General features: G+C 37.1%; 1 protein-coding gene across 2 annotated transcripts; it reads right to left on the bottom strand.

The window, feature by feature from the left end:
• Window positions 1–2,954: 2,954 nt before the first annotated feature.
• Window positions 2,955–94,711, bottom strand: Armc3 (armadillo repeat containing 3). Of its 2 annotated transcripts, none has more exons than XM_076831657.1 (18): window positions 94,664–94,711; window positions 86,734–86,851; window positions 78,930–79,055; window positions 76,261–76,329; window positions 75,823–75,998; window positions 72,739–72,933; window positions 66,564–66,747; window positions 54,767–54,919; window positions 54,560–54,665; window positions 38,486–38,735; window positions 34,458–34,594; window positions 33,181–33,349; window positions 31,294–31,394; window positions 30,401–30,502; window positions 29,855–29,950; window positions 9,200–9,397; window positions 6,797–6,959; window positions 2,955–3,164 (listed from the first exon to the last, which is right to left on the bottom strand). In XM_076831657.1, exons 1-18 carry the CDS (start codon window positions 94,709–94,711, stop codon window positions 2,955–2,957), a joined length of 2,601 nt encoding a protein of 866 aa, XP_076687772.1. The 2 variants fall into 2 exon arrangements, with proteins under 2 accessions (XP_076687772.1, XP_076687771.1); XM_076831656.1 differs by having other exon boundaries at window positions 29,855–29,962.
• Window positions 94,712–144,179: the final 49,468 nt, after the last annotated feature.

Below are 144,179 nucleotides of genomic sequence, written 5' to 3' on the forward strand. Positions count from 1 at the left end.
AAGCGTTTGCCCTGGTCTTGGTTCTTCCTAGAAACTGCTCTGGACTTTTGTCTCATGGACCCTGGGGTAAATCATCCACCGGATAGCGTTTCCCTATGTGTTGGCTGCTAGAGAGTTTAAGGTCGAATTTTTATCATCCTCATTTTCATGATGATGAATGCATTTTGAATTCTAAACTTATTCCTAGCCTTGAACTTTCTTATATGTAATGGCTGTTTTTCGTTTCTTTCCATCTTGTTACACCTTACATATCTTTGTAATCCACTTTAAATGTTTTCTTGACCAAAACAGACTTGAAAATGCTGAGATTGGCTTGTGTCCTATAATCCATGCTCTAATTTCATGAAATTATAAGATAAATAGAATGACCACACCATTTGAAATAAAGACATTTATTCTGAAATAGAGAATCATGTTCTTTGAAATTACAGATTGGTTTATTAAAAAAAAAATCTTAACCCTAATTTCTTAAGTCAAATTCACTTTAAAATACCTTTTAAGAAAATGATTATAGGGCTGGGGTTAGAGCTCAGTGGTAGAGCACTTGCCTAGCATGTGTAAGGCCCTGGGTTCAATCCTCAGCACCACTTAAAAAAAAAATAAGATAAAGGTATTGTTTCCATCTACAACTAAAACAAAAATTTAAAAAAGAAAGAAAATGATTATATAGCCAGGCATGGTGGTTCACTGCTGTAATCCCAGCAACTGGGGAGGCTGAAGCAGGAAGTGTAAGTCCAAGGCCAGCCTCACAACTTAGAGAGATGCTGTCTCAAGACTAAAAATAAAAAGGGCTGGGGATGTATCTCATTGGTCTCTGAGATAAATCCCCAGTACCAAAAACAAACAAACAAACAAACAAAAAAACAACGAAAGAGAGACCCTGTGCCTACTAGAAGAAAAAGTAGGGCCAACTCTCTATTAGGTTGGCTTAGGAACTGATTTCCTTAGCAAGACTCCTAAAGTGCAAGAAGTAAAATTAAGAATGAATAAATGAGATGGTATCAAGCTAAAAAGCTTCTTCATAGCAAAGGAAACAATCAGCAATGTGAAGAGAGAGTCTACAGAATGGGAGAAAATCTTTGCCATCTGCACCACTGATAGAGCATTAATCTCCAGGATATATGAAGAACTCAAGAAACTTAACACCAATCCCCGCCCCCAAATAATCCAATTAATAAATGGGCAAAGGAACTGAACAGGCACTTCACAGAAGAATAATTATGAATGGTCAACCAATATATGAAAAAATGTTCAACATCTCTAGCAATTAGAGAAATGCTAATTAAACTACACTGAGATTCCATCTCATTCCAGTCAGAATGGCAATTATCAAAAATACAAGGAACAATAAATGTTGGTGAGGATGTGGGGAGAAGGGTACACTCATACATTGCTAGTGGGACTGCAAATTGTTGCAACCATTCTGAAAAGCAGTATGGAGATTCCTCCAAACACTAGGGAAAGAACCGCCCTTTCATCTGTTATATCATCCTTGGTACATATCCAAAAGAGTTACAATCAGTGTGTTACAATCTTGTGGCCACATCTGTGTTTATAGCAGCCTAACTCACAATAGCTAAACTATGAAAACAACTTAGGTGTGCTACAATAAATGATGGATAAAGAAAATGTGGTATACACATACTATTATTCAGCCATAAAAGATACTTACTTTATGACTTTTGCCAGTAAATGGATGGATCTGGACGCTACCGTGCTATGTGAAATAAACCAATCCCCAAACAACAACAACAACAACAACAAAACCGAAAAGAAAAACAAGAAAGAAAATGATTACATGGGTAAACTTTATACTTGAAGGTTGGCTAGGAAATTCACACATCATGAGAGTCATCATACTGCTAGTTTTTGTTTTCTTGATTGAAATATGCTTACTCATTTCTTGTGCTCAATTCTGAAAAAAACAATTTCTCAGCAAGGATTTTGTTGTTGTTGTTGTTGTATTAATTTAAAGCTTTGTTTTGATGACTCAGCCTAATAATGTATAAGAATAAATCAGGATTGTTTTTAACTGAAAGTCTACAGTTTTCTTTCCTTTTAATCAGCACATGTTAATTGTACAAAATAATGGGTTTCATTGTGACAATTTCACACACACACACACACACACACGTGTGTGTGTGTGTGTGTGTGTCTTAGTTTGGTCCTATCCATCCTCCTTGTTAAGCTACAGCCCTTTCCTCTAGTTATCCTCCTATTTTCATATCATCCTTTCCCCCACACCTCCATTGAAGGTCTATTTCCAAGTTTATATACACAAGACAAAGACATTTTTAGGAAATACTTTTGTAAAACTTTTGGTTGGTTGGTTTGATGTGCTGGGGATTGAACCCAGGACCTCACATCTGTTGGGTGAGTGCTTTACCACTGAGCTACATCCCCAGTCCCTAAAAACTAATTTCAATTCAGTGAAGTAGATCTAAATAGTATGGTTAATGGTAAGTTTTTAAAACCATGAACAAAAGGAGTTGGAAAAGGAATTTGTAATACTGAGGTCTACCTATAAGCCGATCAATACTCAAACTGTCCAAATCTCAATGAAAGTGAGAAAGGGCCATTGAAGACATTAAAAATCCTCAGAGGTAGCGTCAGCACGTGCTCCCGAAGCACTCTGGGCCTGAAGGACGGTCGGGGGCCACAGGGACCTCCTGGGAGCAGCAGCTGAGATTCCTCTGGGACGGAGAGGCACAGGGGTCCGGGTTGGTGGGGACCACAGAGACCCTTTATGTGAGAGACTGATCCTGAGCAGGAGAGGACCCACAACTCTGGCCACAAGCCCGAATCCAGCAGCACCATACAGTTCAAGAGAGTTCCGCATTCCTACACAGAACATTGCTAATAATTTTATTGAAATAAGATCAGTCGATGAACTTCTCAGAAAGAGTGTGTGGTGACTTTCTCAGCTGACCCCCTCTGGCATTTCCCTCCGAGGCTCAGAGGAATCGGTAGAGGTCGGCCTCCCTGCTCTGCAGCTTCAGCAGCGCCCCCGGGTGGAACATGAGGTCCACGATGTAGAGTTCGGGCAGCGGCAGGCCCCCGGTCAAGCCCTTCCGAGACTCGTTGACCAGCTTCACTTCGTTCCACGCGCGGCCGTACTCCCCTCGCACCAGACTGCAGCCGAGGCCGATTTTATCAGCCAGAGCCTGGGGGCGGGGGGGGGGGCGAGAGAGAGAGGAAAAGCCCTTAGTTGTAAAACCCACCGAGGTGGAAGGTCAGATCGACCCTGCAAAGGAAGGCTGAGTTTCAAGGCTGAAAAATGTGGACGATCTGTGATAGCAGCCGATCGAATGTAAGAAGTTCCCTGGTCCCTCGCCATGCTGTGACCTCAGAGGGTCCTGGGGAAAATGACATTTTTCAGGCAGTTGCTGTATTGAATCGGGCTAAGATGGATAAGGTGTTGGGGAAAAGCTATTGCGTGGCTCTTGGCCCCGGCCCATCTATCAATCTTTCCACACCTCCAGGCTGCTCTTTGGCTGTGCTGTGCAGTGCAATCGAATGGGGGCATCAAGTTCGTGGGGACCTATTTCTACCCAATTTATTCTGTGTGAGGTAGACAGGGACTGGCCTAGAAGGGGAAGCAGAATTGTGAGTGGTGGGCCCTTCTGGGGCCACTTGATGTCACCTCAATAGAGGATACTTATGTTCCTTAGACATTACCTCCTCAAATTGCCCCGATTTTCCTGATTTTGAGGTTATTTTTTTTTTTAAAGTGTCTTTAAAATAATCTGGAAACTTCTCAGCCTGTTCACAGTGAATAAAAGAGCTGGGAATAACTACCTAATTTCCCCTCAGCCCTGGGGTTTACTAGCCACTAACCACAAGCCAACGACCCAGTGTATCCAGGCTTCCATTTCTTCATCTGTGAAGGGAGAACAACAGTTGCTTCCTCATTTGGTTATAAAGATGAAGTGAATTAATATGCGTCGAGGATTAAAAGTCAAGCATTCCATAAATGCTACATAGATTCATAAGGCAAGAATTGAGTTGTCTTAACAATCTTTATATTCGTATATTAATTTAACTAATTGGTTACTTACTATGCAATGACTGTGCCAAGTAGTTTTGGGCAAGCCAAAATGATTAAGATATGGTTGTCATTTTCAGGACTTTATATTCCACCTAGCCTGACACAGCCTAGTAAACAGTCCATTGAAACACAAATAGTATCTAAATGTATGGTCCTCATGGTCAAGTGGGGTGTAGAGACCACACACACACACACACACACACACACACACACACACACACGTATATATAATTATAGGATGTTTTCCAAAATAGTATTTACTGATCTTTTAACACCATGTCAAAGCACTTTAAATCCTCAAAAAAAAAAAAAAAATCCTATGGAATAGATGCTATTCCCCATTTTGTGGAGAACAAATTGGAAATCAGAAAGCATCTGATTACTGTATCAAGGTTATATCGTAATGGGGTAGAGAGAGAAGATGGGAGGGGAGGGGAGGGGGGATAGTAGAGGATAGGAAAGGCAGCAGAATACAACAGTCACTAGTATGGCAATATGTAAAAACGTGGATGTGTAATCGATGTGATTCTGCAATCTGTATATGGGGTAAAAATGGGAGTTCATAACCCACTTGAATCAAATGTATGAAATATGATATGTCAAGAGCTTTGTAATGTTTTGAACAACCAATAAAAATAAATAAATAAATAAAACTCATGGCCTAAATAAATAAATAAATAAATAAATAGAAAAGGTTATATTGTATAAAGTATCAAGGTTACTGTAAATGGTGGCCCAAAGTGAAAGCCAGGGCATCAGTCTCCAGAGTCTGCCTTTGTGACCTTGGGGAAAAAACTGAGTGAGCCAGCCAACAAGCAAATGAGCTTACATCTTCTTTGTGAAGTGGGACACAATTGTAAACCTTAGGGATTTAGGTACTATTTCAGGTGTATGAAGAAAGACTTTACCCTTTGAAATTCATTAATAGAGAACAGAAGAAAGCCTGGGTCAGAACGTAGAGAAACCCCAGTATTTAAGAGAGGGGTGGAGAAAAGGGTCTCCAAAGCAGACTAAATGAAATGACATGAGAGGACAAAAGCAACCAAAGAGAGCAGTGTCAGAGAATAAAACGAACAGTGACAAATTCTTTGGCATATTAAGTAAGACAGACATTGTGGAGGTCACCACGGTCCTTATTGACAGTGGGTTGGCAACAAGTAAAAGGTGAGCCAAGGAGTGACAAGGAGTTGATATGACTCAGGATTTTGACCAGGAATGAGAATTCCCTCTGGGTGGAAGCAAAGTGGTAGGTTTTTTTGTTTGCTTGGTTTTTGGGGGTGTCTCTTTATTTTTATTCAGATAAGCATGTGGTTCAAATTCTAGTTCTACCTCTGACTGAACCTGGGTAAATTATTTTTCCAACTCTCAGTTTTCTTGTCTTTAAAGCAGGGTAGTAATTGTAATCTTTGGCATTTTTTGAGGCTCTTCACAATGGGATTTATCAAGTGTCTGGGATGCAGTTCAACATGGTGACTGTCATGATACTAGGCACTGTAATAGTAGTTGTAGGTTTTATAAAAAGAGATTCACATTTTCTCTTTATGTATTATAGACTTAAGTGTGTTTGTATTTTAAGTGGGAAAGAGTTAATAGAAAGAGATTTAAGACAGGAGAAGGAACAATTAGTAGAGTAAGAAATCCAAAGAAGTACGAAAGGCATTTGGATTGTGAACAGGATTAGCCTGGAACTGGGGGGAAGATACTGGATGTGATGAGGTTGATAGGTCTTTGGAAGAGGGTAGGAATTTTACATATTCAGTCTGTAATTTGGGAAACTTTTTTCTCAACTCCTGTTATATGCCATACACTGGGTACAACAGAGCAAAAGATGGCTCCCGCTCTTAAAGTGGCCTCTTAAACCAGGCCATCCTCCCTGGTTTCCGTGCCAGGAGCCAGGAAACCATTCTGTTCCTCACATGCCATCTCTCATGTTGTACTCTAGCAGCCATCAGTTCCTTTTGGTTGCTCCTCCTGACTCTCTCTCTCTTGATCCATCACCTCTTTGGTACAGGTCATCTGTATTTCTTGCTCTAGCCCCTTCTAATTGGTCATCCTGTCCCTGGTCTTGCTCCTACTCTAATTCATTCCTCATTCCATTACCTGAATGGTCTTCCAAAGTTATGTTCCTCCCTTCCTCCTGGGCAGATTTTTTACTGAAGCACAGACCTACATGCTGCATTAGGATCAGGCCTTTAGCTTTATTTAACTTTCTCTCTCTCTCTCTCTCTCTCTCTCTCTCATCCAGATAACCTACTCTGCATTCCTCAAATGGACTCTCATACTTGTGCTATTTTTCTAAGGGTGTTGGCTCTGGGTAGAACATTCTAGTTTTTCTTCTTTACCTGATGAAATCTTATGCAGCCTCTAATGCTTGCACTGTTGACCACTTATTTCTTTGAAACCTTCAACATCACCTCAGAAGATGCCTGGTACCTTTCAATTCAGGGACACCTGCTTTGGTATCTCCGTACTCCCAGACACTAGCAGAGGCCCTGGCCTGTGGTAGTTTTATGATAAATGTTGAGTGAATATGCTTCTGATAGTCTAGATATATATGCAGTCATGTGTGTATGTATATATATACACACATATATTTTTGTACACATACATTACAAATATGTCAAATATAAGCAAATCTAAATTATAGGGTCAATATTATCCAGTTAAATGTTAGCAACTGTCCCACTGTGATATGGTAAAGACAAAACATATTAACATAATGGCCAATAGACAAAATATCTGAAATACCTTGAAAAGCAAAGCTCGGTGGTAGAAGATTCCTTTTTTGATATATCCAATTGGTATAACGTTGGATTTAAGTTGAACTTTTAGTTCACTTATATGAAGTTCCCAGCTGAAATCAGGCAGTTTGTCTTTTGCAATCTTACCACCCATTTTTTCTGCCACATACCTGTGTCAATTACATTGAAATAAAATCAATCAAGTTTAATATCTCACTTTGGATACTTTGATTACTATTATGTGTATTATTATCCATATAAAAACTGTATTGCCTCTAGCTGGACACAGTGGCCCCATGCTGGTAATACCAGTGGCTTGGGAGGCTGGGGCAGGAGGATTTTGAGTTCAAAGCCAGCCTCAGCAACAGTGAGGCTCTAAGCAACTTAGTGAGACCCTGTCTCTGAATAAAATACAAAATAGGGCTGGGGATGTGGCCCAGTGGTTGAGTGTCCCTGAGTTCAATCTCCGATGACAAAACAAAACAAAACAAAGCCCAAAACTGTATTCTCTCTGATTTTTTTTGCTGTTTGATTTACTTTTAAAAATGTAAAAATTTACTCACAATGAGGTTAACATTATGCTTACTGTATGTATATAAGTATTTACATATACATACAAACTCTAGCAATTTAATGTATTGTGAAGAAGAAATTCAATGTCAATTTCCCAATATTTATAACAAGATACAAATCAACATTACACCAAATATAAATGCAGTCTTAAAATTTATCTCATTCTGAAAAAAAGTATTCTGAATTATAATGTTTTAATCTCAAGTCCAAGGTGTTGCACTAACATAAGAGTTTTCTTTGAAGAGAAATTAGAGACAAGACAAACAGAAAAATTTCCCACTAGATTCATTGACATTTTCTCTATATTAGAGAAAGGCATGACATCACATAGCATTGAAGTTAGACAAAGAAGAGGAGGAATTAGAAAAAGAGCAGTGAGCAATGATGGGAGTGGATACTTTGTTTATGGTTTTCTCCTAGAGCTAGGTGCTCACTGAAGAACTTAGCAATCACATCTGCCAAGATCCTCTGACAATTAAAGCCACCACTCTGTAGAATTGCAAGTTTAAAAGAATTTCCTTTTGCTGTACTATGAAGAACAATAGTTAAAGAAAGAAAGAAAGAAAAGTCAGGCTCAGTGGCTCACATCTGTAATCCCAACTACTCTGGAGGCTGAGGCAGGAGGATAGCCAGTTTGAGGCCAGCATGAGAAACGTTATGAAACCCTGTCTCAAAATAATTTTTTTAATAAAAGGACTGGGGGTATAGCTCAGTGGTAGAGGGCTTGCCTAGCATGTATGAGGCCCTGAGTTTTGTCCTTAGCACCACAAACAAAACAAAAAACAAACAAACAAAACCCAAAAGGAAAGTGTTGAGAAAGCTCCAGGAGTGCTTTAATGACTGCCAAGGGACCAAAGGTCTGGGGACAGATCTCTGCATCTCTCTTCAACTTGTTGTGGACTCAGGTTTAAAAAGACAATGATTTGGGAGTGATGGAAAGAACCTCAGAGAGAAACAAAGCACGGAGAAATATGACAAATGTTTATAGGAGCTGAATCAAAGGTTTTGCTTAAGTCATCACTTCTCAAGGACGTCAGGAAAAACTTCTGTTGCCAAAAATGCTGTCTTTCAGTCCTGGCTGACAAGAAGTTAGTGATCTGGCAGCTGCAATCCTTGCAGTTGTCACATCCAGGCTTGATGACTGCGGCTCACTTCTACTTGGAGTAGACACAGGCTCCCGTGGAGACTGCAGCTGTTGCAGGAACCAGCAGCTCACCTCCTGGGGCGGTGTCAATCATGAAGCCTACCCTCCACTTCTAGTGATTCCTGATCCCTTACAGCCACCAAGTCACATTCTCAGCCTTTCCTTAGTGGCATCTGATTCAACACTCTCATGAGGACCAGTATTCCACAGGCTCTAACAACGCTCACACCTGACTTTAGAGCAACGTGAAACACAAATAGAAAAACAGAGGATGATTATTTGTATGAAAAAATCATTTTTAAATTACAAATAATTCACAGTGGGGCTTATTTAAATTATGAGGACTTTGTACACCTAAGGAATGATTTATTTCTCAAACTTTTGATTCATTCATAACATCTCGAAGACCACACTGAAAGATGCTTTTAATGGTTTAGATGGAGAAAATAACAGACATGTTTCTCTAAGCAATTTCTAGCTCTTAGCTCTGATTCTTCAAGGAAGAGTGACCTAAAAGAGAAATTGAAAATTTTTGAAGTTCACCATGCTTCTGCTTCAGAGTCAGAGAAAGGATACTAAGAAGTTTAATTTTATTGTAATGGATTTGTCAAAAATGGCTTAAAAAAAAAGCAAACCACTAAAATGAAAAACATTCAGAAATTAAAAATGTATATGTATACCTAGAGAACTTACTTGGCCAGAACCTCAATCTGCTCCTTAACATTGGTTATGGGCAGTATTGATTTGGTTGCTTCATACACATAAATACAGAACTCAGGATCAGGAGGAGGGAACCACTCTTTATCAGAACTTTCTCCAGTCAGTTTTGGTGCTGCCAGAACTTCTTCCTCCTCTTTCAGTTTTTCCTCTTCTTTTTTCCCTCTGCCTTTCCTTTGAGAGTAAACAGCAATCAAAATCACATCTTTTGCTAAACAAATGAACAAAACTAACTATGCTGAGTTAATTTGAAGAGCATTATAGGAATAAAGTATTTTATTCCTCAACAACCATACCATATGTAGTTTAGAAGTTTTCATTTGTAGTCTATATTATGTTGGAAAAACTATTTTTGAAGAGAACCTATGTGATTGGTATATATTATAAAAAATCATGGATTGGGCTTTTGCACAATTGCCTAGCAAGGTTTTTGGCACAGTGTAGGCATAAAATAAATATTTATTGAATTGGAAAAAAATTGGTTTACCTAAGCTGAACTTATATATTGCTTCAGTTAAGGCTTTTGAAAGAATTTGGATAGATAAATTTAAGAATAATTATCCAAAACATGGAACTAAAGCATAAAAGAAAATAAGAATGGCATATAATTTCCAAGTCATATGGGAGCAAAGACTCATTCAAGATTTATTGAGAGAACATACTTAGTAAAAACAGAATTGCTTAGCATCAAATAAACTATTTACTATTTATTAAAAGTTCCAGACTTGAAGAATTACTACTTAATGTGTAGCTTTTGTTTAGTAAAGATTAATATAATTTCTGTGCAATGGAAAAGGTACTCCCCAAAATTAGTTTATTGCATTGTAGGATGTTAACCAGTTTTGCACAGAGCTCAGTAATCTTTTTGTAATGTTTCTTAATCAAATTGGATATAAATACCTCATATCTCAGGTATCTTTTGAACCAGTATTAACATCTTACTGGTTCCCTCATCAATTAATGAGTTGAACAACAAACAATGATATGTGGTCTTATTTCAGGTAACATGGAGTAAGCACATTCCACTCTGTCTTTCCCAGTGAACATAGTCATACAATCTGGACAGTATGCATGTAACAGCTATTTGAGGACCCCAAAAGTAAATATCAACAGGAAGGTCAAAAAGACCAAAATGAATCACTACTAAATTGACAATGAGTTTATCCTTTTATTTTCTTCACAATTCCCCACGCTGAACTAAACCTACCCTAAAAACAGAAGTGAGCATTAGCACAGACAGGAAGAAATCAAGGAGAAATGCTCTTGAGAAACAGGTTAGATAGTAGAGCAAAGTCTCTGTCTGTTTTCTTCTTTTTCTCCAGTTTTGTGCACCCCAGCCCCAAAGGAATGCCATGACAGGGGAGGCACCAGGGTCTCATAAGAGGTCATACTGTTTCATATGCACTCATTTCTCTGTTTGATTGTGAACATCTAGGCAGTCATGTAAGAGAGCATCAGGAATGAGTAAATGAAGTTTTATGGCTGGAGGACCCAAAAGGAAGTTCAAAGAGACCCAGAAAGAGAGAGGAAAGAGAGAGGGGATGGGATGGAGGGAGAGAGAGATAGAGATATCATGAAAAGGAAGAAGTTGAAGAAAGTGACCTTGTACAATTGTTTATGAACTCCTAGGCTTATTCTGAGCTGTGCATGCACAGCTAGTGCTAAACAGTACCTAGATTGACTTTGAGAACTGAAATACAGTATACACCCATCACCCAAGCTTCTAACTGGACACTGGTTGGTATGCAACCAACAGTGATCCAAATAGCACTGCAAGGACTTTGAAAACTGGACTGACACTGGAATGACAAGCCACAGAAGTGGTTGGAATTGAAAGCTTGAAATCAAACGGGTCACTTAACTACTAAAATACATACACGTGTGCAAGCATGCACACATACATAGGATATTCTTAGAATGTATATAAGACTCATGGGACTTACAATATTGTAAATAAAATTACTATCCATGAAGAACTAGAGAATCTCCACTCATGGCAAATGAGGATTGATAGACACCAATGCCTAGATGAAACAGATGTTTACCCCACAAAGACTTTAAAAGTTCTCCAAGTGGAAAGGTCAAACAATCTTGCATAGTGAGTTAGAAAGTTGTAGAAATAGAAGATCTAAAAATAGAATTTTGGATTTGAAAACTATGTAACCAAAAAACAAATAGCAACAGCAACAACACCACTACAAACAAAATGCACAACTCCCTGAATGGGTTTAATAGCAGAATGGAGACATATAAATTTGAAGCTACAACAATAAAAATTATCCAATCTGAATAACACAGAAAGAAAAGATTGAAAAATCGAGAGACTCTCAGGGACCTGTGGTATTAAAGAAAAAAAACAGATTAAAGACTGATGTCAACCAAGTCCCAGGAGAAGAAAAAAAAGGGTGCAGAAAGGAAAAAAAAAATTGAAGAGGGGCTGAAATTGTTTCTTTAATTTAGTTAAAGACATCAATCTACATAGTCAAGAATTTCAGTGAATACCTCATTAGAATGAGGTAACCCAAAGAAATCCACTCCTTAACACATCAAAATCAAACTTATAAATTAAGGACAAAGTACATGACATGACCATGTAGGAAATCCCAAGAAATGTAAGAAAAAACTTCTAGAACAAACAGTTAAGTTCATCAAGATCTCAGTATGGAAGATTAACACATAGAAATCAATTGTTGCTAGATAGAAACAACAATGGAAATCAAAGTTTGAATTCCTGCCTGATCTGTGTGCTCAATAATAAAAAATGCCAATGAAAGCAATCAAAGAAGACATGAATGCATGGCATTCTGTGTTTGTGGATTTGAAGATACATCATGTTAATAATGTCAGTTCTCCATACACAAACAAAAAATGATCTCTAGTTGTTTTCCTTTTCTCTTGGCAGTACTGGGGACTGAATCTAGGGCCCCACACTCGGTAGGCAGGTGCTCTACTACTGATGTACATCCCCAGCTATTTTTATTTTGAAACAGAATCTGAGTTGCTGGGATCCTCCTGTCTCAGCCTCCTGAAAAGCCTGGAATTATAGGTTTGCACCACCACCTCCAGCTGATATCTAGTTTTAATGAAAAACCTGTCAAAATCCCAGCAAAGGGATTTTCTAGATAGAAAATCTTATTCTAAAACTTATATGGAAAATCACAGACTGTAGAGTAGCTAAATCAACCTTGATGAAGAAATATAAAACAAGAAGACCCACTATGATACGGCTTACTATATAGTCACAGTGATTCAGACAGAGTGATACTAGTGGGGGTACAGACATGTAGATTGGTGGAACAGAGAATCTTGAAATGGAGTCACACAAAACGTGCTCAACTGATTTCTGACAAAAGTGCAAAAGCAATTCAATGGGAGCTTTTTAAAAAGTGGTGCTGGAGCAATTAGACAAGAGGGATCCATGTGGTGATAAACCTGTTCATTATTTTAACTGTGGTGGTAGATGTATAAACCTACATATGTGATAAAATTGTATAAAATGGAATACAACCATTGGATGGTATCACTGTCAATATCCTAGTTATCTATTGTGGTGAAGTTTCAAAATTTTATAATTGAGGTACATGAGATCTCTTCATATTTTTTTGTACGGCAACATGAAAATTTATAATTATTTCATTAGAATTTCAATTAAAAATATCCTTTTGGTATGTTTGTATCTTTCTGGACTTTATTCTGTTAATTCATTTCTCTGTTCTTTCACCTACACAACACTATCTTGGTAGTTTTTTTTTTTTTTGAGGGGGGGGGAGGGTAGGTACTGGGGATTGAACTCAGGGGCACTTGGCCACTGAGCCACATCCCCAACCCTATTTTGTATTTTATTTAGAAACAGGGTCTCACTGAGTTGCTTAATGCCTCCCTTTTGCTGAGGCTCATGATCCTCTTGCCTCAGCCACCCAAGCTGCTGGGATTACAGGTGTGTGCCACCATGCCAGGTGGTTACTATAGTTTTACAAAAAGTCTTAATATTAGGTGGAGTGATTCAACTTTATTCTTCTTTTTAAAAAACCTTTTGGCTATTATAGTTATTTAATTTACCATAAAACTTTTAAAATCATCTTGTCTACATCTATGAAACATCCTACTGGGATTTTGATGAAATTGTATGGAATATGTAGATCAATTAGAAGGTCATTTTTAATATGCTGCATTTTCTAATATTTGAAAGCATGTCTTTTCACTTAATTTAAAAATTTTTTATAAACATTTTATAGTTTTCAATGTGCAAATGCTTTAGGAGTTTTGCTTCATTTTTTATTTCACTTTTCATTTCTTAGGGCTTTTGAAAATGATATTTTAAAGGTTTTAGTTTTTATTTGTTCATTACTAGTATATAGAAATATGATTAATTTTTGTCTTTGGTCTTACAGCCTAATACACTGTTAAACTCACCTACTACTTTTAGGAGTTTTAAAAAAACTTTTAAAAAAATAGGCTAAGGATTTTCTACTTAGTCAAATTATGTTATTTTGTCTGCAAATAAGAATTGTTTCCTTCCCCACACTTTCTAATGTTTAACTTTTAAAAAATGCCTATCACAGTATCTAGGACTTCCGATATAATGTTGAAAAGCAAGGACAGATGATATCCTGTCTTGAACTGTGTATTCTTTGATATAATAGGAAGTTTCCTCCTATTCCTTTCTTTCAACTTAAAGAAAATCACAAATAGATGCATCAATTGATATGCATCAAGTGGCTTTTCTTCTTTATACAGCTAATATGGAAGATTACAGATTGATATTTCAAATATGAACCAGCCTTGCATTTCAAGGATAAAGCTCTCTTGTTCACATAAATTATTCTTTTGATATATTGCTGGATTTGATTTTCTAATGTTTCATAAAGGATTTTTGCATCTATAATCATAATGGATTTTGATTTGTAATTTTCATGTAATGCCCTTGGTCCTATATTGACACTGATTAATGTTGGTCTCATAATATGAGTGGATAAACATTCTATTTTTTTCTTAACATGATTGTATAAAATTGGTGCTAATTCTTTAAATGTTTGGTAAACATTTGGTGAAACTTGTGAGTTAAATTTGTTTTGTGGAAATTTCTAATGAATTCAACTTACTAGTTAGAGGACTATGCAGGTCATTTATTTCATCTTTCCTGAGTTTTGTTAGTTAGTAGTTTTTGAGGAACTGGTCCATTATATCTAAGTTTCTAAACTAATGTGCATTATTTTATTACCCTTTAATGAGTAGCAACAATTCCTTCTTTCCTTCCTGATTTTGAGATTTATGTCTTTTTTCTTTTCTTGTCAGCCTTGCTGGATGTTTATTGATATTTTCTGATTGTTTCAAAGAATCAGCTTTTTATTTCATTCATTTTCTTTGTTATTTTTTCTGTTTTCAATTTCATTGATTTTTGATCTTTACTGTATCTTTCCTTCTGCTTTGTGTTGCATTTATTCTTTTTCCAGTTTCTTGAGATAATAGATTTTTGACTTGAAAATTCTTTTTGTTTCTGATGTAAGTATTTAGTTTAATAGATTTCTGCTATAGTTAGGATCTTGAATGACCATATGTTAAAATCTTGGTTACCAGTTTGTGGCACTACTGGGAGGTGGTAGAAGAGGTGAGGCTGAGTGGGAGGAAGCTAGAAGAGGTGAGGCTGAGCGGGAGGAAGCTAGGTCATGGGAGGTGTGCCCTTGAACGGGATGTGAAGGCTCCAACTCCTTCCTTTCTCTCTCTGCTTCCAGCCACCATGAGGTGAACAGGCCTCCTCTATCACACACTCTCACCATTATATACTGTGCTGCCACAGACCCAAAGCAAAAGAGTAAGTGAATGTGGATGAAATGCTTTAAACCGGTGAGTTAAATAAACCTTTCCTTCTTTTTTTTAAGTACTTTTTTTTTTAGTTGTAGTTGGACACAATACCTTTATTTTTATTTGTTTATTTTTATGTGGTGCTGAGGATCAAACCCAGCACCTCCCACATGCTAGGCGAGTGCTCTACTGCTGAGCCACAACTTCAGCCCCTCTTTCCTTCTTTTGATCATCTCAGTTATTTTGTCACAGCAATGGAAAACTGACCAACAAATTTCTCTCTCAGTTCTGCTTTAGATGTGCCCCACAAATTTATTGTGTTTTTCACTATTAAAATTCACTTCTGTATCCCTTTTAATTTCCTTTGAGATGTCCTCTTTGTTCCATGAATTATTTGGAAGCATGTCATTTGGTTTCCACATGTTTAGAGTTTTGTTGTCGTTGCATTTCTGTTTTAATTCCTAATTTAGTTCTATTATAGTCAGAGAACATATTCTGTATAATTTGAATTATTTAAAATGTATTGAAATTGTAATGCAAAAATAAATATGTAAATAAGTAAATATTTTTTTAAAAAGGAAATAAAATAAAAATAAATAAAACGTATTGAAGTTTGTCATGTGGCCCAGCATATTTGCGAACGTTCTACAAGTACTTGCCATGGCACTGGACTTGCTTGGTATTAACAGAGAGACTACTGGATATTTTCTGTTGCTAGGTTGGGAGTCTTCTCTTGGCTTGGGGGCAGGCATGAATGAGATACTTTGCTGCTGTGCTGCTCCCCAAGGCCTCAGGTCCAAAGCCAGTTTGCTTTCTTACCACCTTTGGAGTTCTCCTTTGGTTGCATCATTTCTTGCATTATTTCAGGGGTCAATAGTTGTATTTAGCAGGGAAGAGCAGAGAAAAACTAATATGTGCCATCTTCACCAGTGTCAATTACAATGCCCCTAAACACGATCCCAAATGCCGCAATCCCTTATGTTGAAATCCTGAAAGCCAAAAAGCCTGAAAACCACAATTCTCGAGGAGCAAAAAACAACAACAACAAAACAAAGACATAAAATTGGTTAAAAAGCTGAATTCTGAGGAGACAGGATTGCCCATACAATACAGAAACAACAATTTCAGTTTAAAAATGCACAATTTTTCTGCTTTAGCCTTCTTTCCAGCTGATAAAATTATAGGAGTATTAAATGAATTGAAGCTGCATCTGCTTGAAGATGTCAACAAAGTTACTGAGCGGTTTGAAAATAATTTTGTGCACCAGGGGATAAAAAGACACACAACAGTCTGCTGTTCTCTCACCAGTGTTGTTTCTGACAAGCCTGTGATCTTATTTGAGTGCACAGGGAAGGGACTTCTATGTACCCACAACAGCGTAAAAGCACAGGAGACAGGAACTGAGTGGCAAATGCTCATGAAGGTGTGTATCCAATTGTGGTAGAATTTCAAAAGGAGCAGTGCCATGTAGAAAATTATCATGAATGTATTCTTTTAGGAGAGCCATCCCCTACAAGAAACAAGCAGCTACCTATTGATATGTAAGACTTTAAAATATAGTCAATGATACTGAAAGCCAACCAGTCAACTCTTATGGACAACCTCCACACAACTGCCCATAATCTGTCCTTGTAAGACACTTTTTCATATGTCATGTTTCCTGTTTAAATTTTAATCTTTGTTTCAAATTGTTGACATGCCTTTTCTTTTTAAACAATTTGCTGCGGTATGTATTTCATTTTTGTGCCATTTCCAGTAGCAGGGGCATAGATTTTTAAGAAAGTTCAGTTTATTTTATGCAGTTTTATTTTTGCAAATTTGACTCCTTAAAATGCATTATCACAACATTGAATTTATGCGTAAAAATTGTGTGCATATGTAAAAATGCTGAAACTTCCTCAGTTAATAAAGAGATGTACTATTTGTACATATGCCCTTTGAAAGATAAAATCCTTTGAGATCTTGGCTCTTTGGTTTATTCCATATATGGTGGTGAATCACTGTGATATTTGACTGATTTGATCAAGACTTAGGCAGTCCATCCTGGGTTTTTAGAAGATGGTAGTTATAAAGCTGGGTACGCATAATTACCAACCACAGTGGTGTGTTTATACATTCTGGTTTTTGCCTTATTTCTTTATGAATGCCATTTGCCTGCTCTTTTAAAGATCTCTTTTAAAGATGCTAAAGTTACTTTTTTCTAGAATTATGTTTGGAATTTTGATCTTTCAGGATTTTAGACATTAAGGATTTTGATCTTTTGGGATTTCAACTTTTAAGTTTGTAGCTCTGAGGATTACCTTTGGGGATCATGGCCCAGACCCTATCTTGACCTGTAGAAATTCACTAAGTAATTTTTGATAAAGACGCAAAGAAAATTCAAGGGGGAAAAAAAGGTTGGTTTTCAGCAAGTATTCCTGGAATAATTGGACTGCCAGTGTGGAGTATTTCCATATGGAAATTGAACTTCAACTTAAACCTCACATCCTCTGCAAAAATTAACTCAAAGTTGATGATAAATCTAAATATAAATATAAAAACATCCAATTTTTAGAAGAAAATGAAGGGGGACTCTTGATTTGGGATTAGGCCAAGTTTTAGACAGAACCCCTAAAACAAAATTCATAAGGGAAATATTTGATAAACTGGACTTCATAAAAATTGAAAACTTTTGCTCTAAGAAAGATACAACTTAAAGAATGAAAAGACAAGGTAAAGACCGAGAGAAAATATTTACAAAATGCATAGTCAACAAAGGACTCCAACCAAAATATATAGAGTTCTTAAAAGTGAACAGTAAGGAAACAAACAGCCCAATTTAGAAAGTGAGCAAAAGACTTGAACAGACCCATATTTGAACAGAGGATATTAGGATGGAAAGTAAGGATATGAAAAAATGTTCAACATCATTAGCTATTATGGAGATGCAAACTGAAATCATGAGGAGATTTCAATATTTGCATATTAAATGACTACAAAACATACTGACAATACCAAGTGTTGGCAAGGATATCGAGCACCTGTAACTCTTAGTGATGCCGAGAATGCAAAATGCTATCACTACCCTGGAAAATTTTGGCAGTCTTATATAGTTAAACATATATATCTTATATGATTCATAAATCCCACACCCAGGTATTTGTCCTACAGAAATTAAAAATTTACATTCATAAAAAAACTACATGTTTGCAGTACCTGTATTCTTAATTATCAAAAACTACAAATAATTCACATGTCCATCCATAATAGGTCAATGGATATACTATGGTGTAGCCATACAATGAAATGCTACCCAGGAATAAAAAGGAATAAGCTATTGATATGTAAAACAACTTGGAAGAATCTCTAAGGCATTATGCTGGGTGCAGTTCCACGGTGAATCACCCCATTCGATGGCATTCTCACTATAGCATCATGGAACAGATCAGAGAATACCAGGGATTAGGGTTTGGAGTGGTGGAACTGCTTTGTATCCTGACTGAGCCGATGGCTACATACATCTCCTTTCCTCTTAAGATTCATAGAACTGTAAAGAAAAGTTTGATATTTTGCTCTATCAATTTAAAAATATAAAATTTTCTGGGTATTAATTTTACATTTGCACAAAAGTTATGATTTCACTCTTACACAAATTATATTTTGACACAGAGATGGAAAAGCTTGCTCTTTCCTGTGGCTAACCCCAGGCACCTTGCTGACGTGATGTGATGTGCTTTGATGAGCTGCAGCCCATTTCCTGCTGTGCACCCCTCCTCCGACTGGTTGACCACTTTCTCTGTGCAATCATCATTTAGTTAAAATACCTCTGGGCTAATGCATAATGTCTTATCTGTCGTTTGTACCTCTCCACAAGGTTCACCTTATCAAACTTTTCCTGAGGGATCCCCACTGGTTGAGAGCCAGCGTTGGGAGAACAGAAGGTGATGCCAGATGACCCTCAGGGAGGATTTCCTCAGCTCTGTGCTAGAGCCACTTTGCAAAGAATTTACAGAAACTCAGAAAGGGAAGATACCAGTTAGGAGAGTCACAGCCTTCTCACTTCTAGGCTGGGCAAGGACTTGAAACTGTCACTTTTCACGTTTTTTTAGCTTGAGCTTTTTTTCCCCCTTAATCATTACCAAGGTGTTAATGAATGATGTGCTTAAAGATGCTTTCCCCTTTTTGAAGTACTGTTGCTGCACCCACAGTCACGAAGAAGCAGATCAAGAAGCCGTCTTGTATGGCCCCAGCAACCTTGGGTATGGGGTGTAAGAATGAATGAAAGGAGAGTAAGTTCCCAGGCAGTTTTGGACTCTAGTGTGGATTGGGAGGCAGTCCTGTGACCCTGGGCACAACCAACACCTGCTCCCCTGCCCAGGGCCTAGCTCCCCAGCTCTCCAGAATAGGCTGGTGTGGGACTTGGGGTAGAGTTTGCAGAGGGACAGCTCTGCTTCTGATCCTGACTCACAGGCAATACTTCAGCCTGTTCTCAGTTCTACATTTTAATTTTTTTCCAGCAGAATTTCATCCTTTAGTAACTAGCAATAGATAAAGAAACATTTCTATGATTAAAAGGAATTGTTGCTTTACCTAAATATTTCCATACTTTTCCTTACAAATGATGTTCTTTATGAAATTTGTCTCCTTTTTTGAGGGAAAATCTTCTTAATACATTTTGTTTATAATAATAGGTCTGGCAATATTAAGATTACATGGTAGCTTTTCTGTAAGCTTTTATTTTGTTGCCTTATTGAGAACAAGGAACTCAAATTTGTCCCAGGATCAAGAAGGTTGAGAATATGGAGCTAAACAGGAAAGACAGGAGAATTACCTAAGGTATCTATCTATCTCTCTCTATATATATATATTCATTCACTTATGTTTTCTGTTCCATTAGCAGTAAAAGGGGAGTGGAAATTTATTTATATTTATTCTTGAATATTACTTAAAGCATAAAGTGGGAGGGATCAACTGAAGTCCATGTGAATTTTCTTATTAATTTCTTTCAAGAAAAATTTGGAGGGGCTGGGGCTGTAGCTCAGTGGTGCCTCGCATGTGTGAGGCACTGGGGTCGATTCTCAGCACCACATAAAAATAAATAAAGATATGTGTCCATCTGCAACTAAAAAAATATCCTTAAAAAATGTAGAAAGATAATCCTGTTGATTGCTATTTGACAATTATAAAACTACTAATTATAGATACTATTTGACAATTATAAACTACTAATTACAAATACTAAAAGTTTCATATTTTCTAATTAAATATTGTATTTGCTGTAGCTGAGTAGAAAGTAAAATCACATGTCATTAAATGCATCCATTGTATATTATGATGAAATCTCTAAACAAAAATTATTATTTCTCAGATATATTAACACTTTTTCTTTTTTGTAAAATAAATCAGATATCTTCCCATAAAGAGTTAAGATTTTAAGTAAATTAGAAACCAACATGAGGAAAGTGAGAATTACAGAAAACCTAGTTTTACCTATATCCTAAAATTTCAAGGGAGCTTTTTCTTTATTTTATAATAATAATAATTATTAGCAGTAGTACTGGGGATCTAACTCAGGGTCTTGTGCATGTTTTTCTTTGTTTTTCCTTATTTTGAGACAGGGCCTTGCTAAGTTGCCTAGGCTATCGTTGAACTTGTGATCCTCCTGCCTCTGCCTTCTGAGTAGCTGTGATTACAGTAGGCTACACCACAGTGGCTTGCAACGGGCTTTCTAAGAGTGGATAGCTCAGTTGCTATCATTACTCAGAGCCACCCATGAGGCGGAAGCAGGAGTATTTCCTACTGAACTTGCTGCAGGAAGTAAGAAGCAAGAGCCATCTGGCTCGCTGGTGATGGCATCTGGTATACCTTCGGGGGACCATCTTATTGAGTAATGCAAGAGATAATTTTCTGGAACTCCAGAACTGTAGTTTCCTGCTATAAATAGAAGTACTTTTTTATTTAATTTGAAGGCACTAAGTTGTAATAATAGGGTCTTTACTACTTAAATAAATTTTATTTCTAAATTAATGTGGAAAGAAACACTTGGAAATTGCAAAGTTAGCTCTTGTACAAATTAATCTCCAGGAAGAACATTAGTTTATGATAAAAGAAAGTGGCACTTCTAGCTTTTTGCACAAGCTTTAGAAAACGTACCCCAGAAAACACGGATTTACTGTGAGATCAAAAAAACTAAGGATATTTCTACACTCATAGGAGGATGAATAGGAGGGAAGGTAAACAGAATAGTTAGCTGGTTCCAAAACATGTAAGCAGCTGCTTTGTAAGAAAGACCAATAAATCAATCAACACCAATCAGTGCAGGTTATAAATAAGAGACATGATTCATAAAGGAGTTTCAGTTATGCAAGATGAGTGTGTTCTGGAGAGGGGACAGATGGTATAGTAACATTATAATAATACTGTACTGTATTCTTGAAATTTTCTACAAAGGTAGGTTTTAAGAGTTCTCACCACACACACATACACACACACACACACACACACACACACACACACACATACCAAAGGTAATCCTGTGGTGGTGGATATGTTAATTAGCTTAATTGTATATTTGAACATCATGCTGTACGCTGTAAATACATATCATTTTTATTTGGCAATGATACCTCAATAAAGCTAGAAAAAAATGAATAAAGATTTAAAAACCTCAATTCACAAAGGAGTGGGTACAAAGTATTTGTTTAACCTGGGGTGGTCAAAAAGAAACCTTCACAAACACAAAAATATAAAGAAAATAAAGAACAGGAATTTGCTTGCACTCAAGGCCGGGAGGGTTAGTCCAGGTATGGGGCAGGGTGCTGGCCTCCACCTGGGAGATGACAGGGGTCATTGTTTCAGGAAGAAGCAGGGTTAAAAACAGAATAACCAGGCTGGGATTGTGGCTCAGTGGTAGAGTGCTCACCTCCCACACGCAAGGCCCTGGGTTCGATCCTCAGCACCACATGAAAATAAATAAGTGAAATAAAGGTATTGTGTCCAACTAAAATTAAAAAAAAAAAAAACACAACAGAATAATCTCTCTAGACTTAACCCATTTCACTTGCCCTTAGTTACTTGCTTTAAGTTGACCTTAAAAATCAACAACTTTGGTGATAACACCTCTGCCCCAACCATGAAGTTTGATTTCCCCAGCCTCCACCCAGAAATATCCGCAACCCTATCCTCGGAGAATTGGATTCAAGATGAGATTTGCTTTCTAGTGTCCATGCTTGATCACTTTATGGGGGGGAAAAAAAAGTCTGTTTTGAAAAACTTCTTTCAGTGATTAGCTTACTGTGTGGTGGGCAAAAAGGCCCAATTGGGTAACAATATGATCAAACTTTCAAAATAGTTACTCTTCTGGGAGCAGGAAGGATAGGTTTACACAGAGGCTGGCAAAAGCCAGGAGGGTCTTATCATAGGGAAGTGACAAGTTTGAGATCCAATATCGAGGCCTGAACTGGGGAAGTAACAGTGCAAACAGAGGAGAGGAATCCATTTAAGAGACAGTATTTAAGAATGGAATGGCCAGGATCCAGAGATTCATTAGGTATCAGTGGTAAAAGAAAAGAACTTTAAGATGATGGCAGGGTTGGCAGTTGTGTGGGAATAGGAGTAACATTAACCAGCAGAGGGGAGAGACGAGGAGGCCACGGCTTGGCAGTCAGGGGAAACAATGAATTCAATTTGGAATATATTGAATGTGAGGTGCTGGCAGGGTGGCAGTGCAGAGAACTCTAACAGGCCACAGGGTATACAGGTCGGGACTGAGGAGAGGTTAGCTGGCATACAAATTTGAATGGTAGCTAAAACTCGGGAGAGAAGAAAACAAGAAGATGAAGAAGGCTGGCGAGTCTCAACTTTGGAGGTCTCACAAAGAATGGGGAGGTGACAAGGGACCAATAAAAGAAGGCATTTATGATGGACCAAAGTGACCCGGAGCAAATAAGATTAAGAGCCAAGTGCTTCAAAATCTTACAGAAATGGAGATCTGCCTAACTGACCTGCATGGGAGCTCGGGCCCAGGGTAGGCCTCAGTCCATCCCATCACTGGCTGACCACCAGAGCTCAGGCTTGGCCTAGGACCAACTCTGCCCACTGACAGACACCCACAGTAGTCAGGCTTGGCCCAGACCCGCCTCGCTTGACCTGTGTGGGAGCTCGGGTCCAGGGTAGGCCCCAGTCCATCCTGCCAATGGCAGACACACACTGGAGCTCAGGCCTGACCCAGACCCGCCTCGCTGACCTGCACGGGAGCCAGGGCCCAGAGTAAATTTGGGTCTGCACCACCACCACCACCACCTGGAAGCCCAAGTCTAACCCACTTCCATTTTGAGACACTGCAGCCATCCCCATAGCCTTTCCCAAGCCTCTACCTTGGGACAACAGACAGAGCCTAGAAGCAGCTGCATCTGGGAGCAATATCCCAAAGCCACTATAAGGCCCATTCTTTTAACCCCATCTCTGAAAGACACTGCATCCATCTTGGGGCACCTCTCCTGCTGTCTCGAGTTATCTCCTGCTATTGCTGCCACCACCTATACTTGCAGTAGCATCCATCCTGGGACACTGGCAGGGTCTGGAAATCCAATACCAAGGTGAGGTAGAAGTAATCTGCACAGATACTACAAGATTATAGGGTAGAAACTGTAATACCTCAGACCTACTCTGTAAGAAAGGAAATCACATAGACAACATGGGAGGAAAAACAAGGAAAGAAAAAGGGAGGAAAATTCTCCAAAGTAAGATACTCCAATAACAGAACCTATGGACAGCACAGTTGATGAAATGTCAGAGAAGGAGTTCAGAATGTTCATAATTAAAATGGTCTGAGAATTAAAGAATGACCTAAATGATCAAATACAGGCATCCATTGATCACACCAACAAAGAGATAAGGGAGCAAATACAGGTAGCAAAAGATTACTCCAAGAAAGATATAGAGATTCTGAATAAAAAAAAATCAGAAATCCTGAAATGAAGGAAACAATAAACCAATAAAAAACTCAATAGAAAGCATCACCAACAGACTAGATCATTTGGAAGACAAAATTTCCGAAAATGTAGACAAAATATGTAATCTGGGAAATAAAGTTGAACCACAGTGAAGATGGTAGGAACCATGAACAGAACATCCAAGAATTATGAGACAGCATCAAAAGACCAAATCTGAGTTTTGGGATGCAGGAAGGCATAGAGTTTCAAACCAAAGGAATGCACAACCTCTTCAATGAGATAATATAAAAAAAATTCCCAAACATTAAGAATGAATTGAAAAATCAAACAGAAGAGGCTTAAGGACACCAAATGAACAAAATCACAACAGTTCTACACCAAGGCACATTATCATGGAAATGCCTAGCCTACAGAATGAGGATAGAATCTTAAAGACCACACAAGATCAGATCCCATATAGGGAGAGACCAATTCGTATCTCAGCAGATTTTTAAACCCAGACCCTCAAAGCCAGGAGATCCTGGAACAACATATACAAAGCTCTGAAAGAAAATGGATTCCCACCAAGAATCTTATATCCAGCAACATTAAGCTTTAGATTTGATGGTGAAATAAAAACCTTCCATGATAAACAAAAATTAAAAGAATTTACAACTAGAAACCTGCACTACAGAACATCATTGGCAAAATATTCCAAGAAGAGGAATTGAAAAACAACAATGAATCAGCAGAGGGAGTTATTACACAAAAGGAAAAACCAATCAAAGGAGAATCCAAGTCAAGTTAAATACCAAAAATAAACAAAAATTGCTGGGAATACAAACCATGTCTCAAAAATAACCCTGAATTTTAATGGCCTAAACTCACCAATCAAAAGACATAAACTGGGAGATTGGATTAAAAAAAAAAAAAAGCCCCAACAATATGCTGCCTCCAAGAGACTCATCTCATAGGAAAAAACATCCACAGACTGAAGGTAAAAGGTTGGGAAAAATCATACCACTCACATGAACTGTGGAAGCAAGCAGGGGTTTCTATCCTCATATCAGATAAAGTAGACTTCAAGCCAAAGTTAATCAAAAGGGATAAAGAAAGATATTTCATACTGCTTAAGGGAACCATTCATCAACAAGACATAACAATAATAAATTTATATGCCCCAAACAGTTGAGCGTCTGTGTTCATCAAACAAACTCTTCTCAAGTTCAACAGTCAAATAGACCACAACCCAATAATTCCGGGTGACTTTAACACACCTCTTTCACCACTGGATAGATCCTTCAAACAAAAACTGAAAAAAGAAACTATAGGACTCAATAATACAATTAATAACTTATACTTAACTGACATATAGAATATTTTAATCTTTCAATGAAGGGATACACTTTATTCTCAGCAGCACATGGATCCTTCTCTAAAATGCACCATATATTATGCCACACAACAATTCTCAGAGAACATAAAAAACTAGAGATACTACCTGCATTGTATCAGATCATAATGGAATAAAATCAGAAATCAATGATAAAATAAAAAATAAAAGCTACTCCAACACCTGGAGACTAAATAATATGCTACTGAATGAATAATGGATTGCAAAAGACATCAAGGAGGAGATTAAAAAAATTCTTAGAGGTGAATGAGAACATAAATACAACATATCAAAATCTTTGGGACACTATGAAGGCAGTATAAGAGGAAAGTTCCTTGCATGGAGTTCATTCCTTAAAAGAAGAAAAAGTCAACAAATAAATGACTTACCATTACATCTCAAGCCCTAGGAAATGAAGAATAAATCAACACCAAAACAGTAGAAGACCAGAAATTATTAAAATGAGAGCTGAAGTCAATGAAATTGAAACAAAAGTAACAACTAAAAAAACTGACGAAACAAGAAGTTGGTTCTTTGAAATTGACAGATCCTTAGGCATGCTAACAAAGAGAAGGAGAAAGAAAACTCAAATTACTAACATATGTGATGAAAAAGGAAATATCACAACAGACACTACAGAAATGTAAAAGATAATTAGAAATTATTTTGAAAACTTGTACTCCAATAAAATACAAAATATTGAATGCATCGACAAATTTCTTAAGTCATATGATTTGCCCAGATTTAATCAGGATGATATACACAATTTAAACAGATCTATTTCAAGTGATGAAATTGAAGAAGCCATCTGAAGACAACCAACCAAGAAAAGTCCAGGACTGGATGGATACACAGCCAAGTTCTACAAGACCTTTAAAGAATAACTAATACCAATACTCTTCAATTTATTTTCAGGAAATAGAAAACGAGGCAGCACTTCCAAACTCTTTCTATGAGGCCAATATTACCCTGATTTCAAAACCAGGCAGACACATCAAAGAAAGAAAACTTCAGACCAATATCTCTAATGAACATGGATGCAAAAATTCTCAATAAATTTCTGGCAAATCGAATACAAAAATATATCAAAAAGATAGTGCACTACAATCAAGTGGTGTTCACCCCACGGATGCAAGGTCGGTTTAACATATAGAAATCAATAGTGTAATTCATTACATCAATAGGCTCAAAGATAAGAACCATATGATCATCTCCCTAGATGCAGAAAAAGCATTTGACAAAATACAGCACCATTTTATGTTCAAAACAGTAAAAAAACTAAGGATAACAGAAACATATCTCAACATCGTAAAAGCTCTCTGTGCTAAGCCACAGGCCAATATCATTCTAAATGGAGAAAAATTGAAAGCATTCCTTCTAAAAACTGGAACAAGACAGGGATGCCCTCTTTCATCACTCAATTTAACATAGTTTTTGAAACACTGGCCAGAGCAATTAGACAAATGAAAGAAATTAAAGGAATATGGATAGGTAAAGAAGAATTCAAATTAGCATTATTTGCTGACAATATGATTCTATACCTAGAAGACCCAAAAAATTCTACCAGAAAACTTCTGCAACTAGTAAATGTATTCAGCAAAGTAGCAGAATACAAAATCAACACCCATAAATCAAAGGCATTTCTGTATATCAGTGACAAATTATCTGAAAGGAAAACTACCCCATTTACAATAGCCTCGAAAGAAAGAAAGAAAGAAAGAAAGAAAGAAAGAAAGAAAGAAAGAAAGAAAGAGAGAGAGAGAGAAAGAAAGAAAGGAAGGAAGGAAGGAAGGAAGAAAAAACAATAACAACAAAACTTGGGAATCAATGAAAGAAGTGAATGACCTCTACAATGCAAACACAGAACACTAAAGAAAGAAATTAAAGAAGACATTAGAAGATGGAAAGATCTCCCATGTTCTTGGATAGGCAGAATTAATATTGTAAAAAGGACCATTCTACCAAAAGCACTATGCAGAATTAATGCAATTCCAATCAAAATCCCAATGACATTCCTCATCAAAATAGAAAAGGCAGTCATGAAATTCATCTGGAATACCTAAAGCAATCCTTAGCAGGAAGAGTGAAGCTGGTGGCATCACTATACCAGATCTTAAGCTATACTGCAGAGCAATAGTATTAAAAAACAGCATAGTATTGGCACCAAAACAGACTGGCAGACCAATGATACAGAATAAAGGACACAGAGGCTAACCCACAAAATTACAATTATCTTTTATTAGACAAAGGTGCCAAGAACATGCACTGGAGAAAAGATAACCTCTTCAACAAATGGTGCTGGGAAAACTGGAAATCCATATGCAACAAAATGAAATTAAACCCCTATCTCCCACCATGCACAAAACTTAACTCAAAATGGATCAAGGACCTAGGAATTAAACCAGATACACTGCACCTATTATAAGAAAAATTAGGCCCAAATCTCCATCATGTTGGATTAGGCCCCAACTTCCTTAATAAGACTCCTATAACACAAGAATTAATATCAAGAATAAATTAAACTAGATGGATTGAAACTAAAAAGCTTCTTCTCAGCAAAAGAAACAATCAGTGAGGTGAATAGAGAGCCTACAATTTAGGAACAAATTTTTACCGCACACATGTCAGCTAGAGCACTAATCTCTAGGATATATAAAGCATTCAAAAACCTTAACATCAAAAAGCAAGCAAGCAAGCAAGTAAATAACCCAATCGATAAATGGGCCAAGAAACTGGACACTATCAGAAGAAGATATACAATCAATCAATAAATATATGAAAAATGTTCATCATTGCTAGCAATTAGAGAAATGCAAATCAAAACTACTCTAAGATTTCATCTCACTCCAGTCAGAATGGCGGCTATTAAGAATTCAAACAACAATAAGTGTTGGCGAAGATGTGGGGGAAAAAGGTACACTCATACATTGCTGGTGGGACTACAGTTTGGTGCAGCCAATATGGAAAGCAGTATGGAGAATCCTTGGAAAACTGGGAATGGAACCACCATTTGACCCAGCTATCCCACTCCTTGGTCTCTACCAAAAGGACTTAAAAACAGCATACTACAGGGACACAGCCACATCAATGTTTATAGCAGCACAATTCACAATAGCTAAACTCTGGAACCAACCTGGATGCCCTTTGGTAGATGAATGGATAAAGAAATTGTGGTATGTATACACAATGGAATACTATTCAACATTAAAAGAGAATAAAATCATGGCATTTGCAAGTAAATGGATGAAGTTAGAGAATATAATGCTAAATTAGCCAATCCCCCCAAAAACAATGCCGAATGTTTTCTCTGATTTAAGGCTGCTGATTCATAATGTGGTGGTGGTGGGGGGGCATGGGAGGATTAGATGAACTCGAGGTAGGGCAAAGGGGAAAAGGGGAGGGAGGGGAAGGAAGGGGACATGGGTGTAGGAAAGACGGTGGAATGAGGTGGACATCATTATCCTAAGTACACATAAGAAGACACGAATGGTATGACTCTACTTTGGGTACAAACAGAGATATAAAAAATTGTGCTCTATATGTGTAATATGAATTGTAATGCATTCTGCTGTCATACATAACAAATTAAAATTTTAAAAAATAAAAAAAAGTAAAATGGGGAAAAAATCTTATAGAAATGGCCCACACCTGTTAATTCTGGGGACTTGGGAGGCTGAAGCAGGAGGATGGCAAGTCTGAGATCAGTCTGAGCAATTTAGAGAGGCCCTAGCAAGTTAGTGAGACCCTGTCTCAAAAATAAATAAATAAATAAAAGGGCTGGGGATGTGGCTCAGTGATTTAGCACCTCTGAGTTCAATCCCTAGTACCAAAAGGAAAAAGAAAAAAAGGCCCAAAGTCACATTAATTGTTCCTATTTCCCTCTTCTGGATGCTTCTGCCTTAAAGGGTCAAGACTCCTGACCACGAGGGGAGTGAAAGGCCAGGGCAAGCTGGAGGCCAAAGCGGGCCTGGGAGGCAGGAATGTGCTGGGCAGGTCAACCAGTACTCAGGGCTGGACTCACAAGGTGGCTAGAACCCGCAGTTCCTGTTTTCATTTTTGAGTTCAAGTGACTGTGGGACCTTACAGTTCTTTTCAGTGACCACAGTGACCTAAACTCTCAGCTGAAGTTTGAGGAAATTCTCTCTGGGTAAATTTTAAAGAAACAGGGAGGGGCAAAATAAAGGTTATTTTAAATTACATCTCAGGAGCCTTGTCTCCTTCAACATACCCATTTCAGAAATAAACCTTCCTGTTTTGGTTTTCCATGGTGTTGGGGATGGAATCCAGGGTCTTGGGCTCACATGCTAGACAAGCGCTCTACCACTGAGCACGCCACCAGACCCTAAAACCTCCTGTGAAAAGCCACCTCTGAGGCTGGGGGGTGAGCTCAGTGTTCAAGCAGTTGCCTAGCATGCCCAGGGCCTTGGGTTTGGTCCCCAGCACTGAGAGAAGAAAAAAAAAAAAAAGAAAGAAAGAAAAGCCAGGAGTGTTTATAATGAGAAGATGGAATGACACATTTCCTACCTGGGTCCTTTTTCTTTCCCAGCACTTTTGCTAGCAACAGTGTTTCTTCCAGAAGCAGGCTCTGTTCTCTCTTCTGTGGGAGATCCGAATCCAGTGCTAATACGAAAACTAATAATTTTGGGGTTTTTTTTTTTTTGAGTCATTTGGAAAATATCGCAAACAATTATGATCATTCAGAAAATAACAATATGTTATATTCGCGAGGTATTTCATGGTTTATAAGGCCTCTCCCCTTTTGATTTGATTCTTTTTGCCATTAGGAAGCAGGGGCTATACATCATTCCCTCCACAGCTAAGGAAGCCAGACCTGCTCACAGAACTGACTCGTGTCGTTCCACATACTGCAGGGTCAACAGCAGACAAAAGGGGAAAGCCCAAATCTCCCAGCTCCTATTTCAGAGATCTTTGCGACAGCAATTTAAAAAGCAATTATGCAATTATATTACTGTAAGAAGAAGCAGAATCATGTTGCCAAAATCTAAAAGAATTTCACTTCCAGATTAAGGGGAGAGTTATTTGAGTATAAATAAAACATCATTTTCTTACTTGGTCTTTTCTCTACTTCCTCTTCTTAAAGAAGATGAAGAAGAAATACTTCGTCCATAGCCAACATCTGATGATTTATCATCCATAGATGGAGGTGGAGAACTAAAATTTGACACATTTGAAATTATTTTCTTAAATTTTTATTTTATTTATTTTATTTGTATGTGGTGCTGAGAACTCAAACCCAGTGCCTCACATATGCCAGGCAAGCACTCTACCACTGAGCCACAATCCAAGCCCACATTTGAAATTATTTATGAATTAAAATAATTTGTCAATATTGTCAAAAGAACAGATTTCTTTCTGAAAGCCATATTTGGAGCAGACTTTTAACAGGAACATACTATTTTAAAAGCATAAAGGAGAAATTAAGACACAAAGAATATCACAAAGCATTTACACAAATATTTATATAAAATGTATCACCTTGGTACTATATTAGCTATATAGATATATGTGATCATTTTAAAAAATGTTGAGCTTTGATTTTTTTAGTTCTATCATTTACTTCTTATTTCAAAGAAAAATGCTGGGTTGTTACACTCAAGTACACAGTTCTAGAGACTCATAAACAGAACTCATCTTGGTTGACTCCTATCTACCCTTTCTGCAGTTACTCCAGGAGGGAGAATCCTGACTTCAGAAATTCACTGGAAATTGAGGATAACATGGTGTCAAAGGAAAAGAGCAGAGAACAGGTTGCACTGGTAATGGAGGCTGGTTATTCAGTGTCTGACTGTGACTTTATGGACCACTGTTTGTTTTCAATGGTACTGTTAGATACAGGAGAAGAGAAAGATACTGTGCTGGTAATCTTCACATAGTCACATGCTGACAAACAAAAAACCAAAAAATGTGTTTTCCTGCACCCCTGCCCCGACCCAAAGACTCACTTATCAGAAGCTTTACTGTTGATCAAGAGTACAGCTCGTTGATCACTTGGTTCTTGAAAGCAGAGCTCCTTCAATGGCAAAAGTTTGGTGCCAGGATTTATCTGTAAGATAGTTCAAGAATTTAAAAGTATTCTCCGTCTGAGTCAGTATTTTTTAAAATAAATTTTAATGGACTATATTCTTGATAGTTTGTTTAATTCATTTACATACACGTCATATCTATGTGTGTGTGTATCTCCCTCTCCCTCTTTCTCTCTCTTTCTCTCATATATTAACAGTATGTTATATTTGCAAGGCATTTCATGGTTTATAAGGTCTTGAGGAAAACATGGTGTTAGAGAGAGAGAGAGAGAGAGAACTGATGCTGTGGGCATTCTTGCCTTTGGGTGGCGTACCTCCCTCCAGTTCCTCACAACCTTTACTGTCTCAGCTATTTCTTAGCTCCTGAAAGTATCCGAGTTCACAATCTATCTACATGCCTCAGAGAGAATTTACTGTTGTAAACAAAGCCTTAGACAGGCAATTTTTATCAGCCAGGTAGAAGAGGATGGTCTAGGATCAACCTCTGAGTTCTGAGATCTCTTTCCAGTTAAGATACTTTTCATGATCCTTTTAGAATAAGGCAAAGTGATCTTTTTAAAAGAAGACAGACTCCATCCTTCTGCCCCAGATCCTCGCCAGTTTCCCACTTCATTCAGATTAAAACCCAAGTCCTTCTGATGGTCTTTGGCAGCCCTTTATCTCTCTGATTGAGTTGCTACTCTTCTCTCACCTTGTCCTGTCAAGGATGTTTACCCCTTGTGGCTTTTGCACTGGGTACGTGTGTCACAGGGTATTAAAGGGTATGGTGGTGGTGCTGGAGGAGGAGCCAGAGTAAAGTTTTAGACTAGTTGTTTTTCATTATTCAAATTTTCTCACATTCTCTACTGCCATAGTTGAGACCTCCCTTGCAAATACAGCTTAGCTATCTTTTATGGTCCTGTCTTCTCTGCTTCTTTGAACCCAATTGGTCCAAGAAGGCTTCTGCTTCCAGCCTTGCTCAGTCCAGTTCTGAATTCCTGCACCTGCCCACCAAAGCATATGGCTTTTGCTCTTCCGAGTTCCCCCAGGGCCTCAGGAAGTACACACGTGATGGGACTTTCTGAGCTCTGCCCCCACTAGCTCTCTGGCTCCTCTGTGGTTTTCCTCCCTTCGTCATTTTTCCTCTTACAGAGGCTCTACCTGACCTCAGGGACTTTAGGTAATGATCAAATTTTTTGAAGTCTTTAAATCATGTTGTTTTCTCAGTTTTGCAAGGTTCTAAAGTTTTCTCCACGCCTCTATTGCCTTTGGTTTTTAAAATAAGTTAAAAAAAAAAAAAGAAATTTCAACTTAAGCAGCCACATCAAAAAGTCCTCTTTTTGATGAAAAAGAAATTTTTCTTTCTGTTTTTCTCAATATAATGCTGAATTATACTGTATATTCTTTTGAAATTCCATCATAAATGCAATTAAGTAAGATAATATTCTTCTACATTTTAAAGTCTAGTACTAGGATTTGGTTAGTTTCAATTAGAATCTAATTAATGAAATGAAAAACATATTTTTATTCACTAAGCACAAGAAGTAATAGAACCAAAACTTAAAATGACCCTTTTGTAGCTTATCTGACACTTGAGACTGGCATTAGCAAGATGATTAAACTACACATAATTAGATTCTGGCTAAAACTGTTTAAAAATGTGAAATCTTATAACCAAAGTTAAGGATAATATGCTGATTTTCAAATTTCTGTCTCTAAAAATATGAATTATATTTGGTGCTCATAAAATGGCCATGTAATGGCATCATGATTAAAGGAAAAATTATTACTCTACATACTAAAACACAAATAAGTGCTGTCACTTACCCGACCATAATCATAGAATCCATCACTAATTATGTTATTTGACAACAAACAGCCAGTCTGGCTATATTTCAGAGAGAGATTATTGTTGAGCAATTTGTTATAAGCTGCCTCACTGAATTTATTTTTTCGTCTCACCGATAGATTAATTTCTTCAAGGATATCTATAGCCCTGTCAATAAAAGCAAAAGACATTATTTACTTTCTAGGAGCAATCCAACGTTGAGCTCTCTTACTTACATGCTTAAGGTCCTGAAGGAATTGACATGTAAAGCTGAATGCCTCCCCCATTCTTCTAGATAACGTAATCCTGACAAAATTATGAAGACAAATCAACCCTTTTGGAGAACATATATGCCAGGTAGTGACTCATATTCAAACGGTTGTGAAAACAAAACAAAACTATTGTGGTTTGGGTTAAGTGTCTTCCAGAAGCTCATGTGTTGAAGGCTTGGTTTCCAGTCTTTGGTGCTCTTGGAAGGTGGTAGAACCTTTCAGAGTGGATCTAGTAGGAGGAAGTTAGATCATGGGGGCATGCCTTTGCAAGGAATATTGGAACCCCAGTCCCATCCTCTGTCACTTACTTCCTGCTAGGATGCCACCGGCTCCAAAGTAACAAGGCCAACTGATCATGGACTGAAAGCTCCAACACAGTGAGCCCAACAAACCTTTCCTCTTTGTAAGTTGATTCATTTCAGGCATTTGTTGTGGTAATAGAAAGCTAGCTAACACAAACACTTTTAGGGGGGGAAAAAGAATTATTGTCTATTTAAAACAAAACTAGTATTGGACCCCAACCTTTTTAGCTAACCAGGCAATATATACAAAGAATAAAAATGGTTAGGAATTAGTAGAGTAATTGTATAACCCTATTTGCTGCTATGCTAAGGGCAACTATATTCACCTACTGTTTGTAAGAAGAACAGATTAGGCCAGGTAGGTTAATTAGATAATTCTGGTAAAAAAAAAAAAATAATAATAATTAAAAAAAAAAGGTTTGGATGGCTGGGGAAGAAAGACTGAGATGATATCATGGCCTGCCTATTTTATTTTAGTCTTAAAATTGAGAGACAAATAAGATTGGGTTTGGCAACAGCAGAACAAAATGAAGGAGAAACATGTATCAAGATGGAGAAGTGAGAAAGGAAATAATGAAGCTGGCTGGGTAAAGGGCAGTGGGGCAGCTGATGGGGAGGGATGGGGAAGGACGCCCGTCTCTAGGCAGTGCTTCCCATCTTCAGCTCCTCATCTGAGCCCGAGACGAGATGGCATCCACTCACCCGAGCCGGCATAACTCCACCGCCATTGGCTCCTCGCTGGCACAGACCATCACAGCCCAACTGGCATGCCTTCTCACCTCGTCATTCTTGGAATACAGGAGCTCTACCAGGGGTTCCAGTCCACCACAATTTCTTAACTAAAAGCAGAAACCAAAATTTTACACATTAAGAATATAAACATTCATGCTTAAAAACAAAACAAAACAAACAAACAAAAAACCTCCAAAAACCTCATTGTTTGATTGTTAAAGTTGTTTTTTTTTTTTTTTTTTTTCTGGGCCCTCTACCACTGAGCCACATCCCCAGTCCTATTTTGTAGTTTATTTAGAGACAGGGTCTCACAGAGTCGCTTAGTGCCTCACTATGGCTGAGGCTGGCTTTGAACTCACAATCCTCTTGCCTCAGCCTCCTGAGCTGCTGGGATTACAGGCATAAACCACCGTGCTCAGCTGTTAAAGGTTTTTATGATCTAAAAATGTGTCTCTATTTAGAGTTATTAAATTTAGGGGGAAATCAATTATAAACCTTTATAGATAGGAACCCAGTTTCTATAAGAAGAGACCCCCACAGAGGGAACTCAGCATGATGGCATGTGGTAAGGGGGTGTGGGGAAGGAGTCTGTCTTCTCACTGCCTACACAAGAGATGCTCTGTGCTGAGGTTCTCTGCTCCCGAGCACTAAATCTTCACTCGGTCCTATGGTAGACTGAGTAACGGTCCCCGCACAATGGTGTGCTTATTCCTTGGTACATGGAATAAAACTAAGGATTTTGAGATGGAGATTATCCTGGATTATCCAGTGGGCCCAATATGAATACCAGGATCCTTCCAAAGAGGAGACAGGAGTGCCACAGCAGTAAAAACTGTGATAGAAGCTGAGATTGCAGTGATATGCTGTGCAGATAGATGAGGGGAATACAAACCAAACAATGCAGGTGACTTGAGGAGCTGGAAAGGGTAAGGAAATGGACTTTCCCCTAAAGCCTCCGGAAGGAAAACAGTCCTGTTAACAATTTGACTTTGGCTTATAAGACCCATTTTTGGATTTGTGACCTTCCAAAGTGTAAGATAATAGCTTTTTATTGCTTTAAGCTACTAAGTGGTGATAATTTGTTATAGCAGCAACAGGAAACTAATACAATCCCAAGGCTGGATTAGAAGCAATCAATGTGGGCAAGCAGCACCCACATCACTGGACACAGTCACCAAGCCAGCAGTGTGGCCAAAGCAATATTGAAGCAATTCTTAGAAAAGGACCCACCATTGCTATCTGCACAATTTCTTTATTTTTTTAAGAAGTAGAGAAGAAAAAGAACAAGAAAAGAATTTGAAGGAGCTACATTAATTACTTTATTAAAATAAATTACTAATGTGTAAAATTGTTCTAATCAGGAAAACAAAAAGATCTGACAGAGCTCTTGTCTCAGGTCTGAAATACAATACTGGGACTAGGGATATAGCTCAGTTGGTAGAGTACTTGCCTTGTATGCACAAGGCCATGGGTTCAATCCAGTATCACACAAAAAATAAATAAGCAAACAAATAAATAAATAAAATGCAATACTGTATTATAGGAGCCTGAAGGATCAAAATAATATTCTATCAAATATTAGTACCAAAGACAGTATCCAAAGTTGAGAGCCCTCGTGGACCATGTTCCACTTTCAGTTATTCTTGTCTCAAACTCATACTCTGGCAAGACTTTCACATTAGCAAACGTAACTTGGGTAGCTCAGAAAAGTTCTTTTAGCTCCCTACGCTTAGCAAGTCAAATTTCTGAACATCTTTGTTTCTGGGTAAAATACAAGATATTTATTAAACTCCATGTGTTCCCTTGATAAATACCTCCTTCATTTATTAATTCCTCTGTTCACTGATGCTCTCATTCATTGAACAACTATCTAGTAAGTCTACAGTATGTACTAGGTATATGTTAATGACACAGACACAGGGAAGAAAAAACTCAGTTCCCTTCTTCAAAACCTCAAAGAGCCTATAGTCCTTCACACAAGAACCATAAAGTGCAAAAGGGATGAAAAGGAAGTGATGTGTGGGGTGCAATGGAAGAACAGAGGATGATGAACTCAACTTTGAAGACTAAAAAAATACCTCATGGAGGATAGGACAGTTGAGCTGTTTCTTTCTTTCTTTCTTTCTTTTTGTGCTTCTGGGGATCCAGCCCAGGGCCTCATGCATGCTAGGCAATCACTCTCCCAATAATTACCTCCCCAGCCCCTGAGCTGCCTTTTGAAAGAGAAAGAGGAATCTATCAGATGGATCACTGGGAGACTAGCTTTCCATGCAGACAAATCAAGGAGGTGTAAGTGAGAGAATGGCACGTTCTGATAGAACAATCAACAGTGTGGTATTTCTGGGGTGTCGAGTCCCACCTGGGAAGAGCTGGAGTTTGGGCTGAATAGGCAGGTGAGGCTCATTCAGGGCCCTCGAATGTAACACTAAGCTGCTTAACCCTTACTATGTGGCAGTGGAAAACCATGGTGGACTTGTAATGGTGTGATGAAGGTCACATATTTGAAAGATTGGTCTGGAGGAGGTATGAAGAGCAAAAGCAGTAAAGAGCCTTCTGCAATCTTCCAGGAACTAGAAGGACTGCTCTGCAAACTCATGCAGGAAAATGTGGCCATGACACTTGAGTTTAACACTGTGTTCCCAGTGCCTAGCAGAGTGCCTGGCATGTAGTACTTGACAAATAAATATCTGGTGGATACCTGAATGGATGAGTAACAGGAATAAGGGAAGGAGATAGAATAGATATCTAAGAAACAACAACAAAAAAAAAAAAAAATGAGTAAGACAGCATGAGTATCAACTTGGGCTCTGGACTTGGGTGTGTTCTCATGTCACTTACCAACTCTGCTTTGTGCATCTTATTTCTCTAAGCCTCCTCTTCCTCATCTGTAAACTGGATTGCAAACATGCCTATTTCAAGCAAGTCTTGAATGCTTAGCACAGAGCCTGGCACAGAGTAGGTGCTCAATAAATGTTAACTTTTGTTATTTTTATTGGGGAAGAGGAACAAAGTCCTTGGGTGTTTGAATAAGTTCAATGGTGACACATTTCAAAAGGCGAAAATTGAGAGAAAAAGGATATTAGTAAGTTTATATCAAGTTTTAGTAAAGATATACTAGTATTACCATAAGCACCAAGATTTTTATATGATCAGCTTTCAAAAAAGAAACTTCTATGTTTAAAGTTTATGATGTACAAAAGAAACACCAGAATATAATCTACATGTGTAATTTAAATAATCCTAATAAAAGGCAGTCTTGTTTGTCTACCATGGTGCATTTCAATGATCTTGAACCCTTGTGTGTTTCTCCCAATCGCATCCACTCCCTAAATCTCCCCAGAACAACCATCTTCTTGAATTTGGGATTAATTATTACCTTGCTTATCTTTATCATTTTAATTTATATATTTGGATGCCTAAACAACATAAAGCTTAGCTTTGCATATTTCTGAATGCTGCATCGGAATCATAAGTATTGTTCTCCACAACTTGTCTTTATTCAGCGTAAGGTTGATGGAATTCATTCCTGCTGATGTCAAGCTGTGGTTCATTTCATTTTGACCTACATGAGAGTCAATTTTGTGAATACACCATAATTTATTCATCTGTTCTCTTAACACTAGGACAAATGAGTTGTTTAGATATTATAAATAATGCTTCCTGGTACGCAGAGGTGAGAGATTCCTTTAGAAATCTCACATAGAAACAGAATTGCTGGGTTGCTAGGATTTGCTCACCTTCTTTGCTTAAAAATGCCAACTTGTGAGCGCCTGCCTAGAGTGTGCAAGGCCCCTGGTTCCTTGCTCAGCACTGCTTAGAAAAACCAACCAATCAACCCCCAAACTGCACAAAATACCAACTTGTTTTTTTCAATGTGGTGTTCCAGTTATGAAAGGACTTAAATCACAGAAAGGTTCGCATACCTGAAAATGTTTCAAATGCATCCACTAATAGGTACTGAGCAGGAAAACCAGAATGAATGCTGGGAAAAGTCTCACCCCTGTCCGAGCCTCCAGGTCGCACGCGGTGGCAGCCACCATGAGCGCGGCTTTGCTCTGCACCACCGGGTTGTCAGAGCGCAGCGGGCCCAGGAGGGCGTGCATGATGTCGCGGCCCTGGATACTGGCGCGCAGGGGCTCCTGCATGGCCATGTTGGTTAACACGGTGGCGGTGTTGGCAATGGCTCCGTCTCGTTTGCTAGACAGGATGCTTATCAGTGGATCGATACCGTCGGCTTCAGCAGCAGCACTGAGTAAATGAGGGAGAAACAACTGTGATTCATCTGAGTTCAAAAAATGATCTTTGGAGCATTCAACAAAGCTTATACAGCGAATGCACACAGAAATGACGATTTTAGAAATTAATTTGTCATGCGATGAACCCAGAATTAGGTGCGGTGGTAAGCGGAGTCTGGGAAAATTTCGGGTGTGAATGAATTAAAATAATCTTTTTTTCCCCCCTATTTCCACAGGTTTTGGGCATAGGAAAAAAGTATGCATATTACTTCGAAAGGAGCTCTATTATAACTTTTTTTTTCCCTCAGTGATACTAGGAAATTCTGTTCAAAGAAAATCTATTAGACTCTTTCTGTTAGGGAAAACAAAACTTTAAATAGGGAAAATAAGGGAACATGGAAACTCCTGATTTAAATTAAAATTCTTTAGCTCATCTTCCATTTCTTGAAATGAGAGTGTTATTTGTAGGCAGAGGCTAAAATGGTTGAAACCAGCAAATTTTTTACATATGAATTTTGATTTTAGAAATTGAATGTCAAAGATCGAAATCATGATGTTGCTATAGATAATTTTAGGAATGCAGGTACATTTAATTTTTAAATTTCCTATTCCAAGGGCTACAGTTAGCTATTAATATCTTAACATTCTTTTCACAATGAGAAAACCTCTTTTAAGAACATGATATTTTCTATGGTCTCTGCATTTTAATCATTTAAAAATCTCACAAAAGAGTGAAAATGAAAATTAGAGTATTTAATGAGTGGGAGACCACTTAATTAGATTCTTTAATATTTGGAATTGCTTTAAATAGATGATGTTCAAGTGATGAGATCGAGCTGTTCAAACAATAAGATATACAGAGCATCCTGGTTTTAGATGAGGACCCAGAATCACGTGTTAAAAATCCACTTTAATCATTGTGTTAATAGAGATCATCAAGATCATAAAAAAATTGAGATTCCAATTATATGAACAACTCTTTTAAGTTTATATTTTACACATTTTTTTTCCATTTAAGATCACATGATAACCAAAACTGGAAGAAAAAAAAAAGTGAGACTACATGATTTAAGCCACCACCCTGCATTCTGATGCATTTAATTTGGCACTGTCACTTAAATTGTCTGATTGTGAGGCTTGGAGACCTCAAAAACAGAAGTTATGACAATTGTCCCTAAGAGAGCCAATGACAATTAAGATCTTGGTAAAGAGACTGGTAGCCCATGGTGAAGGGAGGCTGTGATTCTGGCACAAACTGGTGTGGAAGGAAGCTGGACAACAGGGTTGGACAGGAATGCCGGGGGCTGGGAAGGCAGCCCTGGAGAATGACGGGCTCCACGGGTGTTGGCTCTGAAGGGCCACTTCCCACTCTGGCTTATGTATTCCAGTCCATCAACCCAATTCCATCAAAAACACGGTACTGATCCCAAGGTTCAGCAAAGCCTAGTTCCATTTCTCCAGGCCTTAGTGTACAGTTAACCGTTCTTGAGATATCTTTTTTTCTTTCTCTGGGAAGATGTTTCTTAAAATTAAACTTTGTCTGACTGTTATATAGCCCATGTTTACTTGTTTTGTATAAAATGTTGGAAGGCCCTGCATCTCACTATGATCGCCCAAGGGCTAGCATTCAGTTTCCTTTCCCGGGGGATAAAATAAACACTCATTAAGATAATTTTACTTTTAATTCTCTCTCTGATAAAATAAACACTCATTAAGATAATTTTACTTTTAATTCTCTCTCTGATAAAATAAACACTCATTAAGATAATTTTACTTTTAATTCTCTCTCGTATTATTAATTGACATGGTGGTCATTTGGTCTTATGAATAAGGAAAAATTTGGAGTTTCTAATTTTTACCAGAAACTTCTCATTTTTTTACATTTTTTTTCAAATTATATATGTTAAAAAATTGAATTTTAAATACTTATATCAAGACCATTGTTGTTGCTGGGAATCAAATCTAGGGCCTCGAACATGGTCATCGTATGCTTTATCACTGAGATATATCCCCAGCCCCTGGGATCTTAAATTCAGTATATTTTCTAACTAATATATGCTTAAATATTTTCAGAAATCATTTTCTTTCCCCTTTGAGTAACTTTTCAGGAATCCAATGCAATCAGTCCCTTAAATCATATACTTTATATTTTTTAATTATCATAAACATGCCTTGGTCAAAATGCATGATTCCTTTATCAAGAGACAGGTTTTTTTTTTTTTTTTTCTCTTTGACAATGTTCACTTTTTAAAACATCTTGGCAAGTTCAGAAAGAGCACACAATGGAGGTATTTCAACAGCTTCTGTGATAGAAGCCAGAAGTATTTTAAGAACATGCATACCAAATAAGTCCTCAAAGGCTTTGTCTTTTATGTGCATTCAAGAGATTTTAAAAAATTCAAGGAGTACATAGGATCACACCCCATCATTTAGTTTCTCTTGAAACCAAGAAACTAAGAATTACTGGGTCAAATACAGGAATTTCTATCAGGTGTGACAGATTTCTCAGCCTTCTGCGTTGCTTTTGGCTTCCTTCTCCTGCATGAAGACACATTTTGCATTGCTCCATATCTCTGCATTCTGCTCTTTTCTTTGCTCTTTATGGAGGCAGTAAAGGGAAGTACATAAAAATCTAGCTGTTTAAAAACCCAGAGATTCTAGTACACAGGGAAGATAGCTTTTATTACATTGACATAAAAATCAGCACAGGAAGACAAATTCTGCCTTCACATCTGGGAAGAACCACCGGCATTATCTGCACATTATCTGTCCCTCATTTGGTATGTTCAGCTCTAAGTCTAAAAAGAACACCTGAAATTAACTTATTGTAGAAAATTAAAGTATTATTCTTACTTAAGAAAACTAATTTTATTCATAAAAAAGTACAGAACTTGTACTTTTTACCAAAAAAACATGTGTTAATTTTGTTTCTCTTAAGCCAAAGGCATAATTTTATTTTTCTCTGCCTCTAATAGGGAAACAGGCTGAAGACTGTCACATTTTAAAAGCATATTCCAGTTTCCTAAGTAGTATAGTATTATCCAAATGAATGGGACAGGAGTCAAACAGCTTTGTTATAAATCCAGAATTATAGGGCCATATGCCACCGCAAATAATTTAAAAATATTTTCTGATATTTACTATCATTAGTCTCCATCCAGTTGAAGTTTAATCCAGTAAGAGTTTAAAATGTAAATCGAAAACAAACCTAAAAAGCAAACCTAGGAATGTATAAAAACATCTGTTTACATCATGTGACATGTAAACAAAGATGAAGTTTGACATGTCGTGTATATCCAATCTATTACAGGTCCTGACTACTCTCCTCTTCCATTATTTCTCAAATCTCACTCTTCAGTCCATCATTCTACCAAATTTAATCCAACAGCCTCTTTTGTGGGTTGATATAAATAGACTGTCCCTGACTTACAATTTATGATTTTTCAACTTGACAATGTTGTGAAAGCAATGTACATTCAATAGAAACCATGCATTTGCATGTTTTACCAGGTCAGTAATGTGCTGTAAGGTACTCTCTCACCATGCTGAGTATCACCCATGAGCCATAGCTCTAGTCAGCCAAGTGATCATCAGAGTAAACAACTGGTAGCTACAGGATGCTGTGTTGCTAAGCTACAGTGCACAGAAAGTTAGTGTATTAAATACATTTTGGACTCAGATGCTTTCAGCTTACAATGGATTTATAGGAACACTCATTGTAAGTTGAGGAGCACCTATAATCTCATCCCCACCCTGGTCCTTTCTCCATCTGACAGCTAAAGCAATCTTTTAAAATCATAAATGTAATTATATTGCTTCTCTACTTAAAACACTCAAGGTTTCCCATCGCTCAGGATAAACCCCAAATTTTTCATATGGCCTCCACAGAGACTTTCAATATGCTGGGCTCTTTCTCACTTCAGAGTACTCCCATGTGCTTTTCCCACTTCCTGATATCCTCTTCCCACTGGATAATTCCCATTCAACTTTCATACTCTAATACAAATGTCTTTCCCAAGGGATTACTTTTTTCTTCTCTTTTTCTTTTTTCCTTTCTTGGTTGTAGGGGTGTTTTACCACTGAGCTGCATCCTCACCCTTTTCATTTTTTTTATTTTGAGATACATTCTCATTTAAATTGCTGAGGTTCTCAGTGACTGAGGCTGGCCTTGAACTTGCAGTCTTCCTACCTCAGCCCCGTGAGTTGCTGGGATTGTGGGTATGCATCATGGTGCCTGGCCATGGAAACATTACCTGATCCCCAAACTGGTCTCTTTTTAAAGGTGAGCTCAGTGCCTTTGTTTACTAAATGTGAACTTTTCTTTTTGTTTAAAAAATTATATTTTAATGAGGAACACAGTGGGGTGCACACCTGTAATCCCAGCAATTTGGGGAAGCTGAGGCAAGAGGATTGCAAATTCAAAGCCAGCCTCAGCAATTTAGTGACACCCTCAATAAGTTAGTGAGACCCTGTTTCAAAATGAAAAATAAGAAGGACTGGGAGTCTACTCAGTGATAAAGTGCTAAAGGGTTGAATCCCTAGTACCTTACCAAAAAAAAAAAAAAAAATGTTTTGGCATAAATGTTCACAATTAGAGAAAGGTAACAATTTAAAAATAGTATTTTACTGCATTTGTTATGGTTTATAATTAAACAGTCTTTCACATCCCAAAGCCCCACAATGAAAAAACATTTACAGCTGAGTGTGGTGGTGCATACCTATAATCCCAGCATCTTGGGAGGCTGAGGCAGGAGGATCACAAGTTCAAAGCCAGTCTCAGCAACTTATGGAGAACCTAAGCAACTTAATGAGGGCTGGGATGTGGCTCAGTGGTTAGGCATCCCTGAGTTCAATCCCTGGTACCAAAAAAAAAAAAAAAAAAAAAAAAAAAAAATTCACAGAATGGCTACTGAGGAGAAATTCAATTACACAAATGAGTCAGTGAGTCAATTGCTCACTGAAATATACTGTGCTATTTCGTGGCTGTCTTTGCACTTGTGTTCCCTTTGTCTGAAATACCCTTCCCTATCCCTCCTGCACTTCTGCCTGAACAACTCTATTTAGTTCCCTCTTCAGTTCCTGTGTAACGCTCCCTTTCTCTGCAGCTGCCCATAACCATCACTGACCCTTTTCGTCAATTACTCCTTCCTCTGTGCTTTGCCTGCATCTGGTTGTATTTCTTAGAGACAATATTTGAGTCTTATTTATATCTCTAGTTCTGCGAAGATCAAAATACTTTAATTGACCTAAATTAACTCAAGGTGAGTGAAGAAAAACCTCTGCATGCGTTAAAGAGGAGTGAGGGGGAAAGGTGCTTTGCTCAGCTTTAAGTTCACAAGAAAGAATATGATCCAACAAAATCGGGCTCTCCACTTTTATCACTTACAGCTGTCCTTGAAACTGGTTCATTTCTTCCCCATCCTTAATGCTTCTCCAGTAATTTTGGGTAATTTTTAAGTGAAGTTCCATAAATGAAAGTTTGCACTGTGGATCTTAGGAATATATTTAATCCACATATCGAGGGATGCCTCTTTTTTGTCTTTGCAAACATTGTTGACTCTGAGGGTGTCATCAGATGACACCATTTGGTACCTCTTGGAACTGGATCTTTGCTGCAGTTTGAGGTTCACATGCGACCCATCTGTAAAGGCTGGTTACATGAATCAAGGGTGACCTTGAGTAGTATGGAAATCTGTTTAACAGAGCCCACATACAGGGTAATATGTGGAACCCGATGGAACAGATGGTAATATTGGCAATAAGAACCTTGTTTGTTAACAGTGATTACAACCATTCCCACCAGCATGACTTTTCATATGTCTCTGAGAGTTTAGTCACACTGAGGAAGACATATTGGTGGCAAGACTGTGCTGCAAGTGGTCAGGAGAGGTGCATGTGTAGTGGCAATTCAGAGGTGGCATTTTTAAGCCTTGCTGGCTGACAGTAAATCAGCAGTGGTTGAACCCTGTCTAATATGATAAGCAGGTCTCCTGGTTGGCACCTCCAGATTTGGAATGCGGAGAACAGGATTCCTGGCTCTTGTTCCTGCCAGCTTTTCAACAAAGGCAAAGATCCGAGAAGTGGGGTATGTTTGCTAAATTGGTCACTTTCAGGACCCAAAGCAGCCATCACCTGACTGTAGCCCCAGAGCTGCAGAATGGTGGGATGTGTGCCCTCAAACTCTGGCTCAACTCCAGGATTGACAAAACTGGCCAAGAGAAGTTCCCCCTTTTTAAAGAAATATGACTTAAAGGAGTTTATTGGTCTTTGTTTTTTTTTTTCTTTTCTTTTTACTATTAAGGGAGAGAATCACAATTAACTGCAGGTAAATGCTTTAAATGAAGGGTTTTAAAATAACATATAATTATTAAAGTAAAATATAACCCCAGTCAAAACTGTTTTGACTTCTATAGCAAAATAAGAAAAATGCAAAACAAACAAACAAACAAAACCCCTAAGAAATATGTGAAATCCCCTGGACATACTGGTGCTTGTCTGTAATCCCAGATATTTAGGAGGGTTGGTCAGGAGTAACACAAGATCAAGGCAGCCTAGGCATTTTAGGGAGATCCTGTCTCAAAAAAAGAAAAAAATAAAAGAAAAAGGGCTGGGGGTGTAGCTCAATGATGAAGTACCCCTGGGCTCCCAAGTAAAAAAAAAAAAAAAGTGCTATTTTACATATATTGATGGGCCTTAGCAGATATGATTTGAGACTTCCAGAATGCTCTTTTATGTTTCACCTCCTCTGACATTGTGGCTTCTCCAAAAGAACCACAAAGAGACTAGTCTTGTTAACCTGGTCCTTCCAAAAATAGCACAGGTGTTTTTGTTACTGATTCTGAGGCAGTCAATCAAAGTCTGGGGAAATCAAATGTAATTTCCTTACATGGAGTAACACGGAGTCTTTATTGACCTATCTGTTCAATCACAATTCTTCATTTCCCTACATGCTCCCCTTGGTTTCAAAAGCTAGATTGCCCTGCCAGTAATTAACTACCTGCCATCAGGAAAAACAACTCTCTTCACTTCACATGGATGACTTGTCTCCTAATAAAATAGGAATTGTGGTCAGGGTTTAGGATATTCGTATTCAGTGTCCTCTGCAGCTTATTTACCCTTTTCTATAGATGGCAAAAGACACAATCCCAAAAAAAGGAGAGATACCATGTTGTTGATTTTCTTAACTAAATAATAAGGACGCTGAATATGCTAGTTTGACAGAAAATAAAAAATCTCTAGCACTGAGCTATTATATCCCTGGCCCAGGACTGGCTTATTCTCATCAGCTCAAATATCTTTCTTCAGAGAGCGCTTCCTTGACCAGCTCCATGTCATTCCCTAAGACTTCTTTCAAGACCCTTTCATGACCCTTTTTATGACACTGTGCTGCTTTATTTTATTTATACTGCTATCACTTCTGAAATTACCATTGAGAGTGACCTGTGTATTGTCTCTCCCTGACTAAAATGTAAGCTTGATGAAATCAGCTTCATGGAACATTTGTCCCCTTCCCTACTGTGCTCCTACAGCTAGAGCAGCCTAGCACATGAAGAACCCCCAGAGAATGGTGAACTGATTACAAAAGACATTTAGGTTAGTAGGTGAATCTGAGACACAGTAAAAAAGCCACAGACAGGGATCCCCTCCACCCCCTATTGGAAGCAGAGTTCTAGAATCCAATGCGGCATTGAGGGAAATCATTTAGATGAACAAAACAGTGGGGTAATAATCTGGGTTCCTTTGGAGGTTTTTATTTAATAACAAGAAAGATAAAATTCAGACAGATTAAAATTTGTTCATGAAGCAAGTTAATAAACAGACACGGGATTAAAAACACTGTCTTCTGACTTTCAATCCATTATCATTTTATATTTATCAATTGCTTAGATATTAACAAGCACAGTGTTTTCAGGAAAAAAAACAAAACAAAACAGAAACAGGACTGCTGGCCTGTGGTAGAACACTCAGAATACTTGCCTAGCAGGCATGAAGCCCTAGGTTGCCTTCCTACTGACCCCACCCCCAACACACACGTTAAGGGTGAATAAAAATAAATGTACATATGCTCAAGTATGCTTCCAATTAAAAGCGAGAGGATCACACAATATAAGATATCCAAACTGATCATTTCCTCTGAAAATCAGTAATGTTAGAAATTAAACCCGAAAGTACCAGGAACTTTAAAATGATGGTATGCAAATATCAGTCTTTGTTCTGTAGATTATAAAAATCACACAGATGATTTTCTAATTGAACATTTTACAAGATTTTCCGAGCCTCACAAAGCTAGGAATTAATCAAATGCTAACTATTTGTCAAGGTTTAGGAGGAATCACCTGACCCCAAATGGGGATATGGAGTCAACTGTTTATTGCAAAGTTCATATTTTCATTTCGAATGTTTTTGAAATCATTGTTTGTTTTCAATCAAATATAATCAATGTAATAACTGAGATTATCAGAGAGGAATCTAGTTTCTAAGGAGTAGAAATGAAAAGCATCCGCAGTAAAGTTGAATGGAAATAATGATGGAATAACACAAGATTAATATGAAGATGGTTTTCATCTATTTTATCTCTAAAATCCCAAAGGACTTTTAAAGTATTAAATAACACTTTCAATTATTTGGAGTCTCATTCTTAATAAAAAAGTTCAATCATTCTTTGTACAAATGGAACCTCCTAAAACTAGCTCTCTTTATGTGACAAGACACATTGTGATCACACTAATTCAAAGGATCTATAATTTTATAACAAAGTTATGTTAATAAGAATTTTAACCAAATTATCTTTTCTATTATATAGAATCAATAGCAAATATCAACTCTAGGGAAACTATGATAGCAATTAGATTTATTAATGTGGTTCGAATGTATTATATTTGTCTTATGTGGTCATACAGCACAGCAGATATTCATCTGCCCGTACAACAAAGGTGTCAAAATATTTTGAAATGGCTCTACCTTAGAAAGAACAAACACAAACCCAAAACATCTATTAAATAAATACTTAGCAGTAGCATCTCTTGAAAAGCATCACAATGAAATGTTTCCCAGATCACAATGTTTTAATAGTGTATTAAAATATTATCATCATAGTGTCTCGAATTAAATTAGCGTGAGTTTCATTGAGATACAGCGACTCTGCCATTGCTTCTTGCCCCTCCCCCAACTCCCCCCAGAACGGCCACTAGGGGTCACTATGAAGACACGGTTCCTCTTGCTGCGCAAGCCGGGAAAACCTGAGCTCTGCGGAAAGCGTCTTTCTTAGGAAATATCCTGGGCGACAAAGACAATAACTGCACATCTTTAGCATCAGGTCCAACCTATGCATCGGGTCTATAATATGAGTTTGCACTTTTCGCGTGTTTTTTCTGTGGTCAATGTTGCCTTAATAGAAAGTACTCCAACTAACAAGGTTACTTGTTCTAAGTGAACCTGAGTGTTGGCCCAGAGGAAAGATCTAGGCACCGGGAGTTAAAATTTATTTTTCAAAGGTTGGTAGTACCCATATTTAGCCATTTCAAAGGGATATGTATCACCCTTTCCTGCAAACGGATGGAGAGGGAGAAGAGAAACTTAGTGTTTTGCCAACTTTGAGAGAGCTTTTTCCCCGCCTTTCCTTCAAAATGGCCTTCATTGGTTCTGCCTCACAGTTCTCATTCCACAGTAAAATATGGGCAAGTCTAAGGAATAAGCATTGGTATAAAATCTAAGTTAAAAAAAAATAAAATAAATCATAAAAAACAAATACACAAATATATTTCCTTCCTTTATTTAAAGGGGCGAGAATGGGTGGGGGCTTGGCAAGTGCTCTCTGTACACATAATGGGTAGTGATCTCTTAAGACCCTGTCCTCCTCAACAATATTGGTGACCGTTCAAGAGTTTGGTCACTGTGAGTGTGGCACTGGCTTTTCCTGATGCACTATATGAGGTTCTGACTCTGAAATACCATATAAAGTTCTGAATGTGGGATACTATTTACATTTTTTCTATAAGCGATATGGCTTTCATAGGCATAATACTCCATGAATAATTCTAGTGGGCATGAAAACTCTTTAGTCTTTATTTCTATGTCAGTAAAGACAATTTTTAATACTGATGATAAGAAATAACAAACAGATCATCTATATATGATAAGGACATTCATTTACAATGAAGACATTCAAAAATTTCCAAAGCACTCAAACACACATCCATATAATTTGGGGGCATTCTATTGATTTCTCGAGCCCCTTTGGGGTATACTCCTTACTCATGTCATCATTTCCTTTGTGTGGTCCTGGCCATAGGTCACACAATGGCAGGACAGTCCCTAGAGAAGAGCTCTTTGTTTCCCGTATTATGGAGGCTTGGCAGTGACCCAGCAATCAATCAATCATTTTTTTTAAGTAGCCACTATATATGCTACCATTTAGAACTTTCTTGGGTCACTGCTATTGTGGAAAGTCAAGAAAGAGTATAAAAAATAATAATCAAGGAAATGGAGATAAAATGGTCTCTAAGATTTAAAGAAATCACCCAGTTCTTCAGCGAGATAACATAGAATAAGGATGAAGAATTAGGGTGAGTATGATCTAACATATTTATTATGTATAATCAGTGGAGTCTTAGTTATACATTTACTTACAGCAAAACCAGTTTTCACTTACATATCTGTAAGTTTCAAAAGGATTCTCACTGTTACTTTTTATATTTTTATTTTATTCATTGCATCTTATTTTCTAAAATAATTGCATCTTTTGAAAAATATCCTGCCATTTTCTAATCTTGTCATAGTTTACTAATGGCCAAATTTAGTAACACTGGTAAAGGAAAATTAAAAACACTAAACTATTCATTCTTGAAATGACTTTAAAAATTAATTCTGATCAGCTCCAACAGATGGCAGTGATGTTATAAATTAATAGTTTAAAGTACCTCATATGTAGGATTGGCTCCTCAGAAGGATGTAAACCACGAATAATTCTCCCAGTACTTGCATAAATAATATAAAATTTTGATATGATTAATTGGATAAAAGTGTACAGGGTAAACACACATGAAATTCAGCCCCAAATAACACTTCCTGTTTCAAAAATTAATAGCTTTTTATTCCAAAAAGTATTACACAGTGAGCATTATCAAATAGATTAGTGGTGTACCAAGAAAGGACATCTGTGTCCAAGTTAACTAAATGGATCACATGTTTATATAAAACTCATTGTTGCTTCTTGGTTTCCATTTTCATCTGTTCCTTTAGATGGGTACTGTTTTTATCTGCTCTTAATTTACTCATTTAAAAATAATTTTACTTTCTCCTTTCACTTCTATTAAATGAACCTAACTGTTACCAATTCTCTGCAATGCTTTCAATTAAGGTTTTTTATTCTTGTTCCTTGTCTTGCCCATATTTTCCCCCACAAACCTTTATTCTGCAGATGATAAAGAATGAAAACCATTGATAGAAGTCTTTTAGAGGTAAACCACTGTTTACCCCACTGTTCTTTCTGTGATCCAAATTACATTTAAAACAAACAAGTAAAACAACACTGATTATTTTAAGTCATGGGCATTGCTGGATGTTTTAGACTTTGAAATAGACTCCCTGTTTTTTCCCCTATTTCTTTGCATTTGGTTGTATTTTTTGATGTAAGCCTATTTTTCCCAAAGTACCTACTGTGGGATAAGCACTATTTTACATGCTTGAGATGTATTGGTGAATTAAATAGAAAAAGAACATGGATGCTGATGGTGGTAGGCTACAGAAAATAAGTAATAACAAAGTAGGTGAGTTAAACAGTATATTAGAAATAATAAGTCTGAGGAAAGGGTAGCAGGAAAGAGGATTAAGAATATGAGTGTAAGCAGGGTGCAGTGGCTCGTGCCTGTAATACCAGAGACTTGGGAGGCTGAGGCAGGAGGAACTCAAGTTCAAAGACAGCCTCAGCCTCTTAGCAAGGCCCTTAGCAAACAACTTAGCAAGATTTTGTCTCCAAATATAAAAGAAGGGCTGGGATGTGGTTTAGTGGTTAAACATCCCTGGGTTCAATCCCTGGTACTTGAAAAAAGAAAGAGTATGTGTGTTTGGGGTGCGATTTTAAACACTGTGTTCACAGTAGTCCTCTTTGCCAAGGTGACTCTTGGAACAGTGACTTGGAGAGGTGAGAGAAAGAGCTGTAGGCTTTCTGGAAAAGAGCATCCCAGACAAGAGGGCAGCCAGTTTAAAAGACCTGCAGAAAAGCACTCTTGGAATTTGAATGCACTTCCAGAATATATCTTAAGGTTTACTCCACAATATTAGCTTATTTGTAAGTAAAGGGATTTGTGTTTGTTAATATTTTTTTTTAATATTTATTTTTTTAGGTGTAGATGGACACAACACAGTGCCCCTATTTTTTATGTGGTGCTGAGGATCGAACCCGGGTCCCACCCATGCTAGGTGAGCGCTCCACTGCTGAGCCACTATCCCAGCCCCTGTTAATAATTTTTTAAACTACAATCTTATTTATGCATAACCCAACTACCTGGGAGCTTCCAATATACATGACATATAGGAGAACTCTAGTGGAGGGTGGGCAGAGAGGTTCTCTGAGAAGCCAAAGTATGTTCAGGTTCTCCTTAGTGGCTTTTATATAAAATTAGATACCGCTGGTTACCTGGGGGCCAACCCTTTAACTTACAGAAAGGAAGGGATCTGAAGGGAATCTTGGCTGGGAGGAAGGTAGAGGCTCTGCCAACCAGATACACAGGCAGCAGTGAAAACTAACAACTGACAGCCTGCCGATAGGGGTCAACCTGCATCCCCAAGGGATGCCACCCACAAGCTGCACCTAGTGAATGAGGCCCATGGTCCCATGGTCCTTAAAGAGCCCTGAGAACATTGTGAGGATCACTTATAATGATGTTCCTGAACCTCCTCTCCAAAGCTGTATGGTCAGTTACAAAGGTGGGAGGAAGGATTTTAGAAGATGCTAATTCAAATTCATTGCAAAAATTTTAAAGCTTTAGTCATAGAAGAAGTAAAATTTGAAATGTCCAGAAAGCTGGACATAAGAAGGCTTATTCACAGAGAATACCACCAAATAGGTGAGACTTTGGGCACCAATTAAGGTTTTAAAGTCAAAAACCTTCCTCAAAGGGGTAGGGACAGTCTGGTTATTTACTCATCATTGCTCATTGTCATGCCACTCTTGACATAAGAATCAAGATGCTTGAAAATGTGAGATCAAATTATTAGATGACAAATTAATTTCCCCAAACTATAAAATACTATTTTTAAATTATAAAAGCATTTTAATTAAAAGAAAAAAGCATTTGTCAATTTCACAAAGAAACATCACAAAGTATGTTTCTCCTTCCTCTGGCTGATTTTTTTTTTTTTTTTAATTTAGAAAATTTAGTTTTCCCTACCACTTTCTTGGACCAAACCCATCACATAAAGGAAATTACACCAATATCATGTATCATAACACACCAGTGATTGCTCAATTCATGAAATGAATTCTAGAAGCAACCTTGAGTTCAAGAGTTAGAAATTCATTTCAAGATGGGCTTTAGGAGATGAGTTAAGCTCTAACATACCCCCAACTGGTATATGGAGTGCTTAAGTATATTTTTTAAAATTAGGCTACAGAATATCAGATACCCAAATAGCTGCTAAATGCACACAGAGAACTTTAGCTCTGAGCTTTTACCTTCTTCCTTTACTATATATACCACAGAAAAGCAATTGGGAAACTCTGGTTCCAAGCACCCTAGCAGCAAAGCCGAGGTGCTTGCTGGGGAAGAGGATACAGTAGCCTGTTCTTAAAAGGGAGGCTGGAAACACCCATCCATGCTGAGCTTAACAGATTTTTTTTTTTATTTGAGTAGAAACATTTTCTATTAAAACAAGCCAGTTATCTGTGTTGTCACCCCGGTTGTGTCTGGCTTTAGTAATTAATACTTGGGGAGGCTTGCTGGAAGGATTGACAACGAGGCTTATCTGTGCTCATTCCTCTAGAATCTTTAAACTCCGGTCTTTAGCTTTTGGCACAAATGGATCAAATCTGACTCCTCAAAACCATTTATTTTCAGTACTTTTTAGCTCAAAAAGTTCAAAGTAAAAACTCTTATAGACCTCAACGAACATCCAGGGAACCCCTTACCAAATACAAACTAGAAAATAAATAAATAAATAAAAAGGAATGGACAGTATATAATAGGTTTTAAAAGCTGCAATTAAAATTTAACAAGAGCAAAAAAAAAATCACTAACAAGAATAACATCAAATTACAAAAATAAAGTTGACTATTGTAGAGAGAGAGGTTAGTCACTGTTGAGTCCTAATTGACCTTTCTATGTTGAAGAAATGGAACATAAAGTCAGAGGACAAAAATCTGTGACACAGATAATTAAATTGAAAGAGAAACTCTGAAGCCAGCCCTTTTAAAACTACCCACCAACCTGATTGTCTGTGATTTTATACAAAACTGTGAAGTGATATAAGCCAGACAAACTCACATCAAATCAACGCATCTATACACTTGAGGGGCCTATTAAGTATTTTAGATAATATATAAGTCTAAGTGGACTAGAGATAGAAGTGTTTTAATGTCACTGTAAGATTTTTGATAGTGGCATGACTATTCTGGAAAAATTACAGAATATGCTATCTTCAAATTACTACTTCCTATGACTCAATATTCTAGAAATTTATGTGCTTTCACAGAGATAATCAGGACCCTTCATTTAGGAAATTATTATGTCAAAGATTGTAGCTGACAAAAGAGCACAGTTTCATTCTGATGTTATGCATTTCTGCTATTTTTTAAAAATCAGGCTTTGTTAGAATTTTAGTCATTCCATTAAGGCTTTATAAAATATTTGTGTGGGAGTAGAGAAGGGGAAAGAAAGGTTGAGAAATAGGTTGAATGGGGGAAGAGAAGGATGCATTTCAGGTTAGGAGAAGGTAATTTTAGCCACAGTGTCACAAAACAATAATAAATGAAAGTTAACTCACATAGCAAATGAGATGTAAGGAGGGCAAATAATTATTTTATTTATGAAAGTTGCCTTCAAAAAATTCTTCCTGTTTTCTAAGGCAATCTTGTCTTCTATAGAGGAAAGATCAGACTTTACAATTTGACACATTTGGGTTGAACTTCCAGCTCAGCTATTTAGTGAACGTGTGCATCCAGGAAAACTACGTAAGCATGCAGAATCTCGGTTTCCTCATTTGTTGATGGGTTACTTTGATAATGATTATTATTATTTTTTGTGGTGCTGGGGATTGAATTGAACCCAGGGCCCTCGGTATGTGAGGCAAGCACTCTACCAACTGAGCTACATCCCAAGCCCTGATCATTAATTTTTAAGATGAATATAAATCACAAACCTCAGTGCTCATAATACAGAGGACATTCCTGTCCCCCAAACATTCTTCATGGCATTTGTCTATAATATGTTCCTCTTAATTGACTTTTAAAAATGTTTCTATACTTCTTTAATGTTTACATTTTTCTTTCAAAATGGATCATTTTTATGGATTTATCAAATGTTTCCAGGACGTTGTCTCTGATAGTTCCAGCACTGTCCACTTTTTTTTTGCACCAGAATCATTTATAAGAGTTAGCCTGGTGCCTGAAAGGAATGCCCAGCATATTTCCCCAACAAACTTGGGAACTGCTGAGATTTTGTAATATCTTTGGAAAACAGGCCAATCCGATGATTCTATTTTCATAAGGGATCAGGAAGAATAATGTAAGATGACCTCTCTGAAAAAAATATGTAACTATCTTAAAATATTAAAACTAAGACACCTTAGATCCTGGAATATCCTTGACAAGTCCAGGTGCAGCAGCAGTTTTGCACTTACTTGGCATTGACAGGGTTGCAAGTGGTCAGGTTTGCCAGGGCCAGAGCCGCAGCCTCTCTCACCTCTTCATTGTCACTTTTGAGCAGCTGAACTAACTGTGGAATCCCTATGGATAAAGAAAGGCAAAAAGATACTTTAAAAATGTCCATCTACACTAGACCATGGTAATCTAAAAAAGTTCAAAATGCTCGTTTCCAGTTTGCTTACCCTGAGTATTGAAAAAATCTTTGCTGCTTGAATTCTCAGACATTGCTGAAATAGCTTGGGAAGCAGCAATTTTAGTTCCATCGCTTTCAGAACCCAAAAGGGTTACCAGGCACTTTTCAACCTCAAGTTCATGAAAAAGTTTCCTATTTTCAGCTTTCAGAAACCAAAAGGAAAAAAAATCAGCATTTGACTGCAAAAAATATGCAAGTATTACTACTAATTCCAAAGTATGATACCAACTGTTTGCTAACTATAGTGCCAGACTCTAAACTAAGCAAAATATAAACTTACTTAACCTTTAGAACAAAGTTATCATACAAAATGAGTCACAGATGCTACCTTTCCCTCTTGTTCCCTTAAATGTTGTACATCAAACCATGGCAAAGAAAATTCTGTAATAAGGAAGAGGCAAGTTATTAGATATAGCAGGCACTTATTTAACACCAAGCACATGCTAATATGTTCACGTACTCTGTTTTCTCACTAAGGACAAGAGCCTGATTATTTGATGGTTATTTTAAATACAAAACCCAATATCTGAAGAATGCATATAATGTAGAAACTGGTGGGCTGGATGCCCAAGACTTCAGGAGAAGCACAGTCAAGGGCAGGGGAGTAGCAATGAGAGCTGGAATATGTACCTGAGTCTTAAGGACGTTACAGTCTTATATCAAAAATTCATGATCATCTTTTTCTCAAATTACAATACATGCTTAAGTAGCAAAAATTGAAACTATTTAATTGAAAAATTAGCACAAACAATTAGAAATATGTTAGAATATTTCTTTATTTGAAAAGAAATTTATGATTCTATATTCATATCGTGATATTCCTCGCATTATTAGACACTAGATTTGTTTGCTTTTTGATTCCTGGAGATCAAACTCAGACCCTCATGTGTGGTAGGCAAGCACTGTACCACTGGGATACATCCCCAGCCTGAAGAGAAAGAATTTTTAAGGTTCTTTAGTTCCCTAAACATTTTTTTTCTTTTGACTTAGTTTGATATTTTAAAAAATAATTGACAGTCTCATTACTAAACTAAATATTGCATCAAACTAAGTTAGAACTTATTTTTTCATTTTGTGTTCCATTAATTATGTTTTTAAAACATTTTTTTGTCCTACTTAATTCTAAATCATTTATTATCTTTTATCTTTTTTAGGGACACAAAGCCCTAAAGCCATAAAGAGGTATCCGAGATTAGTGTGGAAAAAAAAAAAATCTTCAAATAATTCTTTGCTAAATTACCTCCAGTTTCTTCAAAAAGCTTTTGTGATAAACTTGATTCTCCACTAATTACTTTTGTAAAGTTTGTGAAATTAACCTTTTATAAATTCAATTATCATAAGTAAAATAGAACTTCATGTGAATATGTGCTCTGAAGATGTTAGAATATAGGAGAATATTCTGTTAGAATATGCAACTCTGCCAAAATTGCTGATAATAATTTATATTACAGCCTCTGCATATGGAACTAATTCATTGCTTATAAATATTTTAATTAGTTTATTTTTTTCCAGAAAGATTTTCAGACATTAACAGAAACTAGGTTTCCATTTTAAAATTGTGATTTTTTCCCTTCCTTCAATAACGATACAAAAAAAATCACTGCTTTTCACAGAAGTATCACAGTCTGATGGATCTCTATTTGCAAATCGATTTTGCCTTTGCTCATCTGATGCACAGATGTATACGAGGCAATCTGGCCCAAACTGACACAGGCTAAGTTACTAACACTGCTGCTCATTCATCTTAAACCAATCATGAACCATGTCCTGTAATCCTATCATTTTAATCCCTTGCTCCTTTCATTTAACATTAGAATTCAGGCAGGTCAGAACTGTGTTTCATAAAAAAAAGCTGCAGTTGATACTTAAATCTCAAGTATGTGGCTCCTAAAATGTTTACAATTTATGGAGTCCTTACTGGCTTTCACTGAAAAATAACATTATCTGAAACTTTTCCAGAGCCTCTGACCTAAAATGCTTAGATTTATCATTAAGACTTCCCTGATGGTTCTAAATCAAATTCCCTAAACAGAACACTCTTAGAGCAGATTCTATCAGGAAAATTGGCCAAAATACAGTAGTAATTTATTTGAATAGACTGACTTTGGAGTATGTAATTATTGCATTCAAAAAACTGTATATATGCAATTATTGGAAAGATTTTTAAAAATAATTTAAATAAATACTGTGGGCAATTAGTTTCTCAACCCTGCTGGGAGTGTTCTTAAAATCCAGCTGTGTTCACCAAACCTCCAAAGTGCTGACTGCAGCGTGCCTATAATAGATTTAAAAGATGAATTAACATATTAACTAAGTACTTTCATTGAATTGCTACACCAAGAAGTAAAGTATTTGTGTTTTAATTACACAGATAATAAAGATGGCAAGACAGTTATGCTACTAATAGAGTAATGGCCTTTACAAATAACACTTGTGCAGTATCGCTAAAATAAAAAGCATGAGGTTTTGCTGCTAAAAATAAGTGTGCATGTAATGATGCTTTTCTTGCCTCTGCTCAGAAGTGGCTATTGTGCCACCTTTGCTCCTGCTGAGATGTTAATGCCAGTTCATAAACCTCGTGGCAACATGGTAATTAACACCTTCTTCCTACGGGTACCAGGTCAAATGCACACTGACTTGGGCTTCCCGCAGCAGGGAATGCATGTTAAAACTTTCCTCCACAAACAAAACTTAAAGAATGCGTTTGACACATGTGTGTGTTCCAACTGCGTTTTTGACACACAGTGACGATGCATGACCACATCTTAAAAAAAATAAAAAAAAAAAAATAAACCAAAACTGTGATGATAGAAAATAAAAGAAAACTAGAAATAAATATTGATAGTTACATTTGTCTAACAGTATAAGGAGTAAAATTTGTCCAGAACTACATAGAAATGGAGTTTTTTAATGGGAAAAAAGTTTAATACCTTTTCATGAATACTTATTTTCAATACAGAAATATCAGGAGATAACTTTGTGAATCCTTAAGTTTTAGATTTTGTGTTTGTAACGAATATAAAATAAAACATATCTAGTTTAAGTTGACTGGGTCTGGCAGATAGAAGTCAAAGCAAACCAAGAATTTATACACACACACATACACACAAATGTGTGTGTGTGTGTGTGTGTGTGTGTATTTAAATGGATAAAAAATACAAGTAGGACCTGAAAGGAAGACAGAGTCTAGAATCAGGCACAGAGGAAGAGGATCTGGCCAGGTTAACAGAGTTAAGAAATAAATTGATAAACATAAAGGAGAACAGTCAGGAAAATGAGGAAGTTGCCAACCTAACCAATTACACTGTCCTTAGGGATGTTGACTCTGGCCAGGTACCATATTGAATTCTGGTGAGAAACAGGCAGTTCTGCCCACAGATGCTATGGTGAAGGCAAGTGGCTTAAAAGGGAGAGATTTTTTTCAGTCCCCTGTTTTTCCAATCAGAAAAGGGTTTACTCTTAAGAATTCCTTGGGATATGTAGACAGAGAGAAAGCTTGAGATGTTATGGAATCATAGATCTTTCTGGAAATATCAAGAATTAAGCTTTCAGATCTTCTAGACTCTGAGAAGATTAAACTACTTAGACACTGAATTTGAAGATGCATTTGACATATTTTTCCAGTGTTGGTATAGTCACCAAAGATGGAATCAATTTAGGAAGAAAGGAGACTGGAGGATGGAGGAAGGTTACCAGCTGAATACATTGAATTATAAAAATATGAACTTTGGGGCTGGGGACATAGCTCAGTGACAGAGTGCTTGCCTAGCACATTCAAGGCCCTGGGTTCCATCCCCAGCACCATGGGAGTGGGGCAATTTTTACAGTAATAAATGAAACCTGTGAGACAATGGCAAAGGAGAGTACTGTGAAACAGACTGTAGTTGGCTTACTGATGTTAGCGTAGATGTAAATCTCTCCTATCTGGAAATGAAGGTTCTGCTAAACAATGGAAGTTCACTTTTATGCTGTGCTTGCTTGGTATTCCATAACACTAGCGTCAGCTTACTGTGGTTCATGCACAGGTGTTTGCTTTAATTCATCACCGTAGGAATGGACAAAGGTATGATGTGAGAAAACAGATAACAAAGGTCTGATGTGAGGAAATGTGGTGAGCCGCTTCTGTAGATTATGGTCGCCATTGCAGGATGGCGCTAGCTCCACTGTGGTCTGTAACAAACAACTCCTTGTTTGGGAGAGTTGGTGCATAGTTTCTCAGCACCCTGTGAGAAAGTTCCACGTGGCAGCTTCGCATTGGGGCTTGGGATGCTTTATTAAGGCTGGGAGGGGCATCCGACGAGAAATTAAAAAAAATATCAAGGGCCTGAATAAACTGCTGAAAGAAGATTCCTGAGTTGCGTCTTCCTTGCGGGCAAGGGGTCGAGACAAGGAAACAGATATTTAAAGCAGGCTGAGCTGTAATAGATTCAATCATATGAAAGTATATATTTTAAAGAGAAACTAGTTATTTTTACTGATAACCTTGAAATGCAAGGACATTAGAAAATTTTATTTTCTCTCTAAATCTATCCATTTGAAGAATGAAGATACCAATAGGCCAAAACAATATTTCCAAAGTTAGAATCAGAATCAGAGCAAGTTGACTATAAAATTATAGTCTATTCCAAGTTATATGTTTTAGAACACAACAGAATGTCTTGACAAGAACAAGTTGATAACCAATGCCTGTGTGATGATAGAACATAGGAAAAATCTCTACTGCCAGATGATGTTATCTGGTTCTGATCCTCTACTCTAAGAGCTGTTAATTTGGGGACCATGAATTCTGAAGACAGATGAACTTCAGACAGTTTAAGAACTTCCTGAAATTACATTATTGTGCACATGTAAATTTGAGAAGGTTACTTTTTGACCAGATTCTCTGAGGACTTCAAGACTCCTCAGAAATTGTGTTTGGGCAATGTCGTGGGATGTGCTTGGGAGCTGTCAGAAATACAGGCAGGAATTCAGAAGACATGACAGAATTAGAAACAGATTTGAGATTTGTAAGCAAATAAGGAAGCAATTGAAACATGAGTCATAAGTGAGATTGCTCAGGGAGATTTAAAAAAGAATAAGACAGAGGACAGGAAGACAGGTCTAATTCTGAAATGGTCAGTAGAGGAGAATGAGCTGGTAAAGGTGAAGGAGTTGGTCTGAGAGTTCATTAGGAGAACAGTCAGAAGAGGGAAGGTGGTTTAGAAACGGAGGGGCAAAAAGAGTTTTAAAGAGGAAGGATAATCAGCAGTGGATGCCACTCAGAAATCAAGCTAAAAAAAATGAAGATATAATTTTCTTTAGAACTCAGTTAAGGAATTAAGAAGTCAATGTCAAATTCTACAAGGACTTAGTTTTCGAAAGAGAAACCACAAGCAAGCTAAGTGATGGAGATGAGAGGAGGAGGTAGAGTTCTTTAGAATTGGCTAGTGTCAAAGAGGCCAAAACAAAAAAAGAAAAAGAAGAACATGAGTCAAGGGCCAGAGAAGAAATTCTGTAAATCACCCCTGGTCAACAATTATGGGCCCTTGGGATATTCCAGACATCCATCAACTTCCTCCAGTGGGGTTGGGGAAGATAGAATGTTGGTGCTGTGATGCCACATTTAAAGGAAAGCCCCCAAGGAAAGCCCAAAACTGGGCTGAAGGATTCCACTGTCGTCTCAGTTGATGGGGAAAACAGGCAGAGGGCACCCCGTGAGCCTTGTCTCTTCCGTAAAGCCAGGCTCAGGCAGAGCGCTCCGTTCAGCATTCCACATTGAACACTGAAATTGGAAATCATAAAAGACAGCATCATGGGTATGGAAGAAAGAACAGAGATGGTCTAAAAATAAGTATTTCCGAAAAGAAAAGAAAAAAAAAAAATCAAACGAAAAAATAATGAAAAGAGTACTAGAAAAAAAGACATTTCTTGAGTTGGGGAGAGGGGTCCCCACTCTGGAGATTAAGAGGCTTTGCTGTGTAGTAGAGAGAGTGGGAGGAGAGATTCAGGCACATTTTTGCAAAATTTTTGAACTCACAGGATCAAGGGTTCTACTCAAGTATAGGAAGAAAACATCATACATACAAAATAATAAAAATTGGATTATTCTCAGACTAGGACTCTTCAAAAGCAAGGTTCAAACAGAAAATATTGCAATTCGGGAAATATCAAATGCAGCTGAATTGTCACATGTGTTTGAGCGCAACAGCATATTCACAGATAGGGCAAGGTTTTAAAAGCACGCCAATCATGGATCTTCCTGCAAAAAAAATAATTTTTTAACTGAAAAACTAGACTGTGGTTAATTTGAAAAACAAATCAAAAATAAAATCTTAAGAATAGGGAAGCTTTGTCATGAGAACCTGGAGTGGGCACTGAACTGGATTCAATGTGTATATGAATCCAATGGCAAATGTGGGTAAAATCGATGGCAATGGCAAAGCTATCTTTGAAAAGAGAGGCTTATAGAGTTTGGGGGGAGGGGAATATATAACCCCCTATTAAATTTGCAAACACAAGGAAGGGGATAACTTGCACAAGCAAAATGGCTAAATATCTTACTAAGTATAGTAATTTTATCTTGACAATAACTATTATTAAAAGTTTGGAAAAAACTGTAAAAAGAAAGAAAACAGTGTAGAAAAACAAAGGTCAGAAAACAGAAAACATGAGGTCAGTAATAAGGCCAAATGTAGTAGTTGTGAAAATAAATCTGACACCTTCTCCACCTCGACCTTTTGAATCTAATGGCAGTGAAGTTTCCCCAATACTGATAATATGTCCCTCACTCCCAGTTCTGGTGGGTTCTCAGAATCTTAACCGCACTTCTCAAAGTAGTCCCTTCATGGGTCTCTATATAAATCACCTGGAGTTTACAGAACTTTCTTCTGCTAAAATCACTTTTGATAATACACAGCAATCTTAATACCAAGTTAGAATCTGAAGCTAAACAGCAGTAATTGAGATTTAAAAACACACAATCAGGATAGGATGTAAAGCAATATAAATAAAGCAAAGTGGATTCGAGTTACTAGAGAAATTTGACAGAAATAATGCAATGAGAAACTTCCAGGATACCATTCTTCATCTGTGATAGATTAAGTAGATAAAATAATAAATAAGGACAAAAAATCCTGTCTACTATAATTTATAAAGGTGGACTAAAAGATAAATATCAAACCCTCCATTCTGTGGGAAATACATCTGTTTGTTTATTCAACAAATACTTACACATCTATCACTTTCATTTTCTGTCCTTATTTCTGGAACAGTGTCTTGCACATAGCACATATAAACATTGGTTCAATCACAATCCGAATACCCCTTTTTAAGATTTATAGATCACTTGTGCACATGGATCATGCTCCAGACTCAAAGAAAATGCCATACAAGTCTCAAAGGAAAATTCTTATTTTTAAAACCATGAATTTAAAATATTGGAATTTAAAATGAACATCTTTGAGCTCTGGATCCTGACCGAGAAAGGGGCCCTGGAGCTCACTGCAGGTCTTTTCCTCAAAGGGTTGGTGGGATTGAAATAGAAAATAATCATAAAACAACCCATCTTTATATTATGTAAAAATCACAGTACCTATTTAAAAATACTGCTCATAATACTTATCAACACACTTCAAAGAGGGTATTATAAAATTGGAGAAAGTTCCAAAAGAGGAAAGAGAATGATCACAGGATAGTCTGAGAACAGATCTACAGGGAAAGACTAAAACAAGGATCCTTCACTCTGGAAAAATCATGGTTGATAGGAACATGATGTAATTACAAATGTCATAGATGAAGTAAATACAGAGTTAGTCATTGTATTCTAAAATAAAGACAGGAGACACAATTTGAAACTGGAATGTAGTTATTTTAAACTAATACAAGGAAACAAATCAGAAAACACTAAAGCCAAAAAGGACTTAAGAGACTATCTGTTTGAATTACTTTGTGTTATAAATAAAAAAATGAATGTCAACATGATGTTAGAAAAACTGGATATCTACAAGTTAGACACCTTCCTATGCTATATACAAAATTAACTCAATGTAGATCAAAGACCTAAATATAAGAGCTGAAACTATAAAATTAATTTTTAGAAAAGGGAAAAGCTTTCGTGACTTTGGATTTGGCAATGAGCTCTTGAATATGATGCCAAAAGCAAAGGAAATAAATAAGTTGGATTAGAGCAAAATGAAAAACTCAAAGGCTTCAAAGGAAACAATCAATGGAGTGAAAATATAACCCACAGAATGTGAGAAAATTTTTGCCCATCACATATTAGACAAAAGATTAATGTCCACAATGGATATAGTTCAACTCAACATCAAAAAGAAAATAAGCCAATTAAAAATTGGGTAAAGGATTTGAGTAGACATTTCTCCAAAGAAAATAGTTAAGTGGCCAATAAGTAGATCAGAAAACTTCTTGACATCACTAAGTATCAGGAAAATGCAAATCAAAACTATGATGAAATATCATCATTTCATACCCATTCCAGGGATGGCTACTATCACAAAACAAAGTAACAAGTATTGGCCAGGATGTGGAGAAATTGGAAACTTTGTACATTGTTAGTGGGAATTAAAAATGGTTCAGCTGTTATGGAAAATGATATGGCATTCCCTCAAAAAGTTAAAGATAGAATTACCATATGACTTAGCAATCTACTCTTAGGTATGTACCCCCAAAGAACTGAGAGCCAAGATTCAAAGAAACAATGTTCATCCATGTTGAGAGCAGCATTCTTCACAACAACCAAAAAGCCCAAAGCAACCCAACTGTCTATCAGTGGTTAACTGGAAAACCAAAATGTGGTTTATACATACAATGGAATTTTATTCAACCTTAAAAAGCATGGAAATTCTGACACATGCTACAAGTTGGATGACCCTCGAGGACATGCTAAGTGCTAAAGAGCCACAAAAGGACTAATTCGTATGATTCCACATATGTGAACTACCTAGACACAGTCATAGAGACAGAAAGTAGAATGGTGGGAGTGAGGAGGTTGAGTGGGGACTTACAGTTTGATGGGTATAGAATTTCAATTTTGCTGAATTAAAACATTGTAGCACAAAATAGTAGCACAAAAATGTGAACATATTTAATACTACTGAACTATATATTTCAAAAACAAATGGCAAACTTTATATTAAGACTATTTCATCACAAGTTAAAAAAAAAAAAAAAAGAATGGAACTCGCTTCTTCTCCTTCAAACAAAATGTTCTCCTCCTCTTGAGTTCCCCATTTCTGAGTTGCGCCATTTTATTCCCAGCCATTCAAGTCAGATACTCGTCCTTATCCTTGATAGCACCTGTCCCTCCCTCAGCACAGGTGGCCATTTCACAAGTACTTAAGGATCCTCATAATGCGCCAAGAGCTATGTTTGGTGGTTCCTTGCTGAATACCTTGAATCCATCAGAACCCCCACATCTTTGTTTCAGGGCACTTTTTATGTATCTATATGTATTTTGTCAACTCCTAATTGTGGAAAAACTACATACATGTGTTTTGATTGTTGTTTCCATACATATACATTTGTCTAGAAGGTAGGATATTTTTAACATACATTTTTATTTTCAACTGACATATAGTGATTGTACTGAGTGTGATGTTTCAATACATGTATACAATGTACAGTATATAATGTACAATGATCAGATCTATCACCTCACAACTTTATCATTCTTTTTTTCTGTTGGGAACATTCAAAATCCTTTATGAAAGTCTTTTGAAATATTCAACTGATTTTTTCTCAATCACGTCCACTCCACTGTGCTATATAGACCTTTAGAAGTGATTTCTCCCACCCCAGCTACACTGCGGTACTCCTGAACTCTCCTATCTCCAGCCCCTTACCCCACCCTTCCCAGGCTCTGGAAGCCACTATTCTATTCTCTGCTTCTGAGACCAACTTTTTAGCTTCCACATATTAGTGAGGACATGCATTTTCCTTTCTGCTGGGGCTCATTGCTGCCCCATCTAGCTTACCACAGCAACCCCCTTTGGGGTCTCCTATGTCTGGTCCCACATGCTTCCAATCTCTTCTCCATTTTGCAGCAAGAGTCCTCTTTCTTTAGAAAGTAAAAAGCTACAATGCTCCCCTCCACCCCCCACCGCACCCCAAGTCTTTCAATAGCTCTTCCAAACTGTTAAATAATGGCTTATAAATGTCCCTTAGCATTTGGCTTCTCTCTATTTCTGTAGCTGGAACTCTCAGTTTTTCTCTGTGTTTTATTCACCGCCATTCTGAACTTACCACACTGCCGGGTCCAGAACTTTCCCAACTCTGCCCTCCTCTGGCCTTTCCATACACTGTTCCTCTTTAGACAACTCTTAGTCCTCCTCCTCTGTCCTACTCAACTTTTTGCTTGGCCAATTTCTGTCATTTGCCCTAGGTTCTATCTTGTGTCACATATTCCAAGAAGACGTCTCTGACTTCCATCTGCATCAGGTGACCTTCCTGGGGGGTTCTGGGTTTCCGTCATCAAGCACTTTAAACACTGCATTGTGATTGCTTCTTTACTTGGCTGCTCTGGGTTTACTGACAGAAAGTGGGGGCTTAATAAATCATTCGTGGATGAATTAATATACAGGTCTGGAGAGGCTGTGGTTCACCCGGAGACACATAACTAGGTCACTGCAGGGCCAGTGGTAGAACCAGTGCTGGACTGAAACACCAAAGCTCTCTGTCCAGGGCTGCCCAAGACAGGAGATATGAAACTCACCACCCCCATCTGGGCTGGAACTGACCCAGAATGACCTAGCCACACTAGGCCACCGAGAAGTCGAGATAGGCCAAAATCTAGGTTTGGTATTGTCCCTGTCTTCCCAGTATACCTTTCTTTGGGTCTCAATTGGCTAAGAATCCTGGAAAAGGAAAAAAAAACAGAACTGGCCAGCTCTGATAATATCCAAGTTGCATTTGATGGATACAGAATAAGCCAACTTTGCCAGTATTAAAAACCTTAATTTCATAGCCTGTCTTCAGATTTGGCATTGATAATGTTACTCCGCGAGGCGCTTCTCTGTTGACTACACACTAGAAAATGAAATTCTGCTTACTGCATTAAAACTTGGCCTTGAAGAAATCCAGTATGGGCTGGAAAAAAAATGTTTTATACAATATACACAGACATTCATACAGATGCAAGTGAATATATTTAGAATATAAGTCACTTAAAATAGTCAAAGCTGTCATCATTTGTAAGAATAGTGATGCAGAAGGGGAAAAATAAAATCACATCTTTTATTAAACAAAATACTCCAAATATACATAAATTAAAACTATAATTTCATCTTCAGTGCTTGGGATGTAATTAATCTCTCATATTTTACAGATTTATGTCAACATAGCTTGTCACTGAAATGAAAATTGTATTATGTATATAGTAGGAGCATATTATTTTTCATGGCACTACTAGACTCCAGCTGAAACTTGAAATTACCTTATGGATGTCATTCTGAATGTAGATTTCTCAAAACAGTGTTTTCAGGATCACAAACAATGCACACATTCTATATCACTCCAAATTCAAGACAAATAAAGGCCTTAGAACTTAATTTAGGAATGAATTACTTAAAAATTCGGATTATAATTAAGTCATAGAGTTTATTACATCTCTTATAAAGCTATCTTTAGTTTAACTCATTGGTAGTTAATGAGTTTTAGCCTTAGGGAATAAGTGCAGTGTTATTCTTGAATGGTTATATAAAAGCAGGCACTCTAGTGTTTGTCAGTACTAATCAAAATTATGAATATAAGAGGAAAAAATGTATGATTAGTTTGTTGAAAACAAGACATACCATCATAAGCTGCTTTAGTAATTGCTTTCGCTGCATTCTTCTGAATATCAGGAATTGTGGAGTTTTCCGCAAACGCTAGGAGTTTTTTAAGACCTCCTGTTTGCTGAATTAGTGTCATAGTTTCCATATCTTCGAGGCAATTGGCTATCACTGAAAGTGCTTCTATGTGAAGGTCATTCAATTCCTAAAAATAAAAGCAAACACAACTTTATAAAGTTGTATTAAAAGAAATTTACTCTTCCCAAATTTTACTACAAGAGGAACTGAGATCACTTTGAACATAATGTAAGAAATTTTGTTGTGACAAAGGCCTGAGGAAATGGGAATTGTTTTTACCAAAATAACAACCCTCTCCCAACCATTTGCCCCATTTTTTTTTCGTTTCCAACTGACATATTCCAAATGTCTTATGAATTAAAAATAAGGCTATAGAGGACACTTCCATTAATGGTAGCCAAGTGAAGTTGCTCATTTAATCTTTCACCAAAATTCATTTTAAAATCTAGAGGAAAAAATAAAAGGTTTCTCCAGAACTGGGGATTGAACCCAGGACCTCACACATGCCAAGAAATAACTTTCGAAACAGCAGACACTGCAGGAAGAAAAGTTCCTTAAAATCTGCAACTGTTAGAAGGAACTGATTGTGAATTTTGTGGCTTGCTTTCCAGGTGATTGGAATCTCCCCAAGCAGTCGAAAACTGCAGCCTTACAGCAACTAGAAATTTCAGGAAGAAATCCTAAAAGGGAGGTGCAGGAAGGATGAGCCACTGTGGTGATGTTCCACTCAGCATTGCTTCTGACCAAGAACTCACTTCATTGCAAAGGAGCGCAGTGATGGGCCCATGCTTAGGGAGTTCACTGTTCTTACCCTGTCCCTGACTTCCCAAATCAGTGGCTTGATAGAATGCTGGAATGTTCTTTTAAAGATTCAAGTTACAACACTAGGCAGGTGTTAGTACCTTGCAGGGCTCAGTCAAGTTCTCTACCAGGCTTCATAGGCTGTGAATCAGTGTCTGACATATGGTGCTAATTCTCCCATAGCTGGTCCAGGAACCAAGGAGTGGAAATGGGAGTGGCGTCACCATTATTACTCCTAATGACTCACTAGCAAAATTTCTGCTTCTTGTCCCTGCAACCTGTATGCTCTGCTGATCTAAAGATCTTAATGCTAAGGGGAGCAACACTTTCACCAGGGCAAACAATGATGATTCTATTGAATTGGAAGGTAAGACTATGGCCCCTCCCACTTTGGGTTCCTCAAGTTCCTGAGTCAACAAGCAAAACAACAGAGTTACTGTGCAGGGGAAATTGGACTGCTAGTAATAGAAGTGAAGACTTTATCATGAGTATTCCTACGGAGGTGCTTGTATGTACACATGTGTATCTGTATGTTCATGTGTAAAGTTTATGTATGTTCACATATACATATGTATTAATATATCCCTTTGTTTTTCCCTCTTATCCCATTATGTTACATGAGATGTATCAACTTTATACTATAGTATTTAATTTTTGTTAACTTTAAATTGTAGCATTTAAGTTACTAAACGTTAAGAAGAAAAGTAAAGATCACCCAAGGACTTTGGGAAAGGGTTGATGCCTTTTTGGTTGGATATAGGATAGCTGGATCATGTTAGGTCAATATATGGCCTTGGCCTTGTTTTTATTTGAAGATTATGATTTAAGGACATATATGGAGAGAGAGAAATGGCAAATTGAACAAAGGGCATAATGGTACAAACTTATAATGGTTAATTTTTATGTTAATTTTAAGTTTTACTAACTAACCATGGTACCCATATGTTTGTTTAAACATCATTCTAGATGTTTCTGTAAGGACATTTTTTTTAAGGTGCAATATTTAAATTAGTAGATTTTGAGTAAAGTGGATTACTTTCCATAATGTGAGTGGGCCTCATCCAATCAGTCAAAGAATTTAATAGAAAAACACTAACCTCCATGAAAATAGAGGAAATTCTGCCAATAGGCTGCCTTCGGACTCATTGTAATGCTTCCTTTGGTCTCTAGTCTGCTGCCTTACCCTGCTGACTTTGGATTGCCAAACTTCCACAATTGAGTGAGCCAATTTCTTAATTATCTGTTTTATTCTGTGTCTCTGGAGAACTTTGGTACAGGATGTCATCCAAATTCTGAGTATGAACAATGCCCAGGCCTTTGGATGACCACTAAGTTATATGTGCATGGAGGAGGTGCCAAGAATCCCAGTGAATATAAACAGGCAGGGACTAGAAAGCAATATATTTTATCCTTAAAAGAGGGAACCATGCTGGTGAAATTTGTAAATTTACTGCTTTTCAAATATAGTGATTTCTCAATCTATGTGCAGCACAGCAGGTAGAAAGCTGAAGACTCACTGGCTTAGGGTATCAGAGGTCAGAGCCTGGGGCTCATAGAGGAGCTACAGACTTAAAGGAGGGAATGCCCAGAAGCAAGGGAGCCACAGAGAAACCATGAGCCATCCCCCTAAGAGATACCAGCTATTGGACACCACAGAGGGACAGAGTCTGTAGCTACTTGTCTACTAGAACAAAGTACCAGCAATCCTCAGGAAAACACAACAGAATCTGGAATCACTGGAAGGGATTTCCTACAATGTTCATTTTGAACCAAAAATTACTAGACATGAAAGAAACAGGAGAATGTGAAACACAGAAAAGAAAAGAAAAAGGTGGTCAGTTACATTCCACTCTAAATAGGGCCAGATGTTAGATTAAGTAGTCAAAGACTTTAAAGGAGCTGTTATAAATATGTACAAAGAGAAAAGCTGAATAGATATGTAACTTATAAATGAAAATTTCAGTTTTGAAAAGCCCAAAATTAAAAAGAAAAATTCATCAGACAGAAGATTGAAGATGGCAAAAGAGATCTTGAATACGAATCACTGAAATTATTTAATCCAAAAAAGAAAGAAAGAAAGAAATGAAGGACAGAGTCTTCTAAAGCAATATCAAGTCTTCTAAAGCAATATCAATATAAAGTCTTATAAAGCAATATCAAGAAAGACAACAAAGTTTTAATTGAGTCCTAGAGGGGAGAAAAGTAACAGAAAAAATTTTTGAGGGTTGGGGTTGTGGCTCAGTGGTAGAAACACTTGCCTAGCATGTATGAGGTACTGGGTTTGATTCTCAGCTCTGCATATAAATAAATAAACAAAATAAAGGGTCCATTAACATCTAAAAAATATTTTTAAATTTTTTTTGAATAAATAATGACTGCAATTCCCATATGTATGGAAAACGATAATTTACAGATCGAAGAATTTATAGATCCCAAGCAGTATACACAAATTATATATAACTTCTATGCAGAGGAGAAATGCAGGAAGACAAAGATAAAGGGATAATCTCAAAAGCAGCCAAAGAAGACAAATTATACTCAGGGAAATATTATAATTAGTGGCCAAGTTCATATCAGAAATAGTGACTTTCAGAAGAAATAGCAAAGGGTTAAACAGAAAAAAAAAAAAAAAGAGTACAAACCAGGAGTTTTTCATTAAGCCAAAACAACTTCTCAAAAGTGTAGGCAAAAGAAAGAAACTTTCAAATAAATTTTTAAAAAGCTAATTTATGCCAGCTTATCTGCACTATAAGAAATGCTAAATGAAGCTCCTCTGTCTGAAGGGAAATGACCTAGTTGGAAACTTAAATCTATAGGAAAGAATAAACAATACCCCAAATGATAAATATGTGGGTAGATAATAAAGAACTAAATATTAAAGAGTATACAAGACACACAAATGTGGATATGTGATTTTTCCTTATTTCTTTAAAACTCATACGATACAGGACTATTCAAAACAAAATAAAACCAGAGATATATTGTTATAAGTTTCCAATATTTTATTTGAAGTAGTTTCATATTAATTCTAAGTAGAATATGATCATTTTAAGTTATCTACTGTATCACCAGAGCAAGCACAAAGTGCAAACAGATATAGCTAGAATGCTGATAGAGAAATTAAAGTGCAACATTAAAAGTTAAATTAACATGATAGAAGGCAGAAGAGTGAATGAGCCGATAGATCAGACAAAGAGAAAACAAGTAATAAATGGTATACTTAAATACAACCAAATCAATAAATGGTTATATAAAAAATTGACTGAAATTTTAATTTCAAAAGCAATCTGGTGGAAATGACATTAATTTCATGTGTTCCAATCTACAGGCATGTTATAGCTCTTCATTTATTTAAGCCTTCTTTAAAACTGTTTTGTATTTTTTTGGAGAATAGATTTTGCTCAAATTTTGTTAAATTTATCTCCTTGTAGTTTATGCATTAGGAATGCACTGTAAATGGAACTGTATTAATTTTTCTTTTCAGTTGTTTATTTGTAGTATGTAGAAACTCCATTAATTTGTATGTACTGAGCTTTTATCCCTTGACTTTGATAGATCTACTTATTAGTTCTATCAGGATCTTGTAGTCTCGCTGGATTTTCTCCATACAGTCACGTAATCTGTGAATAAATACAGGTTTATTCTTTCTCCCCAGTCAGTCAGTCTTTTATTCCTATTTTTCTCTTGGCCTTGTCACCATGGTAAGAAAAACCAGGATGATGGTGAACAAAAGTAATGAGAGCAAACATCTGGGCCCATACTGCATCATGTGTGTGTGGGGGGGGGGGGGGAGGGAGCTTCCATTTTTTACTTTAGATATTTTGATATCTTTTGAATTTTTCCCAACTAAAACACCTGCATTAATTCTGAAAACACATCCTTCTTGCAAATGTCCTAGCTCTGTGATTGTGGGCAAGTTATTTAATCTGTCAGCTTCATTCTTCTTACCTGTAAAATGGGGTTAATGATTCAATAATTACATGTGACATGTACAATGATACAATTATTATCATTTATTCTCATCTTATAGAAAAATATTATCACATTCTCAAAAGAATTATAAAATTAATAAAATCGAATGTAAAACATCTAAACAATGCCCACCACATAGTAGATGTTTCCATCCCATATTTTATTTAAAAGACAACAGGTAAAATATCAAACAGGTGAAAATACCATGATATATCAGACAAGTCTAGGTTCATCCCTGCAGTTTCTCCTCCTACTTGTGCAACATAGGGAAAATAAAACAACCACTCTGATTTTCAGTTTCCATTTTTAAATTGGTAAAAAAAAAATACTGGGTTTATCATGCATTCAAATTCTATATCACAAATGCAAAATGTTTTGCTCAGAAACTGGTAAATAGGGGATCAACAAACCAAAGATGGCTAGATTTACACAGCTGAGAAACACACGTGTGCGAGTATTGCCCTTCTGTATTTTACCAGTTTGGTATAATTAAGCTCTCAGATTTATTAATTTTTTTAATGCTTAGATAAAGTGAAACTTAATATTAAGTTATTCAGGAAATCTTTACTCTGTCCCTAGCTCCCGAATTTCTAAGAGGTACTAAGAGTAGATTTTGTCATTAGAATTCATTAAATTTATTCACGTAATAACCTATGAAAGTGGATCTGAAATCTACATATTACCATTTCACTCTGAAGTTTAAACAGTGGACCCTTGCAGAAGTTACCTGACTCCCTTTCAGGCAAGTAAAGAATTCGATAAGTTGTTAGATTGGTTTCTGTAACTGGGAAATTATAAAGAAGGCCTACAGAGTCTGAAAGTGTACAGTTCATTCCTAAGGAGTTTAGTGGGAACTACAGAAATTCAGCTCCAATATTTCTCAAAATGTGTTTAGAAGATAAATTACTCTTTGTGTCTTATTCCAGAGAAAATCGTGGCAGATAAAGGTTAAAAAACTAATTCTAGGTGTTTTGGGGAATTAGAAGGAAGATCATAGAACAAGAGTTCAAATTTTTAAATCTTCTAAGCCAAAAGTTGTTTTTTTTTTTTAAATTAGCTTAAAATGGCCTCAATAATTGGTCTGAAGCCAGGCATGGTGGTGCACACCTGTAATCCCAACTACTTGGGAGGCTGAGACAGGAAGATCACAAGTTCAAGGCCAGCCTCAGCAATTTAGTGAGGTCCTAAGCAACTTAGTAAGATCCTGTCTCAAAATCTAAAAAATGTCTGATTTAATCAGGTTAATAACCTTTATGTACCATGCTTCAATATAATAAAATTTAATTTAAATATCATATAATTAGTATTTTATAAAACATTTAGAAAAGATATTCTTTGAAAATACCTTAGTATCTATGATCTTAATAAGTTGGTCCAATCCTTGATTTTCTCTTAGCATTGTACGGGATTCCTTATCATTTGTAATGACATTTAAGGTTTTGAGAGCCAACAACTGAATAATTGGATACTCTGACTTCAAGAGCTCCAACATAGGAGGGATTGCATTTAGTTCTTGAATTGCAGTTCGACACTGAAAATCCTGCCATGAAATACAAATAATCACATCAGTAATTTCTGAAGCAAAATAAAGTCCCAAGAATGGAGAAATTCTATTTTCTGGCAAAGAACATTGTGAGTTACAACTTCTCCATCTTTTATTCCAGATTGCTTCCAAAATAATTCACAAAAATAATGAAACTCTCAGTGGACAACACCAAAATATCCATTGGTATATGCAGACATTGTCAACAACCAGAAATAAACATGACCAATGACTTTTATAGTATCCAGTGTTTCTTTATGAAGCAGCAAATTCCTACTATCATAAATAGCATTACGATAAAACCTATGCATGATAAAATTCTTTTCATACTCTGATATAATGTTTCAAATAGTATTTGATAAGATGAAATGTTGGTACCGATTCCTTATTATCTTCAAATGGATTGTTTATGAATATCTGTGTGTATGCAGGCTATTGACAGGCTGTCTGCATGCAAATTTACACAGGTTTAGAGCAGATGCATGACCTTTCCTTAAGACATTTATGATATCAAGAGATCACTATATTTTAGACAAGTTGTTCTGCAAGTGTATCAATAATTCTGTGTGAGTGGGAGCAGGGAGGAGGTGGTGGTGAACAGAAGAAAAAGCATGGCAAGAAGCCACTAAGAGCCCCATTAACAAGTCTGATTGTTAAATGATATTTTCACCCAAAACGTGACAAGTAGAGAATAGCATTGAAGGTGGAAAAACCTCCACTTACAACTAAGCCTCCTCCTCCTGGACATCCTTCAACTGACCTCTAATATTCAGCTTTCTTTAGACACAGAAAGTATAGATTGCTCTTTAGTATGGGTTAAATTGTTTCCCCACCTTATTTATTGGGTGAATGTGACCTTATTTAGAAACAGTCATGGCAAGGGTAATTAGGTAAGGTAAGGTCATCCTGGAGGAGGCTGGGTGCTTAAGGGTGTCCTTATAAGATGGGTGCCCTTATGGGAAAGATGACAAAGGGAGATACCTGAGTGACACAGATGTAAGCCAAGGAATGCCATCACGGCCGTCCCCACCAGAAGCCAGGAAGAGGCGAAGAAGCAGTTCACCCAGCCTCCGGTGCAGCCCTACCTTGATTTTGAACTTCTAACCTCAGAATTGTTGTTGTTTTAAGCCAGCCAGACTGTGGAACTTTGCTACAGCATTCCTGGTGTCCTGCTGTTAGCTAATACTTCTGTGGGGACGCTGGGCATGGTGACGCAAGCCTGTAATCTCAAAGGCTGGGGAGGCCGAGGCAGGAGGATTGTGAGTTCAAAGCCAGCCTCAGCAAAACCGAGGCACTAAGCAACTCAGTGAGACCCTGTCTCTGAATAAAATACAAAATAGGGCTGGGGATGTGGCTCAGTGGTCAAGTGCCCCTGAATCCCAGTTACTCCCCCCACCTCCCCCACCAAAAAAAATTGTGGAGACAATTGCTTTTCATTCCTGCTTGATTAAAAAAAAAAATAGGGAAATACAGGTAAAAGGAGTCTGGAGATTAAAAACACAAACACATGCGTAGGAATATTTAAGCCTGTTGGGTGAGGGAAAGCCTAAGTAACCAGAGAAGGCAAAAAGGAGCCCAGCTTTCTCTATAGGACCTCTCTTAGGAGTGGGGGCCTGGTCAAGTTGTGCAGACACACCAAGGCCAGAAAGATTTTGAATCTATTTCTCTCTCTTTTCCCAGACACTTTGCTTTGCTACAAATCCTCTCTCTCACTCTGGCTTCAAAATCTTCCTTTCACACTCTATTGATAGCCATTTAAAATGGGGCTTTTGTAGTTTTGCCTCATCTCAATCTTATCAAATGTGTGTGTTGATTATTAAGGAAATGAGCAGAAAAAGCAGCAGAGAAGGCTGTTAAACTTCCGGGAAACTGACCTGCTGCGGGTGTGAGGGTGTGGGTGTTGAGAGGGTGTTGTGGGTGGGGGACAGGGCAGAGGGCAGGGCGGCAGGAAGGGGAAGGTGGCAGCGTATTCACATCAGGGTCTGGCCTGCTCAGTAGTCTGGTGAGTGGCTGTAATCCATTGTGTTCAAATATTTGCACTCTATCCGTATAATCTACAGACATGTTTGCTAGACAGACTCAGAAACTCAGATAAATACTTCTGTGTATCAAAAATAAATAAGACATTATAGAGGGAAACAGCCAGTGAGGTTGCCTTTGCTATTGTGAACAATGAATGCTCTTTTTTTTTTTCCTTGATAAATAAATCTAATCCAAAGTCTTGGTATATTGAACAGGGGAGAGATTATATTCAATGTGCTTAAATTGCCAAGGTTAGATCAATAGGTCACTTCCTTGGTTCAACAGGAATCTTAGATTTCCTGTTTTAGAAGAAGCACATTTTACATAGATTAATCCCACCCTAATATGCATGCTATGCTATTCTTTTAAAACAGAAATATATGGGGCTGGGGTTGTGGTTCAATGGTAGAGTCCTTGCCTCACATGTGTGAGGCACTGAGTTCAATTCTCAGCACCACATATAAATAAATGAATAAAATAAAGGTCCATCAACACTAAAAAATATTTAAAAAAACAGAAATATATTTCTAAAATATGCTTTCACAGGAGGCAATTACTTATAAAATGTGAAAATATATCTACATTAAATTTATGTTATTTTTTGAGTGATAAATACTAAATGTATCCAGAAGAACTGATAATGCAAACCTGGTGAGTTTTTTATTAAAAATAAAAAGAAAACTTTTAAAAATTGGAAAACAAATCCTGTAATAGTTTCTGTCAAAATGTTTTTTCTTTTCTCAGAAAAAGGTTTGCTCTGGGACACAAACCCAGAGCCTTATGCATGTTAGGAAATCTCTCTACCACGGGGCTAGAACCCTAACCATCAAAACACTTTTAACACTTTTTAGAAGTTAATCTTACCTGAACCAAATTGTAAATGCATTCAATAGAATTCTTCTTCACATCAGGGTCTGGGCTGCTCAGTAGTCTGATGAGTGGCTCCAACCCACCATGTTCAAATATTTGTACTTTACCTGTATACTCGACAGACATGTTTGCCAGACAAAGACTAGCAAACTCATGGATAACTACTTCTTCTGTATATCAAAAATAAATAAGAAAAGTATGTTAAATGCTTATTCAACCCATATTTTAACATATGCTTTGAAAACAAGAGCTCCACAAATTTTACTTAGAGCCCACCTTTTCCATAAAACTCAAAATTAAGCTGTGGTTTTCAAGATTTTAATGACAACTCATAAGTGATTGTTCAATGTGAACTATTTACAATAGGCAATTTCATAAAATTTAAAAAGAAACCAGTTCCATTTTTGAAGTAAATGTAGAATACAAAGTTACCTTCTGGAGAGAGCTGGGCAATAACAGAACTCATGACATCTAACTCCCTTAACAATTTTTTAACATCACCTACAAAGGAAGAAACAGAACATCCATTTTTATTAAAATAATAATGGCAATGTCTATTGAACAGTCCCTTAAGAGAGAGATATGATTATTATCTAATTTTACAGACAAGGGAATTGAGGTCCAAAAATTACATAAGTAAGTGGCAGGGCTAGGTTGCAAGTCCAGGTTGGGCTGACCTACAGGGATTCTCACCTATATCCCTTGACCACTGGGCTACCTACCTTCCAAACACCACAAGTGATGACTGTAAAAATGCCAAACGTGCCTAGAGCACATATCAGTAGAATTGGGTTATTGTGCCCTACACTTTTATTATACAATAGTAATTATTTTTTCTTTTTCTTTTGCTGGAAGGGTATTTTAAATTTTTGATTTTAATAAAGCTTACATAGAATGCAAAGAAGAATTATCCTAACCTATTTCAGTTAATACGTCTTGATTGCTTACATTCCATTTAATGAAAATGCCCAAAATGCTTAAAGATAAGTATATTGGCTGTTTTAAAGTTCACTTTTCTGAGGAATAAGGTATCTCTGATCCTTTAGTTTTACAATTGATCTTCTTGCTCAGTTATCTTCATCTGTAAGCCAAAATCAGCATCATGAGAATTTTGGGAAAGTTCACTTTGCAGCAGCCAAAGTAGATGGTGTCTGTATGAATTCTTTCTTATTACCTGCTGAATACACTTGGCTTTTACTGGACATCATTTCCTGAGGAATTCAGGACTATGTCTTTTATTCAAAACTTCTGCTTTCTCTGTTTCTGTTGGAAGTGGCTAAAGGAGGTCAGGCAAAATCACAGCTAGACATATGGAGGTGAATAGACTTGAACTACCAAAAAATAATCACTCTTCTAGGAAATGTGCTGTCCCAAGGTGGAGGACCTCATTGTGCCTTGGCATAATACTCAGACCCTCAGGTACACTGAATGGAGTGAACTCCACCATCCAAGGTGAGTGTTGTTATACAATAGGTGTATACAATAGGTGTATAACAAATACCCTTGTTCCTCAAATTCTGAGGTGTGTAAAGACCTTGTTTGGCAAACCAAGGTGTGTGTCACCTGATGCTGCAAGAGAGATGCAGTGATGCCCCTCTCCCTTTTCTGGTTATATGTTCTCTCCACTTTCAGTTATACATTCAACATGGGACTGTGCACAATTATGATACAGCTCATCCGTGAGATCCATTTAAAGGCTCCATTCAAATGATGACTCTGTTATTCATTTCTTGTCACCTCAGTTGACTCATGTAATTGGCATAAGAGTCGTACCTACCTTGCAGAGCGGCTCCTGAGGAATAAATGACTCGATGTCCAAATAGCACTTAGAACAGTTCCTGGCACATCGCCAGTGCCATGTAAGAGTTGGTAGGGCGTCCATCCCCCCCAAACTTCTTCATCCTGCTGCCATCTGTGGAAATGCTCTCAGAGCCCCTGACTCACAGCATTACCCCTGTCATGGCTCCTGATGGTGCTGCCTACACCAGGGAACCTCAGCATAATCCTGCCTGTTTCCAGCACAGCAGGAGCTCTCACAGGCAGTCTGTGTACCTGAGATTGTAACGACACACAGAACACCCCCTTCCTCTCCTCTTTCCATCCCTCACTTATAATGGTCTCTGGAAACACTGATGCCATAGCCCTGCTGGGCACACGGGACCAGGATACCACCCTGTCATCGCACAGCATCCAGAGAAAATGGAAGATGGGAATACGGGAAGGAATCTGTGCTCCTGTTCTGCTGAGCCCCTGGTGAGACTGGGAAACTATTGTGATTTGAGCTATGTTCCACTGTCAGAGTTTATTCCCAGCAGCCTGAACTTCATGGCAGAATTCAGACTCCATTAAGAATTTCCTTTAAGTTTTTTGTCAGTTACAAAGCTTTTGTGGTCTGGCTGGCTCAAAAACTACCCTGATAGCATAGGAAAATGACTTGCACTGTTCATAAGTCAAGCCATGACTTCCTTTATTGGCTTGGTTTTGGCCCAAATCAATATTCTAATAGACATAACAGCATATTTTAACTAATGTTATTATACCACACTATCAAATACATAAAAATATTTCAAGAAAGTATTAGAATTGACTGAAGAATAAATGTCCACATCTGAATTTTTGGCAACAATATGATACAGAATTGTGATACAGCCAATCCCTGAGATAATAGTTTGCAGTTTCAAAAATCAATTCTTCAAAACTCTTTACTCTAGGCTTTATCCACCATGAAATATAGATGAAGTATAACTTACATGTAGGCAGCAAATGACATTACACTAACTTAAGAAATCCATTTTTGTTTTAAGAGGTAATGATTACTCCTCCTACTTGTAAGACTGGGATACACTGTATCATCAGTTTTCAGAGAAGCTTTAGTATGTGTATATCTGCACCTATTTTTATATTTTAAAAATATCCCTTAAAATATGAATCATCCATTTGTTGCATTGTACTGATGTAGCTATTTTGTTAACACTGAAGTCAGGTTAAACATAAGCAAAGCAAATCTCTTAAATTTAAAAGAAGAACAATACAATACATGAGATTGTTTATTTTTTAAAAGTTGATATTCACTGTTGTTTTTTTAAAAAGTTGGTACTTACTGTTAGAAGCCAGGATTCCAAATATCATAGTAGCATTTCTTCTTACAATTTTGTCTTCATGAGTGAGAAGCTTGGTTAAAGGTTCCACAGCTCCGAGTTCAAGGAGGGTTGCTTTATTTTCCTCTCCTGACATCACAGGTAAAATGAAATCACACATTGAGATCATCAGTCTAACACTCTTCTTTGTATCATTGCAATTTCTTTTTTGCCATGTGCCTCTCTCATACCTTTTTGCTTCTGCTCATATTTCTCTCAGAATAAACTCATAGGTCAGTTACCTTGGATGTTGCTACTCTCTCCTCTCCCTGATGTTTACAGAGCTGTCTTCATCTCCTCTTGAGTTCAGAGGCTACACTGCACCAACACAGAGGGACCTCATCACCCTATCTAATGTCTCCATGCCCAAGTCTTTCTTATGTTTCTTTATCCTGTTTTATTTTCATCAAACCACTTAACACCTCTGTGTTTTGCTTGCCCACTCCATTTGATAACTTAAATTTCCAGGACAAACACCCTTGCTGTATCCTTGGTGTGCCGCACAGTGTTGGTCACATAATAGTATTTCATACACACATGAATAGTTCATTATAAAGCAATTCATTAGCATGGACAGTCCCCACTTAAAGTATGTGTGATGATCAAGGGGAACTAATGTATCACTAAATGGAGGCATAGCTCCTTTTATCATGGAAGACGAGCCTGCAGCCAACATGCATGTAGAGATGAGCCACCGGGTCCACTGGGATTTGAGCTCAGCCCAGGACCACTGGGGAATCTAGCTGTGGCAAGAAGCCCCAGAAGCAGAAGTCCAGTAAGGCCAGAGTGTAGCCTAGTTTCAGAAGCAGTTTATCCATACCTCTCTGAGTGGTATATCCTGCCGCAAAGTTTGGAATAATGTTTAGGTCTTGATTAATTTCAGCTCTTCAATTTCACGAGTTTTGAAAATATATCTTTCATTTCCAATATGAACTCCAGAGTGTAATAGTCACTTTAATTACAGGGAATTTGCTATGTCATATGGAAAGATTGTTTACTTCTCTAAGACTGCCTGATTGTCTTCCGAAATGGCCATACCATTTTGCATTCTCACCAACTATGAATGAGAGTTTCCTTTGCTCCACATCTTTGACAGCATTGATGGTGTTGCTGTTAAGAATTTTAGCCATCTAATAGATATGTAGTTATTATGTTCAGATATGAAGTGTCTGAACATAATAATTCATGTGTGAAATGATTCAAGAACATACAGGGGTGAAAAAATAAGATTAGGAGAGTTGAAGCCAAATGGTTGGCTTAATCCACTGAAATGGATTTGCCAGGTGGTAATTGTAGGCATTTAGGATGTGGCTGGGGGAGTTCAAGTCACTGGGGGAATGCCTTTGGGATATATATTTTGTCCCTGGCAAGTAGAGCTTTCTCTGCTTCCTGATTGCTATGTTTTTGAAGTTCTTTCCTCCACCACACTCTTCCACCATAATATTCTGCCTCATTCTGGGTCCAAAGCTATGGACTCACCCATTTATGCCTGAGCCTTCTGAAACTAGGAGCCCCTCCAAAACTTTTACTCCTCTACATTGTTCTTGTCAGGTCTTTTGGTTACAGTGACAAAAAGGCTGACTAAAACAGTGGTGGTATTTTGTTTGTTTTAATTTGAAATTCCCTAATACTTGTGATGTGGAACATTGTTCTATGCTTATTTGCCATCCATATCTCATTTTTGGTCAAGTGTGTGTTCAGAATGAATTTAATGGAGTATGATTTATCTGGAGTATGATGTTCTTAAAGATCATGTTTTAGCCTAGAAGTTTTCATTGTTACACAACTATTTATGGAAAAGACTGTCTTCACTGAATTGCCTTTGTATCTTTGTTGGCAAATTTGTCCATATATATATGCAAGTCTATTTCTGTACCTTCTATTATGTTCCATTGATCTGTTTATCTTTACGATGATAACACTGTCTTAATTACTACAGCTTTACCATAGTCTTAAATCAGATAGTGTGAGCCCTCCAACTTTGTTCTTAACGTTGTTTTGACTTTTTAGGTCCTATGCATGTACATATGAATTTTAGAAATCTAAAATTCTATTTCTGTTAAGAAATAAAGACTGGTGAGATTTTGGTAAAATTGCATGGATCTATAGATCAACGATCAACTTGTAGAAAAATAACATCTTAACAATTGAGATCTTCCACTCCATGAACCCAGGACATCTTTTCAATTCATTTGAATCTTCTTTAGTTTCTTCCAGCAATATTTCATAGTAATATTTCATATGGGTCTTTCCTATCTTTTGGTCAATGTATTCCTGGGTATTTCATAATTTTTGGTGCCGTGGTAAACAGCATTTTGTAACACTGATTTCTGATTGTTTATTGCTCATTTGTAGAAGTGCAATTAAGTATATTGATTTTGCCTACTACAACCTTGCTCACTTACAAATTCTAAGAGCTTTTCAGAGATTCAATAGAAAGCTCTACATATGTGATAATTAATTTTATGTGTCAGCTTGACTAGGCTAAAAGATGCTCAGACAAGTGATGAAACATTATTTCTGAGTATGTCTGTGAAGGTGCTTCTGGAAGAGACAGCATTTGAATTAGTAGACTGAGTAAGAAAGATCTACCCTCACCAATGTGGTCAGGCAACATCCAAATTATTGAAGATGCAAATGGAACAGAAAAGAGGAGGAAGGCAAAAATCCTCTCCCTCTTCTTGAGTTGAAACATCCATCTGCTCCTAACTTTGGAGATCAGAGCTCCTAGTTCTTGGGCCTTCAGGCTCCAGGACCGTATCCTAGCTGGCTTGGGTCTCAGGCCTTTGATTTACGACTGACTGGCAGCAATGGCTCTTTTGGTTCTCCAGATTACAGATGGCCGCAGGACCTTTGGCTTCCATAATCACACAAACCAATTTCCATTAATCTATCCTCTAACTATATGTTCTACTTAACAGTTTATAATTTTTCGGTCTTTTGATTAACTGACCTCTTTATTATTATAAAAGGACTTATCTATCGCTGCCTCTTTTCTCTGTCTGCTTTCCTGATGTTAACATACCCACTTAGGTTTGTTTTGGCTAGTACCTGTATGTGATATCTTTCCTCATCCTTTTATTTGTGTCTTTATATTCTAGGTATATTTTTTTTGGAAGGCAGCATGTAGTTTGGTCTTTTTTTATCCAATACAACAATATCTCCAGGTGAATTGGAAAGCAGAGACCATTTACATTTTATCTGATTATCAGTACAGCCTACCATCTTGTTATTTATTTTTCATATGCCCCATTAGTCTTTTTCTTTTTCTTCATTTCTGCTTTCTTTTATACAAATTTGAGTGTTATTTCTTCCTTTATTTTACTTCCTTTGTTGACTTATTTGAGATTATATATATATATATATATATATATATGTATATATATATATATATATTTGTAAATATATATATATATATTTGTTTTGTTTGTAATTTCATTGGCAGGGTGTAGTATATTGACATCCACTCTCAAGTTGGATTGCACTTCACATCTAGTACTAGAACTCTGAGTGTACTTCCATTGTTTTTCCTTTTTACCTGAGTGCTGCTGTTGCCACGTTATTTTACTTCCATATATGTTCCAGATTGCACAATGTATGTTTATTATTTTTGTTTAAAGTAAAAATTTGCTTTTAAAGGGATAAAAATGATCAGAAACAGTCTTCGGTTGACACCACTTCTGGTGCTCTGTGTTCTGTTGGGTGGATCCATATTTCCTTCTAGTGTCACCTCCCTCTGCCAAAGGCCTTTTTTTACATAATTAGTAGTGTGGGTCTGCAGGTAATCAATTATTTCAGATTTTATTTGTTTTAGGAAAAGACTTTATTTCACCTTTGTTTGTAAGGAATAGTTTTGTGATTATAAAATTCTAGATGGAAAGTTTTTATTTTTCTTTCAGTACTTTAATTTGTCAGTCCACTGACTTTTGCTTGTGTTGTTGCTGATGATAAATCATAGTTCTGATTTTTTGTTAAATGCTGTCATCTTTATCTTTGTCCTTCTGAATATAGCACACCATATATTCCCACTGGCTGCTTTTAAGAATTTTGTCTTCATCCTGTTTTTTTGTTCTTATTTTATTTTCATTTGTTCTTTTGAGTTATACATGACAGTAGAATCTATATGAGCACAAAATATATCTTATTCTAATTAGGACCTGGATCTCCTGGATGTACATGACAGTTTTAAGTGATTAATTTTGTGATGAACCTTGGTTTTGTTTATTTCATATTCTTTGTACTTGTGGTTTGATGAGCATCTTCAATCTTTAGACCTAGAGTTTTCATCAGATTTGGGGACATGTTGGCTATTATTTTTTCAATTATTCTTTCTGTCCTCATCTCTCTTTTTCTCACACTCCAGTTATACACATATTGAGCCCCTGAATTTTTCTCATAGCTAAATGGATCTTTGTTCATCTTTTTAAAATATCTTTTCTCATTGTGCCTTATTTTGCATAGGTTTTCTGTCTTTAGATTAAAAAACATTTTCTTCTGCAATGTCTAATCTGCAGTTAATCTAAGCCATGTATTTTTATCTTGGACACAGAAGTTTTCATCTCTTCAAGTTATATTTGGATCTGTTTTATATGTTCCATGTTTCTACTTACTCTCAACATATGGAATAGAGATGTGATTAATCTTTTAATGTTTTCTCTGCTAATTCTAATATGAGTCAGTTTTTGTTTACTGCTTGATTTATATCCTTATTATAAACTTTTTTCTGCTTCTTTTCATGCCTGGTGTTTTTTTTGTTTGTTTTTTTTTTAATTAGTGCATTGAATTCTATTTTGTTAAGCAATGAATACTTCTGTGTTCTTGAAATTTGGAAGCACAATTAAATTACTCATAAGCAGTTTAATCCTTTCAAGTCTTGCTTTTAACATTTGTTAGGTGGTTAACAGAACAGTTCTCAATGTAGGACTAGTTGTTTCACTTACTAAAGTGTGACTCTGTATATTCTACATAATGCTCCATGAATCTTGAGGTTTTTCAGTCTGACTGATGGGAACAGGTACTCTAGCCTGTGTGAACTCCAGGCCCCTGTTACTTCCATCGTTTTGGGAGTCTCTAAGTAAGTAGTTCCCTCATAAGCACACACATTGCTCAGTCAGTACTCCATGAGTACTTGAATAGTAGTTAACAGGCCTCCTGTGTTCTTTCTTTGTGCAACTCACTTCTCTGCTACTTGGTCCAGAAAATTCTGGGTGCCTTTGTCTCCCTGGACTCTTAGGTGCCTTCTCAACTCAGAGTCCACCAGGTTTACCCTTTCTGTTCTGTGGCCAGGAAATTCTCTGAAGTCAACAAGTTGGGGCAATCATAGGACATATTTCCTGTGTTTCCTGTCCCTCAGTGGTTACTGCCCTTGTCTGATGGTCAGTGTCTTGCCAACTGATACATTTTGTCTGTTTTCTTGGTTGTTCCACATGCAGTAGGACAGATAAATTTGGCCCTTTACTCCATCTTGGTCAGAAGGGAAAATCCCATCATTTTTCTTAAAATTTTTTTTTCAGAAAATACTGCCAGAATGAAGTACCAGACTAAATATTTTTGTATTGATTTCACACGAAATACATGCCTTTTTTTTTTTTACCACATATGATAAAAAAAGTGATATAATATAATTAGGTACATGTGACCTAATTAGCCAGATGACCTAAGATGACTCTAAGGCTGAGTGGGATGCACACTGCCATAGACACATATCCCAATAACTCCTTGAAGTTTGAACTCAATTCTATACAATCTACTCACAAACCATACCTTCCACAACCACCCTGGGTTTTGTCTGAATTCCCCATCATCACAAAGCAAGGTAAGTACTTTGTAACTTGCTAATTGAGCAATTTGTTGTTCTTTTATCCAAGTCCCCAGTGTTTAAAGCATCATTTCTTTAAAATCAAATTGTTCCCATCTTGATTTGAAATGTTTTGTTGAAAATACCAAGCTATGCTAAACTCTTCAAATATTCTCAATTGAAATGTCATATAATTTAATAAAAGTCCAATTTTTATCATCATTTAGAATTAACTAAAATATAACTGTTTTATATATTTATAAATCCTCTATGAATAGATCCTTTGATAGAGTCTGATTTGTGGTCTTTATAATTTTAAAATGAACCTTATTTTTTTACAATAATTTAGCTTTACAGAAAAATTGCAAAGATGGTACAGAGAGCTTCTACATATCATAGACCCAACTTCCTCTGTTATTAACATTTGACATTAGTATGATGGTATGCTTCTTTCAATTAATAACCAATATTGCTACACTATTACTAATATCCCCATAGGCTTTGGGGGTTTCCTTTATTTTGTTGTTGTTGGTGGTGGTGGTGGTGTTTTATGTTTTCTTTTTTTGTTTGTTTGTTTTTTTTTAACACTACTGGAGATTGAACCCCGGACCTCACACATGCTAGACAAGTGCTCTACCACTGAGCTACATCCCCAACCCCTTCTAACTTAAAAAAAATATTATTATTTTGCAGCACTGGGGCTTAAACCCATGAGTACTCTAACACTGAATTATATCCCCAGCCCTCTATATTTTTTGAGACAGGGTGTCACTAAATGGCCCAGACTGGCCTCTAATTTGCAATCCACCTGCCTCAGCCTCCCGAATTGCTGGGATTGCAGGAGTGTGTCACCATGCCTGATTTTGGTTTCCTTGGTTTTAACCTAATATCTTTCTTCTGTTTCAGAATCCTATTGAATTTCTGCATGACAGTTAGTGACCAGGTCTCCTTGGCTCCTCTTGGCTGTGAGAGGTTCTCAGACTTTCCTGTTTTCAATGGCCATGACCATTTTGAGAAGTACTGGTTAGTATTTTGTAGAATATCCCTGAACTGGGATTGGTCTTATTTTTTTCAATTTTTTTTAGTTGTTGATAGACCTTTATTATTTTATATATTTATATGTGGTGCTGAGAATGGAACCCAGTGCTACCACTGAGCCCCAGACCCAGCCCTTGTCTGATTTTTTAAAATCATGATTAGACTGAGTTTATGGGTTTTAGAGAGAAATACCATAAAGAGAAGAGGCCACTTTCATCGCATGATACCAACCATGAATACTGTCAACCTGACATCACTATTGATATAGATTTTGATCACTTAGCTGGGATAGTGTTTGTCAGGTTTCTTTGTTGTAAATTTGTTCTTTTTTCTCTGTTTCTACTTGACACTCTTTGGGAAGAAGTCACTATGTGTGACCAAACCATCAAAATTGGAAAATTATATTTCACCTATTTGAGGGCAGAGTATCCATGTAAGCTCTTGGAATTCTTCTTCATGGGAGATTTGTTTTTACTTCCTTCCTTCCTTCCTTTATTTATTTATCCATCCATTTAATCACTTATGTATATCAGTATGGTATGGACTCAGGGATGTTCATTTTATTTTACTTTGGGTTATAATCCAACACTATTTTATTTTCCAGCTCTAACCACTAGGGCTCTGTTAAGTATTGTGGCATTTTTGCAATTTTTTTTTTTCAATTTCCTTAATTCTCCGGACTTTACAAGTTTTAAAACAACAATAAAACCTTCCAAATGACTATTCTATCCAGTGACTAACTTACCCCTTAGAATTATGGTAGGCACTTAGGGAGAAACACTGCTTTCAGGGGTACATTAAATGAGATTCCAGCTGTCAGGAAGAATTCATCTAATAGGAAGGTAAGTGAAAGATTAGGGAGAAAAGTGCCTATTATTTGTAAATATTTTAAGTATCTAATGAAGTAGAAAGATAAACTGAAAAAATCCAAACCTTTCAAAGCAAATTTATAAATGGCTTCACATGCTTTAGCCAAAATTTCTTCTTCAGGAGAATTAAGCATTAACACCACGGTTGCTGCTTTTTTGCTTTCGATTGTTAATGGATCAAACTGAAATGCAAAGAGAAAAATATCAGGTTCACATATGAGCTTTAAAAATCACATAAGCAGGGCTGCTGGCATATACCTGTAATCCCAGGGGCTTAGGAGGCTGAGAAAGGAGGATTATAAATTCAAAGCCAGCCTCAGCAATTTAGCAAGGCCCTACACAACTTAGCGAGACCTTGTCTCAAAATAAAAAATAAAAAGGGCTGGGAATGTGGCTCAGTGGTTAAGCACCCCTGGGTTCAATCCCCAGTACCAAAAAGAAATAAATAACAAGATAGTCAGTTAATTAAATAAAAATTTTATCATTATAATATTTCCATCTTTTTCTTTGGTAATATTCTTTGTCCTGCAAATGTAAGATACTTTGTCTGATGTTAACACAGTCACCCTAGATTCCTTATAATTAGGGAATATAGAGAAGCATGTATGTTTCTTTTTCTATGCTTTAAATTTTAATCTATATGCATCTTTATGTTTAAAGGAGTTTCCTGGGTCTTGCTTTTTACTCATTTGACAATCTCTCACTTTTTATTGGAATATTAGGTCATTTATATTTAGTATAATTATTGATACAGTTGAACTCTAATTCATCATCTTGCTATTTGTTTTCACTTTGCCCCATTTGTTTCCTGTTCCTCTGTTTGTGTCTTCTCTTGAATAACATATATATATATATATATATATATATATATATATATATAGAGAGAGAGAGAGAGAGAGAGAGAGAGAGAGAGAGAGTATCCTATTTTATCTCCTCTAGTGGATTATTGATTGACTGTTTTACTGGTTATGGGTCATATTTTCCTTTTTTGCATATCTAATCATTTTTTGTTGGAAACTTACATTGTGAAAGTTATGTAGTTGAGTGTATAGATTTTTTTTATGGTAGCAAGGAGAGAGAAATCATCTCTTAAAATATATTGAATTTTGTTCTATGGATCAGCTAGATCTATTTAAGGCCTGTTTTCAGCTTTATTACAGAAGCCCTATGGAGCCTTTACTACAGAATCAGTTTAGTCATGCTACTACTAAGGCATGATCCTCTTTGAGACTCTATCTGATGATGCCTCAAGTGTTCAATAAGGCTTTTTACTCTTTCTGGTCAAAATTGCATTGTTTCCTGGACCTGTCTGAACTTTAAAAATTATTCAGTTGACAGCTTTCTGGTAGTTGTTCATGCATGTTCCTTGCCATGTGTAGTTCCCCCTTGTAAAGCTTAAAATTCAACGACCCATGAGGACCATTAACCAGATTTCAGGAGCTATTTCTCTATGTTCTTCCCTCCTTTATGGTACCCTGTCCTACAAACTGCAGCCACCTTAGTCTTTCAGAATTCTTAATTTCTCAAAACTCTTATTACAACAAAAACAAACTTTCCTTAGATATGAATCATCCTCCATATACCATCCTACTTTTCCTTCCCTTTCACAGCCAAAAACCTTACAAACTATGTATTTTTCTCCATTTTTTCACTCTCACACCTGGCTGCCCGATCCAATCTGACTTTCCCCCTTATTGAATCACCTATTTAGCTCTCTCTGGGTACACCATTAGTGATCACTATGTCACCTACCACTTCTTGATAGTTTAATTTCATTTCTAAAGGATTAAAAGAATATTTAAGACTACAGAAGATTATGGTTTATTTCCTTGTCAGGCCTGCAGTTTTCTGGACAAATGTTGATTGTTTTTCTTCATTATGGTTTGGAGGTGAAAATCCTTGAACTTTCTTATTTTATCACAGCTACATTCTTCTGAACTTCTCTGTAACAGCACATAACACCAACTGCATTGCTTCTTGGACTTCTTGTCTATTTAGTATGTTGTATCATCATCCACTCAGTTGCCAAGGCCCCAAATCTTGAAAAATCATTCAACTCCTCTCCTTCCCACACTACGGGTATAACCTATCAGTACATCCTCTCAGCATCGCTTTCAGTATAGATCCCCACTTCTCTCCTCCTTCGCTGCCATCTCTTGGTCCTGACTGCCAAGATATCCTAATGGTGCTGTGGAAATGGGCTCCAGATAGGCCTTCTGGTTTTCACCCTTCTTCCACAATGTAGATAGATTGATATTCTTTTTTGTTTTAAAAATAAACCAGACATCACTACTCTTCTCCTTGTAACTTTCCAGTGAATTCTACTTTTTGTTCATTAGAAAAAAAAAAAATCCAACTTCTTTAACATAGGCTAAAAGGCTCTTTGTGATTACCCGGCTCCCACCATCTTTGTGGCCCAGCTCCCACAACTTGATTACTAACCTCCACCTACCCCAACTTCCTTGGCATTCCTTAAGCACACTATGTAAAGCTTTGGTTATTGTTTTCTGGCTATGGTTCCCCCCTCAGATATGTGCACAGCATACTCCCTCATTTCATTTAAGTCTTTTTCAAATGTGACCCCACTAGGAACTCTGCCTGACCTAGATCCTGTTCATAGTAGTCCCATCACTCTCTATCTCACATCCCACTTTATTTTTCTTTATTGATATCATTACTTCCTGAGTTATATTGTTAAGTGACTGCTTCTCTCACTGTAATCCAGTTGCCTTGGAGCTGAACTTTGTTTTGTTTCCATCTTTATGCTCAAGATATAGAACATTTGGAATGGTATGCTCTCAATATTTGCCCAATTAGTGAAGGAATTTCTTCAGGCAAAGGACCATGTTAGTATTTATCTATCTGCATTACCAAAGAACAGTACTGGAATATGGAAGTACTTAACACATGATTGTAAAGGAATGTATTAAAGGACCCCTGGAAACTTTTTATACATGTGGTCTTAAAGTGCTTTGACTGGGTACTGCCATCTGTTGTCAGGAAACCTAAATCTGAGTTCATGGAGCCATTGATGGGCTTCTTTTGGTACTGCATCTGTACAAAAGGAGGTTTGCAGTGCATTTTTGTGGGGAAAGGATCCCCATTTTCATCCTATTCGTAAATTTCCCTGATTGTCCACCAATTCCTTAGACAGCCTTTCCTACTTAAAAACAGCTTCCCCAGTGTTCCAGCTGGTCACTGGACCCTGCATTCAGAACAGATTTCCCTTCCGTTTGAGAACTTTCACTTTCTAAGTCTGTTTGTTTGCTTATTGTGTGGTACCAGAGATGGAACCCAGGGGCACTGTATCACTCAATTACATCCCCTGCTTCTACAGAATTTTTCATTTCGAGACAGGATCTTGCTAAGTTGCCAGGGCTGCCCTGAAACTTGTGATCCTCCTGTTTCAGTCTCCCAAGTAATTGTTCAAAAAAAAATCTTTTTGAGGTGGGGTTTTTCTGTGTCTCCTAGGATAGCGTTGAATTTTCCGACTCAGGCAATCCTCCAGACTTAGCTCCCTGAGTACTTGGCACTGCAGGCCTGTGTGTTGTCTGTCTTGACCTAGGGCCTATTTAAAAATACTTTAATATTTTTAAATAAACATGTGACTAAATCTATGATTAAGCATGGCCATGCTGTGATCTGCATAGAGTGACTATAGTTCTTAAAGGAGTAGAATACATGAAAATACATTTAAACAAAAACTAGAGTAAATATCATTTAATCTGTCTGAATGATTTAGAAAACACTCCAGTATTTTGCCATATCTTCCGGACATCATTAAGAAGGCAATTTAGGGTATGAGAAGCTTAAAGGGAAGATAGAGACCATGAGAATTACAATCAAAGAGCTGTCAAAGCAGAAGAAATACCAGTGTTTGGCAGAGAATGGAGATACTTGGCATGGCATTTGTTTCTCCTACGGTGCCTACAGCATTATAGTAATTTTTTATTTAAAAAGGCACTGAGAATAAAATGATAGCTATAACAGAATGCCACATGACTAAATAAATAATACTGTGCTGTAATTACACGTCCCATCTGCTTTCCCATGAGGAAGCTGCAGTCACCAACAAGCTTGTTGTGAAATTATAATTTCGCGCTCTGTACAAAATAAATGACGAACCAAAATTATTTACAGAAAGAATCGAAGAAAGGGGAAGCATTTTTGGCTAAGCTTTGCATTTTAAGCCCCGTCAGTTGGAGAGGCCAGAGATTCATAAAGACATTTTATATCTCTGTTGAAGAAATAAGACTTGTCAAGAATGATGGTGTCCATGAAACTTCACTGATGGAAATGTTTCGATTTCGTGTTGTTCAATATGCCATTCATAGGTCGTGTGTGGCTCTTGAGCAATTTAAATGTGGCCAATGAGACTGAGGAACTGAATTCTTAATCACTTTTTGGTTGTTAATTTTAATTGTTATAGACTTAAATTAAAATAACTACATATAGCTAATGATTACTGTATCATACAGCCAAGGCTAAAAAGAGTACAAAGCTATTAAGTTGAGCTCAGTGGAAACAGATAGATCATGAGAGTCGAGTGACTTTTATGGTGGCAATATGTGCAAATAAAAGGCTCTTTTGATTTTTAATGGAATGTGTTTACCACATCAGTGGCCTCAGATCATGAGGATCCAGTTGCCTAGGATAGAGCCAGACAGACAGCCGGAAGTAAGTTGCACTCATCTAATATGAACTTTTAGTAGAGAAATCTAGACATTGGTAACAATCTGCTAAAACATCCAATGGTTAAAATAAATATAGCTGAATTTGCCTTTAGTTTACTTTACAACCTAAATAAAAGCAGCAAACTTTTAGAGCAAAGAAAGCAAACTGATAATGAACCACACGTGCATGTCATTTATGTGTATTATTATTTATGTGTATGTTATTTATGAGTTGATTATTTTTAATTAATTCATGGTGTTTTTGTCTATCTGTGATGAGGGAGAAAGATCAGAAAATAACTCCCTTTGGTCCTTTGTTAAAAAACAAAAAGTGGCAGTGCTATCAGCCTATGACAAATGATTAAAGGTTAAGTTCTGAGACTGATGATGAAGGTCTGGGAAAAGCACTTCCCCAGGAGACAACCCACTCTTACCAGGAAATGGATTTAGAGCCCAAGTGAGGGAACATGTTCTATTATTTTCTGTTGCTTTGATTTGATAATCACCATGCTAGAAAGTGCTGATCCATTAACACAAATGTTCAGGTAACTTGATCTTTAATCCTTAAGATTTTATGGCCAGGTGTCAGTCTAATGAGAACATAAGATACGGTAGGTTTATTCACTGATGCTCAGTCCCCTCTGAAATATTGAGAGAACACAATTTCCACCCTTGCAAACTCAAAAAGGCCTGAGCATGAATCATGGTGGCCGGACACCAGGCTCCTGGGAGCATTCATGGCCAACTGGCTTCCCACATCTGATATCCCTGCCTGCTTGGACAGTTGATACAAACTCATCTGTTCTGCAGAACGATGAACAGCACCCTCAACTACATCTTTACTATCAACAATATTTGCTAAATGTGTTAGGCACTGTTCTAAGTACCTTATTCTTATCTGATCTTCATTGGGTGGCCCAATGAAGTAGGTAGCATTCCATCCTCACTGTGGTACACAGAGGGTAGGAAACTTGCCCGACGTGGGAAGAAGGTGGGTGGAATGAGGATTAAACTTAAGCAGTGCAACTCCAGAATCTATGCTCTTAGTCACTGAATATCTTGCTTTATACTAAAGAATGCTTTGTAGAATTCTTTATATTAGGGATTTTTTTGTGCAATCATTCCACAGGAACTTTTCCTTTATTAAAGCATCACAAACAACCTTTCAGCCCAACATGAAAGTGATTTGGGAAGGCAGAATGTCCCGTGTTGGTCATTCAAACGGTGTCTTCTCCATATCTAGGCAACTTCTTAGCTGGTGTCCCTTTCATGAGAAGGAAGTGTAGATCCAGAAACCACATATGTGTGTGTTAATGAATGTTATTACCAATGAGAAAATTATGAAAACCAAGGAACTGTCTTGTTCTAATCATATCTCCAAATACCCTTGCTCTCTCTATTACCCATTTTAAGCAGTAGACAAAATGCGAATTAAAAGTTAAAATCATTGGAAACAATGCTCAGGAAATATATGGTGAACTGATTACCATTAGTTTATTAGTTTGTTAGTTTATTAGTTTATTTTCTTATGCATTTGTATATTCCTCTTTTAAATCTGTTTTTCATTTACAGTTTGTAGAACAGAACTTTCATAGACGGTGAAGAGGAAGAATTTGAAACAAGTTCTGGGTTAGGATACCTGTTTTGAAGAATTTAAATTTATAAGGAAGAAAAGGGATTAGATATTTTCACACGACTCTCTCAGCTTTGTTAACATAAAGTCAGAGTAGGAGAAGGATGGAAGGCCCTTGGAATAGGCAATAAATAGTCAGGGACCACTGGTAATTGTCACAGGAGTCTTTGGCTACCCCCAAGGATGTTGGGAACCCAGGAAGGAAGATTGAATTTCTTTAGTCCTCCACTGTATCCCCAAAGACTGGAGTAGAAATAACAATCCCAGCAATACATTATGAAATTATAGAAAGGGTATTAGACAAATATATCTATTGTTTATTCTAATCAGAATGTGTTTCTTGCCAAGAGCTATGTTCCTGAGTCGACTTTCTGCTAAGATGCCAATAATGCTATTTGGCAATGAAAAGCGGGGTAATGCAAACCTAGGACGCATGGAGTAAATAGGATCTGCCACATTTTAGGAGTGTGTCCAAAGGAAAGCAGCCAGAATGAAACGACATCACACGACCACAGTGATTGTGTATGCAAAGGCTTCCTGAACTGAAGCAGACAGGTGCTTCTATGGTTTTTGTTCCTCTGTTGAAGTATCACACCTATGTGGTTGATAGGGTGTGTGTGTGTGTGTGTGTGTGTGTGTGTGTGTTTGTGTGTTTGTGTGTGTGTGTGTGTGTGTGTGTGTGAGTGTAAAGCACAATCCAGGGGATTCCCATAATAGATCTTATTTACTGAATGCTAGCTCCTAGGCACCTAGAATTTTAAGTAATGCATTTTGGTTTAATTCATACAACGATCCAAATGAGTTTGAGAGTACAATTCCCATGTAAGAGATAAGAAAATACTGAAATAACTTGGCCAATTTTGGCAAAGTGGCCAAAATAACACAGCTCATGAGAGGCCAAGCTGGGACAAAGCTTTTGGTCTTAACCACAATGCTCCATTCTGGAGGGGAAGTTTCTGCAGGAAGCTCAAAGATTCTTGCAAAGTTTAAAAGTCTCGGAGTCTGGGCACTATCTTCATTTCTTTTCTATTCAGATTCCATCTGAAGAAAATCACAACAAACATCTGTTTTGAAATGTTTCTAAACCAAAAGTTGTCAAAGGTCACTTTCTGTTTTTAACACAATCTTTTAGCAATTGATTAAAGGGAGCAAATAAAATTGTGCTATTAAGAGAAAGAAGGAAAAAAAAAAGAGAGAGAAAGAAGGGCCTACTGTGGTGGGGAATTATTCCAGGAGACTCTTTTGTTAGAACTAGAAAGTACAGGACTTCTCATGTCCAAGGTTATCCACAGACAATCCTTTACACATGACTTAGAGCTATACCATGACTTCTAAAGTGAATTTTCGAAAATTCACTTGGATAATTCACATTAATGAAAGACTGGCAAATGTAACCCTGAAGTATTTAAAAGAATGAACTAAAACTATTTATTCATTAACAAGACTATAAACATGCCATCCACATACTGGAAAAACCAACAATTACTCCTTAATTGTGCTAATTATATAATGACAATGTTGTAGATGTTTGTTTATCTAATGTTAGATTTCTCTGACTAATCTTATCATTAGTCAGACTTTGGACTTCTGCCACCATGTATTCATGTATGTACTGGTACATGCCAAACCGAACAATTTATTTTTAAAACTGGTGGTTAAAGCTACTAGTATTCAAATCAGAAACTTACCACATCCTTAGGAGGAGGTTCTACTTCCTTTTTTATCTTTTTACCCATCCTGGAAAAAGATGCAAAAAAAATTGCTTTATAAAGTGACACTTCTGCTTTGTGAATGTGTGCAAATCTCTCAGTAACCCATGTTCTTGGAGGGGATTTACTTTCTACTTTACATTTTTACCTAATAAAAGAAATTGCAATACCTGTAGGAAATTATTGCACACATATGAACATGTCACCAATATCTCTATTCTAAACACCACAATTTTAAAGGAACTTATTGTTAAGATTGTTGAGCGTAAGTTGTGGTTTCCAGGTTAGATAGGAGGTGAATATATTAGTGATATAACTTCTGCTCACATAACAGAAAATGCTTTCTCATGTTTATAGCTTACCTGCTTGAGAGACTAAATCCAAGTTACTTTTGAGATCTGAAAAACTGTTACAAAGTAGAAATGTTTGTCTATTTTCTGGCACTCATCTCTCCTAAGCACCTACAACAATGTCTAGTATATATTAGGCATTCAATATCTATAAAAATAATTAGCTCTACTTTTCTTGGGAATAACTATTTCATGAATGGTATACAAGGTCTATTGCATCTGAATCAACATTTGTGTTATTTTCCTAGATTATAAAAAGTTTAATATAATCTGTAGCTCAATTAAAAAACAATTAAGAATATGAAGAAGTTAGGGCTGTCCCTTGTACGACTCTTTTCTTCCTGCCCTTGTATGCCTAAGGCTATGTGGAAAAAAGTCAAAAGAATAATAAACATATATAGTTAACACACCACAGAGGTGTAACTCAACTGGGTATAGAGCCTCCCAAGATGTTGGTGCCTATTAGAGTGACCCAATCTCTCTAGTTTTCTTCAATGAGAGTTTTTGGGTTATGTTGGCAGTCTTGGATGGTGTGGACTAGCTATACAGAAATTTCCATATCTCCAAAAGAAACCTTGGGAAACAGGAAATTCTTGGAGATAATCTACAGTGTCAAGGTTAGTTCAAAGTGCTTATAAAAGGCTAATAGCAACTTCTAGTGTTGGAAACACTGAGGAAAATTTATCAAACACATTAAAAAGCCACACTTTCATGGTAACTATTATAGAGACCTCTGAAAGATGTTTATTCCTGGTCACTAACTTTAGGTCACATAAAGTGTAAGCGCTTTGAGGGACTGGAAGATTTATTTTGTAATGCGCTACCTTACACTATATCCAGTATTTAAAATACCAAAATGAACTCACATCCTCCATTAAATGCAATTTTCATCAAAAATTTTGCTGTTGAAATTACTCAGCAATTAGTATGTATATGTGGAAATTCTTGCAAAATGAGAAAATTGGTTTTAGATGTAATGAAAATCTAATATTAATAAAAATTTAGTTTCTTAGTTTTTTTTCCATAAATTAGAGCCAATATTTTTTTTTCAAATCTCAATATCTTTTCTAGGTGCTTGAAAAGTATGTTGGCCCTAGACCTTGTGCTTATAATATTTCAGGTGGACACATGAACTATTTCCATTATGAACAAATAAAGAGCTATCAATCTCTAGGAACAAAAAGTGAATTAATAGCTCTTTATAATTCCAAAATATAGCAGCCTCTGGCTTATAAAAGAATATTATTACTATGAATAACATTCAAGAAGCAATTAAATTCTACCTGCATAAAGTTGCTTTAAATCATATGATTTTCACTCAGAAACATATATTACTAATAGTATTTGTAGCAATTGCATAACAAAGAGCAGAGGCTAAAATAACCTAAACATACATAACTGCATTTGATAGAGCCATTTTTTAGGCAATAATATGAAATTAGAAGCATCTGTATTTTAATACCACATTGGGTATGGTAGTTAGTGGGGAAATAAACAGCTGATATGGGACTATACAAGAGATATCTCTAATACATTTCATTGTAGAGAATTTGGAAAACATAGAATGAGACAAAGAATAAAATAAAAACCACCCTAAGATACAATCAGGGAGATTAGTATTATTTCAACACAGTTTCCTTTTCTGTGTTTTCTATAGTGAGCTCGCAATTCTAACTGGATTTCTATTCCCTATTTACACTTTCCATTCCTGGAACCATTTTCCTATTAAATTCTTAAATTTCAGGTAAGTTCATGAAATTTTAGTCTATATTTATACTAAGATCATCTACAACAGATTCATGTAGCATGCCATTGAAATAATATTTCAAAGTCCATTATTTATCTAGCCAGTCTCTTATTTTCAATCCTCTGAAATTATGTACAAAGCTGCAATGCACATCTCTTAAAATTTCCACCCACATCTCCAACTGTTCCTTGAAGACAAATCCCCGGCAGCAAAATCACTGTGTGAAAAGGTACCAAATTCTGGATATTGGATAGGAAAACAAGTCTGCTTTAAATCTGCCTCTTCTAGAGCCACGTTGCTTTTTATGGGTTTATTGGTCATTTGTATTTCTCCTAATATCTCAAATCTTTTCTAAGGCTGAGATTTGTTTTGCCCAGACTTAAAGAGGTGAGGGGCGCTAAAGCAAGTGGGCCCCGCTTCTCTGGTCACCTTAGACCTTCAGATCCCCTCTGGGGACCTCGATTTTGTCACCTTTTAAAGGTGAGGTGGGCTTGACTTTTAGGAAACCCATCCTTAGTCCTTCTAACACTGCAGGGAAGTGACCTCCTCTAAGGTGTTCCCTCAGTTGTCCCAGCAGTTCCCATCCAAATGACACTTTCTCCTTCCCCAAGTTTTGCAGTGGGCTCTGCTCTGCGCCTCTCCAATCCCCAGAGGCAGGTGTACCTGCAGGGAGGTTCCGCCGAACAGCCTTTGCTCAGAACCACTAAACCGCACCTGCGGATACAGGCGCACCTCCGGGTCCACAGTTGTCCCTGGGTTGCTAGGCGACGCCATTCTGCGCCTGCGCGCTCTCGCCAGGGAGCAAGCTCTGTGCTTCCCAGTTGCCCCCTCTTGCCCAGCCCTGGGCAGCTTTCAGTCGCCGAGGAGCCAAGTGCGTCCTCCGTTCAGCGAGTCCATGTTTTGGGCCAGAGTAAAAATCAGGAATGCACTAATTAGAACAAATTTTGAAAAAATTTAAAAGACCTTTTCAAAATGTTAAGAAAAAAAAAAAAAAAAAAACCACGGGAATCCTCCTCTCTTCTTGTTGAGCCAGGTAAAAACTGTAAATGGGGAGCAAGCAGCTGAGCCTTATAAGCAGATGCTATTGCATTCTCTCATCTTCAAGCCTCAGCCGGAATCTGTGCAAAAGACACCAAATCGCCACCTTCTGAGGGGCCTTCACGAGGCTGCGGACATTCATTGCCAACTTTCTCTGCTCTGAAGCTGACCAATCCTCCCCCAATGAACGAACCGGACTCTTTAAAACCTCCTCCTACCCACCTTTCTCCCCTTACTGTCGCTCTTCCCAATCGCCCAGGTAAAGCTGCCCCCATAAGATTGCCTGCTGCTTTCCTGTTCTACCTTGTAGATTCCAAGCATTCTCTACCACTCCAGTCCCAGCCAAAACTTCTCTTCCCTCCTGTTTTTCCATACTTTTCTCCTATAGATTTTTTGATCATTCTATTCCCTCATCATTTCATTTATTAAACATCCACTATTTGCCAGGTATGTGCAACTCTCAGAATATCCTTTCATTTTTATTTAATTAAGCCATCTTTATAAAATACTCTTACATTGCATTTACTTTATTTAAAATACTTTTTTTAGTTGTTGATGGATCTTTATTTTTATTTACTTACTTTTATACCGCGCTGAGAATCAAACCCAGGGCCTCACATGTGCCAGACAAGCGCTCTACTGCTGAACTACAACTCCAACCCCACTCTTACCTTGCCTTTAACAAAAGTCTTTCCTTCTTTACATTTTGCAACTCCTGCCCCCATTAGTCCCTCAGCATTGCTATGTTGATATGTTTTTATGTTCCCTTCCCACCTTTTAAATTACCTGACGGTGTCATCTATATCTAACAGTTCTTCATATTAAATTTTTTATTGTGAAGTATCTGGTGTGATTTCTGCCTTCGTTGGACTTTGAGTAATACCTTTTTGTATATTCAGTCTTTTATTTTTCTTTTCCAGCTTGTTTCCTCATTCCCCATCAATTTATAAATATAGTTAAGTCTCTCCAGTGCCTTACAACCAACCAACCAAACAAACAAACAACAAAAAAAAAAAACACAACTCCCTTTGATCCTGGTGGTGATCAGTTTTCTGTTACTATAATTAAAAACTGAGGCAATTGACCTATAAAAAGAAGACTTATTTTGGCTCCTAGTTCTGGATGTTCCAGTCTTAAGATTGAGTAGCCTTGTTTTAGGGCCTCTGACCAGAGTGGCACATCATGGCAGGAGCACACGGCAGAGCAAAATGCATATCTCATGAGCTAGAAAGTAGAAGAACCAGACAGGAAGGGGCTGGGGTCCCACAGTCCTTTTTGAGGACACACTCCCAATTACATAATGCCTCCCTTTAGACCCTGATTCCACAGCACCTCCCACTAGTGACACCAAGCCTTTAACACACAGACTTTTGGGGGACACTTATCCAAACCATAGCAATCTCAGATTCCTTCTAGCTACCAGTCTATCGTTCTTTTTCTCCTTCTGATCATTACTTTACCAAAAAAAAAAAAAAAAACATAGGTTGCTAGGTACTTCTGCATCTTCAACTTCCCATTCGCACTTCAGACTATAATGATCAGTATTTTTCCTGGCCCTCAAACTACTCAAATCCTTCAGATACTTCTCAGTCTTTGTGTTCCTTGACATTGCTCCTGCATATAACATTCTTGGTGATAATTTGTACTTGAAACTCCGTCTTTGATTTCTGTGATTCCACTTGCTCTTGATTGTCCTCTTATTTCCATGCCCATTATTCCTCAAGTGTTGCTGTTCCCCAGAGATCTGTTCTCACACCATATGCTTTTTCTGGGACAATCTTATTTATATCTGTGACTTCAATTGCCACATATACAACTCCACACCCAATTCTGGCACTGAGCTCTAGGCTCATGTATCTTTCTACTTGCTGGGCAGCTCCAGCTACAAGTCCACAGACACCTCAACCATCAACACTACCCACCTAAATGCATCATTTCACCAGAAAAACAATTTTTTTTCTGCTTATCAAAGGGACAAGCACCCACATACCTACCAAAACACAAAATCTGCCACCCATTCTCCTTCATGTACAATTATTAGATTCTAAACATCTTCTGAGTTTATTCTCACCTTTCCATTCTCACAGCCCAAATACAAAATGTCACCGTCCTCTACCTGGATTCCTCTAGCAAGCCTTCTGACAGCTCTCTTGTCTCCTAGTCTCATCCAAGCTTTGATCTCTTGTCTCTAGGGTTATCAAAGTAATCTTTGTAAGATGCAAGTCTAATTTATCTCTCTTTGCAGGTTCCCAGTTGCTTGGGTGCATGATGGGGTGCAAGTATCTTCTTAAATTGGAATTCAAGACTCTTCTTGTTCTGACTCCTCCCTTCTATAATCATTTCTTTCATCACTCAAAAAAAAATAGCCAATTGCTCATCATTCTTCAAGCACACCATGACATTTTGTGCCCTTCACTCCCCAATGAGCCTGAAAAATACTATTTGTTTTTCAGTTTTATCAAGGTCATGATTTCCTGCAGCAATTCACTGTCCTCAACACAGTGAAACATTTCTCATTTTGTGCAATTACTATACCCTACACTTGATATATTTGTTATTTTTACATGATGTTATCATTTATTTGTTTGTATGTGTGTCTCCTCACTGAGGCCATTTCTAAAGGTGGCAGGTGTACCTGCAGGGAATAACTGGCATTTGGTGAATATTTATTATGAGCCAGTCATGAAGTGGTTAAAATTAATCATTAACTCCCCACCATAATCCTAGGAAGTATGAATGAAGTCATTGGCATGAAGTCCCTTTACTAATAAATGGCAGGAGCAAGACTTGAATTGAGGTTGGCTTGACATTTATAGACATGTTCTAAACCAATGCATCATACCAGCTCATTCTGAAAATACAGTATTATAGCAAGTCATAAAGAGTGTCAATGAAATAATTAAAACTGTTGTTTTGATTTTTTTCTCATAGACTTAGTCTTCATTGAGTATGCCTATTTTTGTCATGTTTATTTAAATATATATGGTTGGGTGAATTCTGAGAAGGACTTATAGCTGTGCCACTACCCACAATGAAGACAGAATATTTCCATCATCCCAAGTTTTTCTCATGCCCCTTTGAAGTCAAACCTCTTCCTCCATCCCACTTCCTTGGGAACAACTGCTTTGTTTCTTTCCCTATAATTTTGCCTTTTCTAGAAGGTCTTATAAGTGGAGTCACATAATATGTAGACTTTTGTGTCTGACTCTTCTAATTTAGCACAGTGCTTTTGAGATTTGTCCATGATGTTGCGTGTATCAGTAGATTATCTCTCTTTATTGCTGAGTAGTATTGCACAGCATGGAGATTCAACATCCAGACATTCACTGGTTGATGGATATTTGGGTCCTTTCCAATTTGGGACTGCTATAAATAAATCCTGCTCTGGACATTTATATACAGGTTTTTGTGAGAACATATGTTTCTCCTTCCTTGGGAAAATACCCAGGAGTGGAATTTCTGAGTTTTATGCCATGTATATGTTTAATGTTATGAGAACTGCCAAACTGCTTTCCACAGGAACTATTCTGTACTTGTATTCCCACCAGCAATGAAGGAGAAATCCAATTGCATCATATGCTCTACAGCACTTGATATTGTCGGTCCTTTTAATTTTAGCCATTCCAGTGGGCATATAACAGTGTCACCTTCTGGTTGTAATTTGCACTTCCTTCATGACTAATGATGATCTCATTCTATGTGCTTGTTAGCCATTTTTTGTACCTTGTTTTATGAAGTATCTGTTCAAATATTTTTCCTACTTCTAATTGGATTGTCTGTCTTATTGACTTGGAAAAGTTCTCTATAAATTCTGGATACATTTATCAGATACATTTATCAGATACATATTTTCTACCAGTGTAGGGTTTATCATTTCTTAAAAACATCTTTCAAACTTCAGAATTATTATGTGTTGATAAATTTCCAATCACTCATTTTTTTTTGAAGGTTAGATTTTGTTGCTCTTATGTTTAGTTTCGCTTTTGCCCTACTTAAGAAATCTTTCCCTCACCCAAAAGGGAAAAAATAAGAGTCTCTCTCTTGCATCTTGTTTTAGAAGTCTTATAGTTCTGACTCTTCCATTTAGATCTATAGTTTGTGTCATGTTAATTTTTGTATATGTTATGCGATGGTTTGAGGATCAGTTTTGCATATGGATGTCCAAATGTTCCAGTACCACTTGAAGAAAACATTATTCTTTACATATTGAATACTTTGGCACCTTCATCCTTTATAAGTTGGTCTATTTCTGGGCTTTATTTTGTCCCTTTGATCAGGAAATCTAGAATTACACGAATAACTCAATCTCTTTGATTGTTGTAGCTTTACAGTAAGTCTTGTGGATTTGTTTCTTTTAAAGTTGTTTTGGCCATCCTAAGTCTGTTGTGTTTCCAACGTGGTTTGAAACTAATTTATCAATTTCTACAAAAAATCTGCTGGGGATTTTGATTGAGATTGCATTAAATCTATAGATAAATTAAGAGAGAATTGACAACAATATTGAATTGTTTAATTCACGAGAACAGTGTATCTGTCCATCTGTTTGATTATTTAAAGATTTCTCCTCTGCATGTATAGAACTCACACTCATGGTTTTTGTTTATTTGTTCATTTGTTTGGTGGTGCTGGGAATTGAACCCAGGGCCTCATGCATGCTCTGCAAATGCTTGACCACTGAGATACATCCCTTACTCCTGAACTCATTTTTTTTTTTAAAGCTTGCATCTGAGTATTTTGTGGATCTTTTATGCTACTGTAAAGAGTAGTTTTTAAATTTCAATTTTGAAATGGTCATTTATAGTATTAAAATACATTTTATTTCTTTTATATTAAACTTGCACACTGTGACCTTGTTAAGCTCACTATTACTTGTAGTAAGATTTTGTAGATTCATTAGGATTTTTTGATACAGTCATATCCCCCACAAATTAAAGACATTTTTATTTCATCTGTTCCAATCTGGATTTCTTCCTTCCTTCCTTCTTTCCTTATTTTCTTTCTTTTGCTTTAGCTTTTTTTTTTTCATTCTGAATTTATTGCCTAGAATTTTAATAAGGTCTTTTACTCATCAACAGTCTGATTACTATGAAATATACCCCATGTAGAAAAGTTTTCCAGAATGAATCGTTGCCTTGGCACCTACAGAAATAATTAATGAATTTAGAAACCCTAACCTAGACACTGGGCTGCACATTGCTTCTGGCCCAGTTACTGCTCCTAAGCTTTTCTGGAAGCCTGATGAAGCTATGCATTGTTGCATACTGTAAATCAGAGACTGACAGAGCCAGACTGTGTGGAGACCTTACAAGAGGTAAGGTATCATTGTGTGGCAGTCACAGGGACTCTAGTAATGACTTCTACTAGGAATGTAAAACTCTAAACCTATCTCAGAACTACCCAGTGTAATTAGAATAACCTGCCCACCCTGTGTCCTTTGTAATCCTTTTGTTTACCATATTGTGCTAAGACTGTGGCCACCTGGCCTGTCAAAAATATCTCCAACATAGGCAAACAGGAGAGAGAGTGGGGTGGGTGCATGGGGGCAGGAAAGATGATGAAATGAGATGGACATCATCACCCTAGGTACATGTATGACTGCACATAGGGTGCGATGCTTCATCATGTACAACAAGAGAAATGAAAAATTGTGCTGCAATTGTGTACAATGAATCAAAATGCATTTTGCTGTCATATATACCTAATTAATTAAAAAATAAATTTTTAAAAAGAAGCAAAAAATAAAATAGAAAAAATTTCATATATATATATATATATATATATTTTTTTTTTTTTTCCTGAGACCACAGATGACTTCCAATAAGACATCCTCTCAAAATAAATGGACCCTCACTGTTTTCAAATTCAACCTGGTCAAACAGCTAGCCCCAGGTTTACCTCCTTGAGCTTCTAACATAAAAACACTGCTTTTGGTTTTATGTATTGGATCACTTGAAGTTCCCTTGCAGAAAACAAAATCAATTCTAGCAGGAAATTAGAGACTTATAGTGTTATTACAGGCTAAAGGAGTAGGTTCTAGGCTCAACTTTCAGAGATGACTTTTAAAACAATTCTGCAGAAATACATAGCCAAGGAAATCAAGGAATTGAGAAGATTAAGTCATTTTAGGGCAGTAAAATGAAGATTGTCTTAATTTGACATTTATCTTCTCCATTAATTCTATCCGTCTACTCAGTACCACCCTCAGCCCTGCTTTCTCTGACAGGCTACCAAGTGAAACAATGTGCCGAGCAAATCAGAACAGCTCCACCTCTCAAAATGTATACCTTAAAAAAAAAAAAAGATTTGAAACTTTTAAACCAAGCTTAAAATACAAACCAAAATTATTTTATGAAATCAGTTACACCTAATATTAGGTTAAGCTTTAAAAATATGTTAAATAGAATTTTAAGCATCTCAATGAACATAATCCAAGAATGCAAGGATCACAGGAAAGGTAATATTGTGCATGATCAACACTAAGAGATTAAAAGAAAAAATTGTTAATGATATTTAGTTAAATGTTCCAATGTGTAGTCCAACGAGTTAGGAATATCACTAGAGCATTATCTACTTATGCCAAAATAAAATTTTGTTAAGGTTTTGAAATAATATAAAATCATTTTAAGGGATTTAAAACTAGTCATTACCACAAAACAATTTCAATGTTCCATAGGTCAAAGAAAGAAAAGAGTAATTATATTTTTAAGATGATAAAAAACTATAACATATAATTTTTAAAAATCAAAGTTCAAAGTACCTATAAATGGCAAGAATGCCATTTTAATGCATCAAAGAAAAACATAATCGGATACTTGCTACCACTACTGTAAACATACTTTCTCACCAAGAATATGAAAGGTTTTGAACTGGAATTACATGTAGAAAATTTGAGCTACAAATCAGGAGAGAGAGAGGAAAAAAAATATTTGCAAGGTCAAACTCAACTTTGACATTTAACATTTGAGGCTACTTTATTTATGAATGTTTTATAGGCTCAATATTTGTTACTTGTGTATTTATTTTTGTTTAAAATGTTATTTCATTTTCAATTGACTAAGTATTTATGGGGTAAAATGGGAGGAGCATTTTAATGAACATCTTAATGAGCATCTTAATGCTTGGATGCATGTATACATCTTGGAATAATCAAATCAGTCTAATTAGCCTATTGCCTCAAGTACTTATCATTTTTTATGGTAAGAATATTTGAAATCCACACTGTTAGTTTTTTTGAAATATTGCAATACATTATTATTAACAATAGTCACTCTACTGTGCAACATGACATCAGAACTGGTTCCTCCTGTAAAACAACTTTGTACCCTTGGACCCATATCCACATCCCCAGGCTCTGGAAACCACCATTCTACTCTCTACTTCTCTGAATTATCCTCTTTTAGATTCCACATGTAAGTGAGATCTTATTTGTCTTTCTCCAAGATGTGGTTATTTTTACTTTCATAATGTCCTTCACTTTGATCCATGTTGTCACAAATGACAATTTTCTGATTTTTAAGGCTTAATACTATTCCATCCTGTCCCACATTTTCTTTATCCTCTCCTCCACTGATGAGCACAAAGGTGGATTCCATATTGTGGCTATCCTGAATAATGTTGCAATGAACATGCGACTACAGATGTCTCCTCAAGAGACTAATTTCAATTTCTTTGGATATACACCCAGAAGTGAAATTGCTCTATGATATGGAAATTTCATTTCTAGTTTTTTTGAGGAAATTTCATACTACGTTCCTAAATGGCTATGCTAATCACAATACCACTGACACTGTATAGGAGTTCCTTTTTTTTGTTTGTTTGTTTGTTTTTCAATTGCCTTGCCACTACTTGTTATCTTTTATCATTTTGATCATAGCCAATCTAATAGGTGGGAGGTGATATCTCATTGTGGTTTCAATTGGCATTTCTCTGATTAGAAATATGATATATTTTTTAAAATAAATCAGCCATTTGTATGTATTTTCTTAAGAAATGTCTAGTGAGGTCTTTTTTGCTTATTTTTTTTTCAAATTTTTTAGTTGTTGATAGACCTTTATTTTATTTATTTATATGTGGTGCTGAGACTCAAACCCAGTGCCTCACAGATGCCAGGCAAGTGCGCTATGGCTGAGTCACAGCCCCAGTCCTTTTGCTTATTTTTTAATAGGGTTGTTTTTGAGTAGTTTTGTTGTTATTGAGTAGTTTGTGTTCCCTATATATTTTGGATATCTGCTTCTTATCTGATGTAATTATTGCAAATACCTTCTTCCACTATTTGGGTTATCTTTTACTCTGTTGTTTCCTTTTCTATGGAAAAAAAATAACTTTCTAATATGATACCAACCCATTGGTCTCTTGTGCTCTTGCTGTCTTTCTTTTAAGATCACAGCCAAGAAATCACTGCCCACACCAATGTCATGGAGACTTTTCTTTATGTTTTTTTCTAGTAGTTTTATAATTTAAGATCTTAAATTTAAGTCTTTAATTTATATAAAATTTATTCCTTTTTTCTTTCTTTCTTTATTTTTGCATTACAATTCTTAATACACCATTATGCCATAATCTATCATATCTCTGATTATATATAAGGTATGTTGACACCAAATTCACATCTTCATACGTGTATTTTGTATAATGATGAGGGTCTCCTTTCACCATCCATGCTATTCCCTTTCTCCCTCCCTTTCCCTACCACCTCTATTCCCTATCTAGAGGTAATCTTCCTCCCTTGCACTCCCTCCCAACCCCATTTTGAGTCATCTCCCTTATATCAGAGAAGACATTCGGCATTTGCTTTTTTTGGGATTGGCTAACTTCACTTAGCATAATATTCTCTAATGCCATCCATTTCCCTGCAAATGCCATGATCTTATTCTTTTTTATTGCAGAGTAATATTCCATTGTGTATAAATGCCACATTTTTTTAATCCATTCATCCACTGAAGGACATCTAGGTTAGCTTCACAGTTTAGCTATTGTGAATTGTGTTGCTATAAACATTGATGTCACTGTGTCCCTGTAATATGCTGTTTTTAGGTCCTTTGGGTATAGTCCAAGAAGAGGAATATCTGAGTCCATGGTGGTTCCATTTCCAGTTTTCCAAAGAATATCCATGAAATTTATTCTTATTTAAGAGGTAAGATAAGCATCCATTTTCATTCTTCTGTAGGGAAATGTTCATTTTTTTCTGACACCATTTATTGAAGAGATCCCTTTCCCCATTGTAGCTCCTTTGTCAAAGATCCATTGATAAGGTGTAAAATTATTTCTGGTCTTTTCATTCAATTCCGTTGTTGGTACACCTTTTTATGCCAGTACCAAGCTGTTTTGATTACTATAGTTTTCTAATATATTTTAAAATCTGGTAGTGTGATGCCTCCAGCTTTCCTCTTTTTTGGTCAAGATTGCTTTGTTCATTCAAGTTCCTTCACAGTTACATCTATTTTAGAATTATTTTCTCTATTTATGTGACATTTTAATTGTATTGGATCTGTAGATTGCTTTGGATAGAATGTACCTTTGGACAATATTAATTCTTCCAATCCTTGAACATGAGATATCATTCCATTTGTTTGCGACACCTTCAATTTCTTTCATCAATGTTTTATAATTTTTAGTGTACAGAACTTTCACTTTCTTGGTTAAATTTACTCCTAAGTATTTTATTGTTGTTGTTGTTGTTGTTGTTTTTTGAGTGCTATTTTAAATGGGATTTTCTTAGTTTCTTTTTTGATGGTCATTGTTAATATACAGAAATGCTAGTAAATTTTTAATGTTGATTTTGTATTGTGTAACTGAACTAAATTGTTGAGTTTTTAGTGGGATCTTTAGTTTCCATATATAAGATCATGTCATCAAGGGAGACCATTTCACTTCTTCCTTTTCTATTTGGATGCTTTTTATTCCTTTTTCTTGCCTAAATGCTCTGGCGAGAACTTCCAGTACTATGTTGAACACAAGTGATGGGAGTTAGCATCCTTGTCTTTTTTCTGATCTTAAAGAAATACCTCTTGGTTTTTCACTATTGAGTGTGATTTTAGCTGTGGGCTTGCTGTATCATTATTGTATCAAGAAACATTTCCTTTGTATCTGATTTGTTGAGAGTTTTACCATGAAAATACTTTGAATTTTTCCAAACACTTTTTCTGCATCTATTGAGATGATCACATGGTTTTGGTCCTTAATTCCATTCAAATGATCTGTAGAGTCTCAGTTGTTTATTCACGTGATTACACAGCTCACAGGAAACTATGTCTCCCTGCTACTGCCTAGTATCATATAGAGTATTGTACCACATATCACTAGCTTGAGAAGATCAAAATTCAAAATTTGGAGTTTGGTGTCTATTGACTGGGTGTTGCTTTTTTCACATCATTGTAAATTTTTAAAGTCACATGTTGAAACATGATGAGTTGGGAAACGTCTGCATTTTGTTGAGGATTTTTGTTTCCACATCCATCAATGATTCTGGCCTATAGTTTTCATTTCTGTGTCTTTTTCTGGCCTTGGTATTAGGGCAATGCTGGCTTCTTAAATGAATTTGGAAGTTTTACTTCTTTAGTATTTTCTAAGAGTTTGAGAAGAATTGGTATTCTTCTTCTTCTTCTTTTTTAATTAGATGTTTGGTGGAATTCAACTATGACACCATCTGGTCCTGTGTTTTTTTGATGGGAAACTTTTAATTAATGATTCAATCTCTTTACTTGTTATTTGTCTTTTAGGATCTCTAGTTTCTTCATGATTCAGTCTTGGTAGATTATTTGTTTCTAGGAATTTATCTGTTTCTTCTGGGTTATCAATTTGTTGGCATATAATTGTTCACAATGGCCTCTTACGATTCTATTTTGGAATTGTAATGTTTACTCCTTCTGATTTATTTATTTGAGTCTTCTTTTTCTTTGTCTAGCAAAGGGTTTTTCAACATTTTTTAGCTTCTCAAAAAAAAAAAAAAAACCAAACAGTTCTTAGTTTTGTTGATCTTTTGTTTTTCTAGTCTCTATTTTATTTGTTTCTGCTCTGATCTGTGTTGTTTCTTTCCTTCTGCTAACCTTGGGCTTAGTTTATTCTTATTTTTCTAGTTCCTTGATGTGTAATGTTAGGTTGTTTATTTGAGATAGATGCCTTTTGATTATGGGATTAATCCATAAGCACTCAAAGTAATGTTTTTTTAATATTTATTTTTTAGTTTTAGATGAACAAATATCTTTATTTTATTTTATGTGGTGCTGAGGATCGAACCCAGTGCCTCACACATGCTAGGTGAGTGCTCTACCTCTGAGCCACAACCCCAGCCCTCAAAGTAATTTCTGATAGGTGAGGACTTACTGCTGCCATTTTTGCTAATTGTTTTTTGATTGTTTTGTAGACCTTTTATTCCTTTCTCCCTCTCTTGCTTTGTCTCGTTTGGGTATCAGAATAATACTGGCCTCATAGAATGAGTTTGGAAGGACTTCCTCCTTTTCTATTTAATGGAATAATTTGAGGAGTATTGGTATTAGTTCTTATTTGAAGGTCTCATAGAACTCGGCTGTGAATCCATCTCATCCTGGGCTTTTCTTTGTTGGTAGGCTTTTGAGGGCATCTTCTATTTTATTGCTTGAAATTTCTATTTAAATCGTGTACATCCTCCTGATTCAGTTTGGGTAGATCATATGACTCTAGAAATTTGTCTATGTCTTCCAGATTTTCTATTTTATTTGAGTATAAATTTTCAAGATAGTTTCTAAGTATCTTCTGTATTTCGATAGGGTCCATTGTGATATTTCCTTTTTTTCTATCCCAATAATTCTCAAATTTGGTCTTTTGTTGTTATCCCATAATTCTTGAATGTTCTGTTCATGGTTTCTTACCATCTTAACTGATTGATCAACTTTATTTTCAAAATTATATATTTTATCTTCATTGTCTGAGGTTCTGACATTTCTTTTACTGTGTTGGCCATGGATTCTAATAATGTATTATCTTGGCTTTTGGGGGGTACATTCCTTCCTTGTTTTTTCATGTTTTTCGTGTGTCTTCCCTTCTAGCAGTGAGCACCTGAGGTATTAGAGTTTCTAATCTACAGACTTATAGTGTCCCTGCAGGTTTCCAATACTTCCCCTTTAAGGGGAAGATCAATATTAACAGGTCTCAATGCAAACAATATGCAGGCTTAAACCAAAGAGCTCCTATGAAAACATTTACAATTTTGTTACAACAGACAGAATTGATGTATTTGATTATTATCTATAATGTAAACAATAAGTTTGTTAAATGGTCTACAGTTTCTAATGGTGGACAAAGAGAGAACCAAGGATGAGATGTTAAGGAGATAGGAGGTGAGGATATAGAGGTATTGATCTTAGGAAGTGTTTATAAGGCATCAGATTCTTCTGGCTGGTAGCAGGAGAAAAGAGAGAAAGAGATTCTTGGGTGGCAGAAAAGTGGGAAGAGAATAGAGAGAGTGCAAGCAAAAATCATACAAACAAAAAAAATTAACAAGAAAAAGAAAAAATGTAAATAAATAAAAGGTAAAAAGAATAGACAACAAAACTGTAATACACTATTCAGATATCCCAGTCCTCAGTAGCCAATTGCATGGAAAATACTTGGTTTCACAAATGTTGGGGAGATGAGGGCAGGTAAAGAGAGAAGAAGAAAGAAAAAAATGGAAAAAAAATCTTGAAGGGAAATTGAATGATTATTTCAGTTGGTATTCAGTATCTTCTCTGCTTCTCATCCAGTAGGTGGGGTTGTCTATATCTCCACCCATAGAGTGGTGAAGGTTAGTCTCCACCCACAGGGTGGTGAAGGTGTTCAGGTGGGAAGGTTGGTCCTGGAGGCAGAACTCCTAGAGGTGGGGTACAGCACTTGTAGGTCCTCATTGGAAGACTGCACCCCAAGGATCTCCTTTGGGGCCCACTCATGTGATGTGGGTACCTGGCCTTAGCCCCTTAGATTGCCTGTAGACCCCACAATTCCTGGTGTTTAACATAGTCCCTAAACTGTATCTCTCGTGCCTCCCTCCCTTTCTACCTCCCCACCAGGAGCCTCTCTCTCTAGAGCCCTGTGGGCTGAGCTCTGGGGCCTGGGCACCTGTTTCAGACAGCTGTTCTGTATCGGGCAGCCTGAGACCAGACTCAGAGAGATATGAGCCAACCACATAGCTGCAGGCACTGTTCTGGGTTAGTGGCTGGGGGTGGGGGTTAGGGGATTATAGATACATTGATATTGTTTCTAGGCCCCAGCCAGTGTCACAAGATGAGAGTTGCCCTGACTAAAGATGGCGGCAGTAGAGGTAACCCAAGATGGCGATGAAGGTGTCTCAAGATGGAGGCAACCACTTTCAGAGGTGGGGCAACAAGGGTGGACAGTGTGGTGGCATTGTGTGGCATGTTCAGAGATGCAGCACTGTGGTGTGCAGTGGGTGATTATCTCCAGACTCTGTCGAGTGTCCCGAGGTGCAGGCTACCACGTGGAGAGGACTATGGCAGTAATAGCAGAGTCCCAAGATGGAGGCACCCTGGGGAGCCCTGCATTGGCTGATGGGGAGCCAGTGTGTGGGCATGGTGGGTTTTCACATGGCATGGTGAGGGTCTGGCTTAGGCCCCTTCTGCATTTCTTGTAAGAAACTTTGATAGGTCAGCTTTTGTTTGTCTGAGAAAGTCATTAAGGCTTCTTTGTTTTTGAAAAGTTGGAGTCCTGGCTACAGTATTTTTGGTTGGCATGTTTTTTTTTTTTTTTGGTTTCAGGATTTTGAACATATCATCCTTTGGCTTATGAGTTTTCTACCTGAATATCCTCTTATGGGACATACTAATTCCTCATTGCATCTTCCTTATCATGAATACATCATGTAAATAATATTTAATAATTTTCACCTAGCTACATATTGACTATCCATTTTAGATCATCTGAATGATTATTATCATTTTCTATATATGACTTGATATTTGAGAACCACTAATCTAAGGATTTGTTGGATTTATAGAATTTTGTTCCCAGTAGTCCTGGTCCAGTAACTTGCCAGTATCCATACAAGAGGAGATCATTAAATGTGTCTCTATACAATTTATAATTAAAGTTATTCCCACCTCCCCAGTAAATATGGCTTGAGATAGTAAATATGAAATAGCCGGTAAGTATGGCTTGAGATAGTTCAGAAGCAAGATCACTATGTTGGTCTTTAATGTTACAACTAAAATTGTGGATGAATATGAACTAGGACTAAGGGAGGGGAGAAATCTGGATGGATTTTCGTATGCCACCACAGGTGATGCTTTTTTTCATCTAGATTGTTACCAACCTTCAGACTCAACACCTTTCCCCTCGGACTGTGTCACAGTGACCATAGATATATCCCTGGATGAGTCATTTTGTCTTCTTATGTTCTCTGTGTTTTAAAATCCATGTCCTTAGGTACTATCATCCTTGTTCACCACCCACCAACACTTTGGTGCTATTAGTATTGAAAACTAATTACAGCTCATAATAGTATCATTCTCTCCCATGTTAACATCTTGAAAGTCTTAGCATAACAAACACTATTCAGTTCAGTAGATAGGTTCTGGAAAATAGGTTTTTGAAAGGAATTTTTGAAATCTAATTATACCTCGAGAACATTAATATGGTTCACTGTTGAGAGAAATCTGAGGATGAATCATTTTTCATAGAAAATAACTCTTGCTGGGAATAGAATGTTTTTGTCTCCCCCCCCAAATTCACACGTAGAATACTTAATCCCCAATGTGATGGTATTTAGAGGTGAGGCCACTGAGAGGTGAGTACGTTTAGTTTATATTGGGTCATGAAAATGGACCCCTGTGATTTGATTAATCCCCTTATTAAAGGAAGTGACAAGAGATCTCTCTCTCTTTACATGAGGATTCAGTGAGATAACAGCTTTCTGTGAACCCAGGAATTGTGTTCTTACTGGACACCAGATCAGTCAGTGCCTTAATCTTGGAAGTGCAAAAAAGTAAATGTGTGTTGTTTACACCATTCTGTCTGTGCTGTTTGTTATAGCAACCTGAACTTCGGCAATTCTTCAGTAAAGAAAGCAATCATCTCTTATTTATCTACTTTAGAGCTCTAAATTTTCTTCAAATGAAAAGATACATTTGGATAACATTAGGTAATTTATCACAACTCATTCCTTTTTAAAGTATTTTTAAAATTTATTTCCATTCAAATTGTATCAGTCACATGGTGGATTACCGTAAATCAGTTGAAACTGGTCAAAGATCAGTAATAAAAATGTGAGACTTCTGTTTTCTGTAGTGATGAATTCAATATAGGGGAGCCATAAGCTACATGGGAACCTTTCACCTTCTCTAGAGCTTAAGCATACGGTTTGCCAATATGCAAATGGTTGCTATTTATCTCAACAGTAGATTACCACGAGGCAGTTTCTTCCACCACACTGGGTTATTTAAAAGTTATCTGCTTTTTTGGCAGCCAGTCAAGGGAGTTCTTTGCTTGTAAATCCTCTTTATCTCATGCTATGGTTGAAGGGAAATCTTGGCACAATTTCAGTGCATTTGTCTTCTTGTACCAGGGGAGAAAAAAATTCAGGGCTCCAGAGATTGACACTGTGCTGTGAACGGTGATGGAACAGTGGGGAGCCCTGTAGGCTATTCAAAAGGGTAATGCTACTAAGCACCCACCGCTTAAAATAAGATCCCCTCTCATGGGAGGCAGACACACCATAAAGAAGATCATTTAAAAGCTTGAATGCTAGAGTTTCAAAGTAAATAATGCTCATTGTGTACTTGACTTCAAGCCTTTAAAATCAGCTTAACTTAGTGAACTAGGTCCATAAGGACCAGTCATTTAGTCCTTAGTCTAGTTTTTACATTCTTTTGACTTTGACCTTGTTTTCTATGATTTACTATGGAAATATCAGCTTGCTTGCTGGATGTCCTAAGGTTTACAAGAAAAGAGGGTACATCCCACTCAAAAAAAAAAAAAAAAAAAAAAAAGAGCCATAACAGATGTCTGAGACAATGTATCCCTTTGAGATAACATCTCATTCTGAGAAGGATGCCCTGGAAGGACTTCTGCTCCCATGTGTAATCCACGCTGGTGGGTAACAGTAGAGACTGCTGTCACAGCAACCCCTTGATGTGAAGTGATCCCCCTGGTTTGACTTTTGACATTTAATTGGTCTTTGAAAAAAGGTGACAAATGTTTAGGGCAGGTTCCCTTAAACTGAGAATAGCTAGGTTGATCTGAATACAACCCAGATCAGAATTACCAGAATAAACTGTGTTGACTGTAATGCCGTTGAGGGATGTCCCCAAGAAAACCAGTGCATAGACAGTAGATAGATGGTTCTACGAGTTCTTCTCTTCACCTGTTGTGCTAAGTAGTTAGTGATTTAAAAGCACATAAAACTATTGAGGTTGGGTCTGAGGCTGATGGTTCCTGGATTTTCTTTACCTAATTGGGCTAGAGATTTTGGCTGAGTCACTAATATTTGATTACTGGTAGAAAAGGAAGTCTGAGCTCACCCTTCCCAATGACATGTAATGACCATGATTCTCATCTATGGAGGGGTCCTCCGGCCTGAACTTAGAGGACCCTCCATATTTAAAGGGACAGGCCACCCTGCATGGATCTAGTCCCAATCGGGCTTCATTTGGGGTATATTAACTTTAATTTCCATAGATTATTGAATTTTGGGGTCCATTGTGGACAGAATTGTCAGTTTTCTTATTTTCAAAATTACACTTTCTGTTATTTCTATTTCAGGAAATATCAAGTAAAACAAGTTTTAAAATCAAAGGCGAGTGTTTGAAACTTATAACTAACTAAAGTTTGAAGAAAATATTTCTACAATCAGAAAAAATAGGCAGAGAAAGATGCATAATTGTCAACTGTAAGATAATTCGAAGTGGGCTGGGGATGTGGCTCAAGTGGTAGCGCGCTCGCCTGGCATGCGTGCGGCCCGGGTTCGATCCTCAGCACCACATACAGACAAAGATGTTGTGTCCGCCAAATACTAAAAAATAAATATTAAAATTCTCTCTCTCTCTCCCAATCTCTCACTCTCTCTCACTCTTTCTTAAAAAAAAAAAAAAAAAAAGATAATTTGAAGTAAGGAGAGAGGCAAGAGTTTCCCTGGTTTGGGTTTTGTTTTGTGTTACAGTGTAGCAGATAGATCTATCTAACATTGAAAAATATTAATTATTAAAGATATAAAGATTTTTAGTTGCAAGTAGAGTTTAATCTACAATAAGTGAAATTACTTAAATTGATGAAAATTATAACTCACAAGAGATTATTCATCTAGACTAAAGAGTTAAAGAATTTTTAACTTTGTCTAGATCTTAAACTTTAAGTGACCTGGAAGGAGTTAGTAATTCCTTGAGTAATTGATTGCAGGGATAGAGGGGTTATTTTAAATAGAACTCCTTCATAAGAATCAAAAAATGAAGTCACTTCAATCTAATTTAATTTTTCACCATGGAAAAATTTATACATTGAAAAATGTATAAAAGAAAAAAGAAAAAAATGTCAAAAAGAAAATACAGATTTAATTTTCTTCTATTCAGAAGAGGGTAAATTCTTCACTTCAATCTTAGGCTCTATCTTCTGTAAACATATTTCTACTGTTGCAGAAAAGAAAATGTGGGTCAACATATATTCCATTTTTTAAATATTTTGTTTTTATTGTAGACACAGCATGACTATGTGGTCCTTATACATAAGAAAGTAAGCATAATAAATGTTGCACTACTGGTCTTACTAACTAGCATGCAAATTCTGTTATTGAACAACACACGTGGCCCTTCGAGTCCATTGATGTTGATCATACATATAATTACATCATGAGGGCCCTACAATCTTGTATTATGTTTTTTTTCACATCTTCATACATGTATTTTGTATAATGATGAGGGTCTCCTTCCACCATCCATGCTATTCCCCTTCTCCCTCCCTTTCCCTACCACCCCTATTCCCTATCTAGAGGTAATCTTCCTCCCTTGCTTTCCCTCCGAAACCCATTTTGAGTCACCCCCCTTATATCACAGAAGACATTCGGCATTTGTTTTTTTGGGATTGGCTAACTTCACTTAGCATAATGTTCTCTAATGCCATCCTTTTCCCTGCAAATGCCATGATCTTATTCTTTTTTATTGCTGAATAATATTCCATTGTGTATAAATGTCACATTTTTATTTTTTTATCCATTCATCCACTAAAGGACATCTAGTTTGGCTCCACAGTTTAGCTATTGTGAATTGGGCTGTTATAAACATTGATGTGGCTGTGTCCCTGTAGTATGCTGTTTTTTAGGTCCTTTGGGTATAGTCTGAGAAGAGGAATAGGTGTGTCAAATGGTGGTTCCATTCCCAGCTTTCCAAGGAATCTCAATACTGCTTTCCAGTTTGGCTGCACCAATTTACAGTCCCACCAGCAGTGTATGAGTGTGCCTTTTTCCGGGCATCCTCGCCAGCAGTTGTTTGTCTTCATAATGGCTGCCATTCTGACTGGAGTGAGATGGTATCTTAGTGTAGTTTTGATTTGCATTTCTCTAATTGCTAGAGATGATGAGCATTTTTTCGTATATTTGTTGATTGATTGTATATCCTCTTCTGAGAAGTATCTGTTCAGGTCCTTGGCCCATTTATTGACTGGATTATTTGCTTTTTTGGTGCTTATTTTGTTGAGCTCTTTATATACTCTAGAGATTAGAGCTCTATCTGATGTGTGAGGGGTAAAGACTTGTTCCCAGGATGTAGGCTCCCTATTCACCTCACATACTATTTCTTTTGCTGAGAAAAAACTTTTTAGTTTGAATCCATTCCATTTGTTGATTCTTGGTTTTAATTCTTGTGCTTTAGGCGTCTTATTAAGGAAGTTGAGGCCTAACCCCATGTGTTGGAGATTAGGGCCTACTTTTTCTTCTATTAGATGCAGAGTCTCTGGTTTAATCCCTAGATCCTTGATCCATTTTGAGTTAACTTTTGTGCCTGGTGAGAGACAGGGATTCAATTTCATTTTGTTGTATATGGATTTCCAGTTTTCCCAGCACCATTTGTTGAAGATGCTATCCTTTCTCCAGTGCATGCTCTTGGCACCTTTGTCTAGTATAAGGTAGTTGTAATTTTGTAGGTTAGTCTCTGTGTCCTCTATTCTGAACCATTGGTCTACCAGCCTGTTTTGGGGCCAGTACCATGCTGTTTTTGTTACTATTGCTCTGATGTATAGTTTAAGGTCTGGTATAGCGATACCACCTGCTTCACTCTTCCTGCTTAGAATTGCTTTAGCTATTCTGGGTCTCTTATTTTTCCAGATGAATTTCATGATTGCTTTTTCTATTCTATGAGGAATGCCATTGGGATTTTGATTGGAATTGCATTGAACTTGAATAGTGCTTTTGATAGTATGGTCATTTTAATAATATTAATTCTGCCTATCCATGAGCAAGGTATATCTTTCCATCTTCTAAGGTTTTCTTCTATTTCTCTCTTTAGGGTTCTATAGTTTTCATTGTATAGACCTTTCACCTCTTTTGTTAAGTTGATACCCAAGTATTTTATATTTTTGAGGATATTGTGAATGGGGTAGTTTTCCTCATTTCCTTTTCAGAGGCTTTGTCACTGATATACAGAAATGCCTTTGATTTATGGGTGTTGATTTTATATCCTGCCATTTTGCTAAATTAATTTACTAGTTCTAGAAGTTTCTTGGTAGAGTTTTTGGGGTCTTCTAGGTATAGAATCATATCATCAACAAATAGTGCTAGTTTAAGTTCTTCTTTTCCTATAGTTATTCCTTTACTTTCTCAATAGACGTAAAGAACCATATGATCATCTCAATAGATGCTGAAAAAACATTTGACAAAATACAGTACAAATCACTAGAAAAACTAGGGATAACAGGAACTTACCTCAACATTGTAAAAGCTATTTATGCTAAGCCTCAGGCCAGCATCATTCTAAATAGAGAAAAATTGAAGGCATTCCCTCTAAAATCTGGAACAAGAAAGGGATTCCCTCTCTCACCACTTCTATTCAACATAGTTCTTGAAACACTGGCCAGAGCAATCAGACAGATGAAAGAAATTAAAGGAATAACTATAAGAAAAGAAGAACTTAAATTGTATTATGTTCACTACATTTAAAAAAATTTTTTTGTAGTTGTAGATGGACAGCATGCCTTTAATTTATTTATTTTTGTGTGCAGTGCTAAGGATTGAACCCAGTACCTCACACATGCTAGGCAAGTGCTCTACCAATGAGCCACAACCCCTGCCCATGTTCACTACAATTTTTATGAAACATTTTAATGACATAATCTAAGTAAAAAATCATTGTTTTAAGTTTGGCCTTACAAATTGCAGTGATTGGAAATCAGTTAATTCAAATAAAAAGTTCATATATGTTATACTTATTTAAAAGATCATTGCTGAAGAATATTAGAGTTTTTGTGATGAAAAATGTTTTTCATGTCTATTCTTTAAAAAATGTTGTCATTTAATTGATTCACCAGAGTGGACAATACTGTGTACACAAGAAGTCATATCACCCTGCACTCCTGAGTACTATGATTTAGTAGTTTTAAGATGGTCCCCCAAGTGTCTTCTATCAAGAAAAAAATTCATATTAAGGGCTGAAGTCAAGGACATGATCTATATCTGCTAAAATAATCAACTATCACTTGTTATGTCCTCAAGAGCAGAGCCTCTAGATCCCATTTTTTATGACCATTTGCCCCATGACCTAAGTAATGCTCCAAGGATTTTGGAGATGTATAAGTTATACAAATATTTACATACATAATTAATCATGAATTATAACTATTGGGAAAGTTACTTGAAGGTCCAAGCTACTTTACAGAGCACTATTATGCAGTACCAGAAATATTAGTAGAGGATCCAAATGCTTTATCCAAAATACTTCAAAATAACATTTATATTCTAAATTTATAGACTTCCATGCCTAAAGATAAATAAAAAACTGAATTTTGAGGATGTTGTATGTACATATTAAAACAGTAAGTGTAACTATGTCTTTCTTGACAAGAAATTATAAAATCAAAGTTTGAATGACCATGTAAAAATAGATTCCACCAACTGACATTTGGATTAATAGAATGCTTATAGGTGTTAGTGCTGAAAATAAATTTATTGACCTTATCAAAGGAAAGGATCACAACAAGAAGATGTGTAAAGAAATTTAAGATTAAAAAAATGACTTACTATGGAATCAGAATAGACATTTCAAATGATCAGGAATAATAATAATAATAAGTTAAAATTATCTGAGTAACAATTTTATGTGCCCTTATTAATTTCCCCATGTTTTGGGATGTAATTCAAGAGATATGGGTTACTGGCACCTTTACCTAATAGGAGCCTGATACTACCGGAGCCTCAAAAACAACCTAAGGAAATAACTTAAGATAATAACAAGAGTAAAAAGCATCATATTCATTTCCAAAATCCTTTTCTCTTTTTACCCATAAACATCTTTGTCTGTATAAATCAGATTCAGTAGTTCTTTTGGTCAGGGACCCGTATCTTTCACTTAGTTCTATCAACTTATTTGTGCTATTTATATTTTGAATGCTGCTATCAATTGTTACTCCATTATTATTTTAAAGAAGACTACATTTGTAGCTCTTTTTTTCAAGAATTAGATTTATTCATTTAATAGATTAGCTCAACCTTTTTTTAAAAAAGAGAACTAATCATGAATTGTTTTGGTAAACAAAAATATATTAAATGAATTTTATGACTACTTTTTCTATTTATATGAAGAATGTCATTTGAATTTTAATAGGAATTGCATTAAATCTGTGTAGAGCTTTTGGTAGTAAGGACATTTTGACAATATTAATTCTGCTATCTAAGAACATGGGAGATCTTTCCATTTTCTAAGGTCTTCTTCAATTTCTTTGTTTAGTGTTCTGTAGTTTTTTTCTTTGTTTAGTGTTCTGTAGTTTTTTCTTTGTTTAGTGTTCTGTAGTTTTCATTGTAGAGGTCTTTCATCTCTTTCAGATTGATTCCCAAATATTTTATTTCCTTGAGGCTATTGTGAATAGGATAGTTTTCACAATTTATTTTTCAGTTGATTCATTCTTGATGTATAGGAACACATTTGATTTATATTCTGCTACTTTGCTGAATTCATTTATTAGTTCTAGAAGTTTTGTTGTGGAGTTTTTGGGGTCCTCTAAATATAGAATCATATTGTCAGCAAATAAGGATAGTTTGAGTTCTTCTTTTCTATTCTAATATTATTCCTTTCTTATTTAAAGGATATCTTTAATTTCTTTTTTCTGTCTGATTGCTCTGGCTAGAGTTTCATGGATGATGTTGAATAGAAGTGGTGAAAGAGGGCATCTCTGTTTTGTTACAGTTTTTAGAGGGAATGCTTTCAATTTTTCTCCATTTAGAATGATGTTGGCCCTAGTTTAGCATATATAGCTTTAAAAATGTTGAGGTATATTTCTACTATTCCTAGTTTTTCTAGTGTTTTGAATCTGAAGTGGTGCTGTATTTTGTCAAATGCTTTTTCTGCATCTATTGAGATGATTGTGTGATTCTTGTCTTTAAATATATTGATATGATGAATTACATTTATTTATTTATGTATGTTGAACCAACCTTGCATCCCTGGGAAGAACCCCACTTGATCATGGTGCATTGTCTTTTAAATATGTTTTTGTATGTGATTTATGAGACCTTATATTATACTACAGACTCTTTTTTCCCTTTGTAATTAGCAAGCACCTTGTGTAATTAATGAGATGTTCTAAATCTGTACAATATCCTATTTCTTATCATAAGTTCACTCTTACTTTTAGCACCCAACAATGATTTTTGCCTATAACAATTATTACTGTCTTGCTTGCCTAGCAATAATTTTGTTTCCATCATTCTCCCTACACATATTAATTAGAATTTTATTGTAAAGAAAGACTTTCCCTTTTTTCTGATTTACTAAAAATATTATATGTCACTTTTTAAAAATTTTGGAATCAGGGAGAGCTTTCTAAATAATTCACAACATAAAGTAACCATAAATGAAAAGAATAAGTTTAGCTACAAAACCAAATGCTATAAAGTCACTGTAAGAAAAATCCAAATACCAAAAAAAAGAAAGAATTAGAAAAAAATTTCAAATTCATACTATCACCTATGTGGTATGTATTATACAATACATTAAAACTCCTACAAATAAAAAACCAGCAACTTATAGAAAATAAATAAGGGATCTGGATTTTAATCATATTAAAGTTGACTTCACATCAACCTCATAGACAATAGAGCCAACTTCCATAGCTGTACAAGTTGGGCACCACAGGATTCAAGGAAGCACTGGCCTTAGTTAAGGAAGTGGTGAAATGCTCCTCCTGGATTTACTCAGAGAACAGCCTGTACAGACACCTAAGTGTCCTGAAAATAAGGTCACCTTATTTGTCACCATGATTTGAACTATTGTTTCATCAGAATGTCAAAAGTTGGAGTTTGATAATACCCTCTGTATGCAAGAGTATAGGAAAACAGACACTCTTAAGCTGATGGGATTTTAATAAGTAAACCCTCTGTAGAATAAATTGCTAATATCAAATACTAAATGCACATTGCATGTATAAGAAATGACATGTGTTCCAGAATACTCACTCCAGCATTATTTGTAATTGTGAGAGAATGAAATCAATATAAATGCTCCTTAAGAGGGGACTGATTAAATAAATGATGGTTTATTCACTGATGGAATAATGTCCAGCTGTTTAAAAAAAGAATGAAAGGAGGTGGAAGGTGGCAGAATAGAAAGGTCACTTCCCTGGTGGCTCCATGGCACGAAACCAAGAAAAGCAGACAGGCAGCTTTTCAACAAAGTGGATAAATAAATAAGAATTGTGGGGGACTTTATTGGAATTTACTGGACTTTACTGGGCACTCAAAACAGATTGGGGACCCAAGAGATTGAATTAAATAAAATAAGAAAAAAATCCTCAGCACCACAGCTGCAGCAGCTGTTGAAGGCACAGGCCACAATGGTCCCTCCATGAATTCAGTAAATAATAAGGGAACTGAAGAAACCCCCATTCTAGGAGGATTGAGACATGTAGGGATATGGAGAGTTTAGAGATTAGAGTCACTGCCCAAATAAACAATAAGCTGCAAGGCATGATACCCTTGTACAGGACAGAAGCCACCATCTCTCTCTTCTAGATGTGTGGAAGATAGCAGAAGGAACAATTTTTGCAGCCACAGTGTGGGGGCCAGCACTAAGAGAGATGATTTCTGCCAGACCCTAGTCTGGCTCAAAAAACAAGCTGGGCAAACCCACACAGCATGACAGAGAGTAGGCCTAAGTAAGACTAGGAGAAAATCAAATATGGAAAGAGGTTTGCACAGGAGAATACTGGTCACAGAAACCCACCGGGCTTCCTCCTTCACTTCTACTTTGGCTGTTTGTAAGATTGGCTGGGAGAGAAGTGCCTGACCAAGAATCCAAAAGGGTGGAGACGGGAGAGATGGAGGTTGAAGACTGAATCAGAGAATCATGGAATCTGCAGGTGACCTAGTAGGATAAGAATAGGCCCCTACATTACACAAGTAGAACAAAAAAGGGGATTCCTAGGGTGCAGTCTTCCATGTGGACCAGCAATACTGGGCCTTAGAGGTGTGCTGATTTAAAATCTTCAGAGCAATTGGCATTCAGTAATTAGACTGGAACATACCTGAGCCTACAGCCTGCCTCCAGGAGTATCATCTCTAGGATTAACCTTTTCATCCATTCACCTAAGGGTGGAGCAATTATCAAACTCCAGAGAACCCCATCTAACTGCTGAGAAGAGAAACTGAGAAACTTCTGAATTCCAATGGAAACAATTGTTCAATTTTTCATAGAGACCTTTTTTCTCTTTTCCTTTTCTTTTTCTCCCACATTTTTATCATTTTAGAAACCAATTATTGTTTGTGCATCAGTTTATTGAGAACTGAGATATCTGAATAGTATATTTCAATTTTGTTTTATATCATTTTATTTTTACTTTTTTCTATTTTTAATTTTTTCAATTTTTATTTTATATTTTTATTTATATTTTTCTCTTACTTATCTGTTTCACTTGATTCTCTTTCTCTTTTCTCCTCTAACACCCAACCTCTATTATTCCCTCTTTCAATCTTCATATAATTTTTTACTTCTATCTTCTCGCCTCCTTTCTCATACACCTATACCACTTTTGTTCTCTCTGTGTCCAACATTTGAAATTTTAAACCCTTGTGCAAACTTACTGTTTTTATCGTAGGCAATAACTGAATATATCATTTCTATTTATTGCAAGAAAACTATAGATGTCATAGGAGGAGCTATTTGCTATAAGGCTGTCTATTGTTTGCATTGGGTGCTGTTATTATCTGTCTTCCCCTTAAAGGCAAAGTACAGAAAACCTTCATGGACACTATAAGTCTACAGACAGGGCAGAAACTGTACTGCCTCAGATCCACACTGCTAGATGAGTAGACACACAAACAGCATAAAAAAAAAGGGAACAAATCATCCCAAACTAAGATGCTCCAATAATGGAATCCATTGATACCACAATAGAAGAAATGTCAGAGGAGTTTAGAATGTACATAGTTAAACTGATCTGCAGGTAAAGGATGATGTAAGGAGTGAAATCAGAGAGAAAATACAGGAGGTGAAAGTTCATGTCAATAAAGAGATAGAGATTATGAAAAGAAATCAAGCAGGAATCCTCAAAATGAAGGAATTAATAAACCAAATTAAAAACTCACTAGAAAGCATCACCAACAGACTAGACCACTTGGAAGACAGAATTTTAGGCAATGAAGAAAACATACGTAATCTTGAAAATAAAGTTGAGAGAAGATGTTAAGAGAACATAAACAGAACTTCCAAGAAATTTGGTATAAACATGAAAAGACCAAATTTAGATTCATCAGGATAGATGAGACATGGAGATACAAACCAAAGGAATGCATAATCTTTTCAATGAAATAATATCAGAAAATTTCCCAAACCTAAAGAATAAAATGTAAAATCAAATACAGGAGGCTCACAGGACCCTGAATGTACACAATTACAACATACCCACATCAAGTCACATTGTTATGAAAATGCCTAACATGCAGAATAAGGATAAATTTTAAAGGCTGCTAGAGAACAATGTCAGATTACATGTAGGGGGAAACCAATTTGGATCTCAGCCCATTTCTCAACCCAGATCTTCAAAGCTAGGAGGTCTTCTAATATATACCAACCTCTGGAAGAACATGGATGCCAACCAATATTTCTATACCAAGAAAAATCAAGCTTTAGATTTCAAAATGAAATAAAAACCTTTCATGATAAACAAAAGTTAAAAGAATTTACAACTAGAAAGCCTGAACTACAGAACATTCTCAGCAAAATATTCTATGAAGATGAAATGAAAAAAAAAAAAAAAACAGTGAAAACCAGCAAAGGGAGGAACTACACTAAAGGAACAGTCAATCAAAAAAAAAAGACGTAGTCTGGCAGGTTGGATTAAAAAGAAGGCCCAACAACATGCTGTCTCCGAGAGACTCACCTTATAGGCAAAGACATCGGCAGACTGAAGGTAAAAGACTGGAAAAAAAAAATCACTTGCGTGAGATGCAAAAACAAGCAATATTTATATCCTCATACCAGATAAAGTAGATTTCAAGCCAAAATTAACAAGAGATGGACAAAGAAGGTCATTTCATACAGCTTAAGGGGATTATATATCAAGAAAACATAACAATCATAAATATTTATGCCCCAAACAATGGAACATCTATGTATATCAAACAAACCTTTCTCAATGTCAAGAATAAAATCTACCACAACACAATAATACTGGGTGACTCTAACACACCTCTCTTACCACTGGATAGATATTCCAAACAAATACTAAACAAAGAAACTACAGAATTCAATGATGCAGTCTATAATTTAGACTTAGCAGACATATATAGAATATTTCATCCATCAATGATCAAATACACTCTCTTCTCAACAGCACATGAATCCTTCTCTGAAACAGACCATATCTTATTCCACAAAGCAACTCTTAGCCTATACAAAAATATACAGATACCACCCTGCACTCTATCAGGTCATAACAAATGAAATTAGAAATCAACAATAAAATAAAAAATCGAAACTACTCTAACACCTAGAGACTAAATAATACACTACTAAATGACCAATGACTAGCAGAAGAAATCAGAGATGAAATAAAAAGATACTTAGAAGTAAATGAGAATAGTGACACAACATATCAAAATCTCTGGGACACTATGAAGGCAGTTCTAAGAAGAAAGTTCATTGCATTGAGCTCATTTATTAAAAGAATAGAAAATAGCCAAATAAATAAGCTAACATTACACCTCAAAGCCCTAGAAAAAGAACAAATCAATATCAAAAACAGGAGAAGACAGAAAATAATTAAAATCAGAGCTGATATCAATGAAATTGAAATAAAAGAAACAATTAAAAAAATTGACAAAACAAAAAGTTGGTTCTTTGAAAAAAAATAAATAAAATTGATAAACCCTTAGCCATGCTAATGAAGAGAAAGAGAGAGAAAACTTAAATTACTACAATTCATGATGAAAAAGGAAATACCATGATGGACACTACAGAAATACAAATAATAATCAGAAATTATTTTGAAAATTTATACTCTAATAAAATAGAAAATATTGAAGACATCAACAAATTTCTAGAAACATATGACCTACCCAAATTGAATCAGAAGGACATACACAATTTAAACTGATCAATTTCAAGCAAGGTACTATCAAAAGCTTACCAACTAAGAAAAGCCCAAAACCAGATGGATTCTCAGTTGAGTTCTATAAGACCTTCAAAGAATTAACACCAATACTCCCAAATTATTTCATGAAATAGAAAAGGAGGGAGCACTTCCAAACTCCTTCTATGAAGCTAGTATCACCCTGATACCAAAACCAGACAAATACATCAAGGAAAGAAAACTTCAGACAAGTATCCCTGATAAACATAGATGCAAAAATTCTTAATAAAATTCTGGCAAATCACATACAAAAACATATTTAAAAGATAGTGCACCATGATCAAGTGGGGTTCATCCCGAGGATGCAAGGTTGGTTCGATGTATGGAAATCAACAAAGAATTACATGATTATATCATTAGATGTAGAAAAAGTATTTGACAAAATATAGCACCCCTTCATGTTCAAAACACTAGAAAAACTAGGGCTAGTGGAAACATACCTCAACATTGTAAAAGCTATATATATACTAAACCCAAGGCCAACATCATTCTAAATGGAGAAAAATTGAAAGCATTCCTTCTATAAAAACCAGAATAAGACATGAATGTCCTCCTTCACCACCTTTATTCAACATCATCCTTGAAACCCTAGCCAGAGCAATTAGAAGAAAGACATTAAAGGCATAATAATAGGAAAATAAAGAAAAAATAGGATAATAGATTATCAAACTATCCCTGTTTGCTGACAACATGATTATATATTTAGAAGACCCCCCAAAAAAACACCACCAGAAAACTTCTAGAATTCATAAACTAATTCAGCAAAGTAGCAAGATATAAAATTAATACCCTTAAATCAAATGCGTTCCTACATTTGATGAATCCACTGAAGGAAAACAACCCCATTCACAATACCCTAAAAAATAAAATAAAATAAAATATTTGGGAATCAATCTAACAAAAAAGGTGAATGTCCTCTACAATGAAAATTATAGAACATTAAAGAAAGAAATTGAAGAAGACCTTAGAAAATGGAAAGATCTCCCATGGTCTTCAAAAGGCAGAATCAACATTGTCAAAATGGCCATACTACCCTAAATGCTATACAGATTTAAGGCAATTCCTATTAAAATCCCAATTTCATTCTTCATAGAGTAGAAAAAGCAATCATGAAATTCATTTGGAAAAATAAAAGACCCAGAATAGCCAAAGCCATCATATCTAGAAAAGTGAAGCAGGAGGCTTCACAATACCAGACCTTAAATTATACTACAGAGCTATAGTAACAAAATGGCATGGTACTGGCACCAAAATAGACACACAGACCAAAGGTACAGAATAGAAGACACAGCGACAAACCCACATAAACACAGTTATCTCATACTACACGAAGGTACCAAAAACATACATTGGAGAAAGATAACCTCTTCAACAAATGGTGCTGGGAAAACTGGAGATCCATATTTAGCAAAATGAAATTAAACCTCTATCTCTCACCCTGTACATCTCAACTCAATGTGAATCAAAGACTTAGACATTAGGACAGAGAGCCTGCACCTAATAGAAGAAAAATGTAGGCCCACATCTACATCATGTTGGCTTCCTTCACAAGAAGTAAAGTTAAGAATCAATAAATGGGATGGAATCAGACTAAAAAGCTTCTCTGCAGCAAAAGAAATCAAGAACGCAAATAGAGAGCCTATAGAATGGGATAAAATCTTTGCTACATGCACCACAGATAGAACATTAATCTCCAGCATATTTTTTTAAAGAGAGAGAGAATTTTTTAATATTTATTTTTCAGTTTTTGGCGGACACAAACATCTTTGTTTGTATGTGGTCCTGAGGATGGAACCTGGGCCGTACGCATGTCAGGTGAGCGCACTACCACTTGAATCTCCAGCATATTTAAAGAAATAAAAAAATTTAACACCAAATAACCTAACCAATAAATGGACTAAGGAACTGAACACAAACTTCACAGAAGAAGTGTAATCAGTTAACATAAAAATGTGTTCAACATCTATAGCAGTTATAGAAATGGAAATTAAGACCACTTCAGATTTCATCTCACTCTAGTCAGAATGGCAAATTATCAATAATATAAGCAACAATAAATGTTGGCAAGGATGTGAGGATAAAGATGCACTCATACACTGCTGGTGGGACTGAAAATTGGTGCAACCACTATGGAAAGCAGTCTAGAGATTCCTCAGAAATCTTGAAATGAAACCACCATTTGACCCAGTTATCCCACTCCTCAATACATACCCAAAGGACTTAAAATCAGCATACTATAGTGATGTGGGCGCATCAATGTTTATAGCAGCTCAATTCACAATAGCTAAGCTATGGAATCAGCCTAGTTGCCCTTCAACAGATGAATGGATAAAGAAAATATGGTATATATACACAATGGAATATTACTCAGCCATAAAGAAGAACCAAATTATGGCATTTGCTGGCAAATGGATGGAAATAGAGAATATCATGCTAAATGAAATAATCCAATCCCCCCAAACAAAGGTCAAATGTTTTCTCTGATATATGGATACTAATTCACAATAAGGCTGGGGTGGGAGGAATGTTAGGGAAGAATAGAAGTACTTTAGACAAAGGAGAATGAAGAAAAATGAGGAATAATAGAAATAAGAAAGATAGAATGAATTGTACATCATTATACTATATGCCTATATGATTCACGACCAATGTAATTCTATATCATCTACAACCAGAAAAATGAAAAGTTATATTTCTTCATGTATGTATAATATGTTAAAATACTGTCTACTGTCATGTATAACTAATTTGAACAAAAAGGAAATTATGGCCAAATAAAATAAAATAAAGAATAATATTTATGTATTGATTTGGAATAACCTAAAAATGCTATTAAGTGAAAAAAGCAAGAGGAGTACCCACAGGAATATTTTGCTACTATTTGTGGAGAAAAATACTCTGGGAGATTCACAAGAAGGTGATACCAGTTGTGTCATCTGGGGAGAGGAACTGGATGCCAGAGAACAAGGGCAGGAAGGAGACTGACTTTTTAAGACATAACATTTTCACTGGGTGCAGTGGTACACGCCTGTAATCCCAGAGGCTTGGGAGCCTGAGGCAAGAGGATTGTGAGTTCAAAGCCAGCCTCAGCAAAAGCGAGGTGCTAAAGAACTCAGTGAGACGCTGTCTCTAAATAAAATACAAAATAAGACTGGGGATGTGGCTCAGTGGTCGAGTGCCCCTGAGTTCAATTCCCAGTACCCCCACCCCCACCAAAAAAAGATATAACATTTGGTGCATGCAGTTATATTATCTATTTATAGGTAAATGAAAAAAATTTTAAATGGAAAGTGAAAGCAAAACAAATGAACAAAAGACTAATGGGTAACTTGTGTGTGGAGACCTGTGCACTCAGCAAGCCTGTAGACTAGGTGCATCCAGGGGGGGTGTATCCAGTTGGCTCCATCAGCCGACAGTCAAGGTCTCCCCAGCCCCGCCAGGGACAATCTGAGGTGACAGGACAAGAGCCAGCCCATTCTTCTGTGGTTGAAGCTACTGGTGCCAAAGTTCTCATGCCCAGTCGAGGAAGAAACCCATGAATTGTAGAAACAAACTATTCCTACTGCTGTCCCCATGGCAGGTACTGACACCACCTGAAACACTCCTAGCACCCCCCTCATGCAGGGTTAGAAATAGATCTACCATATTTATAAGAAAATCTCAGTCTTTTACATAAGCTAACTCAGTAAGTCACCTGTTCTCAGTCTAGATGATGAGACGTAAGAAATAAGAGAACAAAAGCATCATACTCCCAGGTTCAGCTGGGACAGGTCCAAGGAAGAAGTGGTAAAAGTTGAATTTTAAGACACAGTCACATTTTAAACAGAGACCATGGGGGATCTCATTTCAGAGAAGGTTAATTAAATACATTTTTCAGACTGCAAAAATATTATCATGACATGAAGGGACAAGCCTGGGAAAAGGAGCAGGATGTGAAGCTGGGAGAATTAAGAGCCTTCATGCCCAATGGCTTGCGGAAAGCATTTTTTAGTTCTATCCTGTAAACTTTGGGAAATCACTTTGTAAAATTAGCAAACTACTGAGGTCTACAGAATTAAAACACACCGATTTTTACTGGGGAATTTCCACACAGAGGTACGTATCATGAGCACAGCAGGGACCATTTCTCATTCCACCAGGAATCTTGCAACCCTGCTGGGGGAAGGAACATTAAGAGAACCCAAGATTGGGGAGATGTCCTGTGTGCTGAGGAAACGCTCAAAAGGTGACCTCCCTGGTGATCAGGAAAAGAAGCAGCCTCTCTCTAAATGTTGCCACCCATTCCACTGCCCCCCCTAAATTAAACCATATTGAACCATGGGATGGAGGTGAAAGCAACCTTTACAGAAATCAAAGATGAACTTGTCACTACCCCAGTGTTCTAGGAAGCATCCTAAAGCAGCACAACACCAGAAAACGGTTGCTTGGGATTTTGCTGGCTGAATCTCGTTAGAGACCAATTTGGGGGAATGTTGGTTATCCCACAACATAAAAGAACCTCTTCCCCAGGTCCTTTCTAGGTCTTGCAAAATCTGCCAAACCAGACCTCACTTGGGTGTTGATGGTTTTTTCTCTGCCCAGATGTGGCCTGGCTGTGAAAGAATACAAAGAGACTCTGATTTCGTGGGTGTTGGGCGAGACCGTTTGGACTCTCTCTCCCCGCACTGTGATAGAACGCTTCTGGCTTCCCTGGACGCCACTAAAAATTCATATTCTTCTGAAGACCACGAGGCAGTGTTCTCCTCCTATGACTGTGACTTATGTCGTCTGTTTTATAAAAATAATACCTTGTACTGTGCTACAAGAACATTTGCCTCTTACTTGGACCTGTTTTCATTAAAACATGCTCTTGAGTTTCATGACATCTTTCTCAACTTGTTTTACTCTGGTTTTTAAATTCCTCTTGGGATGGGAGGGGAAGGGGAACGACGTAGGTTCGACTCTCCAGGAAGCAGCAGCGGTTGACAGAGTTAGAATCAAAATGTGATTGTGGAGTAAATTACAAAAGATAGAAGGGGGAAAACAGGACTGAGCAGGGGAGCCATCAGACCACCCGTGGACAAGACTAAGCTCTAGAGCTAACACTGCCCCTTAGAAGAGTCCTGAACTTGAACTCGGGGCTATCCTGAGAACTGGCTTGGAAGCTCAGGCAGATCCTGCTGAGCCATCATTTGGGCGACAGGGGTCCCTGAGATTTTGCCAGAGCTATAAGTGTACTTAGTGCAGATGAGAAATGAGTCTTTGTTGCTTTCAGCCACTGTGACTTGAGAATCTCACATACCTGGGTTTGTGGTTTTCATCAACTTTGAAAAACATTTTGGCCATATTTCTTCAAATATTTTGCTGGTCCCCCTCCCTCTCTGGATTCTCCTGCAGGGTTACAAGGTACCTCGACCAGTGCCGGGAACTAGGTCCTTACACTCACTCCTAGTAGATGAGCCACAGTACCCCTGGGTTCGGGAGAAGCTTCACAGTCTCCACTGTGCCCCCCATTTCCCATGCATTTCCACCGTGGTACGTCTCAGACTTCATATTTGCTTTCTAGGCCTACTGTGACAAAGTGCCACAAACAGGTGGCTTAGAACCATTTATTCTTTCATGTCCTGAACGCTCGAAGTACAGAATCAAAGTGTTGGCCGGGCCATGTTCTCTCAAACGTTCTAGAGGAAGGTTCCTTCTTTGCTCTTCCTAGTTTCTGGTGGCTGCTGGGAATCCCTGCTCTTCCTTGGCATACAGCCTGCGTCTTCATGGGACCCTCTTCCCTACGTGTCTCTGTGGTTCTGTCTCCACTTGGTATTCTCCTCTCTGGGTGTCTGGGTCTAAGTTTCTCCCTTTTTATAAGGACACCTGTCATTTGGTTAGGATACAGCATACATTAGCATGACTTCATCTTAATTTGATTACCTCTGCAATTTATTTCCAAAATAAATCACCTTCACAGTTACCAGAAGTCAGGACTTCAATATACATTTTGAGAGGGTGTGATTCACCCTTAACGTGAAGTATGGTTCTTAGTTTCTTGAGAGCAAGAATTTTACCCTTATACTCTCATGTGCAGCATAGCATCTGTCTTACATTTAGGTATTCCATACATGGGCGTAGAAGCCAGCTGAGCTGAATTAGAACAATGCTGGCATTGCTAAAGATCCATTTGCAGAAATAGTAGTACACTAAGTAAACATTCCAAATATTCACACCTATTTTAGGGTGTGAATCCAAGTCTTGGTATAGTGTATCACTTAGCACACACATTTTGGTGGTAGCAGGAAAAAAATCCATTTCGTAGACTGTCTTAAAATAAAAAAGAAATTTATCTCATGCACCCAAAAGGTCTAGAGATAAGTCATTTTTCATGTGATTTAGTGGTTCATTGAGGCAACCAAAAGAAAAAATCAATTTCTCCTTTCCATCATGATAGAATACCTGGTACCAAACTAGCCATAAATAAGTAGAAATTTTTGGACAGAATATCTGAAACTATAGTTTTTAAGACATTGGAAAATATTCAATACTGCAGAGCCTTAAAGAAAACTGATGATCCCCAGTTTCTGCCTAGAGGCACTTTCCAGACTGAAGCACAGAAAGGGGGAACCAAAGAGACCACAGTGGTCTCATTGAGCTGAGAAGATAGGGACTAGAGTTTGGGAAAAGCACAGTGAATGGAAGTTTGCAGGTCAGAATACTCAAAAAGAGAAACTTGAAAACCACACCAAAGATCTTAGTTTAGTCTGTTTTCTCTTACTATGACAAAATACCTGACACAAGGTCATTTGTAAAGAGTAGAAATTTATTTGACTCACATTTCTGGAAGTTGGAAAGTTCAAGAGCACACAGTGCCTGCATCTGCTTAGACCTGGTGAAGGCTTTCTTACTGCATTATTGTATGGCAGAGGGCATCACCTGGAAAGGCAAAGCAAGCACATGTGAGTTCAGGTAAGTCTTCCTCTTCTTATAAAGCCACCAGTCCCATTATGCGGACCCTACTCTGATGACATTATCTAATACTAATTACTTCCAAAAATTCCCACCTCCAAATGTTATCATCATATAAATTTGGAGATTAACATGAGATTTGGAGGGAATTTTCAAACTTTCCAGGTCTCTTGAGCTTCTGACTAAGCAGAAGGTGTGCCGTGCAAAATCCAGGAGCCTTCACAAAGGAGCTGTGAGCCCAAAATTACCAGAGCTCCTATGGGCTGGGAGATACTTGATTTTTTTTTTAACTAGCTAAAATGGAGAGACCATTCTAAAAGCCTAGAACATTCTGTAGAGACCACAGAAGGCCTGCCATTTAGTAATAGGCTAAGGAAGCCTGGGGGAAAGGTGGCTGCAGACCTCTCTTACTACACTTCCAAATAGGATCAGAAGGATCAAGTTGATCCACAAATAACCGGCCTGCCAGTCATAACAAAATCCAACACTCTTTAAAGGAAGTCTTTTAAAAAATGCAGACACGGGTTGGGTTTTAGAAATGGTACCCCAAATTGTGCAACTTGGGGCAAACTGAGGACACCTGAGGAACAGCAAAGGGGGTGGTGGGCAGGGGGCGGTTTCTCTGGAGTTCCCTGATCCGACTCAGGAGTTCCTCCAGAAGCAAGTCGTCTTGAGTGGCTTCCCCATCGTCTCCTCAAACAGGGCAGATTGACTCCCTGTGAGGAAGACTAGGTCGACACCACACCCAGGCCCAGACAGCTCTGTCCCAGGCTCTTGCCTGTTCTTCAGGCCCATTCATCTCCCCTAAAAATCATTTACTAACCCTCTGGAATTGCCTATACCCCCCACTTCCCTCTCCCTTGTGAAGAGCACATATGAGCTTCTAAACCTCATGGGGTTATTGGGTACTCACTTTCCCAGGATGCTGTCATGCTTGTAATAAAGGTACTCGCCTTTTCTCTTGTTCATCTGCCGTTGTCTGTTTATTTCAGCTGATTCAATTACCAAACCTTCAGAGGATGGAAGGGAAGTTCCCTTCATCCCTACCCACTCAGGAACATAACATTCATAACATTCAGCATTCAATAAAAAAACATTACTAGGAATGCCAAAAACAGCATAGTACTGACCTGTGTCCAGGAGGGGAAAAAATGGCTAATAAAAATAGATCCAGAATGATAATGATGATAAAGTTGGTTGAAAAGGACAACAAAATCACTATTAAAATGTGTCAAGGAATGAAAAGAATACATTAACATAATGAAGAAAAAAATGAAAATACAAACAAGAAACTTCCAGTGCTAAAAAAATACAAAATTGGATATGAATTCACCAGACGGAGTTGATAGCTGATTAAACTCTGCCAAAGAAAAGATCAATGAACCCAAAGATACAGCAAATTAAAAACCCTCTAATATAAAACATGTACAGAAAAATGGCTGGAAAAATAATCAACAATTCTTTTCTATCAATGAGAAACTTACATGTGTGTAGCTGGAGGTTCAAAAGAATAAGGAGAGTACAGATAATAACTCCCAATTTTTTTAATTTGATGACAAGTGTAAATCCACAGATCTAAGAATGTTAACAAATCACTATGAGAATAAAAACAATTAAAAAGTCACCAGGATACCTCTCGATCAATTTTCCAAAACTCTATGATAAAGAGAAAAATTTTAAAGAACCCAGAGGGAAAAGGGCATATTATGTACAAAAGAACAAATATAAACCATATAGATGCACAGAAGTTTTGCACTTTTCAAAAAGGACTGGATGGAACTTCTACTCATTAAGTAGGGAGATGGGTATTTTAGTGTTTCATCGCTAAAATAAAATACCTGAGGCAATCTACTTATGAAGTAAAGTGGTACATTTAGATCACAGTTTGGAAGGTTGAAAGTCCAAACAGCATAGCCAAGCCTCTGGGGTGGCCCCGCACTGGGTGGTAGGAACACATGAGGGAGAGTGATCACATCTCAAACCAGGAAGCATAGAGAGAGGGAGGTCACAGTATTGCTCTTTTTATAGAAACCCGCTCACTTCAAAATGCCAGGGGGTGGCCACCCAAAATGCCTTGATCCATCTAGAAGGCGGGGTCCTCAATGACCCAAGGACCCTCTCACTGAGCCCCACCCCCTACAGGTTCCACAGCACCTCCCACCTCAGGGACCCACCTCCCAACACATGGTCTCTTGGGGACACCCAAGCCATCAAGTAGTGCTACAATTTGACTGTAAGGTGTCCCTGAAAAGCTCCTGTATCAATGCAGGAACGTTCAGCAGCAAAGTGGATTGTGAGAGCTGTCGCCTAATCGTCCATCCTAGTTAGAGTGGGTGGTGACTGTAGGTAGGTGGGACGAAGGGACTCGGCGATGGAGTTGGCCATCTGTGGACTGAGCCTCTGAAACTGGGGGCCCCAAATAAACTTGTCTTTCTCTGAAGTTTCTTGTAGGGTGTTTTGGTCACAACGGAAAAAAAAAAAAAAAAAAAAGCTAATTAAAATAAATACACAAGAGCTCCCTTTTGACAAGACACTTTTGTGTGTTTTACCTAAGTTTTTCACGTCACATTGTTTGATTTTAAAGGAAAAAAAAAAAACTCTGAAAAACCAGCTGTCGGTCAAATTTGAACTTTTGAATTCATGAAATATCTTGAATTATATTAACAAAGCATTGTCACGCAGCAGATTGCATAGATGAATCTTAATTAGCATGTCAATTATTATGTAAATGATGCTTCTGCTGGGCTGGAAAAATGAATTCTAGAACAATTTAATTTTTAAATAAAATAAGTTAAATAATCTTTTTTTCTCTCTCACTGTTAATTGCCACTTGATTTTTTAATTATTTAGACTCTTTTTACACTATGACATTAACAATTCAAGGGTGGGGTATATGAAGCCCTTTTGTAAACTGGAAATCATTAGAAAAGGGTAAGGTAAAAATTACAGTAATCTTTAATTTAACTAATTAAAGTGGACGTGGTTTTTAGAGGCATTATCTTAAATTTGTTTATATTACATTTTCCCTGACTCTCTGACTTTTACATCCTAAGTAGGAAATTATACCATGAAGTTTAAAGTAACCATAGACAAAATAAAGACTAAAATTTCCCTATGCTCCAATCTGCTTTTTCTTGACTCTTGTCTATGTGTGTGTGTGTAACATTTTATATATTAAGTATATATTTACATATACATTTATTTTATATACATATACATACATAATAGAGAATGAGTGTGTGTGTGTGTGTGTGTGTGTGTGTGTTAGGGAGGTATAAAAGCAAAGGAATCTTCCCTCTCTATCCCCTGAAGATCTAGCAAGCTTGTTAGGTTGGCAATGTTCCATGTGCCACATATCGGTACCCGGTATCCCCTGAAGGCAGGGAAGCTTTGTTTTTGACCCTCCCTGTTCTGGATAAAGCCTGTGAGTTTGGGGGTTGTGTTGTGTGTCTAGATTTGATTTGTGTCCTTTGCTATAATCTAAATATAGCACTATTCAGAGTTCTCTGAGTCAGTTTAGCAAATTATTAAATCTTACAGCATCTGTAACAAGCCCTCAAATTTGAAGCCTTGTCTAAAATGAGTATAGCTCTTGGGACCCTGGAACTTGTGTCAGAAGTCTTAGGCACATGTGTTTTTTTGTTTGTTTGTTTGTTTGTTTGTTTTGTTTTGTTTTTTTTGAGGACTGTCCCTTTTGTCTAGAGTTTGACTAACCCTGATAGATGCCTATTGCCTGCTCTTTATTTCCCTCTGCTCAGTGATTTTCTTCCAATGAGTGACTTTTCATTCATTCAGCAAATATTCATTTATTGGGTGTCTACCATGTGCCCAGCAAGGTACCATAGGGCCAGACATGTTTGTCACCTTTCCTACTCTACCACAAGACTCACAGAGACACTCTTATAACAAAAAACAGACTAACAAGAGAAAAGCATAACAAATTTATTGAATTAAAATTTTATTTCAAGTAGGAACCTTCAGAAATTAAGACTAAATGGCCCAGGGAAATCTGTTTTTATGCTCAGTTTTGATGAATGGATGGTCATGTAGAAATGGGATTTATAGCAGGGTATTGTTATGGTTTAGCTATCAGGTGACCCCAAAAGCTCATGTGTGAGACAATGCAAGAAAGTTTACAGGTAACATGATTGGGTTATGAGAGCCTTAATCTAATCCACTTGAATTAATTAACTGGATGTTTAACTATAGGCAGGTAGGACGAGGCCAGAGGAGGTAGGTCACCGGAGGCATGCCCTTGGGATATAGATTTTGTCCCTAGTGAGCAGAGGTCTGTCTGCTTCCTGATCTCTACATCCTGAGCTGCTTTCTGCCATGATATTCTGCCTCACTTCAAAACCAGAGCAAGAGAGTCAGCCATGTAGACTGAGACCTCTGAAAACGTGAGCCAAATAAACTTTTCCTTCTCTAAATGTTTTTGTCAGGTCTTATGGTCACAGTGATGAAAAATCTCACTAAACAGCTGTGATCTGCTATAATAGATTGAGGAGGGGAAACCCAGCAGGGCCTATCTGTTCAGACTCTTCTTGGCTTCTCTTTGTAGCATCACTTCCTGTGCCCTGTCCCCTCTCCTATGTGGTGCAGGTTCCCCCTGGAATGAGAACCTTTAAGGGAGGAGGGAGGAATGAACTTTCTAGATTATTCGTCTTGCTTAGGGCAAGAAGAGTTCTAGTTTCTCTGACCCATCTTGGGGAAGAGGAGTTCTGATTCCTCTGAATCATTTTGGGGGAGAAAGAGGGGCAGGAGATAGGAGGGCAAGAGGGGATCAGAGAGTCCTTGCTTCTGTGGCCCTTCCATGCCCTCCATTTAAAAATACTTAGCATGTCATAGCACCATACTTTGGAGTATTTGCATTCTGAGCCCCGACACTATTAACACTGGGCAGTCCCTGTTCTTTGAGCCTTATAGACCACAGAAAAAGCTAAATAGATAAAATATAATTCACACGAACAATAACATATATAATGGTGGGCCCTAACGCAGTCCTGGGATCAGGGAAGTCTCCCTAGAAGTAGAAGAGGGATCTAGGAAAACGGACAAGTATACAGGAAGGCTTGAGCAGGAAGAAGCTCATCACATGAGAAGAACTGGGGCTACAAGGGCTGGACGGTGGGATGTGGGTCAGCAGAAGTGGACAGGGCAGAAAGTGTCATATGCTTATACAGAGCCTGCTGCAGGCCATCGAGGATTTTGAAGATGGTTTTAGAAAAACAAGAAGACTTCAAAGGGTTTTAAGCAGTGATACTGACTTGTGTTTTTAATTGTTACTTAGTGTATGTACTTAGGAGACCTCTATCCACTCCAGGGACATGACTGGTGCAAAAGTATATCCTCTTTTGAGATGAGTAGTGAATGGTTAGTGGTGGACTAAGTGGGGGGACTTAGGATCTGCAGGAGCTTAAATAAATTAGACTTGGTGGAGCACAGAAATGGAGCGTTGACATGGCCAACAGTGTGCACAACTCCCAGGCATCAGGTTTGGGCAACTAGAAATGTGATGTTGCTATTCACTGAGGTGGAGGTTACCGGAAGAGGACAGGTTTGTCAGAGAAACATCTGAAGCCCAGTTGCACTTGCTGAATTTGGGGTGCCTATAAGCCAAGTGGTTGGATGTTCAGCATACAGCTGTATTGGTGGGTCTGGTGCTCAGAGGACAGGCCTGTGCTGTACGTGTAGGTCTAGTAATTCTGGGTACGTGGAAGGTGTCGGACTCATGGGAGTGATAAGCACACTGGGGAGAGAATGTGCACAAGGGAAGCTCTGGTATAGCTTTAGTTGCTTTCTTTGATCACATGCCTCAGCCTTCCAGAGCTTTATCAGGAGGTGAAGGCCAGATTGGGGGTGGAAGAGCCAGAGAAAGGAGAATTTCATGATGAGTGTGTGTTTTCTTGTTTGTGTTTTGTTTGTCTGTTTTTATATGAAGTCACCATCTTTTCTTCCTCCTTCCTCATGCTGAAAGAGGTAGGACAGTTTGGAATTGAAATGGGTGGGTTTTAGGGCTTGGCTGGGGGTTATCCAAGATCAAATTCCTGCTGTTGTTAACCACTTTGGCAGATCTGGATCTCCTCTCTTGTTAAACACAAGCAACTGTGAAGAGGGTTCTATGTGAAGAGGGTTCTAGTCTTTCTGTCCACTCCCTACTCTAACTCACAAACTCTGGATTTGTGAAGTCAAGCATAATATAGTCATACTATTATTTTTTTTAAAAAAACAGAGAGAGAGAGAATTTTTTAATATTTATTTTTTTTAGTTTTGGTGGACACAACATCTTTATTTTATTTTTATGTGGTGGCTGAGGATCGAACCCAGAGCCCCGTGCATGTCAGGTGAGCGCACTACCGCTTGAGCCACATCCCCAGCCCCAGTCATTCTATTATTTAACAAGTTGTTTTGTAGTCGGTATTTAAAGTAAACTCAGAACTCTCATTGGCTTTTTTCCCCTTCTTTTTTAAAGAAACAGCGTAAGACAAATTTATTTTTCTTAGTTACTGCCGCAGTCTGGCTGGGCACAAAATAACTGAGCCGCCACGAGGCACTTGTAGGTTCAAACAGGAACTCCTTTATTGCCCGAACTCCACCAGCACTCCACGAGGGAACCCCACCCCCACTCTCCACAGGGCTCCGCGAGAACTCAAGGAGAACTCCGAGAGAACTCAATGGGAACTCAACGGGAACTCTGAGAGAGGCAGCAGGAGCCGCCCTACTTTCAGACAGCAGGGGTCTATATACAACTGAATACACAGCCTGTTTCAATTCAGCATCATCCAATCACAGCAGTTATACACAGCTTAACTTAATTATCATCATCTTAATGGCTCACTGGTGTCACCTCTCAACCACTCCTTCTGGCATAATGCCAGGCACCATCCCAACTTGGCTGTGGCTCTCAACAAGTTACAAATTTATTTGTCTTAGTTACATAAAAAACATTTGATTTTGCTAAATTGTTAAGACAATTAATAACATTTTCCAGAGCTCAATGCAGATATAAATGTTTCTTAAAATTTGATTTAACATCACTTTAACATAAAGCAATAGGAATTTCTGCTTTATGTTTGGCTTATTGTTTTTTTTGAAATATTCTTTGAACATAAATATTTAGATTATATTGACTTATTCCTGAATGTTCTGATGCTATTTTTCAACCTAGCAGAGTTGCCCAGAGTTGTTCAATCAAGAAACAAACTCCTTACCCCAAAAAAGGTTTTGTGGGTCATTGACAAGGTTTAACCTGCTGGCTCATCTAGTGTTACCAGCCTCCCTGATAATATGGCTCTTTACCACATTCAGCTATGTAAGGGGTTTAATCATATTCTATGAAACAGAACAAATGTTTAAACATGGAATACTCTGCCTCATTCCATCCACACCAATATCATAAAATGATTCCACTCTTTTCAGAATAGGGTGTGACACACTAGTCACAAAGCTATGGAAAGACTGGGTTTTAGCCAATATCATGTTCTATCTTTAACCACTTAAATAGCTATGTAGCAGTCCAGCCCTCATTATGTCCCTCATTGCTCAGGTCTTGAAAATAGCTGAAACACTTTTAGTCCCAAAGAATGATGCCTTAGTGGAAATGATGAGCCAGAAAAAGAAGGCAGGAGGGGAGCTTTGCCACTCACAGCAGGAACAGGGGTTCTGTTTGTGCTGTCGATTGACTAAAGAGTCCTAAAGGCCTATAGCACTTCCCCCAGCAAAAGGCTCTTGAAGGAAAATCAGCAATGTGTGTGATCTGATCTCTAGCTTGGCAAGCCTTGTTTCCCTGATTTATGCTGACCTCACTCTGACCCTTTCTGTGCCCTTCTCTAGAAAGACCTACTGCATCTATAGGCTCTAAAAAGACATTGTATCTATGGACCACAGAGTCAGTTTTCAAAAAAATTTTTTTTTCAGAAAAATACGTTAATGCGGGCTGGGGATGTGGCTCAAGCGGTAGCACACTCGCCTGGCATGCGTGTGGCCCGGGTTCGATCCTCAGCACCACATACAAACAAAGATGTTGTGTCCGCTGAAAACTAAAAAATAGATATTAAAAAATTCTCTCTCTCTGTCTCTCTATCTCTCTCTCTTTAAAAAAAATGCTTAAAAAAAGTTAATGCTTGCTCTGCCTCTGATCTTCCCAGCCATGCAAAATATTTATAGAGCATATGTTGTATGCCCAGGTCTTATGTCAAGAGAAAACTACCTGATTAAAAACATTTTACAGTCTTCATAACATCCTATGGAAGTTGTGGTGGGAAAAGTATAAACAGCAGCTGCACCCCAGAGAAAAGCCCCAACATGGCGCCTAACGACCTCCTCTTCCTACCTTCCCCTTTTCTGCAGAGGCGCGAAAAGTTCCTGCCTGTGTGAACACTCCCGCTGGCGCCAATTTCAAATCTCGCTGGCAGGGAAACTTAGCCCCAATAAGAACTAATTCCTGGGCTCCGGGGCTGATATCTGGAAGAACTTGTCAATAAATGGGTGGCCTGCCATTTATCTAAGCCCTGCCATCTCCCCTTAGATCTATATAAGCACACAGCCTTTTGCAATAAAATTGGAATTCTCCCGGCGAAATGTCTTTGCGTGGGGAATTCTTTCAAGTTGAATATGATGGTTTAGATATGAAGTGTCCCCCAAAAGCTCATGTGTGAGACAATGTAAGAATGCTCAGAGGTGAAAGATTATTAGATTATGAGAGCTATAAGCTAATTAGTGAATTAACCCACTGGATTAACTGGGTGTAACTATAGGCAGGTAGGATGTGGCTGAAGGAGATAGGTCACTGCGGGCATGACTTTGGGGTTTATATTTTGTCCCTGATGAGTGGAGCTTTCTTTGCTTCCTGTCAGCCATATTGTGATCTGCTTTCTTCCACCACACCCTTCTGCCGTGATGTTCTGCCTCGCCGCAGACAGAGCTATGGAGTCTTCCCAGCATGAACTAAATCTCTTAAATGATAATCTTTTCCTTCTCTATTTTGTTCTTGTCAGGCCTTTTGGTCATAGAAATGAAAAGAGCTGACTAAACATTGCTACACCTGAGAATTGTTTTTTCATCCTTACTCTACACTCACATTAATGATTATGTGAAGAAACAAAGCATATTGAGAAAAAAAAAATCGATTCTAAATCACCCTACATTTAAAACCAGGACTAATATAAATACACCTCAATTTTGGAGTAGTCAGGGATAACCTTCTTTCTCAACCCTCCTTTCCTGGCATGGTTCCATGAGGGCTTTGTATTTGCAAAGATCCATGATCCAGTTTCATAGCCAGGGGTGCAATTTCCCTGAACACCAAAGGATTGGCTTTCAACACATCAGCAAAGTCCTCTTCCTGGTTATATAAACGGATCAACTTCAGGAAGTGCTTGCTTACAAAGAAAGCAATATCTTACTATTTGTGATTTCATAAGAAAATCCAAGGGGAGCTCAAGGGAACCACAGGAGTTCTGTTAACATTTGATCTCATGATCTGGGTTCTAGTTAAAGCATCTATATTCTATATTTGATGAAAACTCATCAAAATACCCTGATGATCTATCCATTATTCTGTGTGTTTTCATGCATCAATAAAACTGCTGAGAGCCATAGCTAAGTAAGAATGATGCATGGCAATTTCCTTATCAGCCGACCCCATGTTGCTTAGAGGGAGGACTCTCCATTGTGGAAATGGGCTTGCCTTGGACCCAGGTCATTTGCAGTGACATTGCGTGAATGTTTGAGTAAGGTGACCCTGCTCAAGGACCAGGGTGGAACTGGGTTTAGGGAGGATCCTGCTGGATTAGGGTGGGTCCAGGTTTAGGGTGTATCCTGCTGGGAATAGGGAGTATCCCACTCCTTGGGTTTAGGGTGGTTCCAGGTTTAAGGTGGACCCTGCCGGGAATAGGACGTATCCTGCTGTCTCAGGCGCCCGCCCGCTCCTTGAGTTCCCGATGAGTTCTCACAGGATTCAGAGAGTATTTGGGATTCAGAGCCCGGTGGAGAGTGTGGATTTTCCCCAGAACATGCTTGTAGTGTGCCAGTGTGAGTTCAGGAATAAAGAGTTGCTGTTTGAATCTACAAGGTGTGTGGTGGCTCGTGATTTTGTGTCCCAGCCAGACTGCGGCATAAAACATTTAAAAAATCAATTTACTTTGTCTTCAAAAAGTCTAAAAAGCAAATGGTCCAATCATTGGGAGGTATACCTAGAGCTGTACTGTCCAAATTTGTTATCTACTAGCCACCAGGACCATTGAATGTTTCAAATGTGCCTAGTTTTAATTAAGATACATTGGAAGCATACTATACTCACTGATTTTAAAGATATAGAATGAACAAAAGAATGTAAAATGTATTTATACTGGTTACATGTTGAAATCATAACTTTTAGATATGTTGGATTATCTAACCTAATTACTAATATTAATCGCAATTGGTTGGTTGGTTGGCTGGTTGATTTGCCTTTGTTGATGTGGCTACTAGGAAATTAGAAATCACATCTGTGGCCCTGCCATGATCTCTCAGCCAACATGGCACTAGAGTCTCCAGGCTGGATGTAGGTCAGTTATTGTAAATCTTGGCCTCATGAGCTCACATCAATGCATATTTGCAGTTTCCATTGATATAAAAGAATATTTTATTTTCTGGAGTAAAAGGACAATTATTGACATTTATTTGTAAACTTGGCACATATATATAATATATATATTATGATTTGTGCATATATAATATATGTATTACTATATTATATACATATAATACATATATATTATTCTTGACCTCTTTATGATGAACACATCACTAAATTGTGAATTATAGTGAATTTGTAAAATGTATTCAAGTTAAAAATAGTCGAATTAATGGAAAAATCTGAATGCTTTGATTCAGACATCATTCATTCACCACCAGGATAACAGAGGGAAATAACACATTCTTTCTTGGTTTGTAGTCCTCCCTTTGTCTAATATTTTTGCTTTCTGTTGAATATTTATTTATTTAGGACTGATAGGCTGTGAAAAATATTCATCTATCAGCAGAATCGGGCACCATAGAAGGCCCTTTAGATAGCAGGTTGACATTTCTGAAATTCACTCTGGATTTGGTACGTGGTTTGTAGTTGAGGACTAGATGAGCCAACTTTTCACCATACACATTCTGAAAACCCTCGGCGGCAAGCATGTCCTTAAAAATTTCAGTAATCTCTGGGCCATGTAATGAGCTACATTATCAAAATATATGTTCTTTGAATATTATGGTTATTATACAACAGCACACTAACTAAAACTTAATTACAGAAAATCACTATTTTATGTATATTCAAGTTATTGGCAAATCCTGAAACTCTTTACATGTTATTTCTGGAAAAATAAAAAATTGTCCCAAAAGTGTTAGACCAGTGAAAGTTAGAAATGCTTAAATAGACTTAGGAGAACTACAATTTTCTTCCATTATAGTATTTAGGGAAACATCTACCAATGGAAGTTCAAGAAAACTGGGTATAGTAAGCAAGAGTGAGAGAAGAAATCCAGCAGTTTTCATCCTTCTGTTTGTTGAGGTTCTGATCCCCAGTCTTAAGATTATTCCATTGCAAAGGAATTGAAGTAAGAGCATTTTATTTCTTTTTATATGTAACACCATTTTTACACTTAGCCAT

This window comes from Callospermophilus lateralis, chromosome 13, assembly GCF_048772815.1.
Source record: "Callospermophilus lateralis isolate mCalLat2 chromosome 13, mCalLat2.hap1, whole genome shotgun sequence".
NCBI classification, from domain to species: domain Eukaryota; kingdom Metazoa; phylum Chordata; class Mammalia; order Rodentia; family Sciuridae; genus Callospermophilus; species Callospermophilus lateralis.

Bases quoted from the DNA above. Each gene is read 5' to 3' on its own strand.
- Armc3 (XM_076831656.1), bottom strand. From the start codon at position 94,711: ATGGGTAAAAAGATAAAAAAGGAAGTAGAACCTCCTCCTAAGGATGTG. The intron at 86,852-94,663 runs GTAAGTTTCTGA...TTTGCATTTCAG, and splicing joins AACCTCCTCCTAAGGATGTG to TTTGATCCATTAACAATCGA. The intron at 54,666-54,766 runs GTAAGCAAACTG...CTTTATCCATAG, and splicing joins AGATTTTTTCAATACTCAGG to GGATTCCACAGTTAGTTCAG.